The following is a 101,258-nucleotide window of genomic DNA, read 5'->3' as shown; positions in this document are numbered from 1 at the left end:
TGGATTTAGTAATTAAATCCCTGGTGACCAAACTCTTAAATAATCAAGTCCAACCCTTTTTAAAAATTAAACCCTTTTCCCCCTTTACATTTCATTTAGCTATAACTTCCTTCTTCCTTCTGACCTAACTTATACTAAGGATGGCAAAATTGATATGGTCCATTTCTTATAAGAATATGCCCATTTGTGGTCTTTGGATCATGAATAATAATTATTTATTATTATATTTATAATTAACATTATGAATATCATTATATTCTATCACAATAATTATACATTATTAATAATATTGATATCATTATATTATAATAATTATAAATTATTAATCATTAATGAAAAGTTTGACAGTCTAAAAACTGTGAGATTCTTAGTACACCTTGACCCTATTCCCTGACACTTTGCTCTACTATCACCCTAAAAGTAGAAGGGAGTTTGTACAAGAGTGAGAACCATTTTAGTTCTTTGTCTCATGGCTTGTTATGCCTCAAAAATATGGTGCCACTAGATGTTATCCCTTTGCATATTCTACTTATAATCCTTGGATAATAGATCTGCTCTGTTGGCCAACCCATAGTTAAACCCTTTCCAGTATAATTAGCTTTAAGAACTCAAGGTAACCTCTATACCATGATGAGGCATCACAATAGGACTTCATGGTGTTGATAAAATTCTCTGGAGATGTGAAGATAGAATTAACTCCTCCTTAATCTATTTTTAGTTAATCAAATCAAGAACTTAACACTTAAGTAAAAGAATTCACAAGTCACTTACTAGAGAAAACTCTCACCTCCAAAGGGTCAGTGCTAGGCAAACTGAAAGAGTGCAGTTGGTTTCTGTGAAGAGGGGGAGAGATAGGAAATGACTTGGAAAAAAGGAGTATAAAAAAAGAGATCCACATGGTCTTCTCTCTCCTTCCTTGTTTTTTGGAGACTCTTCCCTTGGATTCTGTGTCAGTGAGTAGAGCTGAAGAAACACACTTTTCCTTGGAGTCATTCTGCATTGGTGGAACTCTGGCTGAAGACACCATGGGGACTTCTGGCTGAGGACTACCAGGAAATCCACGTGGATATGAGGACTTGGGGAAGTCCCTGCTGGGGGCTGAGCTGGACTTCACATGAGCAGCACTTAGGGCTGGTAGGCTAGACCAGGCTTTGTCTCCTTTCTACATTTCCCACTTTCACTATTTCTACCTTGTTGTAAATAAAAGCTGCTAACAGTCATTTTGACTTAGGGGCTAATATTTTTTAAATGGAAACCACTTTTATAACTCTCCTATTAAGTCAATCCCAATTTTTAATTATTACAGAGGCTATGTTAATTTATAATTATTTATTAGATAGTGAAAGCCTGAGCTCACCACATGAACCATTCACTCCTGCTGCTTCCTAACCAAGGGACCTCAAACTTTATTGATCCATAACTTATAACCCTGGTGACATAACTCCTTCAGGTCTCCCTGGTTGGACAGACTTGACCCCAGTTTGGGTCAAAGGCTAGTCTTCCCAATGCCAGGAGTCACGTGGGACAAGAGGCAACATCTTTCATGAGTCCAGTGAGCCAGGAAGTCTCTGGTGTTTTCCTATAGGCCGTATGGGTAAGAGTGAGACTGAAATGTACTTTCAAAGTTTTCCTTTTTAAAAGGAAAAAGGGATACAAATTTATATCAAATTCACACAGTGAAATCATATATATTTACATACTTAATGTATATACATTTTTTATATATACATACACACATAATATAAAGTTTGTGTATTTGTACATATGTATCTCAGAGTTAGAAGGCCATTAATGTCAGTGTGTAGAGTACCATGCCCACATGAAGAATTACCCCTCTGATATCCTGACCAGAGTTCACATGACCACTGCTCATCAACTTTTATTCAGTGCCTAGAACTCAAAGGGCAAGGCTAAGTAAACTGATGACCTGAGTGAAAGCTTGGATAATTGCAGTACTATTGCTAAAGGCCGGTATTAAGCAAACAAGATACAGTTGCCTACCTAAGAAATTCAAAGAACCATTTTATAAAAACTGCATCTATATATTGAGATCTAGGGCAAAATTCCTTTTTTAATAAAAAATTTTAAAAAATAAAATTTAAACATGTGAGGTGCCTTTACATTTATAAATATTGTAAAACCTTTTTAAAAGAATGAGTATGGATATATCAAGCTTAATATGTATGATAATATGAATCATATTTCTCCTATTAAAAATCTGGAATTGAAAACATAAGTACAAATAAGGAAATTACTAAAGTCACTTATTTAATTAAAGCCATAATTTAATAAAGAAATTAACATTTTCTCATCTTTGGGCACTTCATTTATCTAGCTGAAAAAGTAACTTTTTTCTTAGCAACATGTATAGCTGCAGTATAACAGTGTTGGTATCTGTTGTTTTATGCACATTTTGTTTGGCGTTTGCCCTGAAAATGCTTTAAATATAAGGCTTAATTTTTTGAAACATATAATGTTCTTTATGTAAATAATTTATATATATATATATATGTGTGTATATATATATATAGTAGAAAGGGAAATTACTTATAAAATCTGTGAGATCTTTATAGTTGCTATGAAGATCAAGTGAGATAATTTATGTAAAGTACCTTACAAATTTGCTAGGGCTTTATAAATGTTTACTATTATTAATAATTGTCATTTTTGTTGTTACTCTCATTTAGTCCAGCCTTCTTATTTTGCAAATGGAGAAACTGAGACCTAGAAAAGTTATACAATTTACCCTAGCATTTTTTTCTGGAAATAATTTACTCAAAACAGGTACTTTATTGTCCCCTTAGAGTCATAGACTAATACTCATTTAGAACTAGAAGGGACCTTAGAAATTATTTAAGCTAACTCCCATCCTTTCTTTTCTCCCCCCACCTCAATTCTTTACAAAGAAGAAAACTGAAGGCCAATGGGGATCAGTGATTTCACTAAGGTTACACACAAATCTAGTTTGGGGCAAATAATCTTCCAAATCAATAATCACTGGTTAATGGCCTAATATGTGCAAGATATGTTGTAATTTTTTTCTCTGATCTGTGGTTCTGATCTGCAATATCCCTTTGACTTCCAGGCCAAAGACTATCAATAATGTGAAAATCCTGGTATGTTATTGTTTCCAGTGCCCATGTTCTTTGCTGTTAAGCTACATTAATCTCAATAACTGTGTTGTTGAATTCTTCACTTCTTTGGCAATAAATTGGATGATGCCTAGCACCTTACTGGTTGATGAACAAACAACCCAAAGACCATCTAATCTGTCATTAAAGAAGGAATGACTTGATATTTAGTGTGCCTCTTAGCTAATACTCCTAACACTTTTAGGAGGTAAAGGTAGAGTATATTAAAGTCACAGTTTAAATCTGGGACTCTTGGAGGCAGCTTAGATCCTCTACAACCAGTTGTAGCTTTGGGAGTGAATAAAGAAGAGCCACAGTTCCTTTGTATGTCACTTCTCTAACATGAGCTTTGGGAAATCACGATCCCAGGAACCAGAAGACTCCAGTCATATGTCTGATGACTTATCACTAAGGCCATTTTTTTTAACTGATTGCTCAAGCCTTGTGTTTTCAGTAGATGCATTCGTTATACCTGACTATAGGGAAATAACCTGGGAATTCAAGATGCATCTGCTTAGCAGGAAATAAACTATCACACATGCATGCATTCAGCAGAATACCCACCATATGCCCACCATAAATTAACAGGCTGGGAGCCTGGCTTATGTCACTGTAGGGAGTCAGGAAAAGAAAGATGGCAGAGAGAGGACAATTGCCTATGTGGGGCACCTGCATTTGGTTGCTTAATAGCTGCTGCTTCCAACTGAGTTTTTGAGCTTGAATTACTGTTATCATTTAGTCTTTTTCAGTCATGTCTAATTCTTCATGATGTTCCTTGGTTTCTTTTTGGCAAATATATTGGAATGGTTTACTATTTCCATCTCCAGCTCATTTTACAGATGAGGAAACTGAAGCAAACAGGGTTAAGTGACTTGCCTGGGGTCATACAGCTAGTAAATTACTTCGGCCAAATTTAATATCGGGACTTCCTAAATCCAGGTTCTGCTCTCTCTATCCACTGTGCCACTGTGGTAGCAATAGCAGAAGTATCTGCTTCTCTCAGTTTTGCTGATGTTAATATGCCAATAGTATAATACTGAATGTAAAATCATCTCTCAGTACTACTAAGTAAAAAGAGCAAGTCACAAACAATGTAAACTGATGTATCTAAGCTAGGTTTTATTCTAAAGTAGGTCAAAATATATGTACCATTCATTTACTTCTATGATATATATATATATATGTATATGTATGTATTTATATCTACTTCAGCATTCCTATAAGTTAGGTAGAGCAGATGTTAGCTCAAATTTCAAGTTATATAAACTAATATCCAGGGAGTGCCAGTGATTCATCCATGGTTAGTATTTTTTTTTTAATTTTAAAACCCTTACCTTCCATCTTGGGGTCTATACTGTGTATTGGTTCCAAGGCAGAAGAGTAGTAAGGGCTAGGCAATGGGGGTTAAGTGACTTGCCCAGGGTCACACAGCTGAGTAGTGTCTGAGGCCACATGGTTAGTATTTAATTAAGAATCAGAACTGGGACTAAGAACCCAAGTCTTTGGACTATAGCTTAATCTACTGTGCAAATCTATTCCCATGTCTTTTTGAAAATCATAAAATCACTTTTTTTCCTTAAGAAATACAGAAAGATAATATAAAAAAATTAAAATCACTAACACTGAGGAGAAAAAAGTCCAATCTCAAGGTCATTTTTTATTTGTAGTAAAGAAATAAAATTTTAACATAAAAGCTGAGTAGACACTGGATATTATTTATTCCTTTGACTTTATTGAAATTTTACTTTTTATTTTCTTTTATATCTAATTTATATAGTCTTAGGTTTTGAAAAAACCTTAAAAATTTTCTCTTGCAACCCCCCATCTCAATCAAAGTTCAAATTTATAAATACTGATTAAGCAACCACTCTGTACAAGGTACTGGGCAAAGTGCTTCAGATAAAACAAAAAGCAGTATGAGCCCTGCCTTTGGAGAGCTTACATTCTATTGTGGGTTTTGTGAAATGTATACAAATATGTATAGTAGCAGATAAAGTGTGTTAAGGGCAAAAGAGAGATCCAGAAAAGAGGCATTAGAACCAGAAAATGTGTTAGTTGGGGTGATTAGACAAGGCTTAATTGAAGAAGTGACACTTTTTCTGAGTCTTAAAGGGAAAGAAAGATTTTAATAGGTGCATTCTGGGAATGAGAAGCAGCTCATAAAAATTCAAGAAGGTGGGAAACAGAAGAATGATAACCATTTTTTTCCATCACATTTTCAGATAACACAAAGCTGGGAATACACTGAATGACAGGATCTAGAAGAATATAGTTTTTCAGTTGTTCAGTCATGTCGGATGGTTCATGATTGTGTGGACCATAATATGCTGGGACTCTTCTATCCTCCACTATCTCTTGAAATCTGTCTAAGTTCATGAGTGTTCCGTCCATGACACTATCTATCCATCTTATCGTCTGCTATTGCCTTCTTTTGCTTTCACTCTTTCCCAGCATCAGAGTCTTTTCCTATGAGTCCTGCCACTTCATTATGTGGCCCAAGTACTTCAGCTTCAGTGTTTGTCCTTACAATGAATAGTCAAAATTAATTTCTTTTAAGAGTTGATTGATTTGATCTCCTTGCTATCCAAGGAATTCTCAAAAGTCTTCTCAAGCATCACAATTTGAAAGTGTAGATTCTGTAGCCCCACTTTTCCTGATAGTCCAGTTCTCACATCTGGCTATTACTACTGGCTTTGACTGTATGTGACCTTTGCCAGCAAGGAGATAGCTCTGCTTTTTAATATGCTGTCCAGATTTGCCATAGCTTTCCTTCCAAGGAGCAAGCATCTTTTCATTTCATGGCTGGAGTCACCTTCTGCAATGATCTTTGAACCTAAGAATATAAAATTTAACAGTTTCCATTTCTTCTTTCTCTGTTTGCCAGGAAATAATGGGACCAGATGCCATAATATTTGGTTTTTAAATATTAAGCTTCAAGTCAACTTTTACACCCTTCTCTCACTCTCATCAAGAGGCTTCTTAATTCTTCTTCACTTTCTGCCATCATAGTGTTATCTGCATGTGTAAAATTATTAATATTTCTTCTTCAACCTTAATTTTGGTTTTTGATTTCTCCAATTTGGCATTTTGCATGATGTAATCTGCATATAAATTAAATAAACAAAGTGACAATATACAGCTTTGTTGTATTCCCTTCCCAATCCTGAACCAATCAGAGCTTTTAGAGTTCCTAGCTCACAAGCCATTCTACTACCTTGAAAGAACTGAAATTTTCAGAAAACTCAGAGCTCAGGATAGCAGCAAGGAAAAATTGAAGTTTAAAAGAGTGCCCCTTCTACCCTGAGAACAGAGCCCACCCAAAAAAAAGTTTTAAAAAGGCTCTGAAAATGAGCAAACAGCAAAAGAAATACTGAGTTATAGAAAATTTATGGCAACAAAGAAGAGCAAGGCACAGAGACAGTGAGATCAATGCAGCCACATGAAAAACTTCAAAGAAAAATGGGAATTGATCTCAGGCTCTGGAAGAGCTCATAAAGGATTAAAAAATAAAATAAAAGAGGTGGAAGAAAATTGGAATAAAGAAATAAAAGTAACACAAAAAGAAAATAGCTTAAGCAGAATTAGTCAAACAGAAAAATAGGCCCCCAAACAAATCCAATGAAGAAAAGAGTTCCATAAAAAGTAAAATTGACCAAAGGAAAAAGGAGGTTCAAAAGGTCATGGAAGAAACTCATTCTTTAGAAATTAGAATTGGGAAATCTTAGGAGTCATAGCCAAAAGAAGCCACCATAAGAATCTTCTCCAGACAATCTTAAAAAAAGACTACAAATGAATACTGGAGTAAAAGAACCAACAAGGAGATAGAATGAAGCAACTTTCAAGCAGAGAAAAACTTGAAAGGTAGGCAGAAAGCTTCTGGGTCACTGGAGTATGTAAAAATAGTAATGTCAAGTTACATAAAAATAGATGGGAAAACTATGCCACTACAGGTTCAAAACTGTTCAAATACTTTTGATATATGTAGTCGAAAGTGTCTTCAGTGATAAAATGAAGTGAAGCTCAAATGTGAACTTCCTTTCAAGGCCAGGAGCAAGGACACTAAAGAGACTCTTATTATAAAAAATAAAATATTTATTGAAATATATAAGGATAACAAGGATTTCTAATTCTAAGGGTTTCTAAATCCAACCAAATAAACTCCCTGGTTACACAAGGAACTGCTTCTCTTGTGTTTCACAGGTTACACTAATCCTCCCTGATCTGACTAACACAAATTTATACTATTATAAATAAAACTAACACTATTATCCTTATAATTCTTAACCTCCCCTTCCAGTTATAAAATAGCAAAGGCTAACTGGTTGAGTCTCAACAAGAATCTCTGAGTCTCATAGTCCAAACCAAAGACCAGATATTTCTTTGGTCTTCTCTGATATAAATCAATTTATGAAGACAGAAATAGATAGTCACTAATGTTTCCCAAATTGGAAAAAGAAAACACTGAGCTCCTTTAGGTCTTTCCCTCAGACAGAGAGAGAGGCAAAGATGTTACCTCCTCAAGCCCTGAGAATCTCTGAGTGTGTTTCTCTGCCAACTGCCAGCAACCAACTGCCCAATGCCAGAGAGAATAATTGACACAGAAAAACAATTATAACTGAAGGGCTCATAAAAAAAGAATACCATGCATCTTCAGAGAAAAAACTGTTGGAGTCAGATGCAGATCAAAACATACTTTCTTTCACATTATTTTATTTATGGTTTTATGTTTGGGTTTGGGTTTTATATGAGTATTCTCTTATAACAGGGACCAAATATAGAAGTATGTTTTGTATGATAATGCATGTATAATCCATATCAAATTGCTTACCATCTCTGAGAGGGGAAGAGAAGGAAGGGAGGGAGACAATTTGGATCTTATAATTTCAGAAAACATAAATGAAAAATAGCTATTACATGTAACTAGGAAATAAAACATTATTGAATTTTAAAAAGTTTAATTGTTATTACATCGTGAAATAGATTGTTGAGTGCTGACCTTGCATAAAAGATACTATAATACAGTATTTTTGAAGTTTAATCTATTCATATACATATATAGTGCACTGACTTTGATATATTATGTATAGATACAATATGTACATAAATAATATGCATATGTTATGTGTAGGTTTTTATATGTTACATTCTATATAATTGGTATGCATTATATAGAATATATACTTTGCTATAACTTTCCTGGCAGAAAAACTAGAGTAACATTTCAAATAATCAACTTGTTTCAAAAGGCCCTTATTATTTTCAAAATGTTACCTCTTGAGCAAAACCTAATGTTCTCTTGGCTTGTATAAAATTTCAAGGCTATTTTATAACATTATAATGATTAGAACGTTTGAATTCTTTCTTGTAGCCTTCAAACATGCCCAGTTCTCTCTGACCCTACATAAAAACCCTTAACTTGATCTTGATATCCTTTCAGGCTATTATCTAATATTTCATGTCTTTCATAGCTAAACTCCCACAAAGAGTACTTTATACTCATTTTCTCTGTTGTTTTACCTCCCATTTAATTACTCTTACCTTTTGCCTTAAAACCAAAACTGTGCATTTTGTTTTACTTCAGTTTTCTTTTACGTAGATGATATTTTTGAAGAATCATTTCACTCTTGATCTATTAAAAGCACTGAAGATGAGGGAAAGGATGAAACAAGAAAGGGGATTTGAGATAATGATTAAATCTAAACCAGGAAATAGAAAGAACTCAATAGATAAAATATAATAACACTATCTTTTTTTAAAATGATACTGTCTTGTTCTTAAAATGTTATTTTTTTTAAACCCTTACTTTCTCTCTTACAATCAATACTGTGCATTGGTTCCAAGGCAGAAAAGTAGTAAAGGTTAGGCAATGGGAGTTAAGTAACTAGCCCAGCTAGAAAGTGTCTGAGGCCAGATTTTAACTCAGAACCTCTCATCTCTAGGCATGTCCCACTTACTTTTCAACCTTTTGCAATCTGGCTTCTGTCTCACGTTTAACTTGACTGACTTATTCTTTCCAATATTTCCAATGATCTTTTAACTGCTAATTCAAATGACCCTTTCTCAGAACTGATCTCCTTTGATCTTTCTGCAGTTTTTGACACTTGACCAAACACTTTTCCCAGATTCTTTCCCTCCCTTGACCTCTGTTGCTCTATTTTGTTTTGGTTCTCCTCCTATCTCTCTGACTATTCCTTCTATATCTTCTTTGCTGGATCATTTAAAGCCCCCTACTTATTTGGTCTTATTGATTCTGTACCCACAACTACACCAATTCTCCTTTCTCCATGCATAGAACTGCTATTCTGGTTCAGATCCTTATCATCTCTTATCCCATTTCAGTAGCTTAATCATTGATTCCCTGTTTCCAGTTTTTCCCCTTTTCAAACTAATTTATAAAACTGCCAAATTAATATAATTAATAATATTAATTTAAATAATGTTATAATATATAATTTAATAATATTAATTTTTAAAAGAGACCAATTCTCAGGTTTTTTTTACTTATAACTTGTGTAATTTAGGGTAAGTCACTAACTTTGGGGGCCTCAGTTTTCTCATCTTTAATACATGAAAGTAGACTAGATGACTTCTAAGGTAACTTCTAGTTCTAATTCTATGATCCATAATGATAGGTATTAGTCCTAGAGAATATACGAAATGTCCTTTTGGTATATGAGTTGGAGGGCATCAGGTTATGTTGGTGGGTTTTGCCTAACTATTTTTCTTAGTTATAAAACATAGTCCAGTGGGAGTTGGGGATGGAGGATGGGAGATGTATATCCATAAATAACTTTCATAGTGAAAACAGAAGACATAAGTAAAAATTATTTCAAAATATAACTATAATTTGGTGAACAATCGTCAAACCACATTCCTTTGAGCATTTTTAGGGTGTTATTAATGAGCTGTTAAAGACATGACACAGCTTACTTCATTCTTATTTGCACTTAGCAGGGAGTATATTTGCTAAATATAAATGTTTATCCCTATTTTGAGCAGTTCTGGAAGGAATAGTATCACTAAAAATCTGCATTTTCAAGATCTATGCCATTCTGTTTGCATGAAGATTGCTCATTTTTTGTATAACGTAAGAGTTGTGCTCCAGGAATGACTTCTAGCCCTAGTAAAATGTTGAATTCTATTAACCAATACTCCTAAGCTATCACCTCATAGATATGTATAGCAATACCAACAATCTGAGATTAAGATAGCAACAGAAATATAAACTAACATGTAAACTATGTAAATTAATGTAGCAATAAAAATATCTCAGTTCCAAATTATGCTTTTTGGATAATCTGTCACCATGCTACATTAGCATAGAGGGTCTGAATGAGCTGCATTCCTCACCAGCTGTTATTCATACATCCTTTTCAAAGAGGACCAGTAACATCACAGGGTGATGTCATGACTTACCCTTGAGTTAAATTTAGGTGAGGCAAGTTGCACAAAGTCCTTAGCCTCACTCTCTTTTCCAGAGTCATTGAAATCCAGCTGCAAGACAAAACTCAGGATGACTGGTGATGGCCCAGAATGCAGTGGGTGACAGTGGATTCTTCAATATCTGACCAAGCTCTAAATGTTCCACAGAGCCAACTTCTTTGGTCTTTGTGACCATTGGGACAAATTGTTCTTATCTTCCCATTCTACCAGAGGAATATTTATATGCTTGGGGTAAACTTTCCTCCCCCTTCCCCCCAAATCACCAATGCTTTTGAGGCTTGTTGGTTCCCTTTAACCTGTTTTAGCCATCTACTGATATGGTTTTACTTGGAGCCACAGGTAAGTAATAGAAGAAAAGTGGACCTCAAAAGTAGATAAGCAACCCTGAAAAGGACCCAATAAGTCCACACAGCAGAAGTGTGGCAAATGAAGTGTTCAAGGAAGACTATCTCTCACAAGTACATCATTTTTTGGTCCTGTTTGTGTGAATAAAATGGAGCTTTGTGGTCAATATAAAGGAAATACTTCTTTATTGGATATATTGAGTTAAGATGTCTCTGAGACCTTCAACTTAAAATGTGAAGGCCTTTGGTGAAGACAGAAAAGAGACTTTGGAAGTGATCTGTATAGAGGTAACTATTAAGTCTTTAATAGCCTGTGAGATTAGTATATGTAAAAGTAGAGAGAGGAGAGCCAGGGCTGAGACTTACGGTACATTCACAATTGGAAGGCATAATAGGAATGAGGAGCCAGTGAAAGAGACAGAGAAGAGATGGCCATGCAGGTGAGTAAAGAACAAAGAGATAGCAGTAACCTGAAAAACCGGAGTACAGAGTTGGTAACTGTTTTATGAAGTCTAGGGAAGCCTACAAAATCCTTTTCAGAATAATATTTTTAAATTAACAAGAGGAAATATATAGAATTACAAAGGAAACCAATTGTATGGAAATATAATTATCTTTTTTTTAGTGAGTTCATGGACCCCTGATCCAGAAGGACCAGGTAGTTAACAGTATCAAGTGTAACAAAAAAAGATTAAGGATGAGATCTAAGAAAAGAGCATCAAATGTGATAACTAAGAGATCATTGATAACTTTGGAGAGAGCTATTTCAGTCAAGTAATGAGGTCAGAAGGCAGATTGCAAAGGGTTGAGGAATAAAAAATGAGGAAGTGGAGACAAGGAGTGGTACACAGCTTTTCCCAGGTGTTTGGCTGATGGCACTTAAGGGGAAGACAGGGTCTAGTTAAGGTTTCTTAAGGATGAAGATGGTGTGTTCATGGCTGTAGGCAGTAGGCATTGAACTAGTAGAACCAGTTTATCTCCCACTCTGCCTTTCAAAGATAGAGATATTTCAGTTGGTAAGAAAAAAAAATAGGAGATGGAAGCCTCCAGTTTGAAAGGTTTCCTATATACTTCAGGAAAAGGATGAGGTATCAAGTAGAAAGAAATTATTTAGAGGAGAAACTAGACCTGAAAATCCAGAGGTTTTCATACCCAGACAGGAAATAATAAAATATTAACAAAATGATTTCCTCAAGAAAAGATTATACCAGACTAACTATATTTCCTTTTTTGACAAGAGTTACTAAGCTGGTATTGAAGCATCATGGCCTATTGGTAGACTGCTGGGCTCAGAATCAGGAAAATGTAGGTTCAAATACAGACTTGACACTTGCTAACTATAACATCCTAGGCAAATCACTTAACTTCCATGTACTTAAACCAATTTCCCAGGCTTAATCTACCAAGTTCTAGATGGCTTATTATTTTCATTGGTGGAAGAAGTTAGCACACTGATAGTTTCCATTGTTGAAGATATCATAGATCCTTGCCATCTTTGTATCTTAAACTGATAAATCAAGGAAATTCAATAAATATAGAACACCTAAATTTTAAACAAACATTTTACAAAGTTTAGGTAGGGGGAGAAATAATATAATTAGGGAGTAATATAGAAATAATTAGGTAGGGGGAGAAATAATATAATTAGGTGGGAAATTAGTTGGCAAGCTCTAAAGAATAGTCATTGATGTTTTAATTTCACCTTGGAAGTCTTCTGTACCATACATACTCCAATGTATGGATAAAGGCATAGATTTAGATTTATTCTCATCAAATTTGAAGGCATCACAAATCTAGGAAAAATAATTAACATACTGAATAACAGTCATGATTTTAAAAATTCTTGACAGAAATGAACATGTAATTTGATAAAATGAAATTTAATAGAATTTAATATAAAGTCTTTCATTAGTTGAGCCAAATGACAATGTTTAGTCTGAAGACCAGAAGACTGAAAAGGGACATGATTGCTATCTTTACATATGTGAAGGTTGGCATGTAAAAGAGGGATTAGATTTTTTTTTTTTGGTGGGGGAATAGTTATGAATTACAGAACTAGTAGCAATGGGGCAGAAGATGTAAGAATGGTAGAGTTCCATTTGATATAAGCATAAAGGGAAAGTTTTTTACAATTAGAGGAGTCCAGAGGGCAGCTAGGTGGCTTAGTGAATAGAGAGCCAGGTCTGAAGCTGTGAGGTCATGGGTTTAAATATGGTCTGAGATACTTTGTAGCTGTGTGGCCCTGAGCAAGTCACTTAACCTTCATTGCCCCAGCCCTTACTGCTCTTCTGCCTTGGAACCAATACACAGTATGAATTCTAAGATGGAAGACAAGGGTTAAAAAATAAACAATTAGAGGAGTCCAAAATAGAATAAATGAGTTGTTGCCTTGTTAGGTGCTGAGTTCTCCATTACTAGAAGTCTTCAAGATCAGGCTGATTGACCACTTGTGGGGAAATGTTCTAAAGAGTGCTCTTGGCAGCCACAAATAAAATAGGTGACCTTATAACTCTGAACTTTTATGATTCTAAGGTAATAGTCTGCACCAAATCAACCAATACTTTAAAAATACAATTTATGCTCAAATGGATCTCATCAGTGTAGGAATTTCCCTCTAATTTTGCAGTTCATAAGCCTTCTATGACTGCTTATCTTGTGCAACTCTTGCCTATGTATTCCCATCAATTCACCACAAGGCATACACTCTGCATGTTGGAGGTAAACATGAGGGAATGTAATATTCTGTGACTTGAGGATTTATAGCAACACTGGTAGAATATTGATACTATAAAGATGGATCTTGTTTCTGGAGAAAGTTTGAGGTTATTAAATGAGCTTTTTCATTGTTCCATTCCTTTTTTATTTTGAAAGTGGGTATCAATCTACTTTGTTCCTTCTATTCAATTCTTTTTTTTTTTAAACTCTTACCTTCCATCTTGGAGTCAATACTGTGTATTGGTGGTAAGGGCTAGGCAATGGGGGTTAAGTGACTCACCCAGAGTCATACAGCTGGGAAATGTCTGAGGACAGATTTGAACCTAGGACCTCCCATCTCTAGGCTTGACTCTCATTCCACTGAGCCACCCAGCTGTCCCTCTTCTGTTCAATTCTGAGTTAGCCTTGTTGTCCATTTTATGCTGGATGTCCAAGATAAATATACAGATGGATGAACTCTTTAGTTTGTCTATGTAATTGCATCATAATATGGATAATAAACATCCTTATACATAAATATGTTAATGATTTTTTCTTATGGAGATACTTAGGGAGTCTGGCATATCTAATAGTTAGCTTTAGAATTTGGGTAATGACTTATAGACTTAAGACTCAAATTTACAGTAAAAGAAACTTTCTTTTCTAATCTGCCAAAGTGAGAAATAGCATCTGAGTGTTTTTCTGATTAAATTGAATTTTTTAAATCCCTGATGTGGTACATTGATCACAGCTCCATGTAATCTAATAATCAATGTTAAATTATTGTTGAATTTTAAGGTACAAAGTAGCTCTCAAAGCAAATCCTGGGTCAATGCTTTGAATGTTTATTTTCCCTTCCTTTTGTAATCTTATTTCCTAATTCCATCAGTCCCCAAAATGCCATTTTAGGTTTTTATTATGGATCCTGAGGTCAATCACCACTTTCTCCTTTTGCCCCTTCCTCTACCAAGTTCTATCTTCTCTATGGTTATGTCCTATCTGCTATGTGTTATCTGTTATATACTGGCTTATAAATGTTGTCTCCTGCATTAGAATGTAAGCTTCTTGAAGGCAGGGAATGCTTTGCCTTTTTTTTTCTTTGTATCCCCAATACTTAGTCCAGCGCAGGGAACATAGTAAACTACTTAAAAAATACTTATAAATTGATTGATCAGATCACATATTTGCAACAACAATGATCAAAATTCTCAGTGCCGTTCCCCAGAGTGAACACAAAGATAGCAAATTTGAGAAAAATGCATAAACAGGCATTGCATAAGAGACTCTGGAATTTGAACTTTATTTTGGCACACATTTTTCAGTAAATAAGCTTACAAACCCAAACTAAATTGACATTTAAAAACAGATCCTTAAAATAATCTCAAAGGAACAGCCTGAATGTTTTCATTTCAAAAGGTAAACAAATGTAGGGTGTCAGAATTCCATTTTAGAGTATTGAGGATAGTGGTTTCTAGCCCTGGCTCTTTTCTTTTTGACTGTATGACCTTGAGCAAGTCCCTTTTTCCTCTCTGGGTCTCAGTGGCCAAATTGGTAAATTTAAAGGGTTGGAGGGATTATCGCCAGTACTTTTCCCCAAGTGTAACTCCTCCGACACCTTAAATTCACCATAGATAGTTAAAATGACTTATTTCCTTCTACGGAAGCCAAAACCGGTCAGGTTACTAAAATTCCTTAACCATTTTCTTTTTAGATTCGAGAAAGTACACACCTGAAATCAATGCGCTCATTGTCGTGGAATCCTTACAATTTCTTTAGCAAAGACAAGGCATTGAACAGAAAGGTCCAATTGAAGCAAGTTTCCCTGTGAATGCGAGTGGGTGGAAACCAGCGCAGCGAGCTGCCAGCTCTTTCCAGTGGGTGGCTGGGCAAAGACCCTTGAACTGGGGCACTCCCCGTTTGGCACGGAGAGAGTAAAGAGAAACTAAGCTCCATCCAAGAGACCCGGTTATGCAAGGGCAATGCCAGGACCTCTGAGACTGGGTTGTCCGGATTGGTAGTAGCTACTGAAGGAGGAGCAGGTGATGGGTTGGTTGCAAAGGCAGCGGCACCCGCTGCCCTTCTCGACCCTAAATTTGCAGCCGTGGCTCTGGGTGGTTGGGCAGTCTCAGCTCTGCGTGCTGCAGCTCTGACCCAGGATCCCGAGCGGTAGCCGCGGCAGCAGCAGCAGCAGCAGCATGGCTCTGGAGCGGCCCCAGGAGGAGCTCGGCGGGAAACTTCTGAACGAACTCCCAGACCTCTCTCCGCTGCTGCAACCTGGCATCCGCGAGCTCCGGAAGAGAGCGGAAGCAGAGCAAAGCCAGAACTGGCCGCTGCCCCTCACTGATGCGTTCCTGCTTAGGTTTCTGCGCGCCAGAGATTTCGACCTGGACTTGGCCTGGAAGGTAAGACTCGAGACAGCTAGACAGCCGGGATGGGGCTGGAGGAGAGGTCCAGGGCCCCGGGAACCAGATGCTCACTGCCCTGCAGGCAAGAACTGCATCCATGGCATACCTTGGCCCAGTGAGAAAGTAGAATCTGGGGTGAGGTCGGAGTGTAATCTTAGGAGAAGAGGAAAGGTCTCGCAGGACATTTGTGGGGGAATAAGTACTTCCCAGGTCTGGGGAAGAAATCAGGACCGCTTGTCTTTCTAGCTGTCCCGGGTGGAATTTTAAAAGGGCGCTTAACCCGTTTTGTGTCATGGACCGCTTTGGCAATCTGATGAAACCTATGGGCCCCTTCTCAGAATAATGTTTTTAGGTAATTAAAGGAAATGCTGAATTTCAACTAGAAATTATTGAACACAAAGACAAATTGTTTTCCCCTTGCTCAAATATCCTCTGAAATTCACATATGGTACCTCCATGAATGCCAAGTTAAGAACATTCAAGAGATATGACTCACATTTCCCCGTGGTTCCAGATAATGCCTAACATGAGAAATGAAATTTTTTGTCCCAGAGCAATGATATTGGCTCTTGAAAGCAGTACACCTAGGCTCAGGCTTCTTAGAAAGAGGCGTGTCTATGAAGAAGTTTGGAGAAACTTTCCCCATATTCCAGGAGATTGAGTGCTTGAGTTTTATTCTGAGTAGGAGGCAAAGCACTGAATCCCAAATCAAAAAGTTTGGGGAGAGTAGGATTTCAGAAATCATAATTTTATTTGTACCATACTCTCATCTTTTGTGAATGGATAACTATAAAAAGTGGAGTCAAGAGCTGGAGGATTAAAAGCATTATAGGTAGGTGGTATAGGAAGGAATATTATATCAGACTGGAAATGATGGGGCTGTTTTTGCTTTCTTTCTTCTTCCTTCCTTCCTTTCCTCCTTTGTTCCTTTCTTTCCCCCTTCCTTCCTTCCTTCCTTCCTTCCTTCCTTCCTTCCTTCCTTCCTTCCTTCCTTCCTTCCTTCCTTCCTTCCTTCCTTCCTTCCTTTTTCTTTTTTTTCTTTCTTTCTTTCAATTTTTATTGTCATGTAAAAGACTTCCACATTGGCCATTGTTGTAAGAGCACATTCATATTGAACCAAAACCCCAGAAGAAAACCATGAAAACACTGATGTGAAGGACAATTCCAACAGTTCTTTCTCTGGAGGTGGATAGCATTCCTGGGATAAGTCTTTCAGGATTGTCCCAGATCATTGCATTGCTGAGAGTAGCCAAGTTTTCACAGATAATCATTGTCCAATATTGCTATTATTGTATACAATGTTCTTCCAATTCCCTTTATTTCATTCTGCATCAGTTCCTGCAGATCTTTCCAACTTTTTCTTAAATCATCTTGCCTTGCTTATCATTTCTTATGAGCTGAGTGTTATTTTAATGGGAATTATCATTTCTCAGATCTGAAAGGGAAGTTATTTGCTATTTTTTTCTCCAGTATATTCTTCACAAAAATTTTTAAAAGTTTATACTCAATTATGGAAAAGAGAAAAAAATTATAATTGCAAATACATTTGCAAGAAGGTAGAGTATATTTGCATAGGACAGATACTTTTAATTCCTTCTAGAGGGATACTTTCCATCCCCATATATATGTTAAACTATAACTGTTGTTTTTCATATAGCTTAACTTGACTTTTAACTTTTTTGCCTCTTCTTATTTCATTTTCACTCCTCCAGTTTGTCTTGGTCTATCATCAGAGGGATTTGTAGTACTAAAGGAAGGTTAATTATGGAAGAGAGGTGTCAACCTACAGGTAGCCAAAATTCCCTGGTGCTCCTAGGTTCAAATGTAATTGAGAAATATTGAACAAATAAATGTAAATATAGTATAATATAGGTAATGCTAATTTGTAGTTTTATAAACCTATATGTGGCCCCTGGAGATATATTTTTATTTGAGTTTAAAACCACAGGCAGGGCAGCTGGATTAGATAATATTAAAATGTGGTTTGTCTTTTAAACCCTTACTTTGTCTTAGTAACAACTTTGAGACAAAATAGCAAGGGCTAGACAAATGGGGTTAAGTGACTTACCCAAGTTCACACAGCTAGGAAGTGTCTGAAGCCAGCTTTGAACCCAGGTTCTCCTAACTCCAGGCCTGGCACTCTATCCACTGTAACAGGATACCATTAGCTGCCCCCAAAATATGGTTTCTAATGAGTCAGATTCCCTCTGTGTCTTACAAGGCACTGGTTTCTAGGGGATGTCAAAAGCATACAAAGAAAAAGAGAGGGGATTTTTAGATTGACTGAAAAAATGGCTTGTTAGGAAGTGATTAATTTCAGAGTTTATGAGTGAAAAAGCCTACAGATTGCATAAAAAGCTCTAGACTTAAAAAGATCTGGATTCTAGTGCCAGCTCCACTTTTTAAAAAATAGCTGTGCAACCTCATGCAACTTTGATCTCTCTGAGCCTACATTTTCTTATCTATAAAATGGAAGATAAATGTTAAAGATGATATTGGAGATCTCTTCCAGGTCCTAAATCCTATGGTTCTAAATCTCTTATAAAGATTATCGGAGTTCCTAGGACTGATAGTACCTAAGGAATTATTTAAGTCCATTTCTTTTCCAGACAAGGAAAAAGAAATGAGTTTGGTCCATTAGATACCCTCTCATCCCCACTAGCATTCCAAAGACCAACATAGCTTAGGTAATGACTATGTCTAGGATTTCCTCATAAAAAGAAAGGGAAGAAAGGGGCAAATTATGAAGTGTATGAGGCAGGTAATTGACTTCTACAGAATGCTACACATAAATGAGTTATAACATGCCATAACAAAATGATTTAAAACAGGTTTCAGTAACTTGGCATAATTTATTAGTCTTCCTGGAGGCTGATTTTTAAACCATATCAGAACAAACAAAACAATTTACAAGACTACTGTAATATTTATTGGGAAAGATTTTGGGGATTGGAAAAACAGGGGATAATGAAGGTTTGTAGCAGGGTATAGAGGAGTTGAGGGAGAGAGGGAATATTGCTCAGTGAGGCAAAGGAGAGAGATGCCCCCTGCCAAGAGGAAGCAGCAGGGGTCCAATAAGGACTGTATGTCATTGAATGACTGAACTGAACTTCAGCTCCTTCTATGCCCCAGAAAAGATAATCCACTCATCTGACTGCACATTCAAATAAGATAAAGTTTAATAACCAGTTTGGCTTGGAAAGGTATCAGGAAAGAGGGGCGAGGAAGGTCCCTAAATAAGGTTGGAGTTTTTGCTCCGCTTCAGAGCTAAGGCCAGGCCTCACAGGCTGGTGGAGGGTTTCTCCCACTCCCATCCTCTGTGCTAGTTTTGTCAATTTCAGAATCTTAGCAGTAGAATGAAAGCAACCAAGGAAAGTTCTAACTTTCAGAGCTGGTTGGGCCTGAATCTTTGGACTGAACCAAGTAGAGGCACATCACTCCAGACTGGGCTGAATAAGCTCCTCCCACCTCCAACACCAGGAAGGAAGTACTACTGGCAGGAAGGAAGTGCTAGTCACAAGACCAAACTGCCACTCCCAGTTGCCTCTTCCCCCACAAACTGTCAATCTTGACAATTTCTTCTCTATGGATATTCCCACTGTTGCTTGTTCCAACACAGAGGCAGAAAGTTCAGAACTTATTTCTAGTTTCCTTTCCACACTACTAAATAGATATTTTGCATTTCACCTCAGCTTGTTACTCTCTAAATTATTCCCAGTATATGTCTGCTTGTAAAATGGCCAGGCTTGGATGGAAACTCTTGTCCATGGAGACTCTCCCCAAGAGTTCTGCAATAATTTTACAGACCTTATCCCCCAAGGCCAGGGTTCTTCACCTTTTTGTATATGTCATGGCCCACTTTGATAGTCTTGTGAAATTTATGAATCCCTTCTCAGAATAATATTTTTTAATGAACTAAGTAAAATCCATGGGATTACAAAGGAAACCAATTATATTGACTTTTTATTTTTATTTTTTATTATCTTTCATCTTAGAATCAATGCTAAGCAATTGGGGCTAAGTGACTTGCCCAGGTCACCCAGCTAGGAAGTGTCTGAGGCCAGATTTAAACTGAGGATCTCCCATTTCCAGGCCTAGCTCTTTATCTATGGAGCCACTTACCTTCCCCCAGTTATTAATATTTTTTTAAGTTCATGCACTGTTGGTTAAGACTCCTGCCATAGTTGTTAGAACTCTCTCTCCTCTCAAAATATCTTATATTTACTTTTTGTGTAATATTATACTCCACCCCACTCCCACCCCCAGGGATGAATGTAAACATTTTGAGGTCGGGGACTATTTAATCTTGGTACATGTAATGTCTAGCTCCTACCACCTTATATGCAGCATTGGAATCTAATAAATGATGCTTTAATTGAGTAAGTGGTAAGTGGTACCACTGAAAGAAATAGAGAAGTCAGAGGAACTTAGGAGAAAGAATGCTCTCCTCATCCAGAGAAAGAACTGTGGAAACAAATGTATTAGAAAAATATGTGATTGATGATACCTGTAAAATCCAGTGGAATTGCTCAATGGCTATGGGAGCAGGGGAGGGATGAGGGGAAGGGAAAGAACATAAATCATGTAACCATGGGAAAATATTCTAAATTAATTAAATAAAATTTTCTGAAACTTGGAAAAAATAAAATAAAATGAGCAGATTCTACTAAAAGAAAGAAGGAAGGAAGGAAGGAAAGAAAAAGAAAGGGAAGAAGAAAGGAAGAAAGAAAGATATTCTAAATTAGTCAATTAAATAAATAAATTTTAAAAAAGAAAACTATGTGCTCGATCATGTACTGTGATAGGGATATGATTAGGGTTTTGATGGCAGATATGAATAATAAGGAAATAGGCTTTGAACAATGATATGTATATAACCCAGTGGAACTCCTTGTTAAATTCAGGAGTGGGAAGGAAAGAGCTGAGGGAATGGGGATCATGAATCATATAGCTCTGGGAAAATATTCTAAAGGGGAAAAAAAAAAGAAATAGTGAAGTCAAGAGAAAGAGCAGATTTCTGGGAAATACTAATAAGACTGGAATTTGAACATGTTAAATTTGAGGTAACTGTCAGACATCCAGGTTGAGTTATCTATCCTAAGAGTAGTTGTAGATGTGACTGTGAGTCTATACTTCTAGAAAGGATCAACATTTGTTTATATAGATGTGTGTATGTATGAATGAATAAAATGTATGATCTAGAGAATTCCTCATTTGTTGATAAATCAGACCAAAGGACTTAATCAGATTGTCATAGAAGAGTCTGAAAAGTGAAGAAAAAGAGAGCAGAAGTTTGGGAACAGGCAGTATACTGTGTAGGGAAATGGAGGAGATGCTAACAAAGGAGACAGAGAAAAGGTAGTTTAGAAAGAAGAATCAGGAGAATGCAGTGTCTTTAAAGCCATGGGAGAAAAAGAGTATAGGTGGAAAAAGCAGTTGTCAAGGGAAGGGAATAAACATTTATATAGCACCTACTATGGACCAGGCACTATGTGAAGTACTTTTTTCAAATATGTCATATTATCCTCAAATCAACTTTGTAAAGTGGATGCTTTATTTTAATATCCATCTTACAGCTTAGGAAACTGAGGCAGCAGATGTTAAGTGACTTTCCCAGGAATGTACATAGCTAATAAATATCTGAAGAGGAATTTGAACTCGGATCTTCCAGACTCCAGCCCCACATTGTCCATAGGACCAACATCTGCCTCCGATTTGTTGATGATAAGTGTTACAGAGGATGAGGGGTAGGTGGGTGGTGATAAGGACATTATATTTGATGAGTAGCTGCTCATCAGTGACTTTCAAGAGAGCAGTTTTAATAGGATGATAGCAGCTTAAAGCTGGGTTGAGTAAAGATAAATACAAAATAGGTCTTGGGGCAGCCAGGTAGGACAGTAAAGAGCTAGGCTTGGACTCTAGGAGACTTGGGTTCAAATGTGACCTCAGATACTTCCTAGCTCTTTAACTTTTTTAAATTTAACCCCATTTTTCTACTCCCTCCTGTTTTTCCGCCTTGGAACCAATGCAGAGTATTGATTTCTTTCTTCCTTTTTTTTTAAACCCTTACCTTCCGTCTTGGAGGCAGAAGAGTGGTATGGGCTAGGCAGTGGGGGTCAAGTGTCTTGCCCAGGGTCACACAGCTGGGAAGTGTCTGAGGCTAGATTTGAATCTAGGACCTCCCATCTCCAGACCTAGCTCTCTATCCTCAGAGCCACCCAGCTGCCCCTAAAGTATTGATTTCTAAGATAGAAGGTAAGGATTTTTTTAAACTGTGTTCTGAAAGGGCATGGGGAGTATGCTATATTACACATTTATCTTTATACTTTGAAAACTTTGAAAACCAAAACAATTTCCATTCAATTTTCTTTCCCCTTACCTTCTGTTTTAGAATGGATACTAAATACCAGTTCCAAGGTAGAAAAGCGGTAAGGGATAGGCAATTGGAGTTAAGTGACTTGCCCAGGGTCACAGATTTAGAAGTATCTGAGGTCACTTTTGAACCCAGGATCTCCTATCTCTAGCCTGGCTCTCTATTCACAGCACCACTCAGCTGTTCCCAGAATACATTTAAAAGACATTACTGGCTCATTAATCTACTTTTCCACATAGTCATCCAGAAAAAGCGATAGGAGAAGAAATGGTAACTGAATAAAGACTTTCCTAGCAACAAGTAAGACTGTCCATTGTTTTCATGCAACTATAGGGTAAGGAATAGATTTAGAGGTGGTAAATTAAATGAACTCCAGTTCTCTTAGCAAGATATTTAATCCTCCCACCAGCTCTCTGCCTCTTCTCTTTATAGATAGCTGGAATCATCCTGTGTTAGTCCCATACAAAACAGGATCCATTTACAAATTTTACCATTTACAAACCATTTACAAAACAGGATCCTGGTCAAAGTCATTCTCTTGCCCACAAAGTGCTAAGAACATGCTTGATCAAGCTTCACCGTCACAGGAATTAAACAGGGAATAATATTAGTTGTCGGTAACATGCTAAACTGGAAAGAATGAAGATTTCCTGAATCCTCCTACCTGTTCATATGACTAATCAAGTCACAGCCTCTGTGGGCTTCAGTTTTCCAATAAAAATGGGCCTATTTGCATGACCTTTTTCAGTGTTACAGCAATCAAAAGAGATAAACTAGGAGTATGGACAGCCCTTCCTCTGAGATAAAAGAGCAGAGAAGTGCTGAGATTGCTATAAAAGTAATTCAAAAGAAATGTGATGACCTAATCTCCATGTTATATCTCTGTATGATTTATTCCATTAATCCAAAGATATAGCTAAAAAATGATTTGAAAATACACTTGCTATCTTACCATATCTTCCAGGACTCCGTTGGTTAATTTGAAGCAAGTATTATGTTGTAAATCACTGGAAATGAATCAAGGCCTGTGAATAGCTCTCTTTGCTTTTTTGTTAAGGAGAGGAAAAGGGAAAGGGTGAAAGTTTGAAAGCAATTTTTTTTCTTCTCTCTTCCTAGCCTTAGGAAGTAATCAGAACATGTTGATCACTTGAAGATTTGTTAAGTAATGCAGTCAAAATCTGAGTTAATCACCATTCCCTTAATCAGGAGTTCTGTTGAGTTGAGAAAAGTGTTACTATAATTAATTGTTCTTTACTCTAATTTGAAATAAATCCCAGGATACATGGGAAGTAGCTGCTGGCCACAACTCCTCCCAAGCTTGAGAATTCAGTAATACTCCTGCCCTGCATTTTTCCAATATAAATAGCTTTACTTTCTTTCTTAAACTTTTACTTTCTGCCTTAGAGTAAATACTAAGTATCAGTTCCAAGGCAGAAGAGAAGGGCCAGGCAGTTGGAGTAAACTGACTCGCCCAAAGTCACATAGCTAGGAAGTGTCTGAGAGCACATTTGAACTCAGGATCTGTCTCCAAACCTGGCTCTCTATCCATTGAACCACCTACCTGCCCTTCTATTTTCTTTTAACATTTTCCAACAGAATCTAATTTTCAATCCGCTGATTGTTGTTTTGAGATTTTTCCCTACAGCCTTCACAAATATTACATATTTTGCTTTCCTAATTTGCCCTTATATTTCTATATTCTTCCTTAACTATAAACCTTCTGTTTAAATAAATTAGAGCTTTGGTTATATATTTTTTAAACCCTTACCTTCCATCTTAGAATCAATACTATATATTGGCAGAAGAGTGGTAAGGGCTAGGCAATGGGAGTTAAATGACTTGCCCAGGTTAACATAGCTAGGAAATATCTGAGGTCAGATTTGAACCCAGGACCTCCCATCTCTGGGCGTGGATCTCAATCCACCCAGCTATCCCATTGGTTATATTTGAGTGATTACACAGTAGAGTGTGGGAATATCCTAATGTACAGAAGATAAATAACTAAAACAAAATGGCATTTTAAATGATTGCTTACTCATTTTTCATCATAGCAAAGAGGCTTCACAACAAAGGACATTCATGCAATGCCAATATTTTTCTCCATTTGTGCCTGTTCAACGAAGTATTTGAAAGTTGCTCAGTAGAGGTTAATAATTTATTTGCTTGAACTAGAACTTTGTATCCATCAATTGTTGGAAAACATACAAGATTAGTAGAAAACATAACAGACTAAACTTTCCCATTTGCAGAAGGAAAATATTAGCAATCGCATGGACTATGCACTAAATAGGGGGTTTTTGTTGTTGTTTTTAAGGCAGCATGGTGGAGTTATTCTATGGTTTTCTTTCTAATTCTGCACTAGATTTTATGCTGTTGATCACTATTTTGCCCAGTTTCCACTTTTCATTTTGGAAAATGAGCAGACATTATTTTATAAAGTGGGTCAACTTGCAGCTGCTTTGACTGTATTTTCCTTTGGAAAAAATGTTATAATTGGAGATTGCAACTTAGATCAAGTATTCTATTTCAAGAAAAGGATAGAGACAATTGAGAAGATTAAACTCATTTGATATGAACTCTTTCACCTTTCCTCCTCCATTCTTTTCATTTTGACACCTCTCTCTCTTGAAACCTTGAGGGGAAAATCAAAATATTTGCTAATGTTAATCCAGCTTGGCTATACCTTACATCTCCAGACAAGGATTGGCAACCCATTTTATTTCTATCTCTGCCATAAGAATAAGAAATGTATTTTTTTTTTTACATTTGTGGTTGACTAAGGGAATGCATACCTTTTTAAAGAAGGCTCTCTCATTGTAAGATGGTCCAGCAGAAGCTGAAGGACATATGATGACATGAAAGACTTCAGTGTTTCCCTCCATTTCTCAGGATTTTACATCAGTATAATGTATTAACTCATTTAACTTGCATAATCTGGGAACAAGAGAAATTCTTGTTAAATGGAATACTGTGATCAAATACTAACTCAACCTAATGGCAGCATTTGTTTTATTTTTGTTGTTCTTTATCCCAAATACCAAGTCTGACAGATGATAGATGCTTAATAAATACTTGTTAATTGATTAGTACACATTTTCTTTTTTTTTATTAATAGAACTTATTTGCAAGTGTCTTAGACCCTCCCTTCCACCTGGCATTATAGAGGGCATCATCCAGGATGCATATATAAATTTATGTTTTCATTTTTCATTTCATCCTCTGGAGGTAACATTCACAATTTATTCTTCAAACAATATATATGTAGTTGTGTATAATGTCACCTTGGTTCTACCCATTTCACTGTTCCTTATCTCATGTCATTCTTTCCAAGTATTTTTTTAATTAGCCTGCTCATTGATTCACACAATAATATTCCACCATAATCATATACTACAATTAGCCCTTCCCTAGTTGATAGGCATCCTCTTAATTTCTAGTCCTTTGCCACCACAAAGAGAGCTGCTATATTTTGAAATATGTAGGCTCTCTTCTTTTTTCCCTGATCTCTTTTGGAAATAGAGATCTTAATTCCAAATTGCTCTCCAAAATAATTGGATCAGTTCACAACTCTACCAACTGTGTATTATGTCCCCATTTTTCCACATTTGTCATTTTTCACTTTTGTCAATTGTAGTGATATCTTGGAATTGTTTTGTTTTGCATTTCTCTATTCAGTAGTCATTTAGAGCATTTTTCATATATCTATGCATGGCTTTGACTTCTTTATCCAAAAACTGTCTGTCATATCTTTTGCCCATTTATCAATTAGGAGTACATTTTATTTTTCTTTGATAATAGTTGAAATTATTTTGATGCATCATGGTATAGAATCATAAATTTAGAAGTCGAATAGACTTTATAGGTTATTGAATTTATCTAGTGCATTATTTCTATTTGACCCCAGATCAGCTATCTCTCTATACATAGCCATACAGCTCTATCTCCAGGCCATTTTACCATCTGTTTTACTAATCTGGTCTTAAACCAACACCAGGAACCAAATTTCCAGAATCTATGACCTCAGCCCTTGGGAAAATAAATCAGCTCATCTTTAGCCTTTTCACCTATGGCTGAGCCATCTTAATTGATGACCACATGAATGCAAATTTATCTATCTGGCTTCAGACCAAATCTTGTTTCACATCCCTTCCAGTTTTCCACAAAGAACAATTTCCCTAAAACCACGTATACCTCCCTTCCTCCCTTGTACAGTTTGCTCTAGACACAGTAATAAAATCATTACTATCATTGCTTCTGGAAAAATTATGCCAGTTGATTTCCTGATGTCTCTATTTCTCATTCCTTTGAATCTATATATTAAAACTCCTACCCCACCCCCAGCCATCATTCTCAGTCAGTCAAACATTAAGCACTTACTTTGTGCCAGATATTGTGCTAAGTATTGGGGATACTACAAAAAAAAATACAGCCTCTGCTTTTAAGGAGCTACATCTAATGGGAGAGACAACATGAAGATAACTATATACAAACAAAACTGAATGCAGGATAAATTGAAAATAATCTACAGAAGGAAGATAATAAATGGAGAATTTTATATTTGTTCTTGATATGGAGCCACTGGAGTTTTTTGAGTAGGAAGGCCATTATAATTAGACCTACACTTTAGGAAGATCACTTCTTGACATCTGAGTGAAGTGAGAATAGAGACTTGTCCCTTGGGATGTCAAGCCACTCATTTTTGGCACTTCCACCCAAGGGCTGAGCCTTGGCAGACCAACTGACTATTGCAATAGATCAGGTGGGAGGAAATAAGAGCCTGAAATTGGGCAGTAGCATTGACAAGACTGACACCTAGGTTGTGAACTTTGTTATCTCTGGGAGGATGATGGTACTGTCAACAGTTATAGGGAAGGGAGTTTTAGTTCTTGTTTTTGGTAGGGGTCTTTTTTTAAGGTAGAACTCAAGAAATGCATGGAGAGGAAATGGGAGCAAATAATGACTGTGAAATGCAAGCCAGGTTGCTCACATAGTCTGGAGAGGGCTCTAATAGTTTGGCAATGCTATCTTCATTTTGAGAAACCCAGCAGACCCTATTTCAGCACTAAAAATAACGGTTGGTATGGGCCAAATTCAGCTGAAGAAGATGATCCCTGAAGGTGAGGAGATAAGGCTGCTTCCTGCTCACACTAGTGCTTGAGAGACACTGAAGCATCCTGGACTTACAGCATTCATCAGCCCACTCTAAGAAGATGCCTAGTTCATGAATGAAGTCCCTTTTGTTTGCCTCCTGTCTAAAAGAACCCAAAAAGCGAATTTCTGGATTGTTGCCCTTCTCTTCTGCTTGGGGGATTAATTAGAGGAGGACTAGATGAGGGTCATAGCCTGAGATTCTTAGTGGATGCTTTTATTTGAACATAATTAGATTTCTTTTATGCTTTGAGTAAATACTCTATAAAAGTCATGACCTTAGGAAGATGATTCAATAAGATACAGGAGGAAGGAAAATATATCTAGTGCTAGAATAATCCTTAGAGGTTATATAGTTTTATCCATTATTTGACAGATGGAGAAACTGAAGTTTTGAGAGATGAAATAACTCATTCTAGGTTTCAAGGGGAGTGAATGGTAGAGCCAGGGCTTAATCCTCTAAGACAAGATATAGCACTCTTTACACTGATGGAAGAATAAGTGATAGCAAGTGGAAATAGAAGGGTAAAATGTTTTTATTAAGCCCCTAGAGTGGATAAAGCACCAAGTCTGGAGTGAGAAATTACTGAGTTCACATCTAGCCTCAGACACTTTATTAGTTATGTGACCCTGGGCATGTCACTTAACCTTGTTTTGCTCTTTAAAATGAGCTAGAGAAGGAGATGTCAAACAGTTCCAATACCTTTGCTAATAAAAACCCTAGTGGGATCATAAAAAGTGGGACTGGACTGAAACAACTGAATGGCAATAATATGTGTATCTTATGTGTATGCGCGCATATATATATATATATATATATATACATACACTCATATGTGTGATATATTTAGATAGTTATATCCAAGGTATAAATTAAGCTGACATGTACATGCATATATATAGACACATACCCAAATGCATATACACTAATGTTTGTGATATAGTAAGATATTTTTATCTAAGATATAAAGGGACCTGAGATGCATGTACAAGTAATTATGTACATATGTACATAAATATATGTATATATGTATAGATGCACACATGCTCATATATGTGATATATTCAGACATTTCTTTCTAAGCTATAAAGGGAACTGACATGTGTGTACATGTGCTTGTATATCTATATGCCCACACATATTGGGATATGAGTTATTTATTTAGATACTGATAGGCATACCTCATTTTATTCTACTTTGCTTTATTGTGTCTTGAAGGTTCTGTGGCAATTCTGCATTGAGTAAGACTATTGGTGCCATTTTTCCAATAGCACATGCTCAAATTGTTACATTTCAGTAATTCTCACAATATCAGATTTTTTCATCATTATTATATCTGTTACCAGAGATCATTCATGTTAATATTGTAATTGTTCTATAGAGCACAAACTATGTCCATATACAACAGAGAACTTAATCAATAAATGTCGTATGTGTTCTGACTGCTCCACTGACCCTGGCCCCATCTATCTCCCTCTTCTTGGGCCTCCCTATTTCCTGAAAGACAACAATATTGAAATTAGGCCAATTAATAACCCTACAAAGACTTCTAAGTGTGTAAGTGAACAAGAGTCAATAGATGTGACAAATTTCACTGCTTTTTTATTTTAAGAAATCACAACAACCACTTCAAGCTTCAGTGACCACCACCCTAATCAGATATTAAGGCAAGACCCTTCACCAACAAAAACATTAAAATTTGCTAAAGGTTCACATGATAGTCATCATTTTTTAGCAAAAAGTATTTTTAAATTAAAGTTTGTATTTTTAAAATATAATACTACTGTACACATAACAGACTACAATATGGTATAAATAGACCTTTTATATGTACTGGGAGACCAAAATTTCAAGTAACTTGCTTTACTGTGATATTCACTTTATTGTAATGGTCTGGACCAAACCCCCCATAGTTCAGAGCTGTGTCTGAATATCCAAGAGGTAAAGGGAATCACTATGTTTTTATGCATGCATGTGCATGGGTGTTTATATCTGTGTATATAAATATATATGCACATGCACATAAAGATATATATGTGGTACATATTTAGATATGTATGTCCAAGTATATAGAGCAGCTAGGTGACAGAGCACCGGACTTGGAATCAACACTCATCTTCATGAGTTTAAATCTTACCTCACACACTTAACTAGTTTTATGACCCTGGGCAAGTCATTTAACCCTGTTTGCTTCAGTTCCTCATCAATAAAATGAACTAGAGAAGGAAATGGCAAACTACTTCAATGTCTTTGCCAAGAAAACCCCAAAATGGATCACAAATAGTTGGACATGACTGGGAAATGTTTGAACTACAAATCCAAGATGTCTGTACAATGCAATACAACATATCTGTTTTGTTATGTATATACTATATCTACACATACACATATACACATACACCTTGTGTGACAGCCATACCATCAAGTCCAAAGTCAGGACGTAGGCTGGAAGAATGGGAAAACAAAAAGAGAACATAATGAGCTATTTTGGAGGCAAGGAAGCTCAAGACGAACTCAGGTGAAAAGAATGATTCCAAAAACCTCTCCAAACAGAGCCTAAGAGAAAAACACAGATTAGGCAGAAACTTAACTAGAATTCCTGGAAAGTATGCAGAGTTTAAAAATATTTTTAATAAATAAAATGCCTGAGGAAAAAAATGGGAAAGAAATGAGAGGTATGGATTAAAGAATTGAAAAGAGAATGAACAATTTGGCCCAAGAGTTGGTACAAAACCTTGCCCCAAGCAACTAACACTCTGAAAATGAGAATTGATGGAAGAAAAGCCAATGATTCTATAAAGCAACAGGAGATATTAAAGTAAGTAAAAAGGATGAAAAAAGTGGAAAAAAATGGAAGATGTCTCAAAGGAAATACAAATGACCATTAAAACAATGAGGAGAATAAGAAGATTAATGATGAAGCATGCTACCTACCTCCTGAGAGAGAGGATATTGAATGCAGAATAAGACAAATTTGGGAGAAGGGAGAGCTATGGCCAATATGGAAATTTGTTCCAATTGACTACAGTTTGCAGTGGGTTTTGTTTTTCTTGTGTTTTCAATTGGGGGAAGGATTCCTGTGGGAGCTTGAGAAAGGTGAATTTTGGCTGATAAAAACAAAATATTTTTTAAATTGGAAATAAAAACAATCTTTTTTTTTCCCTAACCATAGCTGTGTTAGGGCTCTCCTCAATGTATCTCTCTTTCCCCCTCTCTCTTCCCCCCACTCAGAGAGTCTCATTCCATATGACAAAGAGTATGTTTTGAAGAGGAGGAAAGAGGCAACTTTGAAAAAGTCCAAAAAAATAACATCTAGAGACTTCCTACCTCCACTAAGAGGCGAATTGGTGGAGGTCTTCTCATATCTCTTCATTCTGAATCCTATTTGATTTTTATAATTTTGTTACATTTATTTTTGTTTTGGAGAAGGATCTTCTCCCCCTTCCCCTTTACATTGTTGTAGTTACAGGATATATTGTTCTCTTGGCTCTGATTACTCCACTGTATATCAGTTTTTATAGATCTTTCTAAGCATTTATATATATATATATATATATATACATATATATATATATATATATATATCTTTTAAACCCTTACCTTCCTTCTTAGAGTCAATACTGTGTATTGGTTTCAAGCAGAAGAGTGGTAAGGGCTAGGCAATGGGGGTTAAGTGACTTGCCCAGGGTCACACAGCTGGGACGTGTCTGAGGCCACATTTGAACCTAAGACCTCCTGCCTCTAGGCCTGACTCTCAATCCACTGAGCCACCCAGCTGCCCCTCTAACTTTTTCTATATTAATCACACTCATCATTTGTTACAAAACAGTAATTTTCCATTACATTCATGTACCACAATTTGTTTAGCCATTTCCCAATCGATGGGCAACTATTTTGTTTCCTATTCTTAGCTAGTACAAAAAGTGTTGCTATAAACATTTTGGAATATATGGAGTCTGCTCTAATTTTTAAAATGTGAGTTTTTATATTTAGATCATATATGTATTTGGAGTTTATTGTTGGAAATATGAAGTGTTGATCTAAAGCTAATTACTACCATACTTTTTTCCCCTCTTCCCCAGGAGTTGTTGAAAAAGGAATCTTTACCCAGTACATACTTGATGTCCTTGGATTTGTCAGAAAGTATTCTATTATGTTTGTTTGCTTTTGGGTCTTGAATTCTCTTCATCTTCCAGTGTAATAAGTTTGTAGAGAAAAGTAAATTAAGGTCAGGCTGTTAGGAGCTTTTCTTTTTTCCCCCAAAGACTTTATTTTATAGTTTTTCCAATATCCCACAATAACAATTTTTTTAAATTTGTTTGTTAGTTTGTTTCATTAAAACTTCCAGTTAATTAACTCCCTCCCTCCCTTTCCTCCATTAGAGAAGGCATTGTTAACAAAAAGATATGTGTACATATGAAAATATATCTTACTTGGGTCTATTTATCAGTTCTTTCTCTGGAAGTGGACACATACAAGTCATTCTTCAAACTATTTCTATTGTTGTATACAATCTTTTCTTGGTTCTACTCATTTCCGGCTTTATAATTTCATGTAGGTCTTTCCATGTTTTTCCACAATGAACCTCTGTCTTTTCTTACTGCTCAGTAGTATTCCATCACAATAATATACCACAACTTGTTTAGCCATTCCCCAACTGATGGACATCCCTTCAGTTTCCAGTTCTATGTCACTACAAAGAGAGCTGCTATAACTATTGTATACCTTTTGACCCAGCAATGCCACTGCTGGTTTATTTCCTAAGGTGATCAGGAAAAAAGGAAAAGAACCTATATGTTCCAAAATATTAAAGAAGAAACAAATTAACATTCATTTTCTGACATTTTGCTATCCAAATTCTTTCCCTCCCACCTTTACTTTTGTCCCTGAGGCAGTAAGCAATAAGAAATGGATAATACAAGTTCTATCATGCCATACATATTTTCATATTTAAGATAAAACATTTTCTTGATCAAGCCATACTAACTTTATGATCACTGCTTCCTTTTCCAGATGTTCACTAACCATGTGTTTAATATCTTCTAGAATTTTGCCAAGAATCAGTAAAGTTCACTGTTCTATATAATTTCTAAAATTTCTCTTTTTTCAAAAATCAACTCTATTCTGTTATATGTTTGTCAATAACATGGATAAATGTGTAGCTATCATGCTTATCAGATTTGCAGATCACAGAGCTCTATAATGAATAACTAAACACGCACAAATATGTTGACAAGCTAGAACTCAAAACTGAATCGAATTAGATACAATTTATTGAAGTAAAAAAATAAATTTTAGAAGTATAAGATGAGGGGAGACATAGTAAGAGAATTTTATCTGTAAAATATCTGAGTTCAGTAGACTTTCAGGTCAATATGAGTTAGCAGTGTGACATGGCACCCAAGAAAGTGATCTTAGGTCATGTTAAGAGAAGCATAGCACATGGGAGATGGCATTGTCACATTATATGTACAATTTTTGACAATTGTTTTCTGACATTTTAGGATTGAGATTCTCTTCCATCTTCCCTTCTCCTCTCTCCCCAAGGCAGTAAAGAGTCTGATAGAGTATGCCTGTCTTTTAAACATAAGTTGATTGATTTCCTATCAAGTAATTCAAATAGATCCTTTTAGGCAATTTTTCTTTTCCTCCTCATATAAATAATTTCTCTTTGTGTCTAGAGAATTTCATTGTTGGGAAGTGATACCTCAGTGAAGTGGAAAGAAAACTGGATTTGAAGTCAAAGCACCTAGTTTCAAATTCTGGCTTTGGCTTTGTGTGTAATTTTGGGCAAACCACTTAATGTCATACAACCTCAATTTCTTCATTTGTAAAATGGGAAAATTATATTAGATTACCTCAAGGATCCCTTCCAATTCCCAATCTAATATCTTATAAGAACTTCCTGTATCATCTTTGACTTCTGACTTCTAACTTTTGATCTTCAACAGCCTTTCAAATGTCTCAAACTAAATGTCTGGTAGGCATCTTAAACTAAACCTGTCCACGATAGTCTTTCCCCCAAAGCCTTCCAAAATTCCCTATTGCTGTCAAGGACACCACCATCCTGCCATTCCCCTAGGCTTACAACTTAGTTATCATCCTCAAATCTTCACTATCTCTCACCATCACTCCTTCACCCAATGTCCAATCTGTTACCAAGGCTGGTTGATTTCACCTTTTCAGCATCTCTGGAATTTGCAATCTTCTCTCCAATTGACATCACCCTCATCACCTCAGATCTGGACCATTGTAGTAGTCTGCTGGTGAATATGCCTGCCTCAAGACTCTCCTTATCCATCCTCCATTGAGCCAACAAACTGATTTTCCTACAGTACAGGTCTGATCATGTTAACCCTCCCCCTCACTAAACTCTAATGTATCTGTCACCTCCAGGATCAAATATAAAGTCCTCTTTTTGGCATCCAAGGCCCTTTTATAATTTAGCACCCTCCTAAATATCCTTTTCAAGCCAGTGACATGGGCCTCCTCACTGTTCTTGGAACAAGACACTCAATTTCTTGGCTCTGGGCATTTTCTCTTGGCTATTCCAACCATGATTGCCCGACATTTCTGCCTTTTTGGCTTCCTTGACTTCTTTCAAATGCCATCTAAAATCCCCTATTCTACAGGAAACTTTTCCCAACCCCTCTTAATGTTAGTGTTTTCCCTCTATTATTTTCTGTCTTCTTTATTGTGAAGAGAGAATTAGACTCTCTTAGTTTATCCCCTGTGGGGGGCTGTTCTACACAAATTACTACAATTCTAATGGTACTTGTTAAAGATATAAATGCTATCCAAAGAAAAGAGAGGGAAAGAATCATTAGATTCAGAATCAAGACATTTTCAATAGAAAAGATGAAATTTGAGCTGATTCTTAATGGAGGGGTAAGATATCTATCAGTATATCAATAAGCATTTAAATATTTGCTCTACTTCCAATGACAGAGGGATATGATACAGAAGTCCAGAAGATTGCAGTCTAGTGGGAAATAAGGTGACTGGTTGTGGGCACCCTCCTTTGAACAGAAGTTCTCGGAGAAGTCTTCCACTTACAGAGGAAGGGACAGCAAGGGTAGAGGGTACTAATGAAGTCTGATTTCCAGGACTGTTGTGATGTTTCAGAATGAAGAGTATGATGAACCATGGGTTACAATTAATTTTAACACTATTTCATGTGAAAGAAAAAAACTTTTAATAATGTGCTTTGTCCTTTAGGCACTCAATAAAACTTCTAGAAACAAAGAGAAACCGGAAGTCTAATTACTCTGGTGGGAAACAAATTTTCTTTCTTTTTTTCTTTCTTTCTTGCTTGCTTGCTTGCTTCCTTACTTCCTTCATCTCTTCCTTCTTTCCTTTCTCCTTCCTGCCTTTCTTCCTTCAAATTAGCTAATTGATTTATTACATTAAAATTCCTAGGTATCTCCCAACTCCTTCCCCTGCCCACACTAGAAAAGGCATCATTTAATGAAGAAATAAGATATATATACATATATATAATTGTATCTTATTAAAGAAAATCATAACAATGCAACAAATTTTCACTATGCAAAGATTTGGGATAGGAAGCAGTCCACTTTCCTAGAACATTTTGAACAAAGGAAGTTCAAAGACTGTGTGTGTGTAGGGTAGTACATGAGTCATTTTAGTTTTAGTGTAGAGTTTGTTCAAGGGAAGAGTTGTGAGATAAAGCTGGAAAGGGAACATAGTGTCAGGCTTGTGGAGTACCTTAAATGCTAAATTAAAGAGTTTGACTTTTATTCAAGAAGCAAAGATTCCAAGTAATGGGATAAAATCTGCCTGTGAGGAACACTTATCTGGCAACCATGAAATAATACAAATAAAGAAGAAAATCAACTATTGCAACAGCAAAAGGGTACCAGAGTAGAGACAATGGGAATGGAAAGGCGGGGGTGGTGGATTTTGAGAGATGCCATATAGGTGAAATGGCAATTAGACTAGCATAACCTGGTAATTGATAGGAGAGGAAGAGCAGAGGGAAGAATCAAAGATAATCCCAAAGTTATGAACCTCTGAAGCAAAATGAAAAGTGTCACTGATAGAAATGGGGAAATCAGAAGGAGGTAGCAGACTGAGGGAAATATAATTATTATCCTCATAATTTTTTTTTAGTTTTCATATTTTTTTAAAATATATTTTATTTGATCATTTCCAAGCATTATTCGTTAAAGACATAGATCATTTTCTTTTCCTCCCCCCCACCCCCCATAGCCGACGCGTAAGTCCACTGGGCATTAGTTTTCTTGATTTGAACCCATTGCTTTGTTGATAGTATTTGCATTAGAGTGTTCATTTAGAGTCTATCCTCTGTCATGTCCCCTCAACCTCTGTATTCAGGCAGTTGCTTTTTCTCGGTGTTTCCACTCCCATAGTTTATCCTTTGCTTATGAATGGTGTTTTTTTCTCCTGGATCCCTGCAAGTTGTTCAGGGACATTACACCGCCACTAATGGAGAAGTCCATTACGTTCGATTATACCACAGTGTATTAGTCTCTGTGTACAATGTTCTCCTAGTTCTGCTCCTCTCGCTCTGCATCACTTCCTGGAGGTTGTTCCAGTCTCCATGGAACTTCTCCACTTTATTATTCCTTTTAGCACAATAGTATTCCATCACCAACATATACCACAGTTTGTTCATCCATTCCCCAATTGATGGGCATCCCCTCGTTTTCCAGTTTTTGGCCACCACAAAGAGCGCAGCTATGAATATTTTTGTACAAGTCTTTGTGTCCATTATCTCTTTGGGGTACAGACCCAGCAGTGCTATGGCTGGGTCAAAGGGTAGATATTCTTTTGTTGCCCTTTGGGCATAGTTCCAAATTGCCCTCCAGAATGGTTGGATCAGTTCACAGCTCCACCAGCAATGAATTAATGTCCCTACTTTGCCACATCTCCTCCAGCATTCATTACTTTCCATAGCTGTCATGTTAGCCAATCTGCTAGGTGTGAGGTGATACCTCAGAGTTGTTTTGATTTGCATCTCTCTGATTATAAGAGATGTAGAACACTTCTTCATGTGCTTGTTAATAGTTTTGATTTCTTTATCTGAGAACTGCCTATCCATTTCCCTTGCCCATTTATCAATTGGAGAATGGCTTGATTTTTTGTACAATTGATTTAGCTCATTATAAATATGAGTAATTAAACCTTTGTCAGAGGTTTCTATGAAGATTTTTTCCCAATTTGTTGTTTCCCTTCTGATTTTAGTTATATTGGTTTTGTTTGTACAAAAGCTTTTTAGTTTGAGGTAGTCAAAATTATTTATTTTACATTTTGTGATTCTTTCTATATCTTGCTTGGTTTTAAAGCCTTTCCCCTCCCAAAGGTCTGACATGTATACTATTCTGTGTTTACCCAATTTACTTATGGTTTCCTTCTTTATGTTTAAGTCACTCACCCATTTTGAATTTATCTTGGTGTAGGGTGTGAGGTGTTGATCTATTCCTAGCCTCTCCCACACTGTCTTCCAATTTTCCCAGCAGTTTTTATCGAATAGTGGATTTTTGTCCCAAAAGCTGGGATCTTTGGGTTTATCGTATACTGTCTTGCTGAGGTCGCTTTCCCCCAGTCTATTCCACTGATCTTCCTTTCTGTTTCTTAGCCAGTACCAAATTGTTTTGATGACTGCTGCTTTGTAATATAGTTTTAGGTCAGGGACTGCAAGGCCCCCATCATATGTGTTTTTTTTTCATTATTTCCCTGGATATCCTTGATCTTTTGTTCTTCCAAATGAACTTTGTTATGGTTTTTTCTAAATCAGTGAAGAAGTATTTTGGTAGTTCAATGGGTATGGCACTAAATAGATAAATAAGTTTGGGTAGGATGGTCATTTTTATTATATTGGCTCGTCCTATCCATGAGCAGTTAATGTTTTTCCAATTGTTCAAGTCTAGTTTTAGTTGTGTGGCGAGTGTTTTGTAGTTGTGTTCATATAGTTCCTGTGTTTGTCTTGGGAGGTAGATTCCTAGGTATTTTATTTTGTCTAAGGTGATTTTGAATGGGATTTCTCTTTCTAGTTCTTGCTGCTGAGCTGTGTTGGAGATATATAGAAAAGTTGATGATTTATGTGGGTTTATTTTGTATCCTGCAACTTTGCTAAAGTTGTTGATTATTTCAATTAGCTTTTTGGTTGAATCTCTAGGATTCTTTAAGTAGACCATCATGTCATCCGCAAAGAGTGATAACTTGGTCTCCTCCTTGCCTATTTTGATGCCTTCAATTCCTTTATCTTCTCTAATTGCTACTGCTAGTGTTTCTAGTACAATGTCAAATAGTAGAGGTGATAATGGGCATCCTTGTTTCACTCCTGATCTTATTGGGAATGCATCTAGTTTATCCCCATTGCAGATGATATTAGCTGTTAGTTTTAGATATATACTGTTTATTATTTTTAGGAATGACCCTTCTATTCCTATGCTTTCTAGTGTTTTTAATAGGAATGGGTGTTGTATTTTATCAAAGGCTTTTTCTGCATCTATTGAGATAATCATGTGGTTCTTGCTAGTTTGCTTGTTGATGTGGTCAATTATGTGGATGGTTTTCCTAATGTTGAACCAGCCCTGCATCCCTGGTATGAATCCTACTTGATCATGGTGAATGATCCTTCTGATCACTTGCTGGAGTCTTTTTGCTAGTATCCTATTTAAGATTTTTGCATCTATATTCATTAGGGAGATTGGCCTATAGTTTTCTTTCTCTGTTTTTGACCTGCCTGGTTTTGGAATCAGTACCATGTTTGTGTCGTAAAAGGAGTTTGGTAGAACTCCCTCTTTGCTTATTATGTCAAATAGTTTGTATAGTATTGGGATTAACTGTTCTCTGAATGTTTGATAGAATTCACAGGTGAATCCATCAGGCCCTGGGGATTTTTTCTTAGGAAGTTCTTTGATGGCTTGTTGGATTTCAATTTCTGATATGGGATTATTTAAGAATTCTATTTCCTCTTCTGTTAGTCTAGGCAGTTTGTATTTTTGTATATATTCATCCATTTCTCCTAAATTGGTGTATTTATTGCCATACAATTGGGCAAAGTAGTTTCTAATGATTGCCTTAATTTCATCTTCATTGGAGGTGCTGTCCCCCTTTTCATCTTTAATGCTGTGAATTTGCTTTTCTTCCTTCCTTTTTTTAATTAGATTGACCAGTACTTTGTCTATTTTGTTTGTTTTTTCAAAGTACCAGCTTCTTGTCTTATTTATTAAATCAATAGTTCTATCACTTTTGATTTTATTAATTTCTCCCTTAATTTTTAGGATTTCTAATTTGGTTTTCTGCTGGGGGTTTTTAATTTGATCGCTTTCGAGTTTTTTCATTTGCATTTCCAATTGATTGATCTCTGCTCTCCCTTGTTTGTTAATATAAGCCTTCAGGGATATGAATTTACCTCTGATTACCACTTTGGCTGCATCCCAAAAGGTTTGAAAGGATGCTTCGCCATTGTCATTTTCCTCGATGAAATTATTAATTGTTTCTATGATTTCTTCTTTAACTAAACGGTTTTGGAGTATCATATTGTTTAATTTCCAATTGGTTTTAGATTTGGTTTTCCATGTACCATTACTAATCATTATTTTTATTGCCTTGTGATCTGAGAAGGCTGCATTCATTATTTCTGCTTTTTTGCATTTGTGTGCCATGTTTCTGTGACCTAATGTATGGTCAATTTTTGTGAATGTGCCATGTGGTGCTGAGAAGAAGGTGTATTCCTTTTTATCCCTATTTATTTTTCTCCATATGTCTATTAATTCTAATTTTTCTAAGATTTCATTCACTTCTTTTACCTCTTTCTTATTTATTTTTTGATTTGATTTATCTAAATTTGATAATGGTTGGTTTAAGTCTCCCACTAGTATGGTTTTATTGTCTATTTCTTCCTTCAATTCTCCTAGTTTCTCCATTAGAAATTTGGGTGCTATATTATTTGGTGCATACATGTTGATTAATGATATTTCCTCATTGTCTAGAGTCCCTTTTAACAAAATATAATTACCTTCCCTATCCCTTTTGATCAGGTCTATTTTTGCATTGGCTTTGTCAGATATCATGATTACCACTCCTGCCTTCTTTCTATCAGTTGAGGCCCAGAAGGTCTTACTCCATCCTTTAATTCTGACCTTGTGGGTGTCAACCCGCCTCATGTGTGTTTCTTGAAGACAACATATGGTAGGGTTTTGGATTCTAATCCATTCTGCTATTCGTCTACGTTTTATGGGTGAGTTCATCCCATTCACGTTCAAAGTTATGATTGTCATTTGTGGACTCCCTGGCATTTTGATATCCTTCCCTAATTCTAACCTTTTCTTCTTCGGCTCTACCTTTTAGTCCAGTGATTTACTTTGAATCAGTCCCCCTTGTCCCCTCCCTTGATGTTTCCCTTTTTAGTCCCTCCCTTTTTCTTCCCTCCCCCTCCCCCCTCTCTTTCCCTCCCTTTTTGTTCTCCCTCTCCCCCTCCTCCCCCTGGTTTTCCCTTCTCCTTACCCTTGTTGGGTAAGATAGAATTCAAGATCCCAATGGATCTGGATGTTTTTCCCTCTCAGAGTTGATTTCCCTGAGATTGAGGTTTAAGTAAACCCCCCCCTTCCTCTCCTTCTTATAGGAGTTTTCTTCCCCTCCCCTTTGTGTGAGAATGATTATTCTATTTGGTCTTTCTTTACCCCCTATTTATACATTACATTTTCCCCACATATTAGTATACATAGATTGATATAAATGTAGTCCTTATAGAAGAGAGTTTGAGTAAAAGAAGAAGATAACATTTTTCCCCTTTCCTTAATATTTACCTTTTCAGGTATTCCTTGCTCTTTGATTTTCGGTATCAAACTTTCCACAGAGCTCTGGTCTTTTCTTTGCAAAAAGTTGGAAGTCTTCTATTTTGTTGAATGCCCATACTTTCCCTTGGAAGTATATAGTCAGTTTTGCTGGGTAGCTGATTCTTGGTTGGAGACCCAGCTCTCTTGCCTTTCTGAAGATCATGTTCCATGCCTTACGATCATTCAGAGTAGAACTTGCAAGGTCTTGTGTGACCCTGATTGGCATTCCTTTATATCTAAATTGTCTTTTTCTGGCTTCCTGTAGGATTTTTTCTTTTGTTTGATAGCTTTGGAATTTGGCAATTACATTCTTGGGAGTTGTCTTTTGGGGGTTTGGTGTAGAAGGTGTTCTGTGAGCTCTGTCAGTGGCTGTATTGCCCCCTTGTTCTAGAATCTCTGGGCAATTTTCTTTGATTATATCTTGTATCACCATGTCCAGTTTGGTGTTTATTTCTGGCTTTTCTGGGAGTCCAATTATTCTTAAATTATCCCTTCTCCCTCTATTTTCCAGATCTATCACCTTGTCGGTGAGATATTTTATGTTCTCTTCTAATTTCTTGGTATTTTGGCTTTGCTTCATTAATTCTTGCTCTTTTACACGATCGTTGTCTTCCAGCTGCCTGATTCTGGCCTTTAATGCCTGGTTTTCCTTTTCAGTTTCATCATACCGGTTTTGTAGATGCGTGAATTTCTTTTGCATTATTTCCAACTTTTCCTCCCAGAAGGCTTCCATCTTTTTGGTCATTTCTGATTCAAATTCTTCATAGGTTTGTGGAGAGTTTCCATTTCCTTTGGAAGGTTTTGGAGCATTTTCTTGTATATTATCTTCTATCTGCTCTGTATTTTGTATTTTGGCTCCATAGAATGTGTCCAAAGTCGCCCCTTTCTTCTTATTTTTCTTGGTATTTTGGGGCTTCTGTGCTTCTGTGGAGTTTGCCATCTCTGAATGTGGAGGATTAGCTTTTCTTATCTCTGTCTGGTGTTCAGAGGCTTTAGTCCTGGCAGATGGTTCTATGAGCTTTCCCTGGGTTAAACTGAATATGCCTCACTGGAACTGGAATGGAAGGGTCGGACCACGTTGCTTTCCGGAAGTTGCCTTCAGAATCGCTGGCCGTGAGGCTGTTTCATTGGCCTGCGGGGGGGATGGGCTGCAGCTTCCCCAAGCTCTGAGGGCAGGGACTTTCACTGAGACTTGGATAGCAGGATCCAGCCCGTGAGGCTGTCTTGCTCCAGGCAGTGACTTTCACTGGGACTGGGATAGAAGGCCCTGAGGGTTGTTGTTCCGAGGACCCTGCTCTCTGAGCCGGGCAGGGCTGCGGCTTCCCGGAGCCTTGGACTCTGCGCTCCTACCCCTTAGGTCCGAGTGATCTCGGGTTCTGGCTTTTGAGGGGAGCCGTACCTTTTGAACCGGGTCCAGGTCCAGGAGGAGGGTTCCCAGGGTCTGTGCTGTTGATCGTTTTGAATTTCGGCGCCTTAGGAGCTTATAGTTTGAGATCGGTCGGGAAGGGTTTTCCGGAGATCTGAACTTTAGCTTTCTCTAAGCCGCCATCTTAACCGGAAGTCCTATATCTATCCTCATAATTTAATTGCCATTTCTTTTGTATCCTCTGCCCCTATCCCCTAAACAAGTCTTTATCTATCTTAATGTTTATCTCTTTGTTCATTCTTGATTTATTTATTTGTATTGTCTCTGTTGTTATTAAGTTAACTTGTTAAGGACAAGGAAGTGTGTGAGTTGGATGGAAGAAATGATACTCGGGTAAATAGCAATGCTTATTAGGTTAGTATAAAAGTTAGAAATCAGATACATAATGTACCTTTACAACAATGTAAATGGAATGAACAACCACTACAAAACAATATTAAATGCTGGCCTTAGTCACTTCCTAGCCGTGTGACCCTGGACAAGTCAGTTGACCCCCATTGCCTAACCCTTACCACTCTTCTGCCTTGGAGCCAATACACAGTATTGACTCCAAGATGGAAGGTAAGGGTTAAAAAAAAATTAAATGCTACAAAATTACAAAGAATAAGCTAGGCCCCAAAGAAAAAATATAAGAAGATATTTCTCCCTACCCATTTGTAGAAGTAATGAGTCCACAGGTTTTTATATCATCAGATTTTTTCATATGTTTTTCTGAATGTTTTTCTCTTGTGTTTTTTTTCTTTTTTTCAATCTACAAGTTTTTTTCCAGTTCAGTAATATTTTTCTAGTTACCTGTAAAAACAATTTGTTTTCTTGAATTCCAAATTCTCTCCCTCCTTCTTTCCCTCCCTTCCCTCCTCCCTGAGACAGTAAGCAATTTGATATAGGTTATACATGTGCTATCATGCAAAATATATTTGCCTACTTGTCATATTGTGGAAGAAGACATATTACAAAAAAAATATGAAGAAAATAAACTGAGAAATGATATACTTCGATCTGCATTCAGACTCCATCAGTTCTTTCTCCAGCAATGGAAAGCTTTTTTCATCATGAGTTCTTTGGTGTTGTTTTAGATCATTATGTTGCTGATAATAGACAAGTCATTCACAGTTGATCACGCTACAATATTACTATTACTGTGTACAATGTTCTCCTGGATCTAGTCACTTCACTTTGTATCAGTTCACATAATTCTTTCCAGGTCTTTTTGAAATCATCCTACTCATCTTTTCTTACAGCACAACTATTCCATGACAATCAGATACTACAACTTGTTCAGCCATTCTCCAATTGAGGGACATCTCCTCACTTTGACACCAATTTTTATTTTTTCTTTCAAAAAAATATTTGTTCTGTGGGATACAAAGACAAATTTGAAATCTTACTTGCCTGCAAGGAGCTACTTTCAATGAAGGGGAGAAAATGTGCACATATAAAAATATACTAAGCATATACAAAATTAATACAAAGTTGTTTGGAGGGCACTAGCAGTTTAAGATTAAGAAAACCCTCGCTTTGGAGGTGGTATTTTAACTGAGCTGCTGAACTTTCAAGAAAATTAGGATTCCCAGGAGTCAGAGGTAAAGAGTATGTACGGTATGGGTGACAGCCTGTGCAAAGAAAATATAAATCCATTGCTAGGGGTGATAAACCATGTGTTACAAGCTAATTTTAACTTGGGTTCATGTAAAAGAAAGCTATTAAAATGTACTTGTTGGGGACAACCAAGTGGCTCAGTGGATTGAGAGTCAGGCCCAGGGATGGGAGGACCTGGGTTTAAATTTGGCCTCAGGTTGGCTATAGGGGTGGCGGGGGTGGGGAGGAGGGGATAGAAAGAACATAAATCATGTAACCATGGGAAAAAATTTAATTAAACAAAAAGAATTTTTAAGACTAAACATTTTAATAAAATAAATAAATAAAAGGAAAACAAATTTGGCCTCAGGCACTTCCTAGCTAGGTGACCCTAAGCAAGTCACTTAACCCCCATTGCCTAGCCCTTCTTCTGCTTTGGAACCAATATACAGTATTGATTCTAAGCCAGAAGGAAGAATTAAAAAATAATAATAATGTGCTTTGCCCTTTAGGCACAAATCTACCAGAAATCATCCTATTTAACAACATTTTTCTATATCTACGAATTTTCTTTCTCAGAGAGGCATGACCAATTGTGTAGTTGCCTCTTCCTTTTTACCCCCTCTATCCCTCTGCCCCTGGATGTGTTTCTCTTAACCCCAACAAAAAATGGAAGAAATGTCCCTAAGAATCTTGAACTAGGAAAAGCTGTCAAACTATGTGTCAAACTATGGTTTGGAGTTAACATTTCAGAACCACAGGCACTATTCATTTCCTTCCCAGACTATTAGGATTTCAAGGGTCTCCTAGCAACAATTGGTCAGTATCAATATGGTGAACTTTTGTAGATGGAAAAAGGTGGGTCACATAGCCCCCTGGCTTTTAAAGGGGCCAATAGTCTAGTCACTTCAGTAGATAGGGAAGGCCTTGATCTCAACCAGACCAGTCTCAAGTTTGATTATTACCCTTAATCTATTAAAATCAAATTTAAAGTTATGCCATAGATTTGTCTCTGTATAAGAAGCTTTCAAATCATGGGTTAACTTTGAGTGAGCAATTATTTTGTGTTCTTGTTTTCATGCTTTCTGCTGCTTCTTCCAAAGCCTGCATTTAGAGGAAGTGACTTGGGTTATTAGGTGCAATAATGTCATTTGTAGCCCTGTTTAAAATGATAGTTTCATTTTTAAGGCCTTAAAGTTTTAGCTTTTGTTCTATCTGCTTTCTTAAAGGGAGAAGTATGGAAGAGGTTTTAGGTTGGATAAATATTACACATTAATATTTTCAGTTGAACTAAAAAAGGGTTTTAATATACTTCCACAGGGAGACACTTTGCTGGAACTGAGCTTAGTCTTTAATGTAGTATTTTGCTGTGCTGAATCAAAAAAAATTTTTTTTCATAGTAAACAAACAATAACAATTGAGATCTTATATTTTCTATATCTTTCAGTCAATTTTATAATGCTAAAGGTATAGCTTTAGGTTGAATATGGTTTATTTGCTGATTCCCCTCTGATATTCTCATTACCAAAAGCCTTTATGTTCATGTAGATAATTCTCATTAAAAAATCACATAGATGATGTGACAGAATTGTTCAGGAGTCTGTTAAGTAGGTTCTGCTGCCAAATAATGTGAAGTCAATCGATCAGCAAACATTTATTATGTTTGTTATGTTTGTTTTGTTTGTTATAACTATCTGTCAGTCACTGTGTTAAGTTCTAAGAGTACAAAATGAGCCAAGAGACAATCCCTACTCTCATGGAGCTCACAGTCTAATGAAAAATAGGAGAAAACTGCAGAGCTTACTGAACATTACCCATTAGTCAGTGAGCTCCAAATATCAGTTTCAAGCTATGTTTTAGAGGTTTGGGCTGCATAAGTAGGATAGATACAATGCAATTTCATAGAGCAAAAGAGGAAAATAATAATTTTCACATCAGAGCACAGATAGAAGGGGAAGATTGATATCAGGTAAAATAGAAAAAAAGATAGCTACAACTGGAATTGTAATTAACATATCAAGCTTGATTTTGCAAATTTTACATGTTATATGAGGTGCTGGATTAAGTAAATGTAAGTAAAAAAAATTAAATCAGATATTCTCTTATCACAAAGGGAAAGCAGACATGGCCAGTAGTCATTCTTGTTTTCTTGGTTGCCTTTTGGGGGAAATAATAAGACCTTACTTTACTTACTTACTATAGTTCAGCTACTTTTCTCCTATGTGTTTTCTTTAATACCACTTTTGCTTCTTCAAGAAGCAAATCAGCAATGTGTTAAAATCCAAATAATACATCTCCACTGTCCTTGATAGTGAAGAGAATTTAAAGTAAAACTTCTTATATCATGAATTTTCCCCATCTTTCTTCATTGTACTTTCTTAGAGTATCATCCTCAGGATGACTTTCTTTGCTTGATTTAGGTCCCTTGTCCAGCTGCATCTGAATTTTTTTTTCTTGTTGCCCGAAATATTTACTCATTTATTATTTCCTATCACATTTTGAGGAAGAAACCAAAGATTTTTTTTCTTCACATAATTACAATTTTGGTAGGCTTTCCTTATCAATAGCAGTTTTGAATCCCTCAAAGTTTATCAGGACTAGTTATTTGCTAGTTCAGGTAAGTGGCTTAGCACTTGACAGAGCAAATTCTATTGATCTTTACCCATTTGGATTAACTAGACCTTATCATCTTGTTGAATTGGGTGTGGGAGTTTGGGGTAGGTAACCAAGAAAGAAAATTATATACCTGCTCCAGAAAAAAAAAAATTTCTGAACTCTTAATTTGCAAGTCACCCTGAAAGGAGACTATATTAAATTTTTTTTTCCATGGGACTTAAATACATGATAATGGAACATTTGGCTGGGTTGGGAAAGGGAAAAGTATATCAGGTTTTGGAGTTTTTTGAAACTATTCTTCAGTATTCTTGGTATTATATGGAAGCTCATTTTTTCTTTTTTCTGTAAGAATGAAAATACAGTCTAAAACTCTTAATTGGCCCAGAGACAAGTTTGAGATAGTTATTAGGAGATTAAACAAATCCAATTACGTACCCATAGCAATTTAAGGTATGGGACCTCTGTTCACAGCCTTACTTACTGTGTACTCATTTCGATCTATTCAACAAAGTATGTTAATTATTGAAGATAAACTTTTAATACATATGTTTGTCATAGCATCCTTTTGATAATCATTATGAATCCCTTGAAGTTTTTAAATTTTTTTATTTTGTTTTTATTTCTTATGAATCTGCCAAGGGGGAAATGGTCTTGGAATAATACCTCATAATTATTTCAAAAGATCTGTAATTTCATAGGTGTATATATGATATCCTCCACTGCATTTCCCAATCCTTTCATGCTGAAACAGTTTGATTCTTTTCACATTCAGGTTGTGTTTCTTTTCAGACTGTAGGCAAAAGGTCTGGCTTTGGGCTTGTACTTAACACATCCAACTTGTCAAAATCTGCTTAAGCTTGCCCTCTGCTGGCATAATATTTAAAAAATAAGGACACCAAGATAGATGTTGGATTCAAAGTCTATTGCACAACAACACTATTGCACAACATGAACAGATGCCTTATCACTGTGTGATTCTTTACCTTCCCCAAAATTTCCTAAGTACTTTCAATTTACTAAAAATCATCTGAATGATCACTTTCTTTTCAGTTAATGAAAAACTATCATAAATGGAGAGAGGAATGTCCAGAAATAACTGCAGATCTCCGCCCTGGAACTATCCTTGGCCTTTTGAACTCTGGTTACCATGCGGTTCTGAAATCCAGAGACCCAACTGGAAGCAGGGTTCTTATTTATAGAATTGGTAAGTATTAAGATAACACATCTTTACCCTGTTGTTCATCTATGTTAATTTTGCTGAGAGCATAAAAGAGCTAGCTCTTAGAATTAGGATAAAATCAGTGATCCAGAAATTCAGAGCAATTCTGGAAATTGGGAATAAAACTTCCAGTTATGCAAAGACTACTTTTGTTATTATTCCAGTTTTCATCACAAAGACCTGTGATTTAGACTTTCATTATTTCCTACTATCTGTAGTGTCAACCTTAAGAAATGTAGATAGTTAAGAGAAAGGATGAAAAAGTGAAAGGAGAAAAAGAAAGGGATTTAAAAGGTCTAAAAAGAAAAGATAAAGGAATAGACATATGGAAGTTTGTGAATAGTGAATAATGAGTCAATACAAATACAATACAAATAGACAAACAACAATAGTGGAATACTTAGAACATAATTTCTAGAGACAAAGCATAACACTGAGGACAGCTCTAAGAAGGATATAGTTCATTGGTTTAAGGCGAAAGGACACAGACCACATGAGTTAAACCTCAGCATTTAAAGGTGGCACTCTTCTAATTCTCACAATATACATCTTGCTGAATCCCTTAAATTTTTTTGGACTTCAGTTTTCTCATCTGCAGAGGGGAAAGTGTTGCATTTGGAGTCAGAGGATCTAGTTTGAAATCCTTGCAGTGTCAATTACTGACCTTAGAGTTTATTGCTTTTGGTTTCCTCAATTGTAAAATGATGAAGGTTGGAATAGATGATCTCTCAAATTCTTTCCACCTCTAAATCTAAGATCCTATAGTAGTAGTCTGTTTTTACAGATCCTATGAGGAAGGATCTGTAAAAACAGACTACTACTTAACCACTTCTGGAGATTCGTATAGGTGTAACTGACCCTGTCAGAAGGAATCCAGAATGTGACCTGGATGTAATTGTATTTGACTTTATAAATATCAATGAGACTTAGTGGGATGAGACTCATGACTACAATCTGGCTCTGGATAGAGAGATCATCTTATTTAAAATAAAAAGTATTGGATTTTTTCTTAAAAAAAAAAAAGAGGGGCAGAATAGAATTTTATATTAAAATAGTACACTCATATGAGGAAATTCAGGAATAAGATGGCTTAAGGATGGTGAGAGTATTTGGATGATGATCAATGGAAATATTTTAGTTTTGTCTTAAGAGTATACCATAAGGTGTAATAAAAGGGGGGGGGGAGGGGAGAGATTTATAATAAAGGAAGAAAGGATGAAAAGGGAATGGAGTCAGAGTGAGAGGAGGTGATGGTGTTTAGCCAGAGGAAAGAAGGAGGATGGATTTTGTCTTTCCCCTCCCTCAGCCCTCTCTGACTAGACCCCCTCACTATGGCTGCCTTCAACTTCTACTGCCAGGCTCTCTGGGATTTTTGTTGAAAGAAGTTTCAGGTGTTAAGCCTCTTTCTTCTGGAGAGAGAGAAAGACCACTTTTCTCCCCCCTCAATTCAGGCTGTCTTCTAATAAAGCTGGAGTCAGTTCTGGTCCTAATAGCTGAGTTTATTCAAGGGAAGCAGGAAAGGGACAAGGCTGATGAAGGGTAAGGACTGAGATTCAAGAGGGAAAGAGGGAGAGGGGGTCCCAATCTAATTAACACTCTTCCCCACAAAGTTAGATAGCTCAGGTCTGATAACCTGAACCTCTGAGGGGTTCAGAGTAGAGAAACCCTGGTTTCTTGGCTGGCACAGCAAGTGTCCTCAAGTTCAGAGTTTAAAGGGAGTTGTAGAGATCTTCTTTGTGGTCTTCGTGTCTCTCAAAGTCCTTGTCCTGGGGTTTGGGAGAATCTGGGATCAGGAATTCAGAGAGAGAAAGATCACTGACTTTGAGATTCAGTCAGAGTCAAATCCCCTCTGCTCAGGTACTTTCCTCCAGGAGTCAGTTTCAACTGCCTGGATCAGCTTTTTTTCTCACTCCAAGGTTCCAAGTTCTTTTCTACCCATCCCTCTTTCACTGCTTGCAGGATTCTTGCAGCTTCCAAAGTTATTACCCAAATTTCCAGATTTCTCTCTCTTATAAAGGGCAGTTAAGTGACTGAGTGGACTGAGAGCCAGATCTAAAGATGGAAAGTTCTAGGTTCAGAGTTGGCCTCAGACACTCCCTAGCTTTGTGACCCCCATTGCCTAGCCTTTACCTCTCTTCTGCCTTGGAACCAATACAAAGTATTATTTCTAAGACTGAAGGTAAGGGTTTAAAAAAAATAAAAGAGTATACTATAGAACATCTGGAAAGGCAGAGTGAAATAGGCCAAGTGTTTGTGAAGCTGACTACAAATAAATTTTTTATTGAGTTATGACACAATAGTGATGGGGGATTTAATCTGCCCAAGACCTCTGTTAGAGTTCTCTTTTTCTCTACCAAAAGCAGGACAGTGTGAGGTTTAAAATGGTTGAGGTCTTAAACTGTAGTGATTAAAATAGTGGAAGATATAAATTGTGATAGATATAAGAGAGGGTGAGTAAATTTGACCGCAGAAATATGTTTCACTACAGTGTCTTGGGTTTTAAAATCAAATATAAGGTGGTCGCCAGGGAAATATTCCCAATTATTCAAATACCCAAGTCAATTGGGTTTTATAGAGATTTTAATTAACAATACAATGAGTAATCAAAGAAAGAGAGAGAGAGTAAGAAAGGAATAAGTATGAAGGGCCTCAAGCCAATATGGTCTAGACCTGAGTCTTAAAAGAGAAAACAGTCATTTTTTTATAACTCACCATAAGATCTGTCTAAGTAAGGATTTCTAATGACACCAGGCCAGTGTCCTTCCTCAAAGAGTCTTCCAGCCAGAGATTGTTTCAAAGGGCCTCTCTCAAGAGCCTCCAGAGCTCCTACCCCAGAGGGACAGAGCCCCTCAGAGGAGCTCCTCAAGGAGCTCTCCTTCAGAATGAGAGTCAGAAATCGAGATCCTCAGAATGAGTCTTCTCAAAATGAGCTCCTTCAGAATCAGATCCAGCTCTTCTCTGAGCTCTTATTTTTAAGGGCAAAATCTCCTATGTCACCCCCCCTAAGTCCTTACATCTACCAATCACTGTAGATGTTTCTAAAGGACCGCCCATTTTGAATTCACAGCTGAGTAGTTTTAATCTCTTTAGTAAATCAGAAAAAAAATGCTGCTGTATCGACAAATTTCATTAGAAAAAACCTCCGAATAAGTTATCACCCTTTTAGGTTTAAGTAGTTTACAAGTTGCCCCACCTTTATAGGTACTTAGAATCCCATTGTATCAATTCTAAAACAGTCATGACTCAAAGAACTTCCTGTCCCTTCCATAAGCATGGATCAAAGTACTTTTCATTGTTCTCAAGGAGCTCTCTGTCCTAAAGCAGTCCTAAGTAGGATGGAGTAGGGATATTCCCAAGGCAAGGAGCCCCCACACTCAAGTAGAGTTCTCACCATCTGCTAGGGAATTTTTTAAAATAGAAGATTCCCCAATGGGGGAAACCCCTAACATTCATAAGTCTGAGAAATTTTGAGGTTTACAACAGCTAATTGCTTCTTGACTTGCCTTAGGTCATTTCATCTTTGACATCATGTTTTTGTTCAGTCTTGGTTGACTACATGACCTCATGGACTTTTTTCTGTGGGGTTTTCTTTTTCTTTTTAATTTTTAAAATATTGTTCCATATTTCTATATTTCATTTTCTCTTCTTCCCCTCTACCCTTTTCCCCCTCCCAGATCCAATAAGCACTTCCACTGGGTTATACAAATGCTTTCACTTATACTTATTTCTCTAGTATTCATTTTTGGAATAGAGTAGTCTTTTAAATCAAATATCCATATAAACAAATGATAAGTCATTTGTTTTTCTTTTATGGTTCTACCTATGGAGTTTTCTTGGCAAAGATACTAGAGTGGTTTGCCATCTTCTTCTCCAGTGTAGCCCCATTTTACAGATGAGAAATTGAGGTAAATCCAGATTAAGTGAGTTGGCCAGGGTCACATAGATAATAAGTGTCTTGAGACCATATTTGACCTCAAATTTTCCTAGTTCTAAGCCCAGTGCTCTATCCTCTGCACCACCTAGCTGCTCTTTCACTAGATATAGGAACTAACAAAGGAAAAGTCTGTTCTGAATTTAAGTCTCACGAAGGAGGAATAGCTTGCTAGAGTGAAAGTGATAAGGAACCGAGCACAGAGCTGAGAAGAATTTGTGATAGAGGAGAGGAATGCTGACTATACTCTGACATGCACTTAAGATTTTGGGAGAACAGATTTCAGATGATTCAAAGGAAGGATAAATAGGGTGGAATGGACAAAAATTCTGGAGGCAAGCAGTTAGGAAAAATCTTAGGAATGGAATTTCAAAGACAGAAACACTGCTGCTACCTAAAGAGCCTGGTTTGTACCCATAACAATTTTATTAACCCACTTAGAGTTTCAAAAGATATGTTTAGAAAATAAGAGCAAGGATAAGATGAATGCAAAAGTAAGACACAGTACTGTAAAAATAATGTCAGGAGAGCTAAAATTTAGAATGAACTGAGGTGTGGGGTAAAACTAAAGACAACAAATTTTTTTTTTAAGTTTTAAGCTATGTAAGTGCATACTCTAGATTCCATTTGGCTGCAGCTGCCTGTTAAAAGACCAGGAATACAGCTAGATAGAAGAGACAGACTTTGCCCCTTAGGGCAAAGGGTCTGTATCTGGTCTTTTTTTCTGTCTACTCAGCTACATTGAAAGAAGAAAGAGGCTTGGAATTTAAAAACTAGGGAACCCCTAATAACAGAACTGAATGGTGGTTATTGAGAAAAATAACCATTATCTCTTTTACAGTTTAGCTTTAAGAAATTGAAAATTGAAAGATTTATGGAGTGCTCCCCAAAAACCAGGGTAATGTCTGACAGAGGAACTCAAACTCCTTACCAACAAATGGAATCCAAAGAAAATACTAATATTAGCTACCTTGGACTCTGTTCTTGCTTCCAAAGAATTTGGAGCTTGGGGCTGACAATTTTTTTACTGAGAAGATTAAGAAACTTTAGTAACTAAAACTCTGAAGGAACGAGTTTAAAAACAACTTTTGCTGGTTCCCTGGGGTGTATTTCAACCCTTTCTGAAAGAAAGGGGAAAAAATAGAGATTTTAAGTTAAAACATCACATCAGGACATGTTCTTCCCCAAAGTAGAGAGAGTCAGAATTTTCAGTGGAGTCATAAACTGAGAGAAATGGAAAAGTGGGAGTAGAGTTGGGGAGAGATGGGAATATTGGACTAACTTCCAGCACAGCAGCATCCAACTGAACAGTATTGAAAAGCATGATGAAATCACTAGAAAATATCAGAAGGCTAGCATTTGAGGAATTATTTCTCCACATATACACCCTGATGATACATATTATTGAGAATACACTCTTCCCACAGAAATTGTTTTTGTTTGTGAAAGAATGAGCCTTGGGTTTATAAGAGGAGTGATTTGTTGCTACTTTTCTTATAAGGCCATTTTATTAAATATCTTTCTTAGAAATTAAGCATGTATTCTGTCTATTATTGACAAACATATTAATATAGTTTCCCAAGCAATTTTTTATAGATATTCAGATGTACAACAGAGTACCTCGAAACTGAGATAGCATTGCCCAGGGGACACCCTTCTCATGAATTTGGAGGAGAGGGATTCCCCACAGGATTTAAGGATATATCAGAGAGGAACAGCTAGGGGACTCAGTGGATAGAGAGCTGGGTCTGGAGAGGGGAGGTCATGGGTTCAAATCTGGCCTCAGACATTTCCTAGCTGTGTGACTTCCTGGGCAAATGACTTAACCCCAATTACCTAGCCATTACTGCTCTTCTCTTATAGAGACAATACCTAGTATCAATTCTAAGATAGAAGGCAAAAGTTTAAAAGCTTAAAAAAAGTTTAAAATAGTGGAGAAAAGAAGTTCAGAGAAAGTATTGGACTGCTACTTGAGGTACATATGATATGATTTTTGACAATATAGAAAAGGCAAAACTGCCCTATTCTTATGTTGCTTCTGTTTTCTCTACCAAGGAGAATGACTTTTGGACTAGCAAGGACAAAAAAAAATAGAAGCAGTTTGGGGAATGATAGGGAGTTTATGTCCAAGATGAATAAGGAGATCATAAGAGAGCATCAACTTCACCTTGATGAGTTCAGATCACCTGGCCCAGATGAACTACATCTTCAGGTACTGACAGAACTGGTGGAATGATTACTGAGCTGTTCTCAGTGACATTTTAAGGAAAATAGAAACTTTAATGGAAAATAGAGAGGCAGTGAAGAATTAGGAAAATATAAACATTGTCCTGATGACTTTTTTTTCTCTATATTCTTTTATTTAAGGGAAAAAGTAGAATTATACACCATAAACTAGATTGTTTGCCTTTGATTCTTGGCAAAATTCTAGAATGTGTTTTAGAGATAGTCAATAAAGGTCTGGAAATTAACTAGTAACAATAAAGAGTCAGCATGGCCTCATCAAGAATGGATCATGTCAAGCTCACCATATTTCCTTTTTTAGAAAAACTGAAATATTAAGGGAATAAATCTAAGTCTTCTCATTTTATGCTTATGGAAAGATTTAAAAATGTGGGCTAAATGATAGTACAGTCAGCAGATTGCCTGATCTCAAAGAATACTCATCAATGCTCTTGTTGTCTTGTCAAGAGTTTTCCAATGAGGTGCCCAAGAGATCTATGCTTTTAAACATTTTTTCCAATGATCTAAATAAAAGTATAGATATTATGTTTATCAAGTATAAAGATGACAGAAATCTGAAAGGAATAGCTAACAAGAGATGATAGAATTAAGGTCTGAAAAGATCTTAACTAGCTAGAATTTGGGATTGTACCTTGAGATGTGATGGAGCCATATAAAAGGTACCAATTGGAATTAGGTCCTAAGCTTAATTGTAACTATTACAAAACTCTAGATAGGCAAGTTATTTCACCATTCTAGACCTCAATTTCCTCATCTGTAAAATAAGGAAGTGCCATTATATGGCTTCTCAATACCCTTCCTGATCTTAATCTACCCAACTCTAATTAAAATGAAAACTAATTAGTATTAATGTAAAATCATATAGATATATATAATACCTTATATGTACATTCATTTAGAAATTAGTTTTAGATATTCAGTATGCAGAAGATATGGCTAGATACCAATTCACCTGGGCATGCTCTATAGGAATTAACAGTGTGATATTCCAACAAAATAAAGTATCTAACTTGATCTTGGGATCCATTGAAGATTGATTGTTGTTGTTAAGTTGTTTCAATCATGTCTGACTGTTTGTGATTTCATTTGGGCTTTTCTTGGTAGAGATACTGGAGTGGTTTTCCATTTCCTTCTCTAGCACATTTTGAAGATGATGAAATCAAGGCAAACAGGGTTAAATGGCCTGCCCAAGGCCACACAGCTATTGAGTGGCTTAAGGAGGAGTCTTCCTGAATCCAGGCTCAGTGCTTTATCCACTGCACCATCGAAGGACATATAGCTTACAGGAATAAGGAGCAGATAGTCCCCCTGTACTCTGTCCTAGTCAGAAGCACATCTAGAGTCTGGGGTCTAATTCTGGATATCAAATTTTAGAAAGGAAATTGAAAAGCTAGAAAAAATTCAGAGGGCAACCAGAATGTTGAAGGATCGTAAGTACATGTCATGAAGATTGGTCAGAGGAGCTAGAGGTATTAACCTAAGGAAGAAAAAACCTAGGGATGGAATGAGAATGATAGCTGTTTATGAACATTTGAAAGGCTATCACATGAAGGATTCTATTTGTTCTCTTTGGCGCCACAGGACAGAAATAGAACCAACGAGTCAAAATTGTACAGAGACAAGCTAAGGTTTGATTATATAAAGAAAATTCCTAAAATTAGAGCTATCCAGAAGTGGTAAGTGCTGTCTCAGGAAAGAATGAGTTCCTTCTCATTGAAGGTCCTCCAGCACAAGTGGATATGTTGTAGTGGAGATTTTTTTTAGTATGAGATGGATTATGAGGGGTGAAATTGTCTTCTATATGTACACCCTGATCATTCATGTCACCATGTATATATACCCTTCCCATAGAAACTGCTTTTATTCATGCAACAGTGAACCTATTCTAAATCATCTAATTAAATAAAATTTTTCAAAAAAATCAAACATTTTTGAGGGCCCTTTGAAATCTGAAGTTCTGTGGATAGAATATATACCTAGAAAATTATGCTTCATGATATGGAAGTGAACCCAGGCTCTTAAAGGATCTATCCATGGAAGAAACACTTCACTAGGTCCTACCCAGCAGGCATAGACCTGATGATGGACTGGCTACAGAATAGCCTACTTTTGTTTTGAGATGCTGATTACCAGTTTGGCCACAAAGTGATCAAATGTTTGGCCACTGCAACCCTTAAAGACCATCTGCCATCTTTTATAGGGTTTGCTCACAAAATTACTGGTCCTTGAAGCAAGTTTATCAGAAGGCTGAGTGAAAAAATGTCTTTGTCTTGTGCCATTGAGGGCATAGAAAAGTTAGGGGACAATATCTTCTACATACACACAAAAAAAAGCATCTTTGATGACAGGAATAACCAGAAGAATATCATCCATCAAAACACACTTAAGTGTTTACTGTGAGCCAAACACTGTGCTAAGTGCAGGGAATTCAAAGAAAAGAGGAAATAACCTCATTCTAATGGGAGAAACATATTTACAAATAGATGGGAGATGGTCTCCTAGGTGAAGACACTAGGGACTGTATTTTAGAACATTTTAATAAGCCAAATATGAAAGGATAATGTACAAGAATGATGTGCCAGATTCTCCCACAGACCATCTTTTAAACCTATACCCAGAACCCACAAAATGGAATCTTTTGGTTTTATTTTATTTCATATTGTTCTTATCTTTATTACTAGTAAGGGTGTGTGTGTGTGTGTGTGTGTGTGTGTGTGTGTGTGTGTGTGTTCTAGGAGCTTAGAAAAGTTCCTGAGTTTTTTTTTCCTTGGCCACCAGGGATTCTGGTAGGCAGTGAGATTCAAGTCACAAATCCTATCCCTTACATCACCTAGACACAATATTCTAGTTTCTGTTAACTTGGTCCTTTTCATATACTTGAGTATTGTTGCAGTAGGTATGTCCCTAATAGACTGAAGAATATCATTTAAAATTGAATTTTTCATTTATTATTAAAATTCCAGTTACCAATGGGCTAGCTTTCTTTTGAGCACAGGCATGAACCAACATTGATGAAATGACCTCAGGATTGAAATCAATAAGGTCACCCAGGCATTGTGCTAAATGTTAGGGATTAAAAGAGAGACAAAAGACAGCCCTACTCTCCAGTTGCTCACAGTCTAATGGGGGAGACAACATAAAAATAGTTATTATGTTCAAACAATATATATATACCAGATAAATTTGAAATGATCATTGGAGGGAAAAGCACTAGGCATTAAGGAGGGTCAGGAAATATTTATCTTAGAATATGGAATTTTAGCCAGGTCTTGAAGGAAGCCAAAAGCCAGAGATGAGAGAGAGTGGGGAATGCTCCAGACATGAGGAATAACCGGGGCAAATGCCTAGAGTTGGGACATGGGAGTCCAATGTCACAAATATGAAATGTCGTACTTAGGCTTATAGTCATTTGGGAAGATTTTAATTTATCCTTTATTCCTGTCTTCTCTTGAAAAGGCTTAATTCTTTATAAAACTTATTTTATTCTTTTGGCATTTGATTTAATATCTCCATAGTTCTATAATGTGGTATTTTATTTTCAGCACAATGGGACCCACAGCTTTTTACAGCTTATGATGTCTTTCGCGTAAGTCTTATCACATCAGAGCTCATTGTTAAGGAAGTAGACACACAACGAAATGGAGTCAAAGCTATCTTTGATCTGGAAGGATGGCAATTTTCTCATGCCTTTCAAATCAGTCCATCTGTTGCCAAGAAGATTGCTGCTGTGCTAATAGTAAGTTTAATCCAATAATTTTAATTCTAAGTATTCAATTTAATATTTGCAAAGTGCTTAAATTTGATGTCTTTTTGATTAACTAGATTGAATTTAATAAAAGACAACTATAAAAATGAATTCATTAAAATTCAATAAAGATGAATTCATTAATATTACAATTATTATTTTAAAAACCCTTACCTTCTGTCTTAGAATCAATACTGTGTATTGGTTCTAAGGCAGAAGAGCGGTAAGGGCTGGGCCATGGGAGTTAAGTGACTTGACCAGGGTCACATAGCTAGGAAGTGTCTGAGGCCAAATTTGAACCTAGGACCTCCCCTCTCTAGATCTGGCTCTCTATCCACTGAGCCACCCAGCTGCCCCCCCCCCCCCTTAATGTTACAATTATTAGGAAAACTGAGACTTAAAGAGATTATGGTCACTGTATTCACTATGCTATGCTGGCTCAAACTTAAGTAAGGAATGACATTTTTTTCTGATCTGCTTACTCCTTTTACCTATTGCTTCATTTATTATGAGTGTAACCTCCTGGAGTTACATCTTAAAATTCTCATGGGTGGATACCTGAGAAGGAGATTGGAAACTGAGGGAAAATGGATAGAGGAGAGAAAGAGAGAGACAAAGGAATAAAGACTCAGAGACAAGGAGTTAAAAAATATGGCTACATGTTGCCATACTCCCCTGATGGAATTGAGAGAGGGCTCCACACGTGCCCTCAAACTTTTATTGGAGAGTTTAGGAATGTGGAGTGGGAGGTAACTAATGAACATGTGACATGGCATAGGCTTTACATTGGCTCAACTGACAATTACGTAATCAAAAGAGGAGGAGGTTAATCAAACATGTGACTTGGAAAGGCATGTGGTCTAACAAGGTGTGAGCTGGGACCCTGTGGCAAATAATGTCCTGCTCAGGAATTCTTTTATTGAAGATTTAGAAATAAAATAATCAATAAGTAACATGACCACGAATATGATAAATGAATACATAGGATACAATATCAATACATCAATAATACGTCCATGATGCTAAGGTACCTGGTATGCTACAATGAGTGAAGTGAATGGGAAACTCTGTCTGATGATGGACTGGTTACAGAATAGCCTACTTTTGTTTTGAGATGCTGATTACCAGTTTGGCCACAAAGTGATCAAATGTTTGGCCACTGCAACCCTTAAAGACCATCTGCCATCTTTTATAGGGTTTGCTCACAAAATTACTGGTCCTTGAAGCAAGTTTGTCTGGTGTAATGTGATGAATCAAGTCGTTTGCCTTGACTTTAACTAAAGCATGCATGTAGCACCAGACTATGTATGAGCTTTTGCCCTCCTGGATCTTGAAGGTTTCAATCAAACTATTTTTGCCCTGACCTTATTAAACTTTGTAAAATTTGTAACATATGAATGAATGAGTCCCAAGTAAGCAATAGACTCCTCTCTTTTTGTAAAATAAAGAAACCCACATATGCAAAGATGCATGTAATGGGTCAAGTGTCATGACTTTTCGGAAAAAAAACTGTGTAGTATTGACTGTGAACAGGACCATTTCTTTCCTTTTGGACCCAGAACAATGCTGTTCACATAGGAGACACTTGATGTTTTTTGAATTAGTAGGTCAGAAGTTGATTTGAGGGAAACATATCGTGAGATACGAATTATGATCATCAGATTTGAAATTGGGGTACTTATAGATTATGTGATTGTTGTGACTCTTTTTGGTATTTTCTTGGCAAAGATACTGGAATGGTTTGCCCTTTCCTTCTTCAGTAGATTAAAAGGTTAAATGATTTGCTTAGGGTCACATAACTAGTAAGTATCTGAGGCCAGATTCAGACTCAGGCCTTCCTGACTCCATCCATTGAGCCACCTAGCTGCTCATACCAATGTCCAAGATACATGATGCAAAACTTAGGCCAAGCTAATTATAAGATGTAATGGGGAGTGAAAACAGGTTTTCTATTAATTTTCCCTGTGGATTTTATGATATTTTCCCCCTTGTTTGAATCGTAAGATCTAAATTCCTTGCCTGTTTGTTTATTTTTATCTGCAAATCAGATAAATTAATATTTTTAAATCATAATTCTGATTTGGCTTTGAGGATTATGAATATACTAAAAGAAGTACTTTACTTGTATGTTGTTTGTAATAAAATTGTGTTAATATTTATTTATTTATGCTTTTTTTGCTGACACATTTAAATTTTTTTTTTAAGGACTCCTTTCCCTTAAAAGTTCGTGGTATCCATTTGATAAATGAGCCTATAATCTTCCATACTGTCTTTTCTCTGATTAAACCGTTTCTGACTGAAAAAATTAAGCAGCGGGTGAGTAAATATTTTCAAATCACTTTTCTATGTTAATATGCAAGTTACAGTTTTGCAGAGCATATCTCTGGATCTTAGGCACCTAGATGTTATGCAGTGTTGGAACTAAAGTCAAGAAGACCTGAGTCTTCTGAGTGTGAATCCTGCCTTAGGCCAGTGGTATTAAGTCATTTAACCTCTCTTAGGTTCAGTTTCCTCATGTGTAAAATGAAAATGATAACCTGCCTCATAGGTTTGTTATAAGAATTAAATAAGGTAATTTATGGAAAGCACTTTTCAAACATTAAAGTTCTACATGAATGCTATCTATTATTTTTATTATTAATAAATGCACTAATAATAATAAAATATACTAATTATTCAGCTAATATTGATTTTTCATAAAAAGGTAAAAGGCAATAATATATCTATCTCAGTTGCAAAAAAAAGTAGAAAAATATTAAACTGTTCCAACAGATAGAAATTAGAAGTGACAAAATGGAATCGAGTGGTTTGATTATACAAAATTAAAAGGCTTCTGTCAAACAGAACAATTCAAACAGAATAAGAAGAAAAAATAAATTGAGAAAAACCTTTGTGATCAACTTTTTTCTTTTTTTTTTTAAATAAAAGTTAGTCGTCTGCTTTAGAAATGCTTGGGAAGTGATACAGAGGTCTGGTTCTAGGGAAGATAAGCTAACAGTTCCCCCATATGAGAGCCCATGGTCTCAGGGGTAGAGTTCAAGTGTAGAAGATGAGGAAGAAGGCCAAACAAGGTAGGGCCAATGTTAGGAAAGCCTGGATCTGTGCACAATTAGGCAGAAGTTTGACACCGCCCAAATCCAAATGGTGGCAGTGTCTCTGCTCCTTAAACACTTCTAAAGACGGAGATCCTTAAAAAAAATGCATCTTTTGCGATCAAAGGATCATTGATTTAGAGCTTAAAGCTAGAGATCATCCTAGTATCATTCCCTCCTTTTACTGATGAGAAAAATATTTAAGTGACTTTTTAGTCAGTGGCTGAGTGGTATCAAAGCTGGATTCAACCGAGATCCTCTGGCTCCAGATTTACTTTTTCCATTGCACCAGAAGGATGTAAAAATAATACAGCTTGCTAATATCATGGGTGGGGTTCTGATATTAAGTTGGAATCAAGCAGTCCTAAGACTTCAAGATAATAATTATAAGGTGCTCAGTATATTTAAATATTTTCAAATGTAATATATAGATAAATATACATATTTATATATAAATAAATAAAATATTTTAAAAATATTTAACATAGCTTCACCTGAATCTCTCTTTCTGAAGCTTGAAATCTTTTTTTTCATGTTTTATGGAACCAGGAAGTACCAATTTGCCATCATATTTGTAATTCTTTCTATATCTAAAGATCCTTATAGAGTCTGATCATTCTAAGAAGTGAACTGAATGAAAGACCAAAGACCAGTAAGAAAGTTAGTTCATCAAGGAAAATACCCCAGCAAACAAAAAAGTGCTATGAAGGGGGCAGCTCGGTAGCTCGGTAGCTCGGTAGCTCGGTAGTTCAGTAGTTCAGTAGCTCAGTGGATTTAGAGATGGGCTGTCCTAGATTCAAATTTGGCCTCAGATAGTTCCCAGCTGTGTGACCCTGGGCAAGTCACTTGACCCCCATTGCCTAGCCCTTACCCTCTTCTGCCTTGGAGCTAATACACAGTATTGACTCCAAGATGGAAGGTAAGGGTTAAAAAAAAAAAAAGTGCTATGAAAGACTTAAAATAGGAAAGGAAAAAAAATCCAACCAGTTTTCTCCCTCTAAACTATTCAACAGAACCCGTTTCATTTTCTTATTTGAGTTTTCCTGAACCAACTTCAACCAGTTGATCTTATTTTTAATTTTTGAGGGCCATCAAGAACATAAGAGCATTTGGGCAATATGTTTGATATTTGAAGAGAAAATTATTCTTTTTGTAAATTTTAATTTGATTTTAAAAAAGTATGTCTATTGTCATGCAAAACACACTTCCATATTGATCACTTTTGTAAGAGCTAAGTCATTCATAATCAAAACCTCAAAATAAAACCAAAGATATGCAGATGTGAAGGACGACTCCAACAGTTCTTTCTCTGGAGGTGGATGGCATTCCCCACCATAAGTCTCTCAGGATTGACCCAGATCAGTGCACTGCTGAGAGTAGCCAAGTTTTCACAGATAATCATCATCCAATATTGCTGTTATTGTATACAAAGTTCTCCCCACTGAGAAAACTATTCTTACAATAGAGTGGTCTTTCAATTCTTTCTCTCATGATAGTACTTTTTAATACTCAAAGTGATGAATTTCAAACACATATAAAAATGAGGGATTCCAGACTTTTAATTAATGATAATTTTCCCTTCATTTCTAATTGACCCTAAGAAATACATGACATTATTTTAGCACAATATACCCAAGATGTGTTTTAAAATATCTACCATCAACTTGTCTGATTCCAAGGATTTATTGAGCATCATTCAATAGAGTACTTTGCTGAGAATCAGTTGTATATCTGAAAGTGGAATTAAGAAAATGTGAATTTTATATTATCTTATTTTTCGTTCAAAAAGAAAAGGAGATTCCATTTCAACCTATCCCCATGCATTTCCCACATAACTATAACCGTGAAAAGGGTTGTAGGGATTCCAAAGAATCAATATAAATGTTGAATGTTCCTGTATTTCAAAATTAGGAATTGACTCTTAAGACCATGGCTCCACAAGAGATCTCCAAGCCCTTTGATGGGAGCCCTGAAGGCAGGGATCTAGATGATGAAGTGTCACCTCTCTCCTTTACCCCTCATCCCAGCGTCCAGGGCTCAGTGCTGGAAATCCCTGAGCATACCAGCCAACCTATCTGGGGCCTTTAGTGTGAAACAGAGATTAGGACTCCAAGAGAATAAATTTTGGATTGTATACGAATGAAAATTTATTTTGACTAGGAAAGTAATAAAAAAAAAAATCATCCAACAACAAGTCTCAAGTTGTCCCTGGGGAAGTTGTAGGAACATTTTGTTGAAAATCAAATAATGGGATATTGTAAAAAAAAAAACAAGCCATAATGATTGTATCTGATAGACATTCTAATGACTCAAGTCTTAGGGGTGAGTTCTTTAATGAATAAACATGAATGGAATCCTCTAAAAAACAAATTAGGAATTGATGTCAGAATCAAACTAGGTTCAAAATTGAGGGTAGTATAACCTTCAGTACTGCTATTTATATTAAATACTGGGGGTTTGGAGGCAGCTGGGTGGCTCATTGGATTGAGAGCCAGACCCAAAGATGGGAGGTCCTGGGTTTGAATTTGGCCTCAGACACTTCATAGCTGTGTGACCCTGGGCAAATCACTTAACCCCCATTGCCTAGCCTTTACCACTCTTCTGCATTGGAACTAATACACAGTGTTGATCCTAAGATGGAAAGTAAGGGTTTAAAAAAACAACAACTAGGAAAGATGTATAATATAATATAATATAATATAATATAATATAATATAATATAATATAATATAATATAATATAATATAATATAATATAATATAATATAATATAATTAATATAATTAATATAATATAATTAATATAACATATGATACAATATATGATATGATATGATATAATACATGATATGATATAATATATGATATGATATGACATGATATAAGATATGATATGATATGATATGATATGATATGATATAAAATCTCCATCTCATATCTTTTGAGTTGTTAGAGCATCCCTGTTCTACACTGTCGACTTTTGGTTGGAAATAGGTTTCTTTGTATTTCTTGTATGTTGAAAAAGGGGAAGAACAACACTTTCTAAAACTACTATTTCTTTCAGATTCATATGCATGGCTGTGATTATAAACAAAGCTTATCCAAGTATTTTCCAGACATTCTGCCTCTGGAGTATGGTGGGGAGACGTGTTTGATGATGGACCTTTGCCAAGAGTGGAGAGATTTTATAATGAAGTCTGAAGATTATCTCCTTAGTATCTCTCAGGATATCCAGTAACACTTTACCATAAGAGACACTATAAAATAGGTTGTACTCATTCAAATCCTGGAGAAATTATTCTCCATGGTATCTACATGGAATAATGGCCTTGCACTACTACTACCAAAAGCAATCTTCTAAAATGTGAACTTCAGAATGTGAAAAGTACTTTGTTGTTGTAGGAATTGTTTATACTGATTTTTTTCACTAATTTTTAGAAAATTGGGTCATCACTACACCTTAGAAAGTATTAAGGGAAATTGTTGCATCTTTATCTTGAATAGGGTGTGTTAAAGTTAGGCATGACCAGGTGAGCTCCATTGTAGGTAAATCGCATGCTTTGGCATAGATTCCAAAGCAATCCTCCTGTCCTTACCTAAATAGTATGAAGTCAGTTCCCAATTCAGTAGATCCTGTGGAGTGACTCATCAAAAGGGAGAGAGAAAAAAAAAACTCATTTATGGTAAACGTAGTCCAAGTAGTTTGATTATGATAGAAACAAGCAAGTTTGGAATCTATTTGTGACTATGAAGTTACTTCCTCAGGCTAATGAGATAAAGAGGGAAAAGAAAGAATTTGTCTCAGGGAAATGGCATTTTAGCTGCTTTACTCAATGAAATACCTTTGCTGAAACATGACAGAGTTAGGTACTAGCGATCTATGTGAAAGTACTCACAGAGCTCAGGCAAAAAAAAAAAAAGTAGAAAATATTTCATGTATTGCTAATAGTGTTCCAATCCTGGCTTGTGTGTGTGTGTGTATGTGTGTGTGTGTGTGTGTGTGTGTGTGTGTGTGTGTGTGTGTGTGTGTGTGTGTGTGTGTGTGTGTGTGTGTGTGTGTGTTTTCCATAGCTATGTACTGTTTTTTAGTACTATCAGGCTTTTAATTTTTACTACTGGATGAAATAATACTTTTAGTTACTACATAGGTATAGGAATTTGGAAATAGTATCCATTTGTCTTATATAAACTAGTTTTAAGACAAGCACCGTACTAATTGGATAATAGAAGGCTAAAATTGAAGAATAAGAGAAATGTTCATAATATGTCATATAGTTGGAAGCAATTTGACTTAGTAGAGAAAAAAACAACAACAACATTGGATTTAGAATCAGAAGACTTGGCTCTAAATCTGAACTTTTAGTTACTAGCTAAGTAACTCCTGGAAATTTTCTGGTCCTGCTTCCTCATTTGTAAAATTATCAGGTAGGATTGGAATTCTAAAACCCCTTTTTAGCTTACTGTGAATCCCATGATTTTAGGAATGTCAATTGTCAATCTAGATTTTTTTAATAGTAGTAGCTGTGCTATTAAATTAAGAGGCCCTAGAAATGTTATTCAGTCTGCTAAAAATTAATGCAAGTCTATTAGGGCCCCTCTATCCACAGGGTATATTTTCCCAGACCTACTACAAATGGCTGAAGCCACAAATATAAGCAAACACCTATTGACCCTCATATATATGTTCTCTCTCTCTCTGGTCCTGTCCCTCAACTTGGTATTCTGTGGTCTCCTAACTGATCCCCCCCCCAAAAAAAAAACTCTTAAAAAAAAGTGAAAGCAGAAGCAAAAGAGACCTCGTGCTACCACAGGTGGACTTTTGGGCTTTGGGTTCACTGTGATCACTGAAACCACACATAGGGGCCCAACTGTAATTAAGATACACTGTCCACACTTTTCTTAGTGCAAACACATTAAAAGAAGAAAATAACTCAGTCCTTATATTTAATATATTAATATTTGTTTAATATTGATTTCAAATTATGATTCAAGGTTCTTCATTTGCTATTTTGCCATTTTTTAAATTTGTTTCTTGAATTTTAAAAAAGAAAAAGGTTTTGGAGCTGCCTTTTCATACAAGTGAGTACTGGCTGTAATGGGATCCTTGTTGAATGGTTATAGAAAGGGGTTTTCCCCCCTAGTATAAGAAAAAAATACTCTTACTAGGTGACCCTGGTATTGTTGATGCCATGTAATGAGTTATGTCTGTGATCTGTTTACATTATTCCTATTCTTTTCAAGTACACAAATCTCTTTTTAACCTTCAAGAAATAAGTATCATGATATTAATTAAGAATGCTGCTATGAATTAGGTCAATGAGATAGTATCAATCACCATGGGAAATTCCCCATGTGGGGACTCCCTCCACCAATATATTTCACAATTTGTGTTCATTAATCACAATAGTGTCTACACATATATTTATATTTTTCTAAAATATTTATAAAGATTTATTCAGTCTGTACAAGGCTTCTTGAATTTACAGATTCATATGTGGATTCACAGACCCCTTGCAAAATCAGTGGCTCAGTGCCTCAGAGACTGGGAACCACTGTTCTATAGGAATGTCATGAACCCCTTTTTTAAAGTACATTTAACCTTGGTTTAATGGTAGGAAATTGACCTCAATTATCCCATTTCTCCTTCCATTTCTAGGAGGGAAATTACATCAGAAAATTGTCTTTCTAGTAAAAACATTGCTTTCTTATAGTCACTTGATGGATGTTTGTAATGAATGAATGTTGTTTATTTCTGTATGGCTGTAACATTTACTCTAGGTCTTTGGTGGTGTGCTTACATGATTCTTCAGTGGGTATTTCTTCAGATTAAAGCACATCTATCTGAAAGCTTTCTTTATGACAGGAAATTAATTCTAAAATTGTTTGTATAAAATATGAACATACACTGAAGAAACATCATAAAGAATGCTTTGAAATGAACAGAGAATTTTTATGATGTGTAGTTATTGCTGTTTTTGTTCAGTCATTTTGGTTGTGTCTGACTGACTCTTCATGACACCATTTGTAGTTTTCTTGCCAAAGATACCAAAGTGGTTTGCCATTTCCTTCTCCAACTCATTTCAAAGATGAGAAAACAAAGGCAAACACAATTAAGTGACTTTCCCAGGGTCACACAGCTAGTTAAATGTCTGAGGCTAGATTTGAACTTGGATCTTCCTGATTCCAAACCTGGCATCTATCTAATGCACTACCAACCTACCCTAAGGTTGGGTAGGCAGGCTGCAGTAGAAATAGTGTCTGTGTATTTGTTATTTTCCTGTGATTATACCAAAAGTGCCTTTAAAAGAAAATTAAGTGTTGAATCTGATAGATTGAATTGTACAAAAGTCAATTTTTTATTTGTGTTAATGATACTGTTCATAGAGTAATAAATACATTTCATATAAACTTCAGTATCCTGGATTTAAAAAAAATATGTATACAAGGCATTTTTTCCAAGAAATAGTTTTCTGCCAACAAAATTAAGAAGCATGCTCAGCAAGAATGTATTATTTAAAGTTTTAGGCCCAAGGTAATTAATTTCTTCCTGCTGCTCAGCAAATATTCCAACAATTTCCCCCAACTGGCAGTTGGTACATATTTAAAGATTATAAGTTATTTTTCATATAAGCTAAGCACAATTTTTTTTGTCTTGACCTGTGATTCTATAGGTATAAAGAAGAAATAATGTGAAGAAATTTTTTTTATCACACTCCTCAAATAATGCATTCCAAAATCTGTTCTCTACTCTCCAATCCCTCAGATTTTTCTGTCACTGCTAATTCCTTGTCAAACTCAAATCTGGATTTTTTTTGGCCATCATCCTACTAACATGCTACTGAATTGTGCTGACTGGGTCAGCACTGCAAATGTTTATGTTATTTAATCTCAGCTGGGCCCTCTTGGCAGCAAAATTATCCCTTTCCCTAATTGATTCCCTATTGCCCTTCCCACAGTCAATTTCGCATTTTTCACACACACAATTTCAGACTTTCTCTTCTTAAGATTTCAAGATCATCAATGACACATGTAAAACCCAGTGGAATTGTATGTGGGGTATGGGAGGAAGGTAAGGGGAGGGGAGGGAAAGAACAAGAATCTTGTAACCATGGAAAAATATTCTTAATTAATTAATTAAATAAAAATTTCAAGAACTTAAAAAAAAAAGTTCAAGATTATCCCTTCTCTCACCTTAACAAGATGCTTCACTTCATAGTTGACAGAGAAAATAGATGTCATCATGAAATCTCTCTTTATCCTGATTCTCAAATAAGAACACATGCATACCTTCACATACAAACATACTTTGAATGGCCTCCTTAGCTTTCATGAAAACTAATATCATCCATCTATATGTATATTACTCTCAAATCGATATAGCCAGTCTTTGTCTAGCTTCTAAACTTTGTAATAGTGGGTTAGTCTGGTGGTAAAAAGAGAGAGGGAGAAGGAGTAGAGACCTCCCTTCTCAAAGCAGGGTTCAGGGGAGATAGCTGCTGTTTAACTTGGCCAAGGGAGAGGAGAGGGAGAGGGAGTAGTTCCCCCCCCCCCTTCAGCCTCCCCTCAGTGATGGCTGCTCAACCTCAAACTGCCTCTTGACTTCCCTCTACTACTAAAGTCTTTCCTCAGAGAGAGAGAGAGAATTAACCTCCCCCCTCAAGCTGGAACTGGTTTCCACTCACACTAGAGTCAGTTGGAGAAAGACAACAAACTTTATTCTAACTGACCAATTTGGGAATAACACAAGGAAATAGTTATGGGAAGAGGAAAGAGGGAAAGGTGTCCCCATTCTAGCTATCCTTACCTCCCTCCTCAAGTTGGGGAACCCAGGCCTTGGCAGCCTTGGGCCCTGAGAGATTCAGGCTTGGAAGACCCTGGTCTTGGCTCCCCTGGGTACCCATCCATACCCAGGGCACCAGGAGCCATCAAGTGATCTTGTCAGTTGCTTGGTGTCTTCTCCAAACTGGCTCCTTCAGTTGGGAATTGGTGGGGGGAAGGGTGTCCAATCACCAGGAGAAAGATGTAAGTCTTTCCTCAGGAGCAAAGTCTTGACCAGACCTTTTCTTAGGCTGTCTCAGGATTGAGAGAGAGAGCTCACTGCCTCTCTCTGACAGAAACTCTTGCTCTCCCAAGATTCCAGAACATCTCCTGAGCCCCTCCCCTGCTGTGACTGAAGCTCCAGCAATTTCCCAGACTATAACTTGTGGAAAGGAAACTAGAAATAAGTTCTGAACTTTCTGCCACTGTGTTGGAACAAGCAACAGTGGAAATATCAAGATAGAAGAAATTGTCAAGACTGACAGTTGGTGGAGGAAGGGGCAACTGGGAGTGGCAGTTGGATCTTGTGACTAGTACTTCCTTCCTGCCGGTCTTACTTCCTTCCTGGTGTTGGAGGTGGGAGGAGTAGAGCTTGTTCAGCCCAGTCTGGAGTGGAGTGCCTCTACTTGGTTCATCCCAAAGAGCCAGTCCAATCAGCTCTGAAAGTTAGAACTTTCCTTGCTTCCTTTCTGTTTACTGCTAAGATTCTGAAATTGACAAAACTAGCACAGAGGATGGGAGTGGGAGAAACCTTCCACCAGCCTGAGACGTGGTCTCAGCTCCAAAGCTGAGGAAAACTCCAACCTTATTGAGGGACATCCCTCGCCCCTCTTTCCTGATACCTCCCCAATCTGAACTGGTTATTACACTTTATCTTATTTGAATTCGCAGTCAGATAAGTGGACTATCTTTTCTGGGCATAGACGGATCTGAACATCAGTTCCGTGTTGACAATATATATATTTTATTTTCACAAGTACATGAAATGACAATTTTCAGCATATTTTTCCAAAATTATAATATCCAAATTCTTTCCTTCCATTTCTTTCCTCCTTCCTCCTTGAGATAATAAGCGATTGGATCTGGGTTGTACATGTATGATCATGCAAAGCATATTTGCATATTGGTCATTGTAGTGAGAGAATACTCATATGAAACCTGTCAACATGGATTCTAGGAATCACAAACTTGTGGCCTAGTGGGATCTGATGAACCCCAAGTTTCAGGACTAGCTTATAGGTTGGAGACCCCAAAGCTTGTATTTGTTCCCTGCCCTGTGAAGGGTGAAATTATGGTTGAGACTGAAAAATCTAAATTTAAGTGGTCACCAAGGGAAATCCCAAATAATAAAATATCCAAGTCTGCTGCCAAATTTTATGGTGATTTAATTGATATAGTAGAGAAGATTTTAAGAAGAAGGAGGAAGGAAGGGGCTAGTACCAGGAAGGAAGATAGGATATCTATCTAGAAAGTAAGGTTTTGAGTGTGAAGGAGGAAAGAATCAGCCTGACCCCAAAAGAGGCTTAGCTAAGAAGCCTGAACCTGAAATCAGCTCCAGGGAAAAACTCACCACCCAACACTCCAAGATGTCGGAACACGTAGCACGCTGCCAGCCAGAGTCGTCTCTCCAGAGAAAGAGAGAGAGGCAGAAAACTGACGTGCCTTATATGGACATTTTTGCATCACTTTTCTGCGTCTCATCTGTACCAATGAGGACTTAGCCTGACTTAGGATAGCCCAGAGGTCTGTCCTTTTTTTTTTTTGCATATGTCTGTTGAAGGCCATCTCCTCAGGTAATTAAATCTTGAGTTTGATGCAGACCTTTCAAAATCTTGTTAAACTGAGTAGGGTGGAGAATGTGGAGTTTCCAAGACCTGATTTTGTTATTCCATGTATCTCCATTGTTATTGATCAGGAAATAGCTAAATCAGATCTTCTAAAGAATGGTCTGATTAGGGTGGAATAGTTTTAAAATTCACAGTTCCCATTGGAATCTACCCTGAAGGGAATCCTAGGCTAGCAGTTTCAGGCTGAGTAGGGGACCCTCAAGGGAATGACAATCCTAGTTGGGTGAGACTGAGCACATGCTAAGGACCCTCTTTGTTTTAGGTAGTCTCCCCTATTGTATCAGACCCTTTCCCAAGAAGATCCACACCTGGGCAGTGTAATAATTAAAATAGTTGAGGGTTATAAACTGTAAGAGTTAAAATAGTGGAAGACTTAAATTGTGATAGATAAAGAGTGGGTGAGTAAATTTGACCGCAGGAAATATATTTTCACTACAGTGTTAATTTTTTAAATCAAATATAAGGTGGTCACCAGGGAATATATTCCAAATTATTAAAATATATACCCAAGTCAGCTGGGTTTTATAGAGATTTTAATTAATACAAATGAGGAATTAAAGAAAAGGAGAGAAAGAGAGAAAAGGGGGAATAATGAGAAAAGGATAAGCCAGCCCAGGGCAGCCCTGGCCAACCCAGGCCTAAGCCCTAAAAGAAAAGATCAATCAGTCCTTAATCACTCACCACAAGATCTGTCCAAGCAAGGATTCTAGTGACACCAGGCCAGCTCCATCTCAGCTGCCTTCACCAGCTCAATCCTTGTACTGAAATGTCCCTGAGAGAGTCTCGAGAGAGACCTTTCAAGGCAGCCTTTCCCAGGTGACTCTTTCTAGAGAGAGCTTTTCGTTTCCTTTTAAAGGGCATTTTCTCCTATGTCATCTCCCCTACGTTCTTCCATCTACCAATCACAGTAGACTTTTTCCAGGACAGACCATTCTGAATTCACACCTGAGTAGACTAAACTTTTGAGTAATCCACACCTGACTAGACTAAAATCTCTGAGTAAGTTCTAACCTCTTTGTTCCTTGTAAGTTCACAAGTTGCCTGACCTTTATAGGTACTTAGCACCCGTTTGTATTAGTTCTAAAAATGGGCATGGCTTAAGTATGGATTTAAGTATTTTTCATTGTTCAGCAAGGAGTTTTTTTTTCCCTAAAGTAGGTTTAAGTACGGATGGAGTAGAGGTCTCACATTCCTGATCTAAGTAGAGTTCACTGCCCAAATGGGGAATGGTCTTAATCCAATCTTATGAAGTAGGGTCTGGGAATTTTTAAGGTTCACAGCAGGAACCATCCTTTAGTATCCATTGTAAGTAGCCCCTTCTCTTATACCCTAGCCTCTAGCTATGATTCCTTTCCCAAGCTTGATTGTATCCTGTCAATGTAGTTTGAACACTCTCATTTTCTTTGTAGCTATAGTGATGTCAATCATCTTTCCCTGCCCCCATGGACTCCCCAAATGGTATATAGGTTCCCCAAATTCTTTTGTTCCCTGGAGTCCATCTAGCGTGGTGGCACTCCCAGGGGTCAGTGACCAGAGTGGCCAGAGTTCAATCCTTGGACTCTGTGCAGCCGTGTGTGGCACACAGCTCTGTGGTAGAGGCCTACTAATGCTGAATCCCTTTTTGCCCTTGATTAAAAAGTGATTTTGACTATTTAATAGTTCTGTGTTTTTTCCCAGTCAACAAACCAAAACCCTAAAGTAAAAACAAATAAAATTAGAGTGAAAATTATGTTTGCCCTAGGTTTATTGCTCTGGGATTCCTCATCTCCTTAACAGGAGAACTAGACACCCAATGATTCAATTCCAAATCTTGTTCCTTTTCCTGAGGAACAATTTTACTTTGGGTTCTAAACCAAATACAAACACAAATCAGATATGGAATATGTAGTTTTATTCCCTCACAGCAAATGCTAAATAACAAAAAAGCATGGAATTATTATGATGTTGAGAAGCCAATTAATTCCAAGCTTTGTTGGCACTTTTGCAACAAAGCTTCTAATTGGTTGACATTTTACCTTTATTGATTGGATCAACTCCAAGAAGACTCATTCTCTCTCTCTCTCTCTCTGAACCACACTCTGCCCTCTATCCCTCTCTGTCTCTGTCTCCTCCTCAGAATCCCCCACTCTGTGTCCTTTCTCCCCATTTATCTTTAGCTCCCCCTACTTCCACTCTCCTCTGTATGTGTCTGTGTCTCTGTCTCTCCCCCTGGTCCTACACCCCTTTCTCCTTCTGTTTCTTTTGGTGTGTCTGTCTCTGCCTCTCCATCTGTCAGACTTGTCCTTTCCTGTAGTCTGCCTTTGCTGCTGTTGCCATTGCAATTGCTCTGGTAGCCACTCCCCCTGCTGCTTGGAAGGTAGAAGAGGCCAAGTGCCTTTGAAGATCTCACAAGACTATCAAAAGGAAGAAAACCGGAATGGGAGGCAGCCCTGCCCCATCCTAGGCAGACACTCTCTGTTTGTAGCCTAGAAGGACCCAACCCTCCAGCATTCTGAGTCCTTCTTACATCAAAGGATCTGCAGGAAAAACAGGCCTGAGGAGATGAGATCATTCCTTTATAATGTAGAATCAGTTGATTTTAAGCAGTATTTTTAAATGTTTTAATAAACTCCACTTGAAAGACAATATCCTTATAAGTTAATTATTGGCAGTCAGAAAAATAGTTTTTGATTGGGTGAAATCCACCCACCCTTTCTTCCTCTTTCTGTCTCAGTCAGAACATGTTTATTCCATTTTAGTTTCTTTTTCCTTTTATTAGCTTGTTTGGAAAACCACACCATCTTGTCAGCCTTCCTGGGCACAGCCTTCCTTCAAGGTCTTTGTATACTTGGAAAAATGATGTTATTTAGATCAATCTTCCTTTTATCTTGCATGTTTCGCTTTTCTTTCCCCAACATCTTTTAAAAGCTTCAAGGGGGAAGCTGGGTTGCTTAGTGAATTGACAGCCAAGCCTAGAGACCTGAGGTCCCAGGTTCAAATCTGGCCTCAGACACTTCCCAGCTGTTTGACCCTGGGCAAGTCACTTGACCCCCATTGCCTAGCCCATACCACTCTTCTGCCTTGGAACCAATACACAGTATAGACCCCAAGATGTAAGGTAAGGGTTTTAATTAAGAAAAAAAAAAAGCTTCAACATCCATTTGTAGTCCATATTTCACAGTGTAGATTATGTTCCTTATTGGATTGTAGATTTAAAGATGGGAAAGGACCTTAAAGGCTCTCAACTTCAAGCCCCATCTTTTTATCAATGAGGAAACTAAAACACAGAGCTGTATTTTAGAACCTTGTCCAGGGTCACGCAGGTAATAAGTATTTGAGACAGAATTTGAATTCAGGTCTTTATGATCCAAGTCTAGCACTCTACTAATTATACCAAGCTATGTACAAAATTCATAAACTAAAAGAATCAACTTTGGGGGATGTGGGGAAAAGGAGAAACTGGGTCCGCCCATTTCACTTGGAGCTTTGTCCCCACTCTGCTTTCTGACCTGAGCCAAATTTTTCCTCCTTAGGCAATCTGGTGCTACCATATCAATGCTGAACTTAGTGTGGAACCCCAATAGTCTTAGCCCCCTGCAGCTAACTTAGCACTCCCTTATCATAGAAAATCCACTGTCAGGACAAACTGTGGGAGTAGAAACACCGAGGAAAAGCAACTGCCTGACTACAGAGGTTGAGGGGACATGACAGAGGAGAGACTCTAAACGAACACTCTAATGCAAATACTAACAACATGACAATGGGTTTGAATCAAGAACACCTGTGATACCCAGTGGAATCATGCATCGGCTATGGGGGTTGGGGGGGAGGAAAAGAAAATGATCTATGTCTTTAATGAATAATGCTTGGAAATGATCAAATAAAATATTATTTAAAAAAAAAAAGAAAATCTACTGTCTCATTCTCCCAAGAAGCCTGGATTTCTGGCATGAGGTACCACACCTGATAAGAATCAACTTTCAAAAATGTTTAGATTCATTTGGATTGGATAATCTGTCACAAGAATACTACTAAAAGCAAGTTCAATAATCACACTTGTTTTCCGAAGCATTTCCCTTGTAATATTATATTGTCTATACTGACTGTATCCTAGGGGTACTGCAACTACCGTGAAGGCAGAAAATCATGCATAGTCTGCCCTCAGAACAGGGACAGTCTTACTCCTGGGCAACAGACTTCATTGGGGTGATTTCAGGACAGGCAAGGAAGGCCTAAAAAAATAAAAAACATCCTTTCTTGTCCCTGATGATTATTACTTCTAGTTGTTAGTGAGAGTTGTTAGTGAGAGTTTGAATCTTGTTAAAATGGAAGTAATTCTAGAGAGGAGATGATACTTCAAACTGTTATCATTATGCCTTGTTTCATTTTTTAAAAATGAATGATCTGAGAGTTTGGGCAGGTCACTGAATACCTGTTTTGGTGTGCAGGTGAATCAGTAAGGGAAAAGGTAAGTATACTGAAGAGTTCTCTAAGGGTTAAAATGAGCAAAGGACTTAGACATTGCCTTACTCTCCTACTTCACCACCATTGTGGGATGCAAATAGAATAGAAAATCTACTGACATGAAAACCTTGTCTGCCCTTTACAACTCACTAATTCACATTCTCCCATTTTAAGGCCTCTATTAACTCCTTCTAAGGCTTCTATAAGAGTTCTTGTTTTGCTCACAGAAGTAGGAGTCTGGAGCAATCAGGAAACTCTCCTAACTCGGTTTCCTCATTTCCACATTGACTATGTGAGAAAGAGCACCAGGGATGGCTTTTTTCCAGAGCGAACTCTTTGGCCCTTTCTGGGTATTCTTTAAAATGAGCATTGCACAAGTGACCTCTTCTTATTAAAAATTTTCCAACAACTCTACCATGTCACTAACCAGTACTACAGCATGCTGGTGACTGAGTGGAGGAGGAGAAGGAAATCAGTGAGGACTTCTGGAGGTGGTGAATATGAAACTGGCTCTAAAGGAGAGAGATGGACAGAGATTGATGTAGAGGAGTTCTCCTTTTATATATTTATACTAACATGAGTGTATTATATATGATTCTCCTCTACTCATATATCCACTATATCCTAGTTGAGACCCTTATTACCTCTTGTTTGGAGAGCAACAATAACCTAAGAATCTGCCTTAAATCGCCTCCACATTCCAATTATAAAATATAATCTAATTAAGCAACTTAAGCTCATATTCATTGTTTTATGACTCCATATAAATATATATTCTCCTTATGTCATCCTATTAGATAATCATCATGGATTTATACATTTCTATTTATAAGCTTTTCTAATGTATCTTTGCCAAGAAAACCCATGGACCGTACTGGAGAACTATGTTCCATGGGATCAAGAAAATCAGACATGACTGAATTAGTGAACAACAACAAATGTTTATATAAAATATGAGAAGAGGAAATTCTTCTCCTTTTTCTTATACCACCAGTCTTTGACTCTTCTTCTTGGGGGAAAAAAGTATTTGTTTTAATCAGCCAAGATCTGCTTCCTTACCATTCCATCCCAATCTTCTCCACACAAATTGATAATATAAGAAAAGCAAAATCCATTAGAAAAATGTAATCAAAACAAATTTCTACTTTGACTGATTCTCCCAAAAAATTGTAGCATCCTACATTTTGAGTTCTTCACCTCTCTTTCAAGGGATGGATAGCTTTTTTTTTTTATCATTAGTCCTCTAAAATCCTGGTTGAACATTACACTGATAATTTAGCACAATAGTATTCTATCACATATATAAATGCCATATCTTGCTCATTTATTCCCCAACTTATAGGCACCCTTTCAGATTCTAATCCTTTGCCACCTGAAAAAGAACTACAAAAATGTAAATACATAAAAATAAACATATTGCTTAAGACTAATCCCTCCTTTAAGCTACCGTCCTTTTAGTTCTCCCTTCTCCTTTCCTTCCTATTTCCCTATTGAATAAAATATATTTCTGTACCCAGTTGTGTGTGTGTATATTCTTCTTTCTTATGATCTTTTCAGGTAAGAGTCAGACTCAAGTATAAGCTGCTCCCTTAACACCTCCACCTTATTTGTTTAGATATCTATCTGTTGCAGAGTGAAAGGAGCAAAACCAGGAGAACATTATACACAGAGACTGATACATTGTGGTACAATTGAACATAATGGATTTCTCTACCACCAGCAATGCAATGATCCAGAATTCTGAGAGACCTATGAGAAAGAACACTATCCACATCCAGAGGAAGAACTGTGGGAGTAGAAACACAGAAGAAAAACATTTACTTGATCACATGGGTTGATGGGGATATGATTGTGGATGTAGACTCTAAGAGATCACCTGAGTAGAAATATTAATAATATGGAAATAGGTCTTGATCGATGACACATGTAAAATCCAGTTGAATTGAGCATCAGCTGGGAGCAGGCGGGGTGAGGGGGAAGGGGAGGGAAAGGACATGAATCATGTAGCCATGGAAAAATATTCTAGATTAATTAATTTAAATAGATAGACATCTGTGCACCTTCATTAAGTGATATAATTTTCTCTCACCTATATTTCCCTTCTGCCCCACCCTACCCCTCACTCCAGTGTATTCTTCCCCTCTCCATTCTTTCCCCAAGATCATTAAGGCAAAATACAACTACTACTAGGTCTTGTGTAATTGAACACTCTCCATGAACTCTATGATGACAGAATTCAGAAGGGATACATCTATCATCTCACTCTATTTGAATGTAAATAGTTTATCCTTTCTTGGCCCTTTATCATTATCTATTCAATGATGTCCTTCACTCCTGCCTCTGAACTTTGAAGTTTCTCCACAGCTTCGGTCTTTTCATCAGAAATCTTTGGAAATCCTCTTTTTCATAAAAGATCCATTTTTCTTACTATAGCATTTATACTCAGTTTGACTGTGTAAGTTATTTTTAGATATAAGCCCTTATCCTTTGCCTTCTAGAATATATATATTCCATGTTCTCTGCTTCTTTATAGTGGTGGCTGCTAAATCATGAGTGATCCTGACTGACTCCTTGGTGCTTGAGCTCTTTCTTTCTGTCTGCCTATGATATTTTTTCCTTTGATCCAAAAGTTCTGGATTTTACTTCTAATGTTCCTGGAAGTTTTCATTTTGGGGTTTCTTTCTCATGGTAACCCATGGATTCCTTCTATTTCCACTTATTAGGCATTTGGATTTTATAGGTGAGTGACAAGAGTGAATCCTGTTATGCTCTCAGACTGTCTCAGGCCCAGCTTGGAATGTGGAGCCAAAACTGCTGCTAGAATTCTCAGGGGGATATAAGAGTTGAAGGTTTCCAACTGTCGCTCTGAACTCTCTCTGGGCTCTCTGGGCTCAGCAAGGTCCAGACGGTAGTTTTCCCTTAGCTCTCTGGCAAATTTCCTGTGAAACCTTTGGGAATACCAGATTGGCAGTCTGGGAAGAGAGAGGCGACTGTTTGGCAGTGGCTGAAGGAAAAAGACTGACCAAAAGAAGAAATGAAGATCTTTTTCTCTGATCTCTGTAAGAAAACAGAGAAAGAGGACAGGCTTTGGCCTATCCAGGCAGGTAGCCATTCCTGCTTCAACCAGAACCAACTTTTGAATAGCCTGGCAGTATAACAGTTGCAGAAATAACTTCTTGAGACTATTTTTTTTTAAGACTTACATATTCTTTTATAAAAATATTAGAAATAGGTTTATTTAAGTAGTAATTGGGTTATAAGACAGAGATAAGGAGTGAGTGCAGGTCTGGTTTACCAGACAGAAGTGGGATCCATGAGGGCCCTTGAATTTGGTGTGGTTTTAAGTTAGTACCCCATTAGTATTAGGGATAATTCCTGCTAAACTCTTTACCTTTCCTACAACCCTTTCATCTTTTAAAGTTTTACTAAATAGAGGTTATTTTATATATCTGTCTCTAACACTGCTTACAGCTAGTCTATTTACTAGGCCTAAGAGCCTACCAACTGCTCATCTTCAGTTAATAAGGCTCACCTTCAACAGACAATGAACTAGCCTTTTTACCCAATTAAGAAGAGACTATACAGTTTCAATATTATTCGTACATACTTTGTCTTCTTGTTCTAAGAGGTTTAGAGAGTTTTAAGATTTCTTGAGATAAGATGTCTGGATTCATTTTTGGTCATGGTATTCAGATATTCTAATAAGTCTTATACTTTCTATTTTTCAGACTTTTATTTATTTTAATATTTCTTATTATCTCATGGATTCATTGACTTTTTTTTTTAAACCCTTACCTTCTGTCTTGGAGCCAATACTGTATAGCTGGGAAGTGTCTGAGGCCAGATTTTAATGCAGGACCTCCCATCTCTAAGGCCTGACTCTCAATCCACTGAGCTACCCAACTGCCCCCCGGATTCATTGACTTCTATTTGGTTTGTTCTAATTTTTAGGAAGTTTGTGGCTTGTGCAAAGATTTAGGCTTCTTGTATTGAGGTATTACTTCCCTTTCCAATTTTATCTTCTCTATCTTTCATTTCTTTTCCATTTTTATCTCAAGCCCTGTCATTCCATTTGTATATGTGTGATATGTGTGTATATATGTATGTATATATTGTGAACCTTAAAAATTCCCAGACCCTACTTCATAAGATTGGATTAAGACCATTCCCCATTTGGGCAATGAACTCTACTTAGATCAGGAATGTGAGACCTCTACTCCACCCGTACTTAAGCCTGCTTTAGGGGAGAAAACTCCTTGCTGAACAATGAAAAATACTTAAACCCATACTTAAGCCATGCCTATTTTTAGAAAGGGGTGCTAAGTACCTATAAAGGTCAGGCAACTTGTGAACTTACAAGGAACAAAGAGGTTAGAACTTACTCAGAGCTTTCCTGGTGTAAATTACTCAAAAGATTAGTCTACTCAGGTGTGATTGGTAGATATAAGGACTTAGGGGAGGTGACATAAGAGAAAATGCCCTTTAAAAGGAGATGAAAAGCTCTCTCTAAAAACAGTCAGCTGGGAAAGGCTCCTTGAAGGGTCTCTCTCGAGACTCTCTCGGGGACATTTCAGATTGGAGGATTGAGCTGGTGGAGGCAGCTGAGATGGAGCTGGCCTGGTGTCACTAGAATTCTTGCTTGGACAGATCTTGTGGTGAGTGATTAAGGACTGACTGATCTTTTCTCTTAGGGCTTAGGCCTGGGCTAGCCAGGACTGGTCAGGGCCGGCTTATCCTTTTCTCATTATTTCCTTTTTCTCTCTTTCTCTTTCTTCAATTCCTCGTATTATTAATTAAATTCTCTATAAAACCCAGTTGACTTGGGTATATTCATAATTGGGAATATTTCCCTGGTGACCACCTTATATTTGATTTGAAACAAGACACTGTAGTGAAAACATATTTTCTGCGGTCACAATTTACTCATCTACTATTTTATCTACTACAATTTATATCTTCCACTATTTTAATCACTACAGTTTATGACCTCAACCATTTTAATTATTACAGTTTATGGCTCACACTCTTTTAACTGCCACAATATTAAATATTATATATTACATATATTGTATGTTTATATACATAGTGTGTGCATGTGTGAGTGTGTGTGTGTGTATGCAAAAACAACCCACCTTTTAAAAACTCTTGCTTCATCTCTTCTGGGAATTCTAGATGAATTTTTATCCAAGCTGTTTTTTTCCTATGAGGCATTGCTTGTAGATGATTCGTAGTTATTTTCTTCTAGTTTGTTTGTTGAGATTCCCTGATACCAATAAAAGCTCATTATATTGGGGTTGTTTTATTGTTTGCCCATTCTTCCAGACTATTTCCTGACTTCAGATGATGTTAGAGTTAGACTCTGCCATACTTCTGAAAAGAAGGTTTGGGCTGGTCCTTGTTGCTACTTTCTTGGCATATTGAATGTTGTGGTATTCTAGGATTTCAGAGTCAGCCTGGGAACCTGCAAGCCTTCAGTGCTTCCAAAATAGTGGTTTGATCTAGGGCAAATCTTAGTGCTGGCATCCCAGTCTAAGCTCTGCTAGTTCCTGACCAAGGTTTGAATCCAAGCAAGAGTAGACTGTTGCTGGATTCCACCCTCTTCAGACATCTGGAAAGCTCAGTTGGTTTCAAGTGGCAGAACTGTAGGTTTCCCCTTTGGACTGAGATATCTGCCTTGGTTATTCCTCTGTAAACTGGGATAGATGCTTAAAGTTAGGTCCTACTTTGTGCTTGGCATCTAAGCCATATCCCTGCTGCTGCTGATTTCTGAACTTCTCCCATTCTGTTCATCTCTTTTAAACCCAAATCCACACCCAACACTTCTAAAATTTTTTTCTCATTTGTACTCGCACTGCCCTCTGATTAATCTTGTGTGACCCCTGAGAGCTTAACATAATGAGCTACAGATATTGACCTTACTATCTGATTCTATTAATGTTCTCATAGATGTTTTGTCTCTTCAGTTAGATTGGTAGTCTGCTAGACTGTCCTAAAAGGTAGGAATTACATATTCTTTTACTTTATGCATTCCTTTCTCTCTGTCCACATAGCCACTGCCCTATTTCAGGACTTCACTCTTTCATTCAGATTAATGCAAATGCCTCCTAATTGGTCTCTCTGCCTTTTGTCTCTCCTCTCTATCAAATTGAAATTCTTAAACTGTAGATCTAATTATGTCACTCCTCTGCTGAAGAAATTCCATTGGATTCCTATTGCATTTAGACTACTGGCACTTAATGCTCTCCACTTCTATCCAACTGTCTTTCTGGGTTGATTTCATGTTTCTCCTCCCTTATGCATTCCATGTTGCAGTCAAGCTTACCTACTTGATTCCCCCCATACACATACTTCCATCTTTGCCTCTACTTTGAAAAGATTGTTTCTTCTGCCTGATGTGTTCAAATCCTTCACGTTCTTCAAACCTCATGCTGAGGGCGCCTCCTTCAAAATGAAATAGAAATGTAAATCTGTGTGACTATTCCTTGTTGTTGCAATGGTACTCTGGCTTGTGACTAGAGAGTGCTGCTACTAAGTATGGGGACACACTTGCCTTTTTGCAATGGGGATAGCTGAGAGAGATAGAGATAGATGCCAAAGTGAGATGCTGAGATAGGGGATGGCTCTAGATAGATACTGGGGAATGCACCAGCATCTGCCTATAATCTCTATTGATGGCTGATGGATCAATCTTTTTCCTAACCTCCTCCTCCCTTCACTCCCTCCCTTCTCCAACCCTCTCCCTCCCAGTTTCTTTTTGAAGCCTTTGGCTTCCTCCCTCCCCCCTGAGTGAAATAAGATATTTATGAGAAAAAAAAACTTCTTCCTTTCTTTTCTCAGGTGAGGGGTTTATTGGGATAACAGGATGGGAAACTGAGGTAAGAGGAATGAGGGTGTCCCTAATCCATAATGAGGATAGGAGGGTGTGTGAAGTCACAACTGTGACAGAGGGACAGTCAGAGATGGAGGACAACAGTTAAAATCTTCTTTCTTCACAAAGCCACCAATTTCAGAATCCCCCCTCAAGGGTCCTTCAGTCTGGGACAGAAACTAAATAATATCAGTTCAGCTTCTTCCCCCTGGTCAGCTTCAACCCCCAGATCCAGAGACAGAATCAGAAGTTCCAGTTTCTCCCCTGGTCAGCTTCAACTGCCAGAGACAGAGACAGAATCAAAAGTTCAGTTTCTCCCCTGGTCAACTTCAACTCCCCAAGAGCCAGAAACAGAATCAAAGTCCCAGATCCTGCTTCTTCTCTGTGGCCAGACCCTCAACTGCCAACTCATGGAACCATTCCATTTGGAACTTTCTTGTTGATTGACAGGTGGGTCAGGTTCCCAGATTGTTTCTTGCATCTTGGCTTGTCCTGAAAAACCTCTCTCTCTTCAAGTCTCTACCACAAAAAGGAGTCAAGAAATGTATGCGTGTGTGTGTGTGTGTGTGTGTGTGTGCGTGTGTGTGTGTGTGTGTATTGCTTCTTTATAATACAGGGATTCTTAACCTAGAGTCTGAACTTCTGTAAGAAAATATTTTGATAATTGTATTTCTATCAAGTTAGGTTTCTTTGTAATCCTGTGTATTTTAGGTATATAAAAACATTATTCTAAGAAAAGACTCCTGTGGTAGACATGGTATAATATATCTATAATTCTTGCTACTAGAGAGGTTAAAGCTGTCCAATCACTTGAGCTCTGGAGATCTGAGCTACCATGGGCTAATGCCAATTGAAAGTCCCTATTAACTCTGGCACCAACATGATCAGAAAGGGGTGGTAGAAGAGGCATCAGGTTTTGTAAAGAGTTTGGCCACCTTCTTTTTTTTTTTAACCCTTACCTTTCCTCAATATTGTGTATTGGTTGTAAGGCAGAAGAGTGATGAGGGCTAGGCAATGGGAGTTAAGTAACTTGCCCAGGGTCACATAGCTAGGAAGTATCTGAGGCAGATTTGAACCCAGGACCTCCTGTCTCTGGGTCTGGCTCTCAATCCACTGAGCCAACTAGCTGCCCCCAAGTTTGGTCTTAAGAACTTCCTAAGAATTGGCCCAGATTAGAAACAAAGCATGTCAGAGCTTATATATTGATCAGTAGTTGGTTTGGGCTGCTGTACTTCTAACCTGAGTGAGATAGAAAAGAAAGGCAGGGAGGGAGTGAGAAAGGGAGGAAAGGAGCACGGAAGGAAGGAAGTAAGAAGGAAGGAAGGAAGGAAGGAAGGAAGGAAGGAAGGAACGAAGGAACGAAGGAACGAAGGAACGAAGGAAGGTAAAGGAAGGAACGAAGGAACGAAGGAAGGAAGGAACGAAGGAAAGATAGCAGGATTTTTCAGATTGTGAAAGGATTCATGACACATAAAAAAGGAAGATCCTTAAGGTCAGGAAATGATTCATTTTTCCATTATATCCCCAGTTCCTAGCAGAGTGCCTACACACAAGAAATAATTACTGAATTGTAGATATTCCACACTTAAAAAAAAAAGTTTTCATTGATATCTTCAGTTCCTTCTGTATCACCACAGCCATTTCTAAGGTCCCTTATGCTCTCCCCACTAGAGAATTATCGTATTTAACAAACAATATTTTCCAGATTATAAAAAGAAAGAAAAATAAGAAAAGGAAAAAAAAATTAGCAAAACCCAATCAAAACAGTGAAAAAGCAAGGAACATCAACATATCTTTTTTCCCTGAATATCAAATATCATGACAGCAACACATCGTAAGAATCAGGAAATAAGCAATAAATAATATGAGGGGTATTGGGGCAGCTAGGTGGTACACTCACATGGCCACCATTGTATTTTAGGGCTTCATGATCTCTTGCCCAAACTATTACAATAGAATTTTAATTGACAACAAAATAGACAATAAACAGATAGTGCCTACTATGTGCCTGGCACTGTGCTAAGAGTTGGAAAGGCTAGACTGGAGTGAGGAGAGACTTGAGGCTGGCAAGCCCACTAGCAAGCTATTGCAATAATCCAGGTGTGTGTTGATAAGAACTTAAACCAGGTGGCAAGGTCAGAGTAGACAAGGGGCATAGTCTTTCCTTTTCTTAAAGTCAACACTGGTCAAACAAAGCATTGCCTGAAAGAATTGAATTAACGTGTAGCATAGTATGTCCTCTCAAAATCCTTTAAAAAGGTTTTAAGAATCAAATACTAAGAAATTATAAGGATACAGTAGCAATATACTGGGTACCAACATTTTATCACTTTTCTATTTGCACCCCCTGGGAATTCTGCTTATGCCCCAAGTAAGAAAGAGAACTTTATAGCACTTTAAGTTTTACTAAGTTTACATGTTATCTCATTTGATCCTTACAACAAGCCTGTGAGATAGAGGTTATTGTGATTCATATTTTACAGATGAGGAAACTGAGGCAGATTACCTGGATCTATAGTAAGCATCTGAAGCGGAATTCAATAGTGGGTCTTTTGGACTCCAAGTCCAGCACTGTACCACTCAGCTGCAGAATAGATAGAATGATATTAAATTACATATAATTATTTCCCAGTAAACTTGTGTCTAAAACATATAGCATTAATGTTTTTTCCTTCTACAAAGTTAAAACAAACCTGAGATAGGTCACAGAAGCAAGGACATTAGAGTGTGAGGCGGCAAAAGAATCCATTGTAGAAAAAGTAGGACAAAATTTGTTTCAAATAAGTAGAGAGTAGTCACTGACTTAAAATAAGAGGGGAGAAAATTCTGATTCCAGACTTAAGACATCTTAATTGCAATATGTCTACAACAGAACTTTTTCCCATAAGACTTACTCTTCTTAATAATTTCCCTATTACTTAAGTCAGTCAGGTGTAAAACTGGGTCATCCTTGACTGCTCACTCTTCCTCTCCCAACATATCCCAGCATCTCTAAATCTTATCAATTCTGTCTTCACAATACTTTTTACATTAGTTCCTTTCTTTCCCTCAGGATGTCATTTTTCACCTTATTTCATGCCTTTGTTATCTCTCACTTTAATTATTCTACTAGTTGACACTCTCTCCCATTGGCTTCTTTATCCTTAATCTCTCTCTCTCAAGCCATCTTCTACCCACATGACAAAGTAATATTCCTGAAGCACAAGTTTGACCATCCTGCTCAATAACACACACACATACATATACATACACACACTCCTGTGATCTGAAATTGGTGAGACTGATTTTTTAATTTAAAATTTTTATATACACGTCAATACAATTTTTAATAGTTTTCTGAACATTGTACACAGTAATAGCAACATTGTGGAATGATCAAATGTGATAGACTTTGCTACTAACAGCAATACAATGATCCAGAATAATTCTGAGGGACTTATGAAAAAGGCTATCCAACTCCAGAGAAAGAACTGTTAGAGTAAGAATGCAAAATATGACTTTTCACTTGTTTATTTGGGTATACGATATAGGGTTTTATAAGATTATTCTTATGAATAATATGGAAACATGTTTTGTGTGATAATACATGATTAATCCAGATTGCTCGCCAGCTCTGGGAGGGGGAAATGAAGAAAGGAGGGAGACAATTTGGGTTATATAAATTTGGAAAACTCAGGAGGAAATTTGTTATTAAAATAAGAAAGAGAAAAAGAAGAAAGTTAAAAAGAAAAAAGTTTAAAAAATTTTTTTACCATTTTGTGATCCATGTTTTCTCACTCTCATCTACCTGTTTGCCCTCCCCAAGACAGAAAGTAATATGATATAGGTTATACAAGTGTTATCATACACTACATATTTCTATATCATCATGTGAAAGAAGACATCTTCTTTACACTGATTTTTTTTATTTAAAATTTTTATATACATGTTTATATACACGTCAGAAAAAATTCATGAAGGAAATAAAGTGATGAATGGTATGCTTCAATATGTATTCAGGCTCAATCAGTTCCTTCTAAGTTCATGGATAGCCTCTTTCATTATGAGTCCCTTGAAATTGTCTTGGATCCTTGAATTGCTGATAATAGTTAATTCATTCACAGCTCATCATCGAACATTATTGGGGTGTACAATGTTCTCCTGGTTCCACTCACTTCATTTTGCATTACTTCATCAAATGTTGTTTTCCCTTGGGGAATCTTACCTGTGACTGAGGTAATTATAGTATGTTTTCTTCTTTAAAAGTGTGAATTGAATTAATGAAAAAGCCTGTATTAAGTGCCAGGTACTGAGAATGAAAAAGCTAGACAGAGGGGCAGTTAGGTGGCTCAGTGGATAGAGAGGCAGGCCTTGAGACAGGAGGTCCTGGGTTCAAATATGGTTTCAGATAATTCCTAGCTATATAATTCCAGGTAGTACCCTTTTGCTTTAGAATTGATACTTAGTTTTGATTCTAAGATAGAAAGTAAAGGTTTAAAAAACCTTGACAGTCCAGCTCTCAAGGAACTTACACTCTAATTGTATTATAGCAAATTATATTATCTAATACATAATATTTAATTATATTAGATAGAAAATAAACATACATTTTAGAAATAAGTGTTATATATTCTATAAATAAAATATACTCATTCATTCAATAAATAAATATATTCTATAAATAAATAAAATATATAATTTTCTAATTATATTTTTAAAAATAAGCTCAGCTAAAGGAAGGTTCAGGACCTGACAGGAAGATTCAGAGACCTAAAGATACTATGAAGAGGCAAGATAAAAGGTCCTGATGTCCTTAAATTATATCAGTAGTTCAGATAACAAGTTGAGGGGTGTATAGGGTACAGAAGTAAGGCAGGTTGTAAGTCCTGGAAGTAATAGAGCAGATGGCTTACATATCATCCAAATTATGTGAGTATTCAAGGAGAAAAAGGAAAAGGGAGAAAGAAATGGGTCATCCTCTTGAAGGTCAGATAGGGTCTGGGATGACCTAGTTCTAGAGAAGGGGACAAGGAAGGAAAGCAAAGGACAAATAATGCTCTTGTGTCGATCAATTAATAATCAATAAACATTTATCAAGTATCTTTTACATGCTAGGCACTGTGTTCAGAAATAGAGTTACAAAAAGAGGCAGAGGACAGTCCTTGCTTTCAAGCAATTTATAATCTAATGGGAAGACAACATGCAAACAAATATTTTGCTGTAAGGAATGATGAACAGGATGATTTCAGAAAGAGATGGAAAGACCTACATGAACTGATGCAGAGTGAAATAAGCAGAAGCAGAAGCAGAACATTGTACAAACTAACAACAATCTTGTGGGATCATCAATTGTGATAGACAGCTACTGTCAACAATACAATGATCCAGGACAATTTTAAGGAACCTTTGACAAAGATCATTGATGCCTGTCTGTCTTAGATGGAATACTGTCCTTATAGAACTCTCCTTACAGAGAACATTACTCCCTAGTTCTGAATTATCAGGTGAATAAGGATTTCTATCATTCCCTTACCTGCCTTACACCTTCCCTGTCCAATAAAATACTACTATCGTTTCTTATCTTCCCCTAATCTCAGCTGTGCTATTCAATCAAATTCATTCATTTATCAATTTATTAATTTAACAAAAGCATTGCAATGGTATAGTAAGAATTTTCAAAAGGCATCATATCACTGTGGAGAGGGAGCTAGTCTTGAAATCAGGACTAATCAAGTTTAACCCCTGCTTATAACACTTTCAGGAGAGTGAGGTGGCCAGTACTGTGCTTTAGAAATATTACTTTGTCACTTGTGTGGAGGATGACTTGCAAAAGAGAGGGTAAGGAGACCAATTTGAGGTAGGGGGGTGTTAACTATTGACTCTGTGATCACAGGCATGTCATTTAATCTTTCGTTGATCCTCCAGACAACTCTAAAACTTTTACCAATAAATTACTCAAATGCATCAATGAAAGGAGTTTCTATACTGGAAGTTCTTCATATCCATAGAAGCTCAAATCTGGATCAAAAGCAAAATAGCAGAAAGAGCCCTGGTCTGGGTTCAAATCCCAACTCTATTTCTGAAGTAATAGATACAACCCTGAGTATTTTAACTTCTCTTTAGGTTATTTCCTCTTATCATCTGTAAAGGAAGAGGATGGAGAGGAAAATTCTGAAGCCTCAATCTTGTGGTTCTTTGACATGTGTAAGAATAACCTAATAGATAATGCAATTCAAAATATTTATTGAGAGGACCTACTAAGACCATGCTCAATGCTGTGATAGTGATGATTAAAATAAAGTCCCTACTTTATGGAACTTACAGTTATGATGAAAAGAATTTTGGGCTCAACTTTATTACCACCATTTACTTAAGATGAGACATCACATAACCAGCTAAAGCCTGTAAAATTAACCTGAGATATCAGCTATAGCCCTAGTGTTAACTGGTTAGTTTCTGCTCTGTGTGCAAATTTACAGCTTGAGATATCAACTATAGCTCTACTATTTACCAGCTAGTGTCCTGATTTATCTGATATAGAACTTTACCTCTTTCCATCTGTTCTATAAATCATTCCCCTCTCTTATTCACTATTTGAAAAACTCTTGTACCCATCTGGCTTATGTAAACAAAACTCTATAAAATTGCCAAAAATGTTACTTAAGGTTCATTGATTTTTTTTTAATACAGTGAGTCTATACTCTGAGTACAATAAACCAGTTTTTTTTCTATTTCTCTACAACATCAACCATATAATCAGCAACAGTACCTATCAATGGATTCTCTGACAATTTTTGTAACATAGTCTAATAAGGAAGGGAAGTTATATATAGCTTATACAAGACCATATGTGAAAATACTCAAATAGTTATAAGAATTCAAAGTAGGAGAGATTTCTTAATAATAGATTGCTATTATCTCTCTCTCTCTCTCTCTCTCTCTCTCTCTCTCTCTCTCTCTCTCTCTCTCTCTCTCTCTCTCTCTCTCCCCTCTCTCCCCCCTCCCTTTCTCTCTCTCTCAATTTGTTTGATCTTACAACAGGTCTTTAAAGCAGGTAGTTTAGGTACTATTTCCCCCATTTTAAGTATGAGAAAACTAAAGGGCAGAGTGGTTAAATTACTTGCAAACACATAGTCAATAGCAGAGCTGAGTTTTAAATCTTGATCTCCAGTGTCCAAATCCAATGTTCTTTTGTGATTTTTTTTTTTTGGATCATTAGAACAGTGCCTGGTACATAGCAGGCCCTTAATAAATATTTGTTGACTGATGACTATTTATTTGAAGGTACTTAGCAGAGGAGTGTTATGATTCCTCAAGAATTTATGATTAAAATGGTACTGTGAAAAGGTTAATCTGTTTAGGAATATCTAGAATGGATTGATGTAAGGGAGATGAGAGACAGATCCTTTAATTATATAGTAGATAGATGACCCAGTTATTACTGAGTTGGGGAATAATATTCTATTTGTCATCACTAGGCTAGGTATTTGAAGAAGGCTAAGTAGTCTTCTAGCATTAATAGAAAATTCACTTATACCTTATGGATCAGTGATTTTGTGAGTATGAACACTTCTTCCATTGATGCAGATTGCAATCCCTCTTCGCCTTAGCCTTTCAGGTATGATGCATCAAACTAGCCTATTCTATTTACAAATAATATCTGCTTTAATACAATGGCTAGTCTTCATTCTTTTCTTGTTTGCTAAATCTTTCTACTCTCTTTATATACAGAAAGAAAGGCAGTTGGACATGTAGACAAAGAACTGCCCTTGAAGTCTAGAAGACCTTCAATCAAGTCTTGCCTCTGAGCTTGTTGGTTATAGGACTCACTTAACCTCTTAGTGCTCAAGGCCAGTAGTATCATACTCAAATAGAAAAAGGTTCCTTGGAGCCTACATATTCCCTTAGAAAAATAAATATATTATGTATATATATTATAATAATAAACAATATTAAACATTGGTTCTTTTGTTTGACCCTTTGCTTAGGGCACTTCTAAGTCTTTAAGATATAGAGAAGATGCCAAAGTAAAATGGTAGAGGAAATTCCTTTGTGGGAGCTTACTATATCCTGTTGTGATTAAAATTCTTTACTGACCATATCTTAATTTATTATTATTTATTAAATAATAAAGAAACAGAGAAAGGAAAAAGAATTAGCTTCATTTGGGACTGGTCTCTTAGCTGCCTTTTCCCTGTACCAATTGTGCCAACCCCTAAGCCAGACCTTCTAATCTCAAAAACTCTTTGTTCTTTTTTTTTAAGAGGTAAATTATTTTTATAAGTAAATAAACATTTATTAAGTGCCTAGTATATATGAGGCATTGTACTAAGCACTGAGGATACAAAAACAGGCAAAAGATAGTCCTTGCCCTCAAAGAATTTATAATCTAATGGGAGAGATAATATGCAAACAAGTATATTATAAAGCAAGCTACCTCTGGGATAATAGGATACTCCTAACAGAAGGAAGGTGAGGGAAATGGGGTTCCAAACAGCTGTTCTACCACTTCCTTAGCTTAGTACTATTGTCAGTTTGTTATGGATCTTAACGCCAGGGAATATTGCATATTGAAAATAGCATTGTGCTTGGAGTCAGTCAGGAGGCCAGGATTTAAATCCTAAGGCCTTGATGGTGAACCTATGACACGTGTGTCAGCATTGACACGTGTAGCCATTTTTGATGGAATGAGGCCACATGTGGGCTTAGCATACATTGGTGCCCAGGAGCTCCCTGGGGAGCTGCGTGCTGGCAGCCATGGCAATGGCCAAACCCTAGCCTGGTCCAGGGGAAAGGGCTGCTCCACATGCTGGCTGTGGGGACTGGGGTGAGCGGCAGGCAGCATATGCCAGGTGCCTAGGGCATGTGGGGCTCCCATGGGGGCAGGGGGAGGAGTGCACAGGCAGACAGACTGCTCTCGCAGCACCCCTGGGCCAGCTGGCTGGGGATAGATGGGGTGGGGTGGGTCAGGTCTGGGCCAGAGGAAGACTGGGTGGGGCCCAGCCTGGAACCAGACACTTTTAGAACCCTGAAAAATATAACAATAGTTCTACTCATAATTTTTCCCTCTATGTACTTTTATGAGACCACATTCTCAGCGTTAAAGAATATCAAAACCAACAAAAGAAACAGATTGACAGATGAAATTAGTAGCGCTTGCTTGGGCTTGAAGTGTACAAAATACCAACCTTCAATAGAAGATTTAGCCAATGAAATCCAGTAACAAAAAAGTCACTAATAGGCAGGTTAGTTAAAGAATTCCCTCTTCCCCTCACTTAGTTCACAGCACCCCACACAAGTATTTAACTTAATCTTATTTAAAGATCAAGACCAAGTATTTAACTTGATCTTATTTAAAGATCAAGACCAACAAAAGAAACCTACAAACAGATGAACCAAGAAGTCACTAACCAGGTAAGTTAAATAATTAGTTTTTGGTTTATTAAATACAGTTATATATTACAATTATACATTTTTGTTATTTAAACTAAAATATTGCAAAATTATGGGTTTTTTTTTCTCAAAGTAACATAACACCCAAGTTATGCTCGGTTTTTTGGTGAATTTTGACACGCCACGTTCAAAAGGTTGTCCATCACTGTCCTAGGTTCTAGTAGTTATAAACCCAAGACTTTGCAGAGATATTTCAACTCCCTGAGATTATTCCTCATTTGCAAAATATAATGAAAGAGGTTCACAGTAGTTGATTTTTTTAATGATTCATCTAATTAACATGTGTTTATTAAGTGATGACTATGTGCCAGGGAGTATATGAAGCATTTGGCCTCTATTATTCCTTTCAGCTCTGACATTCAATGAATCTATGAAATCCCTTTACCTCCTAAATAAACAAAATTTATTTCCTAAGCCCTATAAATAACTCAAGGGTGTATATGTGAAGCAGATTTTGAGAGATAAGCCAAAATGCCCCTAGAATTAATAGAAAATTCAGAACTAAGTGCCCTTTGCACCCTGGCAAATACTTCTGTAACACTACCTTAATGGGTGGTGCCGGTAAGGACTGGTGCTCTACTGGTATGTGTAAAAGGATGTGTCCTCCTAAGTTAAAAAAAACTCTGAGTCACCATGCTGAATATCTTTGTGAGGAGAAGAGGGATTTTTTCAGACAGCCAGAGGACTTTGAGAATGGTGGCAGGGAGAGGCAAGCTTGGACTTTGTCATCTTTCCTGCTAAGCCCTCTGAGCTAGCTCCCAACATGGCCCTTGACTTCTTATGCTTTCCTTGGCTTCTCTTGCCTACAACCTTAGAAACTAAGAGTAGACTATCCTTGGTGAGAGATGTACATGCAGATATAGCCAGCCAGAAAAGTCCATGATGATCTTGATATTCAACTCATATTATCTACTAGTTCAAGCATGGGGTTAGAAACATCAACAAGACAGTGATAAGGGAATGGGATATACCTAAGAGACTGGTCTCGAGACTACCTGACTATATTGTGGGTGAACTTGAAGAAATAGTGACATAGATATCCAGGCAACAATTCTAGATTGCTCATTCCAACAATGCCCTGAATATAATTGCCTTTGTTCATTGCTACACATGCTAATTACTTCATATTTAAGCCTCTTTGCTTATTATTTCACTGTTATGCTCAAACTATAGCAATATCTGTTAATTGATTTGCTAATTGTTTTTGCACACATATTAATATTTAGAGTTAAGCTACATCTTTCATGGATAGGTTTTTTGGTAGTTGCTGTTTCAGCTAACTTTGTAATTTTAGCCATTTTTTCTTCTTTTAATAACTGATTGCTGTTGTAGGAGTTAAATATATGGGGGTACCTCTGACCCAGTCCAGTCCCTAAAGACTCACCACAGTAAGGAGCCACAGGAGTCACAGTCCCCAATCAAGGGACACCTCCCCCAAATTTTCCATTTTTTTGCCACCACAATATTTTTTACAAATATTTTTCATTATTATTTCTTTGGGGTACAACCCTAGTAGTGGTATAGCTGGATTGAAGGGCAGGAATTCTTTTAAAGCCCATTGGGCATAATTCCAAATTGCCTTTGGGAATGGTTAGATTAATTCACAACTCCACTAGCATTATATTAGTGTCCCAATTTTGTCACATCCCCTCCAATATTTGTCACTTTCCTTGCTGCCATATTGGCCAATCTGCTAGGTGTGAGTGGTACCTCAGAGTTGTTTTGATTTGCATTTCTACTATCAGAAGAGATTTAGAACTTTTTTTCATGTGATTATTGATAATTTTGATTTCTTCATCTGAAAACTGCCTGTTCATATCCCTTGACCATTTGCCTATTGGGGACTGGCTTGAGTTCTTGTAAATTTGACTTAGTTCCTTATATATTTGGGAAATTAAACCTTTTCCAGAGAGTTTTGTTATAAAAATTTCCCCCCATTTTGTTGCTTTCCTTCTACTTTTGGTTGCATTGGTTTTGTTTGTATAAAACCTTTATAATTGAATATAATTGAAATTATTCTTTACATTTTGTAATGTTCTCTATTTCTTGCTTAGTCTTAAATTCCTTCCTTTCCCATAGATCTGACAAGTATGCTATTCTTTATTACCTAATATATTCTATATTCATGTTTTTATTATTTCCCTTTATATTCAAGATCTTTTGTTCTTCTGGATAAACTTTGTTACAGTTTTCTCTAATTTTATAAAAAAAAAGTTTCTTGCTAGTTTGATAGGTATGACACTGTAGTTGTGTTCATATAATTCCTGTGATTGTCTTGGCAGATAGATTCTTAAATATTTTATATTATCTAGAGTGATTTTAAGTGGGGTTTCTCTTTCTTGGGGCTGAGTTTTGTTGGAAATATATAGAAATTCTGATGATTTATGTGGGTTTATTTTGTACCTTGCAACTTTGATCAAGTTGTTAATTATTTCCACTAGCTTTTTATTTGGTTTTCTAGGATTCTTAAATATACCATCATATCATCTGGAAAGAGTAATAGTTTAGTTTCCTCTTTGTCTTCTTTGATCCCTTCAATTTCTTTTTCTTCTCTAATTGCTATCTCTAGCACTTCTAGTACAATATTAAATAATAGAGGTGATGATGGACATCCTTGCTTCACTCTTGATCTTATTGGGAAGGCTTCTGACTTATCCCCATTGCAGATGACACTTGTTAATGGCTTTAAATATATGCTGTTTATTATTTTGAGGAAGGTCCCATTTATTCTCATACTTTCTAGTGTTTTCAATAGGAATGGATGTTGTATTTTGTCAAAGGCTTTTTTCTGCATCAGTTGATATAATCAAGTGATTTCTGTTGGTTTGGATATTGATATGGATAATTTTGTAGATGGTTTTCCTAATATTCAATCATCCTTGAATTCCTGGTATAAATCCCACCTGGTCATATAGTGTGATAGAGGCTGGCACTAGAGAAAAAGTGCCAGACTGAGGAGTATGTGAAATTGATCACTTCTATGGGGGAGGGGTCCCAGGAGTGGAATCGAGAAGGAGAAGACTCTGGCTTTGAGAACAGTGAGGGTCACTTGGTCTTGAGAAGTCAAAGAGAGAGGCTGGGAAAAGACTTTCTCTTGAGGGTTACCCACTTTTCCTGCTAGTAACTGGAAATCCTTCCCCCCAACACTTCCCAATTGAAGGGACTTCTGAAGAGAAATCTGAGCAGACTTTACCTCATCTCCTATTGCCCAGGGGTGAGTCAATCTGACTTTCTCTCAGGGGGCTCAGGCTGCCAAGGCCTGAGTTCCCCCCCAAACTTGAAGAGGGAGGGGAAAGGGTTTAGATAGAGACAGGGATCCCCTTCTTCCACTTTCCTTTTCCCATTCTTCCCTGCCCATTTGTGGAAGGGGGGGGTCTCCTCTCTTTTCCCCTCTCTATACCAAAAGTTCAAATTTCCCTCAGGGTACTGTTAAGATTAAAAATTGCCAAACTGTGGCAGGTAAAAATTAGTTTCTCTGCTAGAAGTATTATATTTTTAGAGGTTTATTTAAGATTAAGAAATAAAATACAAAATAAGAAAACACGTGTCTAGGAGGGTCGAGAGGTCCATTTAATTTCACTTACATCATGAGAGATGCATCTGCTTGGAAGCAGAAGAAGGAAGAGACCCCAGTAGGTGGAGAGCTCCTTTAAATAATAATTTGTTCTTGGCCCAGGTGAGAATTCAGGTGAGGTTAGAAAGCATTCTGGGAAGTGGCCAAGGATTTCTGGGGATTGAAGTCCAGGGTTCAAATCTCCATTTTTACAGTACAAAACTTCCCTTCTTTTATCTTTTTTTTAAAAATACAATAGTGAATAATCCTTGTGGATAACTTGTTGTAGTCATTTTGCTAGTATTTTATTTAAGATTTTTGCCTCTATGTTCATTAAGGAAATTGGTCTGTAGTTTTCTTTCTCTGTTTTTGATCTGCCTGACTTTGGAATCAGTATCATATTTGTATCCTAAAAAGAATTTGGTAAGACTCCTTCTTTACCTATTTTGTCATAGTTTGTATAGTATAGTACCTAGTTTGTATTGTATTGGGATTAGTTTTTCTTTAAATGTCTGATAGAATTCACTTGTGAATCCATCTGGCCCTGGGGATTTTTTCTTAGGGAGTTTCTTGATGACTTGTTCAATTTCTTTTTCTGAGATGAGATTATTTCAGTATTCTAGGATCTCTTTTATTAATCTAGGCAATTTATATTTTGTAAATATTTACCCATTTCACCTAGATTATCATATTTATTGCTATATATTTGGGTAAAATAGATCTTAAGAATTAGCTTAATTTCCTCTTCATTAGAGGTGAGATCACCCTTTTCATTTTTTATATTGTTAATTTGATTGTTGTCTTTCTTTTTTTATTAGATTAACCAGTATTTTATCTATTTTATTTTTTCAAAGTACCAACTCCTAATCTTATTTATTAGTTTGATAGTTCTTTTACTTTCAATTTTATTAATTTCTCCTTTGATTTTTAGGATTTCAATTTAGTTTTTATCTAGGGATTTTTAATTTGTTCTCTTTCTAGTTTTTTAAGTTGCATATTCAATTCATTTATCTCCTCCCTCTCTATTTTGTTGATATTAGCACTTAGGGATAAAATTTTCCCAAGTACTACTTTGGCTGTATCCCATAGATTTTCATATGTTTGTTTCCTCATTGCCATTCTCTTCCATGAAACTGGTAAGTCTTTCTATGATTTGTTCTTGGACCCACCAGTTTTGAAAAATTAGATTATTAAGTTTCTAATTAATTTTAAATTTGCCTCTCCATGAGCCCTTATTAATTATGATTTCATTGCATTATGATCTGAAAAATTACATTTATTATTTCTGCTTTTCTACATTTGTTTTGAAAGATAGGAAGAGACACAATTCAATTTGAACAGAGAGCAGTCTCTGACAGAGACTAGCTGCAGAGAGAATGGGGGAGGTGCAAGAAGAAAAAACTGAAAATTCCAGGAAAGAATCAGAAGCTGAGAAGTGCAACTGACCACCTCACTTCACACTTCTTCCATCTGGGATCTGGTGGGAAGAAGCAGACCTCCTAGGCTGGAGAGAAACTGTCTCTCTGGAGATCAACTATCTGTTCCTGAACCTCTCGATACATCTCACTCAACTGCAAATAACTATAATCAAAAGCCAGCAGTGGATATTGTGGACTGGGACTTTGAAGAAATCTCTTCACCCTCTCTCTTCATTTTCCTCTCTCCCTCCATCCTCTTGTTTCGTTTTAGTCCCTACATTACAGTTTGCAATGCTTTTATGACCTTATATATGGTCAATATTTGTATATGTAGCATGTGCTGCTGAAACGAAGGTATATTTCTTTTTATCCCTATTCAATTTTCTCCAGTTATCTATTAGCTCTAATTTTTCTAATATTTCATTCTCTTCCCTTACTTATTATTATTTTTTGGTTCAATTTATCTAGTTCTGATAGGGGAAGGTTGAAGTCCCCTACTAATATGGCTTTACTATCTATTTCCTCCTTAAGCTCCTTTAGTTTCTCTTTTAAAAATCTGGATCCTATACCATTTAGTGCATATCTGTTAAGTAGTGATATTTCTTCATTATTTATACTTCCTTTTATCAAGATGTAATTACCTTCTTTGTCACTTTTAATCAAATCTATTTTTACTTAGCTTTCTCTGAGGTCATGATTGCCACCCCTGCCTTTGTCTCAGTTGCAACCCAACAGATTCTGCTCCAGCCTCTTACCTTTACCCTGTGCATATCTTCCTCACATATGTTTCTTGTAGACAATATATTCTGGGTTTTAATCCATTCTGCTATCCACTTCCATTTTATGGTTGAGTTTCATTACATTAACATTCATAGTTATGATTACTGTCTTTGTATTTGCCTCCATTTTGACTTCTTCCTTTAACCCTAAACTTTCTCTTTTCCTTCTTACCCTCCTCCCCTCTTCTAGTGTTTTGCTTTTAATTAGTCTCCCCCCTTTCCCCTCTCTTATGTTACTCCCCTTCCTATCACCTCCCTTCTTATTCCCCTTTTACTATAAGGCCTTTTGAATACCTCCCAATCTCTCCCTCTCTTATATTACTCTCCCCACCACCCCATTTCTTATTACCCTTCTACTTCTCTATAGGGCAAGAGACAGTTCTGTACCATAATGGATCTGATTGTTCTTCCCTCTCTGAGCCCAGTCCCAATAAAGGTAAGGTTTAAGTATTACCTATTGCCAACCTCTTCTTGCCTTCCATTGCATTGGTCTTCTCCATTCCCTGCCTCCCTACCCCACCCCCTTCTTTATGTGATATATTTTACCCCATTTTACCTCTTTTCCCATTTCTTTTAGTATTATTCTTTTTTCACCTCTTGGTTTTTATATTTTTTTGACATATCATCCTAAACAGCTTACCACCGCACCCTCTATGTATACTTCTACCTACTATAATAATGATTAAATTTTTAAGAGTTACAGATATCTTTCCATATAGGAATACATGCCTTTTGACCTTCCTGAAGCCCTTACATTTTTTCTCTTTCTTATTTACCTTTTCATGTTTCTCTTGAATTCTGTATTTCGGCATCAAATTTCCCATTTAAGTCTGGTCATTTTTCAGGAATGCTTGGAAATCTTCTATTTTATTAAATGACCATACTTTCCCCTAGTCAGTTTTGCTGGGTATAGATTTTTGGTTGTAGATCTAGTTCCCTTGCTTTCTGGAATATCATATTTCATGCCTTCCAATTCTTCAGTGTGGATGCTGCCAGATCCTGTGTAATCCTAATTGGGGCTCCAGGATATCTGAATTGTTTCTGTCTAGCAGCTTATAATATCTTCTTGACCTGGGAATTCTTGAGTTTGGCTATGACATTCCTGGGCATTGTCAATAGGGGATTTAATATAGGAGGTGATATGTGGATTCTTTCAATCTCTACTTTATCCTCTTGTTCAAGAATATCAGGGCAGTTTTCTTGGATAATTTCCTATAGAATGATATCTAAACTTTTTTTTTTTGGTCATGATTTTTGGGTTGTCCAATAATTCTTAAAATGTCTCTCTTGGATCTATTTTCTGGGTCAGTTGTTTTCTCAATGAGGTGTCTCATAATATCTTCAATCATTTCATTCTTTTGATTTTTGTTTTAATATGTCTTGGTGTCTTGTGAAGTCATTAGCTTCTAATTGCCCAATTCTAATTTTTAAAGACTAAATTTCTTCCATTGCCTTTTGATTCTCCTTTTCCTTTTGGTCTATTCTTCCTTTCAAGTCATTCTTCTCTTCTTCTAATTTTTTTTTTGCATTTTTTTCAATAGATCAATTCTGGCTTTCAATATCTGTGCCTCTGTTTCTAGATGACTTATTTTACTTTTTAGGCTACTATTTTCCTTTTGCCATTTTTCTTCAACCTGTGTTATTTGATTTTTAAATTCCTATTTAAGCTCTTCCATAGCCTTCATCCAATTTCCTTTTTTTTTTTTTTTGAGGCTTTGCTTGATATTTCCTGGATCTTGTCCTCATCCATTGGTTCTGTTCTTTGGTCCTTACCCCCCACAGAAGCTTCAATTATAGCTTTTTTTCTTATTTATCCACTTCTTGTCCCTTTGTTGATTTACTGAACCAGAGAGTTTGAGCTGTTATGCCCTGGATTCAGCCAGTTGAGCTGGCCTGCCCTGGGGCAAATTTTTCATCCTAGTCAGTGGGTCAAGGGTATCTAGCCAGATGCCTCCCCCCTCCCCAGTTCCTCCCTGCCAGTCCTTGTCAGAGGCCTGGACCACATGTAGTGGGTCAGAAGTGAACTCCTGTGGCTGTAATCTCTGCCCAAGGCTCACACAAAAAGCCTGGTCTTTTCACAGGTCTTGGTGCTGGGTGAGGGAGGGTGTTCAGTAAGCCTGTCTCTCCCTTATACCATTAAAATAGATACACTGTGCCTACTTTTCAAGTTGTTTTCAGTAGGAGAATCTTGTGAGTTCTTGTTGGGTTTGGATTTCTGTTTTCTTTGAAGTACGATATAAATTTTGGTTTGGAAGGATTATTGGAGAGATTTGGGCTTTGAGTGCTCCTAAACCTTCACCCTGAAGCCAAATCCCCAAATACTCAATTTGGAATCAGAGATGTTGAGTTCTTATTCTGATTCTACCACTTACTAAATTATAAACCTAGTTATATATATATTATTAGGGACAGCTAGGTGACTTAGTAGATTAAAACCAAGCTTAGAGAAGGGAACTCCTGGGTTCAAATTTGATCTCAGATATTTACTAGCTTTGTGACCCTGGGCAAGTCATTTAATCCCCACTTGCTTAGTCCTTACAACTCTCCTGCCTTGGAACCAATATATAGTACTGATTCTAAGAAGGAAGATGAAGATTAAAAAAAAAAGACTTAAGAATTGGTCTTGCCTAGTTCCCAGAAACTATCTCTCTTTCAGGAGGACTGAATCTGAAGGAAGACAATCATTTTGAAGAATTGGAGATCTACTCTCAGTTATCCTAGCTAGTCTCTGGTTATTGTATTTAGACATTTTCTAGGTAATCTAGCCTCTGGGTAGTGCTGGTTTCCTAGGCTTCTGTAAACTCAAGTAACTTGGCTTTGATTCCTTCCCCCTGTTCAAAAATCTATTTAAGCACCCTCTTTTCTGTCATGTAGTGGAAACTCCTATTACTAGTTTCCTGTGTTTTTCCTGAGATTATAATTTGCAGGTAATTTTCTCTTTTATAATCTCCTTGTCTTATTAAAGATTTTCAGTTAAAACTACTTTGGTAGTTTCTGTAATCTTAAAGGTTGACACCTGTGTAAAGAATGATTGCAAAAATAGAGATTATTTAGCCTTGAAAAGAGAAGACTTAGCGAATGAGCAAACATCATATATCATACACTTAATAAACTACTTAGAGCAAGAATCAAACCTATATATTTTCAAAAACTATTATATGTGTTAACTGGGAAAAAACACAGAACTATTAATAGTTAGAAAAACCACACTTTAATTAAGGAAAGGGGTTCAGTGTCTTCCCCAAGGCCTCTACACAGAGCTGCCCACTATATACCCACACAGAGTCCCAGGAGATGCTGGTAGTTCTAGTCACTGACCCCTAGGAGAGCCAAGAGAGCTAGATTGACAACTCCAATGAACAAAAGAATTTGTAGAATTTTTATACCTTTTGGGAAACTGAGAGACAGGTGTTAGGGTCTGGTTTTTCGTCCACCACCACCAAGGAAGACCAATAGACAATGCAATTAGCAGGAGGGCCATTTATTGAACTGATGTGCACCAGCAGCACACACCAGGGGAGCTCCACCATAGAGTTCCAATTGTAGTCTGGGGATGCTGGGATATATATATGCCCTCCAGCATGCATGGCCCCCCCAGTCCCTATCTGGTACATACCATTGTTGGAATGTTTGCCAGCATTTATGGTCCCTAAGCTCTTATCTGGGACCTACCTACTGCTAGGACCTTTGACATATTAACTTCCAAGGTATGGCTGTTTCCGCCCAGGCCCCTAAGTTATCTGGTACCTGCTGCTGGGATCTTTGACATATTAACTTCCAAGGCCTGGAAATTCCTGCTTCCTCCCAGGGAAATATGATTGATTGATATTATCATGGCTACAAAGAAATGGGAGTGTCCAAACTAGCTGATAGGCTTGGGACAGAAACCATAACCAGAGCCTAGGGTGCCTACCTTACAATGAATACTAAAAGGATGGTTCCTGACCTGATGTTGGTCTTCTTGGGAACTGGACAGATACAAGGAAATTTAGCATTTGTTTAGCCCCACCTAACTGAGATTATCATTTACTTTAGGGTCTATTCAGTCAGAGTTCAGCTAAATCTGAAACTTCCTTCTGGGCAAACTCTCACAGGAACTTGAGGTCTCCATTTACTAGCTAACCCTAAACTTGGGGTTCATCAGATCTTTCTAGGTTACAAGTTTGGGGGTTTCTAGATTCCACATCGACATACTCTAACGTCAAAATATGTTTGTAACTGAACTCAGCAACTCATCAAACCAATGAAATTACAAATCTAGACAAAACCCCCCAAAACTCCATAGCAACTCCAAAGCAAAATGTAAAACCAAACCTTAAAGTATTATATAAATGGGAGCAGCTAGATTGTTCCAGTGGGTAAAGACCCAGACCTAGAGGTAGGAGGCCTTGGGTTCAAATGTGACTTCAGATATTTGCTAGCTGTGTGACTTTGCCTAAGTCACCTTTTGCCTAGGTGCTCTTCTGTCTAAAGTGAGCTATAGTTTTGTCCAGTTCAACAATTTTCTTCTTTATTGATGCTTTTCAAAAAAATCAGTCATTCCAAATATCTCCTCCCATTTCCCCAACTATTGAACTCTCTTACAACAAAGAAAAATTAATTGACACAGTGCCCCTGTCTGACAATGTATGCAATTCTGTACTTAAAGTTCGTCATCTTTCCATTGAGAATGGATAAAATATGTTTCATTGTTTTCTGTAGCCAAGTTTGTTCATTACAATTTGTCTAAATTCAGCTGTATTTGAGCACTATTTTCATTGATTTTATTGAAGCCATTGTACATGGAGTTCTTTTGGCTCAATTTTCTTCAATCAGAATCAATTCATCTCTCAAATTCATTGTTTGCACAGCATGGTAATATTCTATAACATTCCCATACCAC

General features: G+C 36.9%; 1 protein-coding gene and 1 long non-coding RNA gene across 2 annotated transcripts; one reads left to right on the top strand and one right to left on the bottom strand.

Annotated features, from left to right (window-relative positions):
• Window positions 1–4,830: 4,830 nt before the first annotated feature.
• On the bottom strand, window positions 4,831–15,479 carry LOC103099482 (uncharacterized). Its single transcript, XR_464370.3, has 5 exons — window positions 15,342–15,479; window positions 12,621–12,711; window positions 10,548–10,625; window positions 8,670–8,772; window positions 4,831–6,232 (listed from the first exon to the last, which is right to left on the bottom strand). It is a non-coding gene; the product is annotated as an uncharacterized LOC103099482 (long non-coding RNA).
• A 328-nt stretch (window positions 15,480–15,807) lies between these two features.
• Window positions 15,808–66,626, top strand: TTPA (alpha tocopherol transfer protein). Its single transcript, XM_001379280.4, has 5 exons — window positions 15,808–16,014; window positions 47,040–47,193; window positions 56,926–57,119; window positions 59,334–59,444; window positions 63,283–66,626. Exons 1-5 carry the CDS (start codon window positions 15,808–15,810, stop codon window positions 63,454–63,456), a joined length of 840 nt encoding a protein of 279 aa, XP_001379317.1. The 3' UTR covers window positions 63,457–66,626.
• Window positions 66,627–101,258: the final 34,632 nt, after the last annotated feature.

This window comes from Monodelphis domestica, chromosome 3 (genome assembly GCF_027887165.1).
Source record: "Monodelphis domestica isolate mMonDom1 chromosome 3, mMonDom1.pri, whole genome shotgun sequence".
NCBI lineage: Eukaryota > Metazoa > Chordata > Mammalia > Didelphimorphia > Didelphidae > Monodelphis > Monodelphis domestica.
The sequence above is the reverse complement of the archived record's forward strand: the minus strand, read 5'-3'. Positions and strand labels throughout refer to the sequence as shown.

What these genes read in the sequence shown, in the direction of transcription:
- TTPA (XM_001379280.4), top strand. Translation starts at nt 15,808, where the DNA reads ATGGCTCTGGAGCGGCCCCAGGAGGAGCTCGGCGGGAAACTTCTGAAC. An exon ending in ACCTGGACTTGGCCTGGAAG is followed by an intron (nt 16,015 to 47,039) that starts GTAAGACTCGAG and finishes CTTTCTTTTCAG; the next exon opens with TTAATGAAAAACTATCATAA. An exon ending in GGTTCTTATTTATAGAATTG is followed by an intron (nt 47,194 to 56,925) that starts GTAAGTATTAAG and finishes TTTTATTTTCAG; the next exon opens with CACAATGGGACCCACAGCTT.